The sequence below is a fragment of the Nicotiana tabacum genome, chromosome 1 (genome assembly GCF_000715075.1).
Source record: "Nicotiana tabacum cultivar K326 chromosome 1, ASM71507v2, whole genome shotgun sequence".
Lineage (NCBI taxonomy): Eukaryota > Viridiplantae > Streptophyta > Magnoliopsida > Solanales > Solanaceae > Nicotiana > Nicotiana tabacum.
The window spans coordinates 72,330,119-72,474,297 of NC_134080.1; the positions used below are offsets into that span (position 1 = coordinate 72,330,119).

A 144,179-nucleotide genomic window follows, 5' to 3' on the forward strand; every position below is an offset into this window, starting at 1 on the left:
GCCTTCCTTCGCAATTGCGAAGCTTTGGCCACAATTGAGAGTTAGCATTTGCGTACCTGGCATCGCAAATGCAATATCTGAGCCTGTGCAAATTATAACTTAGCCAAAAATTCTTCATTTTTCAAACTCCCTCAAACCCTAAGCTTTTTTGGGCGATTTTCCAAAGAAAGGTTCTTCTCCAAATCGATTGTAAGTCATTTCTAACTCATTTTCTTTAATCTATAACATTGTTTCACATGATTTCAATTCAAAATCAAGGGTTTTCATAGGGGAAATTGGGTGTTTTGGGTAGAACTTAGGATTTTCAAATTTTGGGGATTTCGACCTCATTTTGAGGTCCGATTTCAAAATAAATTATATATTTGAGTTCGTGGGTGAATGGGTAATCGGTTTTTGGTTCGAACCTCGGGTTTTGACCATGTGGGCCTGGGGTTGATTTTTGACTTTTTTGGGAAAATCTTTAGAAAACCTATTTTCATGCATTAGAATTGATTCATTTAGCATTTATTGATATCGTTAAGTAAATTGTGGCTAGATACAAGCGAATTGGTGGTAGAAAGAAGAGGTAAAGCGATAGTTGAGGCTTGAATTGTGTTCGTGGCATTGAGGTAAGTTTTTGATCTAACCTTAGCTTGAGGGATTAGGAGTTGTGTCCTATTTTCTATTTGTTAATTGTTGAGTACGACGTATAGGTGTGGTGACGAGTATTTATACATCAGTGTCAAGCATTCCCATGAGTCTTATACTATGATTAATGTGACTCTGTTTCGTATTGTTCATGCTTTATATGATGATTTATATTGTTGAACAAAGCTTGTGAAAGTATTATTGGTAATTGAACATTGTAGAGCATTGGCTCAAGTTGAGAATTGAGTTGTGAAGTAATTGTGGAAAAGAGAAGAGGTTTATGATATTGTCTCCCTTGCCAGGATGTTATTACTTTTGATATTATCTCCCTTGCCGGGATGTTATTACTCATGATATTGTTTCCCTTGCCGGGATATTATTGTTATGCTATTGTTCCCTTGCCGGAATTTTATTGTAGTATTATTGATTCCCTTACACAAATTGCTTTGTGATTGTTGTTTGGGTGAGGAAGAGTGTAAAGCACGAAGGGTGATGTCGTGCATGATTTGAGAGTGTTAATGCACAAAGGGTGATGCCATGCCGATATTGTGAGGTAAAAGCACGAAGGGTGATGTCGTGCCGCACGATGTAAATGACGTGCCATGATATGAGTGATAATGCACGAAGGATCATTTTATGTCATGATTATGTAAGGTAAAAGCACGAAGGGTGATGCTGTGCCGATTATATTGATTCTTGTGGTGAAGACGAGAGTAAAAGCACGAAGGGTGGTGCCGTGTACTTGTCTTTGATTTCCTTATTCTTTCTTACAATTGAATTTTCGTGTTCCTTTCACTTCTTTACTGAGATTTGTTTGTACATGATATTCCCTGCAACATGTTTCCCTTCCCATCTTTAGCTGCTAGTTTCTGTCATTATTATTTGTTGTATATGATATAACTGCACATGTTTATTTGGTAGTCTTGTCCTAGCCTCTTCACTACTTCGCCGAGGTTAGGCTAGGCACTTACCAGCACATGGAGTCGGTTGTGTTGATACTACACTCTGTACTGTGTGCAGATCCCGATGCTATAGCTTTTGGACCACAGTGAGGTTGCTGCCTTCAATCCATCAGGCGACCCGAGGTAACCCTATAGGCATCCGTAGGCCTTGGCGTCTCCTTCTATTTTTCCATACTATTTCTTTTATTTATTTTAGAAATAACTTTGTATTTATCTTTCAGACCCCTATTTGTAGTATTCCTAGACAGTCTGTGAGATTGTGACACCAGTTCTGGGTAGCTTATGTTTATGGATATGTATCGGTATTATTTAAATTGTTAATTTCATTCTTCTGGTTTATTATTTCCGCTACTTATGAATGTTAACTTACAATTTTTAACAGATTAAAAATGAAAAGGATTAAGTAATTGGAATAATTGTCTTGCCTAGCTTTCACCTGTAGGCGCCATCACGACACCCGAGGATGGGAAATCTAGGTTGTGACAAACTAATGTTTGACTTTTTGGATATCGGGTCCGTATTTTGGTTCCGGAATCTGGTATAGGTATAATACCATATTTATGACTTGTTTGTGAAATTTGATGAGAAATAGAGTTGGTTTGACGTAATTCAGACATCCGGTTGTGATAACAGAAGTTTTAAAGTTTTCTTGAAAGTTTCATTTGATTTGGTGTTCAATTCAAAGTTATAGGTGTTATTTTGGGGATTTGATTGTGCGAGCAAGTTCGTATGTTGTTTTTAGACATGTTTGCACTTTTAGTTTACAGCCCCGAGCGTTCAGGTGAATTTCGGATAGACTACAGAGTGAAAATTGGACTTAGAGCATTGCTGGATCTGCAGTTTCTGTAACTGGTGTCTGATCTCGCAAATGTGAGATTAGTGTTCGCATTTGCGAACATTCCCCACGCTGATAGGCTCGCATTTGTAAAGAGTACCTGGGCCAGCCTTAGTTCGCATTTGCTATCAAGTGGTCGCATTTGCCGAAGGTCTTGAGTTCGCATTTGCAAACTATTCTTCACATTTGCGAAGAAAGTAAAAATGTGAAGGTATTCACAATTGCGATGGATTCTTCGCAATTGCGACATCTAAAACTAACCAAAATGGGACTTAGACGGGATTTATGATTCATTTTTCAAATTTTCAAACCTAGAAACACTAGAGGCGATTTTTCAAAGAACATTTCTTCCCCAAATCATTGATTTTATTGGTTCGGAGGGTTGTTTGAAAGGAAAAGCCATGGTTGAGCTTTGAGTTTGGTCTTTGGAGCGAGGTAAGTATTGTGGTTAACCTTGACTTGAGGAAATAGGACTTGTTTGTCTATTCACTACATGTTTAGATGTTGGGTATAATGTATATGTGAGGTGGCGAGTACTTATGCGTTGTTGTCGGGTTAAAGCATGCTGGTGGGACTTGGTTTCCTGTAATTATTGCTTTCTTTGATCATGTTATCCATGTTTAGACTAGTATTGTTAGATTGATCGTTCTTATCATGTTTACGGATTTTGGTGATAATTGAGTATTGATTTCAAAGTTGAGGTTGGTATTGTGGAACCAAATGTTAAAATAAGGCTTGTTCTTGTTATTCTATTTCCCTGTTGTTATTTGTTCATTGCTTTATTGGAAGGGAGAGTGTTAATGCACGAAGGGTGATGTCACGCCATATTGTGAGTGTTAATGCACGAAGGGTGATGCCGTAATGTATTGTGAGTATTATGCACGAAGGGTGATGTCGTGCCATTTTATGAGAGCTAATGCACAAAGGGTGATGTCGTGCCGTTCCTATTGATTTATATGGTGAGGTTGAGAGTAAAAGCACGAAGGGTGATGTCATGCATTTTTCTTTACTGAGTTTAATTGTTTTCATTGGTTCAAGGTATATTGGTTGTTCAAGTATCATTGTTGTTGTGATTCTCTATCTTGTACTTCCCTCAGCATGTCCCCCTCCCGATATTAATTGTCTACTTTTTATTTGCCGTTATTTTGTACATGTATTGTTATCTGCACAGGTTTATTAGGTAGGTGTCTTGTCATTGCGTCATCACTACTTTGTCGAGGTTAGACTCGACACTTACGAGTACATGGGGTCGATTGTACTAATACTATACTCTGCACTTCTTGTGCAGATTTTTGTACCGGCCCTAGGTGATCGTGAGGTTAGCAGATGGATTGTTTGTCAAGAGACCCAAGGTAGATCTGTTGGCGTTCGCAGACCCTGGAGCCTCTTCCTAATCTTATTATTTTACTATTTCTTTTTTTCCAGAATAGTGTATTTACTTTCAGACTCTATTTGTAGTAAACCATTGTAGCTCGTGAGTTGTGACTCCAGATCCTAAATGTATCAGATATTACGGGTTTTATGTTATTCTATAAGTCAATTTTAGCTTCTATTTAGCTTAATTGTTCTTTTTATTGAAATTGGCTAAAGTTGGAATTAAGAATCCTCTAACGTTGGCTTGCCTAGCAGGTGAAATATTAGGCTCCATCACAGTCCTGATAGTGGAAATTCCGGGTCGTGACAAGCTGGTATCATAGCACTAGGTTGTCTAGGCCTCACAATTCAAGAGCAGGCTTAGTAGAGTCTGGAGTATCGGTACAAAGATGTTTGTACTTATCTTTCAGGGGATACGAAGTTTAGGAACAATTTCATTTCTATTATTCACTGTCGTGCGATTTTGTTCTCTCATTGCTAATTGAACTCTTTTACTCTTATTATCTAGAAAATAGCGAGAACACGCACCGCATCTTTAGTTGAGCACCAGCCAGAGCCCCCAGTGGCAGCTCCTACGAGGGGCAGAGGCTGAGGCCGTGCAAGAGGCCGAGGTAGGAGCAGGCCCAGAGCTCGAGCAGCACCACCAGCACCAGCAGTGGAGCCTCAAGTGGAATTTGATGAGGGGGTTCCAGACCACACTATTCCAGTAGGACCAGCTCAGATCCCGAAGGGGTTTATCACCAGCCTAGTGCTTCAAAACGCTTTGGTCCGTTTGCTGGGCCTTATGGAGAGTGTGGCCCAGGCTGTCACTCTTCCCATGGCACCAACCGTCTCTCAGGCTAGAGGAGGAGCACAGACTACTCACACCCTAGAGTAGATGGCTCCCCAGTATCAGACTCCAACAGCTCAGCCAATTGGAGTAGTACAACCGGTTGTTGCGGCAAAGGCCGGTGGTGGATCAGCGATGTCTTCTAAGGGCTTATTGAATTGGATAAGTTCACCAAGCTCTTTACAGTTCACTATAGTGGTTCACCTTCTGAGGACCCATAGAATTATCTTGGTCGTTGTCATGAGGTACTGCAGAACATGGGGATAGTGGAGACTAATGGGGTTGATTTTGCTGTGTTTCAGATGACGGGTTCCACCAAGAGATGGTGGAATGATTTTGTATTGACCAGACTAGCTGGGTCTCCTGCCTTTACTTGGGACCAATTTTCTCAGATATATCTTGAGAAGTTCCTTCCTATTATATTAGGAGAGGATTATCGCAGGTAGTTCGAGCCTCTCCAGCAGGGTAATATGATTGTCACTTAGTATGAGACTTATTTTGCATATTTGGCTCGTTATGCTATTCTTCTACTTCCTACCGAGAGAGAGAGAGAGAGGGAGAGAGAGAGTGAGGAGGTTTATTAAGGGGCTTGCGCAGCCTATCAGGTTTCAGATGGCCAAGGAGACTAGGAGTGAGATTTCTTTTAAGATAGCTGCTAATATTGCCAGGCGAGTCGAGATGGTTCTAGCTTAGGAGAGTGGTCAGGAATCTGACAAGAGGCCTCGTCACTCCGATGGATTTAGTAGAGCCTCATTTGGAGGCTGGGGTACTTTTGGTAGAGGCCATCCTTCCAAGTCATTTCATTTAGCACTCTAAGCATCCCACGGTGCTTTAGGTGGTCGTGGCCCTCATATGCATTATTTCGACCAGCTAGCCTATGGTGCACCACCAGCTCCTATTAGTGCACCTCTGCTCCAGAGTTTTCAGGGTGGTTACTCCTGTCGACAAGGTCAGTTTCAGGGTTAGCAGTCACAACAGCCGAGGTCATATTATACTTGTGGTGATCCGAGGCACATTGCTAGATTTTGCCCTCGAGCATCGAGCAGTTCTCAGCATCAGGGTTCTTGTGCCATGGTCCCGGCATCGTGTGCTTCACCGCCCGCTCAGCCATCTAGAGGTAGGGTTCAGGCAGCCAAAGGTAGTGGTTAGGCCATTAGAGGTGGAGGTCAGTCTGCTAGAGGTAGAGGCCAGCTAGCTAGGGCCCGTCCTAAAGATGTAGTTCAGAGTGGTGGGGCCAGCCCCGATGCTATGCTTTTCTAGCTAGTCCTGAGGCTGAGTCTTCTGATGCCATTATCATTGGTATTGGTTAGTTTGCAGTATAGATTCTTTAGTTCTATTTGATCCAGGTTCTACGTATTTCTATGTGTCATCCAATTTTGTTTCATATTTGGTTGTGCCTCATGATTCTTTAAGTGCTCCTATGTATATATCCACACCTATGGGAGATTCTATTGGTGTATAATGTGTTTATCATTCGTGTGTGGTTACCATTGGGAGTCTTGAGACTAGTGTAGACCTCCTACTTCTCGATATGGTAGACTTTGATGTTATATTGGGTTTGGATTGGTTGTCACCTTATCACTCTATATTGGATTGTCACACCAAGACGGTGACCTTAGCCTTGCTGAGGTTGCCTCGATTAGAGTGGAGAGGGACTCTTGGTCATTCTACCAGTAGGGTTATCTCTTAAATCAAGAATCGGCATATGGTCGAGAAGGGGTGTCTTGCCTATTTGGCTTATGTCCGCGATTCTAGTATGGAGGTTCCTTCCATGGATTCTATACTAGTTGCCGGAGAGTTTCTAGAGGTATTTCCTACAGACCTATCAGGGATGCCACCCTACAGGGATATCAACTTCTGTATTGACTTGGTTCCGGGCACTCAGCCCATTTCTATTCCACCAAACATATTGCCCCGCCAGAGTTGAAAGAATTAAAGGAGTAGTTGCAAGATTTTCTTGATAAAGGCTTCATTAGACCTAGTGTCTCACCCTGGGGTGCGTCTGTGTTGTTCATAAAGAAGAAATGGATCGATGAGGATGTGCATAGACTACCAACAATTTAACAAAGTCACCATCAAGAACAAGTATCTGTTGCGTAGGATTGCTGCCTTGTTTGATCAGCTTCAGGGTGCCAAGGTGTTTTCAAAGATTGATTTGAGGTCTTGCTACCATCAGTTGAGTATTAGGTCATCTGATGTCCCTAAGACAACTTTTCGGACTCGATATGGGCATTATGAGTTTCTGGTGATGTCATTTGGGCTGACAAATGCCCCCGCAACATTTATGGACTTGATGAACTGGGTATTCAAGCCTTACTTGGATTATTTTGTGATTGTGTTCATTGACTATATCTTGATCTACTCCCGCAGTCGAGAGGAGAACGAGTAGCATATTTATATCTTACTTCGGACTCTGAGAGATAGCTAGTTATATGCTAAGTTTTCAAAGTGGGAGTTTTGGTTGGATTCAGTCGCTTTATTGGGGCACGTTGTATCAGTAGAGGGCATTCAGGTAAACCTTAAGAAGGTTGAGGCAGTTCAGAACTGGCCTAAACTAACTTCAGCCACGGAGATCTGGAATTTCTTGGGTTTGGCGGGTTATTACCGTTGATTTGTGGAGGGGTTTTCATCCATAGCAGCCCCATTGACCAGTTTGACCCAGAAGGGTGCCCCGTTCAGTTGGTTAGACGAGTGTGAGATGAACTTTCAGAAGCTCAAGACTGCTTTGACTACGGCATCGGTGTTGGTATTGCCCACAAGTTCAAGATCTTATACGGTATATTGTGATGCATCTCGTATTTGACTTAGTGTGGTATTGATGCAGAATGGCAAAGTAATTGCATATGCTTCACGGCAGTTGAAGGTTCACGAGAAGAATTACCTTATTCATGACCTAGAGCTGGCAGCCATTGGTCATGCATTGAAGATTTGGAGGCACTATCTTTACAGCGTGCTATGTGAGGTATTCACATATCATCTGAGCTCGTAGTATTTGTTCAAGCATAAGGAGCTCAATTTGAGGTAGAGGATGTGGTTGGAACTATTGAAAGACTTTGATATCACCATCCTGTATCATCATAGGAAGGCCAATGTTGTGGCTGATGCTTTGAGTAGAAAGTCAGCAAGTATGGGTAGCCTTGCGTACATTCCAGTCGGTGAGTGACCGCTTGCATTAAATGTTCAAGCTTTGGCCAATCAGTTCGTGAGGTTAGATGTTTCTGAGCCCAGCCGTGTTTTAGCTTGTACAGTTACTCGGTCTTCCTTGTTTGAGTGCATCAGAGATCGGCAACATGATGAACCTCATTTTCTTGTCCTTAGGGACACAATGCGACACTGTGGTGCCAAGAAGGTTACTATTGGAGATCATGGAGTTTTGAGGATGCAGGGTCATGCTTGTGTGCCTAATGTGGATCGACTTTATGAGTTGATTCTTGAGGAGGCCCACAGTTCCCGATATTTTATTCATCTGGGCACCGCCAAGATGTATCAGGACTTGCGGCAGCATTATTGGTGGAGGAGGATGAAGAAAGATATAGTTGCATATGTAGCTCGGTGTCTAAATTGTCAACAGGTAAAGTGTAAGCATTAAAGAAGTGGTGGTTTGCTTAAAAAATTAGAGATTCCTCAATGGAAGTGGGAGCATATCACTATGGATTTCATTGTTGGACTTTCACGGACTCAGATGAAGTCCGATGCAGTTTGGGTCATTGTAGACAAGCTGACCAAGTCAGCGCACTTCATTCCTGTGTCGGTTACTTATTCTTCAGAGCGATTGGCAGAGATTTATATCCACGAGATCGTCCGTCTTCATAGGGAGCCCATGTCTATCATTTTTGATCAAGGTACGCAGTTCACCTTGCACTTTTGGAGGGCAGTACAGCATGTCTTGGGCACGCAGGTTGATCCAAGCACAATATTTCATCCTCAGATGGACGGACAACCTGAGCGTAATATTCAAATATTAGAGGATATGCTCCGCACTTATGTTATAAACTTTAGATTCGTGGCATCAGATCTTGCCGCTTGCGGAGTTTGCCTACAACAACAGTCACCAGTTGAGCATTAAGATGGCTCCCTATAATGTATTATATGTTAGGCGGTGCTGATCTCCAATTGGATGGTTCGAGTTGGGAGAGGCTCGATTGTTGGGTACAGACTTAGTACAGGATGCCTTGGATAAGGTCAAGATTATTCGGGATCGACTTTGCACAGCTCAGTCCAGGCAGAAGAGTTATGCCGACCGTAGAGTTCGTGATGTTGCATTCATGGTTAGAAAGAGAGTGTTGCTCCAGGTATCACCCATGAAGGGTGTGATGAGGTTCGGAAAGACGGGCAAGTTTATCCCTAGGTATATCGGACCTTTTGAGATTCTTGAGCGAGTGGGAGAGGTGGCTTACAGGATAGCGTTGCCACCTGGTTTATCAGCAGTTCATCCGATATTTGATGTATCCATGCTCCGGAAGTATCACAGCGATCCGTCCCACATGTTAGATTTCATCACTGTCTAGTTGGACAAGGATTTAACTTATAAGGAGGAGTCGATGACTATTCTAGCACGCCAGGTTCGTCAGTTGAGATCGAAGAGTTATCCTTCAATTCAAATGCAGTGGAGAGGCTAGCCCGTCGAGGCAGCTACTTGGGAGTCCGAGTCGGACATGCGGAGTACATATCCTCACCTTTTCACTAGTCCAGGTACTTTTCTATGTCCGTTCGAGGATGAACGGTTGTTTTAGAGGTGGAGAATGTGATGACCCAATAGGTCATCTTATGTTTTAGAACCCAATTATGCGCTTTTAAGCTTTAAACGCCTTATTTTATCCTTCCTCGATTTGCGTGCACAGTCTGGGCGTATGTCCGAAAAACTATTATGTTAAAAATTGATAAAAATAAGAATTTTGCATAAAATTTTCATTTGAGTTGACTTTGGTCAACGTGTTGAGTAAACGAACCCGGATTCATGTTTTGACGGTCCCGGTGGGTCCATATCGTGATTTGGGACTTAAGCGTATGCCTGAAATCAAATTCGGAAATCCCTAGCCCGAGATATCGCACTTTGTAGAAATTTAAAAGTGAAAGGCTTAATGAGTTTGAAATGTTTGACCAATGTTTGACTTTTTGGATACCGGGTCCGTATTTTAGTTTCGGAACCCGAATAGGTTCAATACAATATTTATGACTTGTCTCTAAAATTTGGTGAGAAACAGGGTTGGTTTGACGTGATTCGGACGTCCGGTTGTGAAAATAGAAGTTTTAAAGTTTTCTTGAAAGTTTCATTTGACTTAATGTTCAATTCATAGTTATAGGTGTTATTTTGGCGATTTGATCGTGCGAACAAGTTCGTATGATGTTTTTAGACCTGTGTGCACGTTTGATATAGAGCCCCGAGGGCTCGGGTGAGTTTCGGATAGGCTACAGATTAAAAATTGGACTTAGAGCATTGTTGGTTCTGCAATTTCTTTAACTGGTGTCTGATCTCGCAAATGCAAGATCAGTGTTTGCATTTGCAAACATTACCCAGGCTGACAGGCTCACAATTGCGAGCAAATTCTTCGCATTTGTGAAGAGTGTATGGGCCAGCCTTAGTTCACATTTGCGAACAAGAGGTCGCATTTGCGGAAGGTCATGAGTTCGCATTTGCAAACCATTCTTTGCATTTTCAAAGAAAGCATAAATGTGAAGGTCTTCGCAATTGCAATGGATTCTTCGCACTTGCGAGGTTCGCATTTTCGAACACCAGGTCGCAAATGCGACATCTGCAACTAACCAAAATGGGACTTAGACGGAAGTTTTGATTCATTCTTCAAATTTTCAAACCTAGAAACACTAGATGCTATTATTCAAAGAAATTTTCTTCCCCAAATCATTGATTCTATTGGTTTGGGTGCTTGTTTGAAAGGAAAAGTAGTGGTTATGGTTTGAGTTTGGTCTTTGGAGCGAGGTAAGTATCGTGGTTAACCTTGACTTGAGGGAATATGACTTGTTTGTCTATTTGCTACATGTTTAGATATTGGGTACAATGTATATGTAAGGTGACGAGTACTTATGCGTTGTTTTCGGGTTAAAGCATGCGGGTGGGACTTGGTTTCTTGTAATTATTGTTTTCTTTGATCATCTTATCCATGTTTAGACTAGTACTGTTAAATTAATCGTTCTTATCATGTTTATGGATTTTGGTGATAATTGAGTATTGATTTCAAAGTTGAGGTTGGTATTATGGAACCAAATGGTAAAATAAGGCTTGTTCTTGTTATTCTATGTCCCTGTTATTATTTGTTCATTGCTTTATGGTAAGGGAGTGTGGTAATGCACGAAGGGTGATGCCGTGACATATTGTGAGTGTTAATGCACGAAGGATGATGACATGCCACATTGTGAGTGTTAATGTACGAAGGGTGATGACGTGCCATATTATGAGAGTTAATGCACGAAGGGTGATGTCGTTCCGTTTCTATTGATTTATATAGTGAGGTTGAGAGTAAAAGCACGAAGGGTGATACTGTGCATTTTTCTTTACGGAGTTTAATTGTTTTCATTGGTTCAAGGTATATTGGTTGTTCAAGTATCATTGTTGTTGTTATTCTCTATATTGTATTCCCCTCAGCATGTCCCTCTCCCGATAGTACTTGTCTAGCTTTTATTTGCCGTTATTTTGTACATGTACCGTTATCTTACGAGCACATGAGTTTGGTTGTACTCATACTACACTCTGCACTTCTTGTGCAGATTTTGGTACTGACCCTAGTTGATCGTGAGGTTAGCAGCTGGATTTCTTGTCAGGAGACCCAAGGTAGATCTGTTGGCGTTTGCAGACCCTGGAGTCTCTTCCAGACTTATTATTTTACTGTTTCTTTTCTTTCAGAACAGTGTATTTCCTTTCAGACTCTGTTTGTAGTAAATCATAGTAGCTCGTGAGTTGTGACTCCAGATCCTAAATGTATTAGATATTACAGGTTTTATGTTATTCCGCAAGTCAGTTTTAGCTTCTATTTAGCTTAATTGTTCTTGTTATTGAAATTGGCTAAAGTTGGCCTTAAGAATCCTCTAACGTTGGCTTGCCTAGCAAGTGAAATGTTAGGCGCCATCATGGTCCCGACGGTGGAAATTTCGGGTCGTGACATAGCATTAATAACAAGTGGTGTACCAACAACGATTTTATTGTGAGGCCGCCCACTTTAGATTTGATATACCTCTTCAAACAACTTAAATAAATATCACAAATATATCAAAGCAGCGCAATGGTGCTAAATATATAAGTAAAGCAAAATTGATAATATGGGATAAAGCATTTATGGCTAAGTGTCAAACGATCAAAATAATTGCCCGGAGTTCTAGAGATATATTGGATATTAATGAACCGCTTGATGAAAAATTAATGGTTTAGGAGGTGATTTCTATCAAGTACTACCAGTAGTTCAAAAATCGATAAAAGTAGAGACTGTAAAAGTTAGCTTGTCAAAGTTATACTTATAGACTCAAACGAAAAATATTCAAATGATAAGAAATATAAAATAAGAATAGATCCGGTATTCAGTGTCTTCTTGGTTCGGGTCGGAAACAAAGAAGATCATCCAATAAAAGATGATTTGGTTCTTCCTGAACACTTGGTTATCAATCCCAATGGTAATAGTAGTGCATTTAATAAGAGAAATATTTTTATCTTTAGATTAAAACGCAATTTGTGCAAATCGCATTATAGAATAAGAAAGATATCTTAGCTAACATAAATGAATATGTTGATCAACTAAATAAAAGGTTGATTGCAAAATTTTATAGTAAAAACAAAATATTTTTCAGTTTTTGACTCAATAGAAAATGATACCGATAATTGCTACCAAGAAGAAACTTAAATACTTTAATACCAAAGGGCATTCTACAGTACATGTTTGTTGTCAAGTTTCTTATTTCTTACATATGTTAGTATCATCGTATATATGTTAGACTAAGTTAAAATTGATCTTCCATTGTATATAGGTTAATTTTGAAGAAAAATATGCTTGTCATGCTACTGAAAAATTTAGAAACGCCGAATAGCTTATGTAATAGCACATAGATGGTATATAGAAGTTTCCACAATAACATCATACATGAAAAATTTATGATACTAGTAACGTGCTTCTAAGTATATTCTTATCCTTGAATTCAACTTCCGCCTTCCGAAACTAAGGAATATCCTTTTAAATTTGTGTGAAAATAATTTTTAGTATGTTTATATTTTGCTAATATAATAACTAAAGCATAAGGACAAACATTCTAAATATTGAATTATATTCACCGCAATATATTTCATTGCACAAACAATTGTATGTTCTACTTTCAAGAGGGATATCAAGATCGACAACAAGAGTTCTGTTAAGGCAGAGCAACCAACGCATTAGGAGGAAACATACTGTCACGACCCAAACTACCTTGTCGTAATGGCGCCTATCGTGAAACTAGGCAAGCCAACTCTTTACCAAAAACAACGCAATATTTCATTTTCAAAAAATAAATTCACACTATTTTAATAATAATACTTCTTAAAGAACAACTCGATAACAAAAGTGCGAAAAGAAAAGCCCGACATCGGGGTGTCACTAGTCATGAGCATCTACTAAGAACTGTCTGATAATGCTAAGACTAATACAGTCCGGGAAACAACTAATAACATCTATAGGAAGATAGGAGGGAAAAGAGTAGGGCTGCGATCACCATGCAGCTACCTTGCAAACTCCAATATATCCACAACGGATGAAATCAACATTCGCTAGCACGTCCAGCAACCCCTGGATCTGCACACAAGGTACAGGGAGTAATGTGAGTACGCCAACTCAGTAAGTAATAAAAGTAAATAAAGACTAAGCAGTAGTGACTAGAAGTAAAACACATAAAGTTCACATCGTGAAATCTCAGTAAATACAACATACTTTCAAATCGGTATGTGAGCCAAATCATCTCGTTTAAAAATCTAGTTCTCGGTAAAAAAATCATTTGAGGATATTTTTCAATAGTTTCAACAGAGGCTCAATGCAAAAGAGAGTAAAAGTGATGAAAATAATATACAGCCCCTCGGAGCAAAACTCACTCGTATACGGCCCCTCGGGCAACATAAATCATAAATAGCCCCTCGGGCAAACATCACTCGTACACAGCTCCCGGGCAAACATGAATCATAAACAGCCCCTCGGGCAAACCTCACCATCACTCATACTTAGCCCCTCGGGTAAAACATCACTCACAATCAGGGTACCCGCGCTTACTGGGTGTGTGCAGACTCCGGAGGGGCTCCTTCAGCCCAAGCGCTATAACAAGCCACCTCGTGGCATAAATCAATCAGGCCCTCGGCCTCACTCAATCATGAAACTATAACAACATGTTGCGGCGTGCAACCCGGTCCCATAAATATCTTCACAGATCAGGCCCTCGACCTCACTTAGCCATAAATCTCTCAAGCCACTCGGGCTCTCAGTAAAAACGGGGTACTAAGCCCAAAACAACCGTTTAAATGCATCAAAACAGAGTAATAAAGACTGAGTTATGAAATCAATAAGTGTACAAGACTGAGTATAGGGTTTCAACCAAAAACATTGAGAGAATAGTAAGAAAATGCCCCTAAGGGTCCAAACAGCTCTGGCACATGGCCCAAATAGGCATTCAGCCAATTTACAGAAATTCTTTCTCAAACACATAAGTATCATATAGTTTCAACCAAATACGCAACTTTACAGCTGCTACGGGACTAACCAAGTCACAATCCCCAACGGTGCATTCCCACACGCTCGTCACCTAGCATGCGTGTCACCTCAAAATAGTAAAACGATACGAAATCTGGGGTTTTATACCCTCAGGACTAGATTTACAATCTAGTTACCTCAAACAAGTCAAATCCATATTTCGCGATGCCCTTGTCTCTCGAACCGGCCTCCAAATGCCTCGAATCTAGCCACAAACAATTTGATACAATCAACACGAGCTAAAGTAATCAATCCCATAAGAAACTTCTAAGCTTTAGGTCAAAAGTCAAAAAGTCGACTCAAAAGTCGGGCTCCGAACCCACGTCTCAAAATCCGACAAAAGTCGCAAAATCTGACAACCCATTCGATTATAAGACTAACCATGCTAGTTTCACTCAAATCCGACCTCAATTATGCTTTCAATTCCCGAAAATTCATTTTATGAAACTCCACCAATTTTTCCCAAATTCCATCCCAAATCATGAATCGAATGATGAATTTAATATTATATTCATGAATATTAGCCAAATCCGAGTTAGAATTACATACCCAGATGATTTCCTTGAAAAACTCCCAAACTTTTGCCTCAAACCGAGCTCCCAAAGTCGAAGATGTAAAATAAAACCCTAAACCTCGCTTATATAGTGCTTTTTGAACCTTCACTTCGCGGTCTGCATAAATCCATCGCGGCCGCACACTCCTGACCGCGGTCCGCAAAAATTCCTCCGCGGCCACGGACCTTGAGCCATACTTTCCGCAGTCCGCATAAAACCCACCGCAGCCTCATACCCTCTTTTGCGTCCCATGTAATTTCCATCGCGGTTGCATAATTCCTCCGCGGTCCGCACCAATTTTGTGTTGTCCGCACTTCCTACACCAGATACAGCTGACACTAGAAATTTGCCAACTTTTAAAGCCAAGAAGTGATCTGTTAACCACCCGAAACTCACCCGAGGCCCTTGGGACCTCAACCTAACATACCAAAATGTCCCATAACATCACTCAGACTTAGTTGAACCTTCGAATCTCTCAAAAAAACATCACAACACCAAATTAACCTCGGATTCAAGCCTAAGAACACCTAAATTTCAAAATTTCACAAACGACGCTGAAACCTATCAAATCACGTCCGAATGACCCCAAATTTTGTACACACATCAAAAATGACACTATGAACCAACTCCAACTTTTGGAATTCCATTCTGACCCAGATATCAAATTTTCCACTACCGACCAAAATTGCTAAATTTTCAACTTTCGCCAATTCATGCTTAATTCTACCACAGACCTCCAAATCACATTTTGGACGTGCTCCTAAGTCCAAAATCACCTAACAGATCTAACAAAACCATTGAAATTCAAATTTGGGGTCGTTTACTCATAAGTCAACATCCGATCAACTTTCCCAACTTAAGCTTTCTCAAAAGAGACTAAGTATCTCAATTCTCTCCAAACCCACTCCGAACCCGAACCAACTAACGTGATACGATCAAATACAGCTGAAGAATACAAAATGAAGCAGAAAATGGGGGAACGGGGCTATAACTCTCGAAACAGCCGGCCGGGTCGTTATATCCTCCCCCTCTTAAATAAATGTTTGTCCTCGAACGAGTACAGAAACATACCTAAAACCTCAAATACATGTGGATATCTGCTCTGCATCTCCCGCTTAGTCTCCCAAGTGGCCTCTTCCATGGGTTAACCTCTCCACTGAACTTTCACTAAAGCTATATCCTTTGACTTAACTTTTGGGCCTGCAGGTCCAAAATAGCCACTGGCTCCACACAAGTCAAATCACCATCTAACTGAACCGTGCTGAAATCTAAAACATGAGATGGATCGCTGATATACTTCCGGAGCATAGAAACATGAAATATCGGATGCACACCCGACAAGCTAGGTGGCAAAGCAAGCTCATAAGCCACCTCCCTAATCCTCCGAAGCACCTTAAAAGGCCCAATGAACCGAGGGCTCAACTTGCCCTTCTTCCTAAATCTCGTAACACCCTTTATGGGTGAAACCTTCAGTAGAACATTCTCCCCAACCATATAAGACACGTCATGAACCTTTCTATCAGCATAACTCTTTTGTCTTGACTGCGCTGTATGAAGCCGCTCCTGAATCACTTTCACCTTGTCTAAAGCATCCTGCACCAAGTATGTACCCAAAAGCCTAGCCTTTCCCGGCTCAGACCAACCTACTGGAGATTTACACCGTCTCCCATATAAATCCTCATATGGAGTCATCTAAATACTCGACTAATAACTGTTGTTGTAAGCAAACTCCGCGAGTAGCAGAAACTGGTCCCATGAACCCCCAAAATCAATGACACAAGCATGCAACGTGCCCTCCAATATCTAAATAGTACGCTCAGACTATCCATCCATATGAGGATGAAATGTTGTGCTCAACCCAACCTGAGTGCCCAACTCTTGCTGCATGGCCCTCCAAAACGGCAATGTAAACTGAGTACCCCTATCTGAAATGATGGAAACTGGAACACCATGCAGGCGAACAATCTCTTGAATATAAATCTCAGCTAACCACTCTAAAGAACAGGTAGTACACATAGGAATGAAGTGCGCGGACTTGGTCAACCGAACCACAATCACCCAAATAGCATTGAACATCATTAAAGTCTGTGGAAGCCAACTACAAAATCCATGGTGATCCGCTTCCACTTCCACTCTGGAGTCTCTATCTGCTGAAGCAATCCACCCGGTCTCTGATGCTCATATTTCACCTACTAACAATTGAGACACCGAGCTACGAACCCCACTATCTCTTTCTTTATTCTCCTCCACCAATAGTGTTGCCTCAAATCCTGGTACATCTTCGCTGCACCTGGATGGATGGAATACCGTGAGCTATGGGCCTCCTCCAGAATCAACTCCCAAATCCCATCTACATTGGGCGCACATATCCGGCCCTACATCCTCAATACCCCATCATAGAGATAATGCTTCCAAATCTTCAACGCGTGGACAATGGCAGCCAATTTCAAATCATGAACAGGGTAGTTCTTCTCATGAGGCTTCAACTAACAAGAAGCATAAGCAATCACTCTACCCTCCTACATCAACACATACCCAATACCAACCTGAGAAGCATCACAATATACCAGTATATGAACCTAAAGCTGATGGCAAAACTAACACTAGAGTTGTGGTCAAGGCAGTCTTGAGCTTCTGAAAGCTCGTCTCACACTCATCCGACCACCTGAAAGAAGCACCCTTTTGGGTCAATTTGGTTATGGGTGATGCAATAGATGAATATCCCGGAATGAACCAATGGTAATACCCGCCAACCAAGAAAACTACAAATCTTTATGGCAAAGGACGGTTTGGGCCAACTCTGAACCGCCTCTATCTTCTTCGGATCAACCTGAATACCCTTACTGGACACCACGTGTCCCAAGAACGCCACTGAACTAAGCCAGAACTTACACTTGGAGAACTTTGCATAAAGCTTCTCCTCCATCAGTCGCTACAATACAACTCTCAAATGCTTAGTGTGCTCCTCCTGACTACGCGAGTACACCAGAATATCATCAATGAATACAATAACAAACGAGTCGAGGTAAGGCCGAAATATGCTATTCATCAAATGCATGAATGCTGCTGGGGCATTGGTTAGCCCAAAGGACATCACAAGGAATTCATAATGACCATATCGGGTCCTGAAAGTTGTCTTAAGAATGTCCGAGTCCATGATCTTCAACTGGTGATACCCTGAACTGAGATCAATCTTGGAGAACACCCCTGCTCCCTGAAGCTGGTCAAACAAATCATCAATACGAGGCAAAGAATACTTGTTCTTGATTGTGACCTTGTTCAACTACCTGTAATCAATGCACATTCTCATAGTGCCATCCTTCTTCTTCACAAATAGAATAGGCACACCGCAAGGTTGCACACTAGGCCGAATAAACCCCTTATCAAGGAGTTCCTAAAGTTGCTCCTTCAGTTCCTTTAACTCCGCCGGTGCCATACGATACGGTAGAATAGAAATGGGTTGAGTGCTCGGCACCAAATCAATACAGAAGTCAACATCCCTGTTCGGTGGCATGCCCGGCAGGTCTGTAGGAAACACATTTGGATAATGCCTCACCACCGGAACTGAATCAATGGTAGATATCTCTGCACTAAAAACCCTCACAACAGCCAAATAAGAGAGAAAACCCTTCCCAACCATCCGTTAGGCCTTCAAGTATGAAATGACTCTATTAGGAACATAGTGTAAAGAACCTCGCCACTCAATCCATGGCACCCCAGCATCGCCAGCGTCATACTCTTAGTGTGACAGTCCAAAATAACATGACATGGAGACAACCAAACCATACCCAATATCACATCAAAATCAACCATACTAACCAGAAAGAGATCAACTCGGGTCTCCAAACCCCCAATAGTCACTACACAAGACCGATATATGCAGTCCACAACAATAGTATCGCCCACCGGAGTAGATACACGAACAAATGAAATAAGAGACTCGCAGGGCGTATCCAAATAATGAGCAAAATATGATGATACATATGAAAAAGTGGAACCAGGATCAAATAATATAGAGGCATCCTTGTGACAAACTGAGACAATATATGTGATCACAACATCTGAAGTAATAGCATCTGGTCTGGCTGGGAATGCATAGAAAAAGGCCTGACCACCACCTAATTGACCTCCCCATCTAGGTCGACCCCTAGCTGACTGACCTCCATCTCTAGCTGACTGGGTGGGTGGCGAAGTAATTGGTGCTGAAGTTGATGGTTGCCTCCTCTACTGAGGCGGACCCCCATGTCGACGAGGACACTGCCTCCACATATGCCCTAACTCCCAACACTCATAACAAACCAATGGTGCTGGTGATGGGGAGTGAAGGGAACTCCTAGCACCAGGATGACTGGTAGAAGAACCTGGCATGAAGGAGCCCTGAAATGATGGAGCATGGGAGGAACTCTAGGCTGGGAGGGAACTAAGTGATGAATAGACCTGATAAGAATTGTGAAAACCATGGCCCGATGATGCCCCACGGTGAACTGGGCGCTCTGATTGAGCATGTCTGAATAGAAGGCCTCTACTGTGCTGAAAGTAACCCCCACAAGGAGCACCACCAAAATTATCGGATCCATGAGGCATCTTCACCTCCCTATCCACTCGTTCCTGACGGCGAATTGACTCTATGTCCCGAGCAATGTCAACAACATCATCAAAAAAAGCACCAGACACCCTCTCTCTAGTCATAAGAATCTGCAGCTGATATGGGAGGCCATCAACGAACCTCATGATCATGTCCCTGTCCATGGGAACCAACCAGATAACATGACGGGCTAACTCATAGAACCTTATCTCATACTGCATCACAGTCATATCGTCTTGACGCAACTGCTCGAACTGCCTGTGTAGCTTCTCTTTGCGGGGCTGTGGCACATGTTTCTCAAGAAAGAGAACGGAGAATAGCTGCCAGGTAGGGGCATTGCACCAACAGGCCTACGCCTCTCATAAACCTCCAACCACGTAAAGGCGGCTCCTGAGAACTGAAAGGTAGTGAACGAGGCTCCACTGGTCTCCAGAATACCCATTGTACGAAGAATCCTCTAACACTTGTCCAAAAAACCCTAGGCATCCTCACCCTCTATACCACTAAAATTCGGAGGCTGAAGTCTATCAAACCTCTCCAATCTACGTTGCTCGTCCTCAGGAATGACTGGTACCACATAATCCTGACCAGGCACAACTAGCTGGGCGAGTGTTGCCTCCGGTATCTGTAGTCCCTGAGCAACCTGCTCGGGTGTATGGGTGGCAGGAGTCTGAGTGCCTCCCCCGACTTAGAAAGTAGCTACTATAGTATAAACAGCAACCGCCTGAGAAAGACTGGTGCAAACGGTCAGAATCTAAGCTAAGGTCTCCTAAAGACCTAGGATAACAATAGACACAGCCAGTGCCTGGGCTGGTCCCGCTGGAGCATCCACAACTGGGACCTGATTATGAAATGGGGCAGTTGGTGGATCTGTAGGTGTTTCCCAAGCTGTTGTGAGGGCTACATCCCTTCCTCTACCATGGCCTCGACTGCGACCTCGGCCTCTCGCAGCACCAACTAGTAGTACTGGCGGCCGTCTGTCCTGACCGGTAGCACGTGTCCTTACCATCTGTGAGAGAATAGAATAATAGAAGTTTAGTTACCAGAATCAATAGATTTGCATGACAAGAATTCAAGAATGTGAAGTTTTACTAAAGGTTCTGCAGCCTCTCGAAGATAAGTACATACGTCTCCGTACCGATCCGTAAGACTTTAACAAATCGGCTCATAACCCATAAGACCTATGTAACCTAGGCTTTAATACTAACTTATCACAACCCAAACTACCCTGTCGTGATGGCGCCTATCGTGAAACTAGGCAAGCCAACTCTTTACCAAAAACAGCGCAATATTTAATTTTCAAAAATAAAATTCACAATATTTTAATAATAATACTTCTTAAAGAACAACTGGATAACAAAAGTGCGGAAAGAAAAACCCGATATTGGGGTATCACTAGTCATGAGCATCTACTAAGAACATTCTGATAATACTAAGACTAATACAGTCCGGGAAACAACTAATAACATCTATAGGAAGATAGGAGGGAGAAGAGCAGGGTTGCGATCGTCGTGCAGCTACCTTACTAACTCCAACAAATCCACGACGGATGAAATCAACACTCGCAACCACGTCTAGCAACACATAGATCTTCACACAAGGGGCAAGGAGTAATGTGAGTGTCAACTCAGTAAGTAATTAAAGTAAATAAACACTAAGAAGTAGTGACGAGCAGTAAAACACATAAAGTCCACATTGTGAAATCTCAGTAAATACAACATGCTTTCAAATCAGTATGTGAGTCAAATCATCTCGTTTAAAAATCTAATTCTCGATAAAAAATCATTTGAAGATATTTTTCAACAATTTCAACAGAGGCTTAACGCAAAAGAGAGTAAAAGTGATGAAAATCATATACAGCCCCTCAGGCAAAACTCACTTGTATACGGCCCCTCGGGCAACATAAATCATACTCATCCCCTCAGGCAAACATCACTCGTATACAGCCCCTCGGGCAAACATGAATCATAAACAGTCCCTCGGGAAAACCTCATCATCACTCATATACAGCCCCTTAGGAAAAAGATCACTCATAATCAGGGTACCCGCGTCACTGGGGGTGTGTAGACTCTAGAGGGGCTCCTTCAGCCTAAGCACTATAACAAGACACCCCGTGGCATAAATCAATCAGGCCCTCGGCCTCACTCAATCATGAATCAGTAACAACATGTTGTAGTGTGTAGCCCGATCACATAAATATCTTCACAGATCATGCCCTCGACTAAGTGCTGTATTCTGGGCCGGGCCCGGGCCTAAATGGGCCAAACGGGCCAGACTTAACGGGCCGGACTTAACGGGCCTGGGCTCTGGCGGTCCCGGGCCTCACGGTCCCGGGCTTCATGGGCTCAACAGGTGGAACTAGCCCGTGACGGGCCTAAGCCCATATGGTCCTGGGCTAAACGGGTCGGGCTCAGGGGCTTAGCGAGCCTAACGGGCTTTATTATTTTTGGGCTTTTTTTAAAAAAAATTTTGTTTAAGACAATTTCTTGTAAACCATATCATGGCTATATAAAAAATATATATGTAGTATATATGTAGAAATCTAATTATTAAAGAGCTTGACGAAAAAGTAAAATAACAAAACAATAGTAAAACTAAATTGCCATGCATAATAAATTAATAAGAAAGTACAACATGAAGTATAAATACGTCTAATAATTTTAAAATAACACAAATTGTTGAAAAATCTTAAAGACGAATTTGCGGATAAATACCATCAACACAATACGTTATATGCCTCCTTAAAATGTCTGTGGTACACCCTGAACGAAAATTTAAGACTCTTCCACAGTTCTTGTACTTTAATATTTGGCCTTCTTCATTTTCTTCAAGCACTTCATAGTAGTGCGAAACAAATAAGCGCACTCTTTCCGAACGAGGCATGATGTAACTTGAAAATTAAGATTGAGACTTGAAGTCTTGAAAATTGGAGATTGAGAGATTGATAGAAATTTAGATTGAGAAATGAGTATTAAGTATTGAAATGAATAAGAGGGAGGGGGGTATTTATAGTGTTAGAGAAGGTTAGTTTTGTAAATTGAAAAAAAACGGCTATTTGTGCAATATGGCCGTTGGTGGTCATTGGGGGTGGGGCCCTCATTTTGAATTTTGAAAAATCTTATTTTGTAGTATATATAGTATACTAGTATAGTATATATATATATATATATATATATATATATATATATATATATATATATAGTATACCCGTATAATATACTATATATAGTATGTTATGTATATATATTTCCAAATATAATTTCTTATAATGTTTTGTAGTATATATATATAGAGAGAGAAAGAGAGAGAGAGATTTTACCTTATATATTTTCTTGTAGTATATATTGTATGTTATGTATATATATTACCTTATATATTTTCTTGTAGTATATATTGTATGTTATGTATATATATTCCCTTATATATTTTCTTGTAGTATATATTGTATGTTATGTATATATATTCCCTTATATATTTTCTTGTAGTATATATTGTATGTTATGTATATATATTATAGCTTATAAATAATTGCAAGTTAAAGACAAAAAAATATTGCAAAAAGATATTCAAGGGCATGTCTTATAATTTTTATTACCAAAAATGACATATCTTTCTTAGTCTTCCTCCCCCCAATGGAATGAACACAACAAGGTACTAATACCACCATTAAAAGGGAAAAAACTAAAAGAAGATGTGCCAAAGTACAAGTTACACCATAATCTACATTGTATCTCTAACAAATCTCATAAATCCTTCAATGTTCGGAGGAGGTTGCGTTGGTGGTGGTGGAAAAGAAGCTTGTTCATCACCACTTCCGGGCGAAGCAGCATCCTCCGCAAGTTCCGCCATCATTTCTTCATAAGCTTCATCTATCGCCGGTTGTGATTCCGCAATTCCAAAGTTTCTTCTTTCCGAGCGGATCCAATCTCTGAACAGTACAGATTTTTCCAAGCTCTCCCTTATAGATGCTCTATGATCACCTATTTGAAGTCTTGCTTGACTGAAAGCGCTCTCTGATGCAACAGTTGAAGCTTGAATAGATAAAATATCCCGAGCCATCCTTTCAAGAACCGGAAAATGTTTTTCCCTTGCCTTCCACCATTCCAAAAGATCAAAAGTGTCGTCTGGATTCTCCTTTTCAAGTCCCTGCGACAAATAAACTTTAAGCTCATTTAGATGTGAAGTTTCATCATAATTATCACCTTGAGAACCCCTGAACTCCATCCAGGATTTAAGTGCTTTTAAGCCCGTAGCTCTTTTAGACGATTGTGAACTAGACAGAGTAGGGGTTGGAACATTTGGCCTAGCATGCTCTAAGGCAAGTTGATAATCATTATAAATTGTTTGAGAATTAATTTTAATTGAGGCTTTTGCATCTGCAAGTGTAGCAAATTCCTCATTTGAAAGATCTAAAGCCTTATAAATATTTGAGTACCAAAAATGAGGACCTCCTAATTTTATTGTAGGATTTAACATTGCAGCAACACCATAAATAGGAGGGATAGGGAAAAAATATTTTTTAAACTTTTCTTTCATTTCATTTATAGCAAGTTGATAAATTTCCCCACCCTCCGAAAATTCAACAAACAAATCACATAGTGCTGCAATATAAACTAAACAGTTTGAAATAGTAGGATAATATTGCCCAGAAAATGCATTTGTAGCAATTTGAAAATGTTCTAAAAAATCTATAAGAATTTTAACATTCGTCCAATCTTGAGTAGTAAGCATTTCATCATCATCCTCACCACCTACCCGAGCATTAAACGTTGCATTAATTGGGTTTCTATATTCATATGCAACTACTAAACTTTCGTACATACAATTCCATCTAGTCGGGCAAGCTTTAGGAACCTTTCTTTCTCTAAGGCCATATTCATCACATTTTTTAAAATAATCTCTAAGTCTACTTCTACGGTTTGAATAAAAAAGCCAATTAAGAGCCATTCTAACCTTTTCAATTTCTAAATTTAAAATTCGCATACCATCACCGACAATTAAATGATAAATATGACAAATACATCTAACATGGAATATATTCCTAAATGCATGATTTAGTGTTGTTGTAAGTATGCCTATAGCACTAGTGTTACTAGAAGCATTATCCATAGAAATTGACATTATTTTATCTCTAAAGCAAAAATATCTACAAATATCTGCAACAGTGTTAGCTATAAACTTACCTGTGTGACATGAATTAATTATTTTATACGCAATAATGCGTTTTTGCATTGTCCACTCCTCATCTATCCAATGACTTATAACAGTTAGATAATCACAATCATTACCACTTCTACCAATATCAGTAGTAATAGAAATCCGATTAGTTATATGAGTAAATAAATACCGCAAATATTGTTCATATTCATATTTATATTTATAAATATCGCTCTTAACTGTTGCTTGAGGCCAACCTTTATAAGTAGGATTAAAAACTCTTCTAATATAATGCACCCAATTAGGATTAGAAGGAAAAGAATAGGGTAAGCACATAACGGTAACCATCTTTGCTAATTCTTTACGATCTCTATTTGGATAGTAATATAAAATACCTCTGGTCACAGTGTTAATTCCTGGTTGAACTAGATTTGAACCTGTACTAGGGCTATCCGCAAAATCTACACGTGTCCCCTCTAGTTGCGCTTTCATTTGTAAATATCTAACTTTATCTCTAGGGTGTGTTTTTATGTGCCTAGTCAAACTACCCGTGCCGCTACGGTCTCAAGTATATTTATGCGCCAGTAATTTCCCACATGTTTTACACTTAGCCTTATTTTGTTCTCTTACTTGAGTAAAAAAATTCCAAACTAATGATGTTTCTAGGCATTTAGGAGGTTGTCTATTAAAACTAGGGGTTTCTACAGGTGGGTCGGGCGGTACATCAGTTGGGTTATTAAAAGGACTAGTAGGTGTATCATCTAAATCCAGTTGGGTTTCATCTTCATCCTCATTTTCCTCATCATTTTCAAAGACAGTTTGATTAGGATAAAGAGCATTCATAGTTTCATCATCTAAATTTTCACCTGGTGCAACATTATGGCAAAATTGACTATCGAAAAATTGAAAACAGGGGTTATCACTATCAAGAATAATAGGAGCAGCAAGACGTCTACCAGGTCTGGGTCGGGGAGCCGGGGGAAGGGTAGTAGGTTGGCCACTACTTTCACCAGTTTTAGCTTTTCCCTTACCACCAAACATTTTTATCAAAGATGTCATATTAATTACAATTATACAAACTAAAACACACAAAAATATATTCTTAAAACTTAAGAGTTGAAACGAGTTTACCGAATTGCCGAACAACTTCTTGAAAATTGAAAATCGTTGAAGACTTGAATACTTCAATTCACCAACTTCACAATTTTTCACGAAATTTCAACAATAAAATAAGCAATTATAGTATAGAGATTGAGAGAGATTGAGAGAGATTGATGAATTGGTGAGTAAAAATGAAAGAATGAGGGGGTATTTATAATTGAGAATTGGGAAAAAGTGTAATTATATAAAGTTTGGGGTTAAAATAAAGTTTGGGGGCCAAATGGCTATTTTTGAAAGTTCCAAACGGTCAAAATTGCATCCCAACGGCTACTTTTTAAATTTTTGACCGTTGCTATTTTTTTAAAAAAAAAATTTAAAAAGTGGCCGTTAGAGGCCCGTTAGGCCCGCCAGCCGGTCCCGGGCTTAGCGGTCCCGGGCTCGTGGGCTATTTAATGTGACCCGGCCCGCCGCGGGCTTTTTGCACCATTAAGGACTAGCCCGCCAGGCCCGTTTAGCCCGTTAGGACCGCGGGCCCGATCCGGTCCCGGTCCCAGCCCACCATACAGCATTACCCTCGACCTCACTCAGTCATAAACCTCTCAAGCCACTCGGGCTCTCAGTAAAAACAGGGTACTAAGCCCAAAACAATAGTTTATATGCATCAAAACAGAGTAATAAAGACTGAGTTATGAAATCAATATGTGTACAAGACTGAGTATAGAGTTTCAACCAAAAACATTGAGAGAATAGTAAGAAAAGGCCCCTAAGGGTCCAAACAGCTCTAGCACAAGGCCAAAATATGGCATTCAGCCCAATTTATAGAAATTCTTTCTAAAACACATAAGTATCATATAGTTTCAACCAACGCAACTTTACAGCTGCTATGGGACTGACAGAGTCACAATCTCCAATGGTGCACGCCCACACGCTCGTCACCTAGCATGAGCGTCACCTCAAAATAGTAAAACGACACGAAATTTGGGGTTTCATACCCTCAGGACTAGATTTACAATCATTACTTACCTCAAACCGATTAAATCCCTATTCCGTGATGTCCTTGCCTCTCGAACCGGCCTCTAAATGCCTCGAATCTAGCCAAATAATTCGATACAATCAACACAAGCTAAAGGAATCAATCCCATAAGAAACTGCTAAGCTTTAGGTAAAAAGTCAAAAAGTCAACTCAAAAGTCGGACCCCGGGCCTGCGTCTCGAAATCCGACAAAAGTTGCAATATCCGACAACCTATTCGATTATAAGACTAACCATACTAGTTTCACTCAAATCCGACCTCAATTAGGCTTTTAATTCCTGAAAATATATTTTATGAAACTCCAACAATTTTCCCCAAATTCCATCCCAAATCACGAATAGAATGATGAATTCAATGATATATTAATAAATATTAGCCAAAACCGAGTTAGAATTACTTACTTAGATGATTTCCTTGAAAAACTTCTGAAATGTCGCCTCAAACCAAGCTCCCAAAGTCCAAGATGTGAAATAAAACCCTAAACCTCGCTTAGTGCTCTCTGAACCTTCACTTCGCGGTCCGCATAAATCCATCGCGGCCGCACACTCCTCACCGCGGTCCGCAAATCACGTCCAACTGACCCCAAATTTTGCAAACACGTCACAAATGACACTACGAACCTACTCCAACTTTCGTAATCCCATTCTGACCCAGATATCAAATTTTTCACTGCCGACCAAAATTGCCAAATTTCCAACTTTCGCCAATTCATGCCTAATTCTGCCACATACCTCCAAATTACATTTCGGATGCGCTCCTAAGTCCAAAATTATCTAACGGAACTAACGGAACCATTAAAATTTAAATCCGAGGTCGTTTACTTATAAGTCGACATCTGATCAACTTTCCCAACTTTAAACCTTCTCAAAAGAGACTAAGTGTCTCAATTCTCTCCAAAACCACTTCGAACCCGAACCAACTAACGTGATACGATCAAATATAGCTGAAGAACACAAAATGAAGCAGAAAATAGGGGAACATGGCTATAACTCTCGAAACGTGTCACGACCCTAAACCCAGACCCGGTCGTGATGGCATCTCTCGTGAAGACAAGGCCAGCCGACACAACACCCAATTCATTTTAAGCAATTAAAATAACATAATTTAAGTTGTTACCATGATTAAATCCTAAAGAAACAGTGAAACAGTACAATTTGCGGAACAAACACAACCCGACATCGGGGTGTCACCAGTCATGAGCATCTAAACATGTGTCTAAGAGTATGAAGGAGTTTATATAGTCTATTACGGAACTAAAAACAGAAAGTAAGATAGGAGGGAGAAACACTGGACTACGAACGCCGAGCAGCTACCTAGTGGACTCTGAATGGCCTGCTGGGAGCAATCAACCCTACTGGCGGGACCTGAAGCTCCTCAATCTGCACATAGGATGTAGGGAGTAAAGTGAGTACTCCAACTCAGTGAGTAATAACAATAAATGAACATTGAGCGATAAGAAATCACGTAAAACATAACAACATGCTATAGAAAGGTAGAGTTAAACCAGTAAAATGCAGTAAAACAGTGAAACCTTGTAAACACCTTAGTTCAGTATAAACTTCTACAAAACACCTTTTTAATAGTTAAACAAGTAAATGAGAAGCAGGGAGAAAAGATAAACACATAAAATCAGCCCCTCGGGCACAATATCAACAGAATCAGCCCCTCAGGCAATAACATGGAACAACACCTACCCCTCGGGCTATATCTCATATCACAATGGGTACCCGTGCTCATTGGGGGTGTACATACTCTGGGAGAGGCCCCTTACGGCCCAAGCGCAATATTAAGCCATCTCATGGCATAATCAAATTGGCTCTCAGCCTCATATCGAGCTACGTTGTGGCGTACAACTCAGGCCCTCGGCCTCATAATCATAATCAGTACAATACTGATGCGGCGTGCAGCCCGATCCCATAATAACCTCACAACACAGGCCTTCAGTCCTACTCAGTCAAAAATTTCTAAAAGCCACTCGGGCATAGTAAAATATGATGCTCAGCCCAAAATATCATTTAAAGTGTTAAAATAGAGTAAACATGGCTGAGTTATGAAAACAGTATAATATAGCATGACTGAGTACAGATATAAAATCAAACAGTAAGGAAATAGTAGTAAAAATCCCCTAAGGGTCCAAATAGTTGTCACGAGACCCAAATATGGCATTCAGCCCAAAACATGATGATACCAAACAGTTTTCAATCAAATACGCAGTAAAACAGTCATACGAGATGGACTAAGTCACAATCCCCAACGGTGCACGACCCCACACTCACCATCTACATGTGCATCACCTTAGTATAGCACAACGATGTAAAATCTGGGGTTTCATACCCTCAGGACAATATTTAGAATCATTACTCACCTCTATCCGGTCCAAACTCTAGCCCGCGATGCCTTTGCCTCTCGAATCGGCCTCCGGAAGCTCCAAATCCCGAAATTGGCCGAATCCGACCCCCGGGCCCACGTCTTGGATCCCAATAAAATTACATCAATAGACTCCTTATCACTCCCCGAGTTCATTCATATCAAAATCACCAAAATCCAACCACAAATGATCCCTCAAATCCCTAATTTTAGGTCTCCAATTACAAGCCCTATTTCTTCAATATTTAGGCTTAAATTCAACAATTTCCCTTGATTCCCTCTTCAATCCTCTTCAAAAAGCTTCAAAATCGCCCAAAAATGGAGGAACTTAGACCCAAAATCGCGGAAATGGGTCTTTTAAACATTCTGCCCAGTCATTTCAATTCTTCTTCGCAAATGCGGCCAAAGCCCTCGCGTTCGAGAAGCACAAACTTAGGTTGACCAGAATTTACTCTTACACGAACAGGACCACCCCTCGCGAACGCGATGCCTCAGCAACTCAACCCTTCGCGGACGCGGCATCACCCTCGCGAACGCGATCACCAACGAGCTCAACCCTTCGCGATCGCGGGACCTCCTTTGCGAATGCAAAGGCCAACTTCACAGCCTCCCATCCTAACCCTTCGCGAACGCGAAGAACAACTGGTTCGCAACACGCACAGCAATTTTCTGCAATTTTCCACAACTTGAAATGATCCGTTTAACCACCCGAAACTCACTCGAGGCCCTCGAGACCTCAACCAAACATGACAACCTATCCCATAACATTATTCAAACTTGTTCCAACCTTCGGAACGCTCAAAACAACATCAAAACACCAAATTTGCATCGGATTCAAGCCTAAGAATTCCAAAATCTTCTAAATTCCGCTTTCGATCAAAAAGTCTACCAAACATCGTCTGAATGACCTGAAATTTTGCACACACATCCCAAATGACACAATGGACCTACTGAAACTTCCAAAATTCCATTCCAACCCCTATATCAAAATCTCACCTATCAACCAGAAAACGCCAAAATTCCAATTTCACCAATTCAAGCTTAAATCTACTCTGTACTTCCAAAACACATTCTGATCACGCTCCTAAGTCCCAAATCACCTACCAAAGCTATCTGAACCATCGGATTTCACATCCGAGCCCTTGGACACATAAGTCAACATTCGGTTGACTTTTCCAACTTAAGCTTCCTCAAAAGAGACTAAGTGTCTCAAACCTTACCAAAACCTCTCCGAACCTGAGCCAAACAACCCAGTAACACAAGATACGGATGAACAAGGTAATAAGAAGCAGAAATGGGAGAAATGGAGCGGTAACTCATGAAACAACTGGCTGGATCATTACATCCTCCCCCTCTTAAACAAACGTTCATCCTCGAACGAGTTAAGAAACATACCTGAAGCCTCAAACAGGTAAGGATATCTGCTGGGAATCTCCCACTCGATTTCCCAGGTAGCCTCCTCCACGGGCCGACCTATCCACTGCACTTTCACTAAAGTTATATCCTTTGATCTCAACTTTCGAACCTGACGCTCCAAAATAGTTGTTGGCTCTACATCCTAAATCAAATCACCATCTAAATGCATCATGCTGAAATCCAGAACAAGAGACGGATCCCCAATATACTTTCGGAGCATAGAAACATGAAATACCGAATGCACATTCGATAAGCTAGGTGGCAAAGCAAGATCATAAGCCACCTCCCCAATCCTTTGAAGCACCTCAAAAGGCCCAATGAACCGAGGACTCAATTTACCTTTCTTCCCAAATCTCATAACACCCTTCATGGGCGAAACCTTCAACAGAACCTTCTCACCAACCATGTAGGACACATCTCGAACCTTCCTGTCAGCATAACTCTTTTGTCTCGACTGCGCTGTACGAAGCCTCTCCTGAATTACCTTCACCTTTTCTAAGGCATCCTGCACCAAGTCTGTCCCCAATAGTCTAGCCTCACCCGGCTCAAACCAACCAACTAGAGATCTACACCGCCTCACATACAAAGCCTCATATGAATCCATCTGAATACTCAACTAGTAGCTGTTGTTATATGCAAACTCGGCGAGCGGTAGAAACTGATCTCATGACCCTCCGAAATCAATGACACAAGCACGCAACATGTCCTCCAATATCTCAATAGTGCGTTCGAACTGCTCGTCCGTCTGAGGGTGAAAAGTTGTGCTCACCTCAACCGAAGTACCCAACTCTCGCTGCACAGACCTCCAAACTGCGAAGTAAACTGAGTGCCCCTATCTGAAATGATAGAAATCGGGACACCATGCAAACGAACAATCTCCCGGATATAGATCTCTGCCAACCGCTATGAAGAATAGGTATTACACACAGGAATGAAGTGTGCGGACTTGGTCAGCCGATCCACAATCACCCAAATAGCATCGAACTTCTTCAAAGTCCGTGGGAGCCCAACTACAAAGTCCATGGTGATCCGCTCCCACTTCCACTCTAGAATATCCATCTGCTGAAGCAAGCCACCCGGTCTTTGATGCTCATATTTCACCTGCTGACAATTGAGACACCGAGCTACAAATCCCACAATGTCCTTCTTCATTCTCCTCCACCAAAAATGTTGTCTCAGATCCTGATTCATCTTTGTGGTACCCGGATGAATGGAATACCGTGAGCTATGGGCCTCCTCCAGAATCAACTCCCGAAGCCCATCTACATTGGGCACACATATCCGGACCTACATCCTCAACACCCCATCATCACCAATGGTCATATCTCTGGCATCATATTGCTGAACTCTATCCTTAAGGACAAGCAAATGGGGATCATCATACCGGCGCTCTCTAATGCGATCATATAAAGAAGACCGAGAAATCACACAAGCCAATACCCGATTGGGCTCCGAAATATCCAACCTCACGAACCGATTGGCCAAGGCCTGAACATCAACTACAAGAGGTTTCTCCCCAACTGGAATATATGCCAAACTTCCCATACTCACCGCCTTCCTACTCAAGGCATCGGCCACCACATTGGCCTTTCCCGGATGGTACAAGATAGTAATATCATAATCCTTTAGCAACTCCAACCATCTCCGCTGCCTCAAATTGAGGTATTTCTGCTTGAACAAGTGCTGGAGGCTACGATGATCAGTAAACATCTCATAAGACACACTATACAAGTAATGCCTCCAAATCTTCAACACGTGAACAATGGCAACCAACTCCAAATCATGAACAGGGTAGTTCTTCTCATGGGGCTTCAATTGATGAGAAGCATAAGCAATGACTCTACCCTCCTACATGAATACACACCCAATACCAACCCTCAAAGAATCACAATACACGGTATATGAACCTGAAGCTGCTGGCAAAACTAACACTAGAGTTGTGATCGAGGCAGTCTTGAGCTTCTAAAAGCTCTCCTCACACTCATCTGACCACCTGAATAGAGCACCCTTTTGAGTAAACTTGGTCAAGAGCGATGCGATAGATAAAAATCCCTGAACAAACCAGCGGTAATAACTCGCCAAACCAAGAAAGTTGTGAATCTCTGCGGCTGAGGATGGTCTAGGCCAACTCTGAACTGCCTTTATCTTCTTCAGATCAACCTAAATACCCTCACTAGACACCACGTGCCCCAAGAAAGCCACTGAACTGAGCCAAAACTCACACTTGGAGAACTTTGCATAAAGCTTCTCCTCTCGCAATCTCTGCAACACAACTCTCAAATGCTCTGCGTGCTCCTCCTGACTACGCAAGTACACTAGAATATCATCAATGAAAACTATGACAAACGAGTTGAGATAAGGCCGGAACACGCTGTTCATCAAATGCATGAACGTTGTTGGGGCATTGGTCAGCCCAAAAGACATTACCAAGAACTCATAATGATCATATCAGGTCCTGAAAGCATTCTTAAGAATATCCGAGTCCCTAATCTTCAACTGGTGATAACCTGAACGGAGATCAATCTTGGAGAACACCGTCGCTTCTTGAAGCTACTCAAACAAATCATCAATGCAATAAAGAGGATACTTGTTCTTAATTGTTACTTTGTTATACTACCTATAATCAATGCACATCCTCATAGTACCATCCTTCTTCTTCACAAATAGAACATGCGCACCCCAAGGCGACACACTAGGCCGAATGAACCCCTTATCAAGGAATTCCTCAAGCTACTCCTTTAACTCCTTAAGCTCCGCTAGTACCATACGATACGGTGGAATAGAAATGGGCTGAGTTCCTAGCACCAGATCAATACCAAAATCAATATCCCTGTCTGGTGGCATGCCCGGCAGGTCTGCCGGAAAACACATCGGGAAAATCCCTCATAATAGGAACAGAATCAATACTAGGAGTCTCTACACTGACATCCCTTACAAAGGCTAGATACGAAAGACAACCCTTCCCAACCATACGCTGGGCCTTCAAGAATGAAATTACCCTACTGGGAACATAATCAGTCGAACCTCACCACTCGATTCGTGGCACACCCGGCATAGCCAATGTCATTGTCTTAGCATAACAGTCCAAAACAACACAACACGGAGATAGCCAATCTATGCCCAATATAACATCGAAATCCACCATACATAACAGCAAAAGATCCACTTGGGTCTCCAAGCCCCCAATAGTCACCACACACGACCGGTACACACGGTCTACAATAATAGTATCGTCCACTAGAGTAGATACACGAACAGATGAAACAAGAGACTCACAGGGCGTATCCAAATAACGAGCAAAGTATGATGACACATAAGAATAAGTGGAACCAGGATCAAATAATACAGAAGCATCTATGTGGCAGACTGGGACAATACCTGTAATAATAACATTGGAAGCAATAGCATCGGGTCTAGCTGGAAGTGCATAGAAACGGGCCTGACCGCCACCTGATCGACCTCCCCCTCTAGGGCGACCCCTAGCTGACTAACCTCCACCCCTAGCTGGCTGGGTGGATGGTGGTGAAGTAACCGGTGCTAAAGCCGATGGCTGACTCCTCTGCTGAGATGAACCTACATGATGACAAGGACACTGCCCCCACATATGACCCATCTCTCCACATTCATAGCAACTCCAGGGTGTTGGAGACGGGGACTGAAGGGAACCCCTAGCACCAGAATGACTAGCAGATGCACCTGGTATAGAAGATCCATGAACTGATGGAGCACGGGACGAACTCTAAGCTGGAAGGGCACTAATTGATGACTGGACCTAATGAGAACTACGGGGACCATGACCCGATGATGCCCTACAATAACCTGGGCGAGCGGGCTGAGCATGCCTGAATGGACGGCCTCTATCGTGCTGAAACTGACTTCTCAAAGGAGCACCAGCATAACTACCATATCGGCCTCCCTCTCATCTCGTTCCTGGCATTGAACTGACTCAATCTCACGAGCAATGTCTACAACCTCCTCAAAAGTAGCACCAGACACCCTCTCCCTGGTCATGAGAATACGAAGCTAATATGTGAGGCCATCAACAAACCTCATAATCCTCTCTCTATCTACCGAAACCAACAAAATAGCATGACAAGCTAACTTTGAAAACCTCATCTCATACTGCGTCACAGTCATCTCTCCCTGACGCAACCACTCGAACTGCCTACATAGCTCCTCTCTACGAGACTGTGGCACATACTTCTCCAAAAGAGAACGGAGAACTACTGCCAGGTAAGGGGTGCTGCACCAACAGGCCTACGCCTCTCATAAGCCTCCCACCAAGTGAAGGCAGCTCTAGAAAACTGAAAAGTAGTGAAAGCGACCCCGCTGGTCTCTAGAATACCCGTTGTACGAAGAATCCTCTAACACTTGTCCAAGAAACCTTGGGCATCCTAGCCCTCTACACCACTGAAGGTCGGAGGATGAAGTCTACTAAACCTCTCCAACCTGCACTGCTCGTCCTCGGGCATGGCAGAGGCTACATAGTCCTGAGCAGCTGCAACCAGTTGGGCTAGATGTTCCCCCGGTGTCTGAAGTCCTTGCACGACCTGCTCAGGTGTGCGAGCGGCGGGAGTCTGTGTGCCTCCTCCAGCCTGAGAAGTAGCTACAGCTGTAGTAATTGAGATCGCCTGAGATAGGCCAGTGCATACTAATAGAATATGAGCCAGGGCCTCCTGAAGACCTAGAATCACAATGGACACAGCTGGTGCTGCTGGAGCGTCCACAACTGGGACCTGATCCTGAGCTGGGGCGGTTGGTGGATTTGCAGGTGCAGCCCTAGCTGTTGTCTGGGCCACATCCCTGCCCCTACTACGACCACGACCGCGTTCTAGGCCTCTAGTGGCCACAGCTGGTGGTACTGGTGGTCGTCCATCCTGACCGGTAGCGCGTGTCTTCACCATCTGTGAGAGAATAGAATAACAGAAGTTTAGTACTCGGATAAACAGATTTGCACGACAAGAATTTCAAGAATATGAAGTTTTCCTAAAGGTTCTGTAGCCTCCCGAGGATAAATACAGACGTCTTCGTACTGATCCGTGAGACTCTACTAAACATGCTCATGACTCGTGAGACCTATGTAACCTAGGCTCTCATACCAACTTGTCACGATCCTAAACCCAGACCCGGTCGTGATGGCGTCTCTCATGAAGACCTATGTAACCCGGTCGTCATACCAACTTGTCACGATACAACACCCAATTCATTTTAAGCAATTAAAATAACATAATTTAAGTCATTAACATGATTAAAATCAAAGAAACAGTGAAACAATACAATTTGCGGAACAAACACAGCCCGACATTGGGATGTCACCAGTCATGAGCATCTAAACATGTGTCTAAGAGTCTGAAGGAGTTTATACAGTTTATTACGGAACTAGAAACAGAAAGTAAGATATGAGGGAGAAACACTGGGCTGCAAACGCCGAGCAGCTACCTAGTGGACTCTGAATGGCCTGCTGGGAGCAATCAACCCTCACTGGCGGGACTTGAAGCTCCTGAATCTGCATACACGGTGCAAGGAGTAAAGTGAGTACTCTAACTCAGTGAGTAATAACAATAAATGAAGACTGAGCGATAAGAAATCACGTAAAACACAACAACATGCTATAGAAAGGCAGAGTAAAACCAGTAAAATGCAGTAAAACAGTGAAACCTTGTAAAAAACACCTTAGTTCAGTATAAGCTTCTTTAAAACACTTTTTTAACAGTTAAACAAGTAAATGAGAAGCAGTGAGAAAAGATAAACACATAAAATCAGCCCCTCAGGCAATAACATGGAACAACACCAGCCCCCCGGGCTATATCTCATATCACAATGGGTACCCGTGCTCATTGGGGGTGTACAGACTCTGGGAGGGGGCCCTTACGGCCCAAGCGCAATATTAAGCCATCTCATGGCATAATCAAATAGGCTCTCGACCTCATATCGAGCTACCTTATGGCGTACAACTCAGGCCCTCGGCCTCATAATCATAATCAGTACAACACTGATGCGGCGTGCAGCCCGATCCCATAATAACCTCATAACACAGGCCTTCGGTCCTACTCAGTCAAAAATTTCTAAAAGCCACTCGGGCATAGTAAAATATGATGCTCAGCCCAAAATATCATTTAAAGTGTTAAAATAAAGTAAGCATGGCTGAGTTATGAAAAGAGTATAATATAGCATGACTAAGTACAGATATAAAATCAAACAGTAAGGAAATAGTAGTAAAAATCCCCTAAGGGTCCAAATAGTTGTCACGAGGCCCAAATATGGCATTCAGCCCAAAACATGATGATACCAAACAGTTTTCAATCAAATACATAGTAAAACAGTCATACGGGATGGACTAAATCACAATCCCCAAAGGTGCACGACCCCACACTCGCCATCTAGCATGTACATCACCTCAATATAGCACAACGATGTGAAATCCGGGGTTGCATACCCTCAGGACAATATTTATAATCATTACTCATCTCTATCCGGTCCAAACTCTAGCCCGCGATGCCTTTGCCTCTCAAATCGGCCTTCAGATGCTCCAAATCTAACCAAAATCAGTGTAAAACCATCAAAATATGCTAAGGAAACAAATCTCACTCGAAAGAAATCAAATTACAACACAAATCCCGAAATTGGCCGAATCCGACCCCTGGGCCCACGTCTCGGATCATGATAAAAATTACATCAACAGACTCCTTATCACTCCTCGAGTTCATTCATATCAAAATCACCAAAATCCAACCACAAATGATCCCTCAAATCACTAATTTTAGGTCTCCAATTACAAGCCATAGTTCTTCAATATTTAAGCTTAAATTCAACAATTTCCATGATTAATTAGGTAGAAATCACATTAGAATCGAGTATTAAGTCTATAAATCTTACCTCCAAGTGTTCCCCCTTGATTCCCTCTTCAATCCTCTTCAAAAAGCCTCAAATCGCCCAAAAATGGAGGAACTTAGATCCAAAATCGCAGAAATGGGTCTTTTAAACATTCTGCCCAATCATTTCAATCCTTCTTCGCGAACGCTGTCAAATCCCTCGCGTTTGCGAAGCACAAACTTAGGTTGACCAGAATTTCCTCTTACGCGAACGCGATGCCTCAGCAACTCAACCCTTCGCGGACGCGGCATCACCCTCGCGAACGCGATGACCAACGAGCTCAACCCTTCGCGATCGCGGGACCTCCTTCGCGAACGTGAAGGCCAACTTCACATCGTCCCATCCTAACCCTTCGCGAACGCGAAGAACAACTAGTCTGCAACACACACATCAGTTTTCTGCAATTTTCCACAACTTGAAATGATCCGTTTAACCACCCGAAACTCATCCAAGGCCCTCGGGACCTCAACCAAATATGCCAACCTATCCCATAACATCATTCAAACTTTTTCCAACCTTCGGAATGCTCAAAACAACATCAAAACGTCAAATTTGCATAGGATTCAAGCCTAAGAATTTCAAAATCTTCTAAATTTCGCTTTCGATCAAAAAGTCTACCAAAACACGTCCGAATGACCTGAAATTTTGCACACACATCCCAAATGACACAATGGACCTACTGAAACTTCTGAAATTCTATTCCGATCCCTATATCAAAATCTCACCTATCAACCGGAAAATGCCAAAATTCCAATTTCGTCAATTCAAGCCTAAATCTACTCTGTACCTCCAAAACACATTCCGATCATGATCCTAAGTCCCAAATCACCTCTCGAAGCTATCCGAACCATCGGAACTCACATCCGAGCCCTTTGACACATAAATCAATATCCGATTGACTTTTCCAACTTAAGCTTCCTCAAAAGAGACTAAGTGTCTCAAACCTTACCAAAACCTCTCCGAACCCGAGCCAACCAACCCGGTAACACAAAATATAGCTGAACAAGGCAATAAGAAGCAGAAATGGGGGAAACATAGTGGTAACTCATGAAACGACCGGTCGGGTCGTTACACATACACAAAAAATTGTTGTTCATAAAGAAGTGTTCGTTAAAATACTATCACATTAAATACTTTTAAATTATAATATATAATTATCTAACTAACATGATAAAATTGATTATTTGTGTAAGTTTTTATGATGTTCTTTTATTTTAAATCCATGTATTATGCTAATGTAATAATATTTTTCGACATTTGGATGATTGTTGCATTATTATGCATAAAATTTCTTTCATTAATTAAATTTTATTATTTCTTCATATAAATAAATTTTTAAAATCACGTATGATTATTAACGTGCAACGCACAGATAATAATAAACAAGAAAAGACATTAAAAGAAATAGAGCAAGCTGGTAAGAGATCAACAATTGAAAGTTAGTTGATACATGTTTAGCTAAATACATCATGGATTAAAAATTAAAGAATCTCATAAATTATTTTGTTAATTTGTGCCTTTTATTGATTTCTGCTGAACATTGGTCATAATTATAATAGTGCAAAACTTTTGAAAGTTAAAAGTATAATATTGAATAAGATTATTGGTGCAGTAATTTTGTATATTTTTAAAAAGTGAACTATCTACGTTATTATCCAATAACCCATACCTCTTCTTTCTTAATTTTTTTTATTCTTCCTTAATCTATTTTTTAAATCATTTATTTATAATTTATGTGTACGGCTTATATGAAGGGAAATATTAATAAATCTCTAAATATTATAACCTTCTACATGGTTCAACAACACCAATCACCCAATATAATCCCACAACTTTCCATATGGTTCGAATAAGAAAAAAAAATAGTAAGTAAGATATTAATTAATTTTAAGATCTTAAATATTTAAAAAATAATTAAATAACTATTAAATGAAGTGTTTCTTATAATATTTTACATAAAATTTGAGGGACTTCAGAATTCATTTTTTTTTTTTTGGTGATAAAAATTAAGTTTGAAATGAAAAGAAAAGGTATTAGTTTTAAATTTTAGTATATTATTTCATTAATAGTACTCTATTGGGTGGTAATACCAACGTTTTCTATTGATTTAACATGTTATGGTGAAGGCTAGAAATTAGGACTTATTACTTAGTTCGATATGGAAATATTTAGTAACCAAAATTTTAGGTACCCTAAATATCCTAATATTAGGAAAGTAACTTAAATTACAATTGTGTCCAATGTGAAATTCATTTCTAAAGGACAAAAAAGGCAAATGATATTTCGCTAAAAGCTTTCGTGCTTTAATATAATACTAGTATCTATGAACGTGCATTGCACGTTAATATTACACCTAGATATTTAGTCATCAACATTTAATAATAATAATAATAATAATAATAATAATAATAATAATAATAATAATAATAATAATAATAATAATAATAATAATAATAATTATAATAATAATAATAATAATAATAATAATAACAACAACAACAACAACAACAACAACAACAACAACAATAATAATAATAATAATAATAATAATAATAATAATAATAATAATAATAATAATAATAATAATAATAATAATAATAATAATAATAATAATAATAATAATATGTGTCAAATAGTACGAAATGCATATCGAAAGTAATAAACCTTCAATTGCATAGATATTCAAAAAATTTACTCAAATACATATGAGATTCAATAACCAATTTCGTAACATAAAAGAAACAATATACATATAAACCAAACCGATTCGTTAATAAAGTTTTGACACATTTAAAATTATGTGATTAAATTTGTAAAAACACTTGCAAAATGTAACAATATTAATATTTTTGTGATGCAATGGTATACTCTTGTTCAGGTATCTGTATCTACCTATTTGAGTTGGACAAATACTATCCATATATGAAATATCAAGAATTCAGCGAAGGTCTTCACTGAGTTGGCTCTTCATTTTTCATCCCTTCTTGATATTACTTTTATTTTTAGCGTAAAAATTAATACGTTAAAGGTGAATCAAATTGGATTTATATGTAGACGGTAGTATTACTCTTTCCATAAAGATCTAAAATATAAAATAGAACTTTAAAAGTCGGTCAGCGATACAAATCTATGTAAGTTTTAGCGCAAAATCATTAAGGAGGTTAGTTTTTTTTAACCATAATCACTTATATAAAATAAAGAAGAAAAGTACAAATAAAGTTTATGGATAATTCAAATAAATAAACAGAAAAAGAAAAAAAATACGTAATGAACTCCCACTCTAGAAATTTTTTAATCAGTAGAGAGACAATATCTTCTTCTTTGTTTAGTTTTTTAACAAACAAATGAAGAAAAATAAAAAAACATACAAAAGAATATTATATTATATATTTTGAAATTTAAAAAGATAGTATTGAAAAATTCAAGAAAAGTTCACACGGTACAAATCTCATATAAGCTTTGTTAATTCTTTCCCGAAAACTTTTCAGTTAAGAGAATACTGTCACTTTTTTAAAACAAACCAAAAGAGAAAAAGAGCACTCTTCGTTAAGAGAAAATTGTTATCTTTTTTTTATTCTACAAAAATAATATGTAGATGAATATCACATTATATTAATTTATTACTATTTTTTTTGCGAGAAATTAATTTTAATTATAACAATGGTTAGATAACAGGGATAAACTTACGTAGACTATCTGTATTTGTGATGAAAAGAAATGAGCAATATAAAAATCTAATTGGATAGTTTAAATCTTTTGTGTTGTTCCGTGTACAACATTATGTGGATTGTGTTATGTACATTTCCTATTCGAATTCGTACTTGGTCTCACTGTAAAGTAACTCCAATTCAACTACTAAGGATATGAATTCTTTTTGGAATTGACTTGAGTTTATGTCGAACCAAAAAAATTTGACTTTATTACTAATCCTTGTTTTTATAGAAAGTAATTATGATATTTTTTAAATTACCAAAAAAACCAATAGAAATATAGTAAAATAAGACTAAAGGGGTATAAAAGTCGATTAATATTTCAGGGATATTTTAGTCGTTCAATATTTAGTGTGAAACATTCGTGCTTTTATAGTAACTAGTATCTATGAACGTGTGTTGCACGTTAATAATGGCACATGATGATTTAAACATTTATTTATATGAAGGAACAATACAATTTAATTAATGAAAGAATTTTATGTATAATAATACAACAATCATCTAAATACCAAAAAATATTATTACATTAGCATAATACATGAATTTAAAATAAAAAGACATCATCAAAACTTACACAAATGATCAATTTTGTCATGTTAGTTAGATAATTATGTACTATAGTTTAAGAGTATTTAATGTGATGGCATCTTAACGAACACTTCTTTGTGGACAATATCTTTTTGTGTATGTTCTCTCCTAATGCTTTGGTTGCTCCCTCTTAACCAGAACTCTTGTTGTCGATCTTGATACCCCTCTTAAAAGTGCAACATAAAGTTGTTCGTGCAAGAAAACATATTGCGGTAAATATAGTCCAATATTTAGGATGTTTGTCCTTATGCTTTACTTATTATATTTGCAAAACATAATCATACTAAAAATTATTTTCGCACAAATTTAAAAGGATATTCCTTAGTTTCGAAAGATGAAAGTTGAATTCAGGGATAAGAATATACTTAGAAGCACATTGACCAGTATTATAATTTTTGCATGTATGACATTATTATTAAAACTTCTATATACAATATGTGTGCTATCACATAAGCTATTCGGCGTATCTTATAAGTTTTTCAGTAGCATGGCATGCATATTTTTCTTCAAAATCAACCTATATTCAATGGAAGATCAATTTTAACTTAGTCTGTTATATATACGGTGACACTAATATATGTAAGAAATAATAAACTTGACAACAAACATATACGGTTGAAGACCATTTGGTATTAAAGTATTTAAGTATTCTTCTTGGTAGTAATTATTGGTATCATTTTCTGCCGAGTCAAAAACAGAAAAATACTTTATTTTTACTATAAAATTTTGCAATGAACCTTTTATTTAGTTGATCAACATATTCATTCCTGCTAGCTAAGATATCTTTTTAGTTCTTCATGTAATTTGCACAAATTCCGTTTTAATCTAATGATAGAAATATTTCTCTTATTAATTACACTACTATTACCATTGGGGTTGATAACCAAGTGTTCAGGAAGAAGCAAAATCATCTTTTATTGGATGCTCTTCTTTGTTTCCGACACGAAGCAAGAAAACACTGAATACTGGATCTGTTCTTACTTTATATTTAATAATAATAAAATATTATTTGAGTAGAAAATCAATTCAAATATAATATAAAAATATATTATTATGGGGATATTTTTTTCTTAATTTTAACTCTTTATGCAGTCTAATTAATATTATTTTTATTTTTTCCTAGTATTGGACGTTATAGAGTGGTAATGTATTGCCAATATGGGCAATTCTTATAAAATTAGTTATTAAACCTTCATGTATATTTTTAAAAAATTATAATTTAATAGGCAAACTATTATTAATTTAAAATATTAAATATTAAAAGTTAACATAAAAAGATATTATATTTAAAAGGGGTTCAAATTAAATAAAAAAGGAACATATTAAACACCTTCCGAAATCTGCATAAGGTGATTTCCATACTTATATTAATTGGAATTACATGATTAAGACATACAAGTTATTATTCTAAGTGAGCTAGGCATTAAAGAAACAATAATAATAAACAATAGAAAAGATAAACTTTAGATACTAATAAGGAAAGTTTTATACGATAAGTCGTGTAGTATTATGTCCTAAAATTAATAGGATTATAAGGCTAATATCTAGAATTCGGGTTATGTCCTTTTATTATGAGTTATTATGCTTAATATTATAAGGTTATTTTTGTAAACCGACATTGTATTCATGATTTTATAATAATATAGATATGTCTGCCATCTTCGTCTAATCTGAGCCTCTTCCATCAAAACTCTACTTTCCTCATCTTTGATACACTTAACTTGATCCAGGTCACTCGTTTTTTTTTTTTTCAATTGATTTATAAGCACTAAGTGCACAAATAGTTGTTTTTAGGATTCTTATTTAAAGAATAGTCGAAGTTTGCAAAGTTTTTAAAGTTTAACTACCTACGAATGTAACTTCAAACTTTAAACTAAGTCCACAATTACGAGTCTAAAGTTTGAATGCAGAGCCTAACTTTAAACCTGAATGTCTGAAATTTTGCTTTTGACAATTCAAACTTCATATCCAAAAAAACTTTCAAAATTGGCTAAACTTCAAATAATTTTTAAAAATTGAATATGTTTTTAATATAGGTGCTAAAAGCATATACCTGGTACCATTTCTACCCACTCATAGCTGCCAAAATTTTCCATTCAGCCACCAATCGGGCATGGAATTCATAAGATGTAAAGACACTGCACAGCGTATCAATAATGACCATGGACGTTTTGATGCGAGTTAAGAATTTACTCGGTCTTCCATAATCTTTTTAACTAGATCTCAAGAGCTAAGAACAGGGGATACGACAGATTAGAAAAATTAGCTTTGCTTTCAATGTCACCTAGAAAGAGGGCACAATCAAGGTCACCTAGAAAGTAACCATTATCAAATACTGTACCAGATAAGAATATGAAACAGGGTCTCCTCTATTTTTGACATACAACGAACTATTCACGCAGTTTTATCTCGCCTCTCGACCATCTCAATCCATAAGAATCTTTAGTAAACAAAAGCTTGGCATTGTGATCAAAACATGCAATTGAAAGTCATTTTTCGTCAGTAGTTAGATATAGTGGATCTTCGTTAACGAAGATATAGTGGACCTGAAGATCAATAAATCGTTGGAATACGTTTTGACGACCCATTCCAGAACAAATCTTAGTAAGGTGCGAGGGCACTAGGTGGAAAGAAAATGGGTACACTAACAAATTGTATTTTGTACTATATAGTATATATACATGCATGCACATATACACATAAACATGCTCTAAAATCACCTGAAGTATCATACTATAATACTTAATAACCTCTAAATTTACCAAGGATCTTATTACGACAATACGTGTTTACTCTGAAGGAAAAAGGATAGCTCAGATAAGAGGAAAATCCTGTCTTTCGAAGAACAAAAAGCTTTCTAAAAGTCAACTCTGACTACCTTTACAGTTAATTAACTGAATAATGACAATAGTACTTTTTTCTTTTCCGGGGCACAGAATAAAACAAAAGAAAAATAAACAAGCTAATGAACAAAAATCCTTCAAAATTCAAGATAAAATACTCTGCTGGTCCCCATGAACTCATCTGTCGATACCTTATTGAGGCACTAGCATTTTGAACGCCCTAGCACCCTTAAACCCCCTTTGTCTTTTCTTCGTCTCTATGTTTGAAGACCCTTCGATGATGAATTTCACCCCTCATTCGCTGGAAGAACAAAAAGGTTTACGCACTGCAAGAGATGAAGCAACAAAAGAGTTGGATCATCAGGTTATAAATGGTAGAAATTCCTCCAATTGAAGGATAAAACTCCAAATTAAAGAGACAGTATTAAAACATTTATGTGGAAAATTAGAGAGCATGCTCTTCCAAGGACTGCATGAGAAAGCTTCAACCTCTATTCACCTGAAAACTCGTACAGTCCTTTAGAGTGCACAGGATTTTATTGATTTTGGACGCTAGTATCTTGAACCGATGCATCATTTGTGAAAGCCAATTCCGAAACCAAAGCAATATGATCACTTCCCCACTTCTGGATAATAGGAAAGCAGAAAAAGAAAAAAGAAATTGTTTAGTACATGGCTAAAAGACAAGTCGTTAAATAAAACTGCATATAGAAAAATGTAAGAGCCAAAACAGAATGAGCAAATTCGACTGCCTTGTATAGAGTAATAAACTTTGTCCACTTCACGTCTATCTATTAATGTAATGTGTGGATGCATATCCAGCCCAATAAAAGAGGACAAGGCATTTGCAGATCTCAACCATGCTAACTGAAACTACTGGGAATCCATATCCTTAAAAGATCCATGTCTACCATGAAAGTGGATGGTTCATAGCCAACTTAACTGATTCCAATATTACTTTTTCTCATCAAACCTTTGAGTCATAAGCCCTGTGCACATGCTTGCCAACCAGAGCCGCATAAACAGCTTTAATAAGATCATGTGTTTTCATTCCCACTCTATATCACATACAAAATCCCATAGCTATCACTGTAAACACGGTTGGCACTTTAACACAGAAATGTTTGGTACATAGATTATGCATGTTTTTCAATTGCATAGTTGATTGCCTTTTGATAGATCGTACGCTTTTCAAACATGAACCGGAGAAAGAAAAAGAAAAAAAAAACAGCGATTGTTAGAAGATTGAAAACTGACAGCTTTTGCAAAATTTAGTGTGTTCAGAAAATACTTATCATGCAATAATTTCAGTTCTTATATTACTATGCGCTACTCGACAAATTAGAAACGAGAAATAGAAGTCCTATCTATAATACTTCAAGGAGGTGAATAAAGCTTTTAATCTTTCTTCTCATGCTTTAAGTGATCACAGTCAGCCTTTAGAAATCCCAACTTGTCTTTCAAAAGGACAACTACCAGCCAATTAATGTGAATTTCTTCAAAGGTTTATGTGCATAACTCAAATGGTGCTTCTACAGACTCTGTCCTTGTCATTAGAATGTTTAAAGCTTGTTTGGTTTGTCGTATAAGGAAAATAAATCCGATATAGGAGTAACTAATAACATTTGGTTTCCGACTTAAAACTCTGCATTACTAAAGTGAATTCCAACAAATACAACATTTGGTTTCTGAAATAAACTTCTCCATTGCTAATACTAGCAAACCTATGCGGGAATACATAAATTACTTTTTATACCACCCTTATACCTTCTTATACCTCATACCAAACGACCCCTTAGAGTGATATCTTTTTAAGTTAGACATTGCCACATTGGACAAATCTTGTATGTGTTTGACACCTATAAATAAGTGTTAAGTACTCATACCATCAAACCATCAATACATCTCTCTATTCTCGTAGTTTCACACTAGTTGCCTCAACAGTCTCATGAAACTTCATTCAGACGGCTTTATTTGACAAAGGGCATCCAGGTCCAGCTTGACCTGGAAACAGTAACTGAGCTTCTCTTAAGTATGACAGTAAGTTGATGCTGATGCGAAATTATTTATTTTCAAGGATTAAATCTGTAATAAATGTGTCAAAAAAGTAGCTTCGAGGCTGTTCATAAGGCAGCAGGTGCGATTTAGTATTTCAGGACGATTTGTTGTATTTCAACCCTGTTGCAAATTAAAATCCAAATTGGTATTCATAGCACTAAAAAATTTTGAAGACCACTATATGAAAGGAGATCATACTGCTATCCACCATGCATAACCAAAACAAAGTTCTGTGCAGCAAGGATGAATCTGAACTGTTGTTCTATGAAGAAACTATTTGTACTTTCTTTTACCAACATACCTTAGTAGGGAAACCTCTCACAAATTGCATGGCGTTTTTCGGAATGGGAGCAAGCACCCTCACAGTTTGAAGACCTTCAGAACGCCTGAGTGTAATTTGAACAATTAGTTTGCCATGTTATTCTTGAGTTCTAACTGATGGAATACCAAAAGCATCAACCACAGAGATGCATATGCATCTAACATATATAAAACAACACATCGAGGTCATATTCTAAATGAATCCTAATATCAGGAGCATTTCAAATTTGTCATGAACAACTATGGCAATGCTACAAATCAATCTGGGATCTTATCTTTGTTCCTCAATGATGGAATTAAACAAAAGGCAGCAGAAGCTAGGGGAATATTTAAAGATACTTACCATATATAATCAACTGTACCCATGAAAAGCCTGTGATAGCTGGTCACCTCAGGTTCTCCTGTTGAATCTCTTGTTCCAGAAAAATCCTGAAACTACGAAGATGTGAGTTGCAGTTATAAAAAAATGAGCAAGTATTAAGCCAGATTACCAGCCAATAGAAGAATATATCATACACATTTACCATAAGATATGGAATAGCACATTGACAATACAAGCTTAGTCTAATAAGAGCTACCTCTACTTCCCTATATGAACTTGCCAACTTCAGATTATGTTCCATTATTGTGCAATCCGCATTGCCTGTAGCAGTTTCTAAATCCATTGGAGTCCAAGCTGATGGATCATAAGTAGATTTCTCCATGTCAACAACCTCAGAATCCAAATCAGGAACATCATCTGCTATCTCGTCTCCTAGTGGACGCAACTCTAAGGAACCGTAACACTTCTCGAAGGAATCATTCAATTCCTCGAGAGCAGTTTTTTGAAATTGGTTAGAGTGAGCTGGAAAGGAATCATCTTCACCATTTAACTGAGACAAAAATGTTTCACGATCGTGGCCTAAAAGTTCATCTTCTTTTGTGCCTCCAGAGACCTCATTAAGTGACAAGCTGTCCATCTTTTCGCCCAACAAAACATCAAAACATGTCTCTGCGTGTGAGGTTTTATGTTCATGTGATGTTTTAGTGCAACTCTCTTTACCAATTGATGATACACTTTCAGAGGTTTCCAGAGGAGAAACTTCATGTACATTTGAAGAATCAGAAAATAGCCCCAACGATGACATATCTGAACAATGGGCTATTGTAGGTCCGTGAACACTCATAACATTTTCAGAACCAAAATCATCTACTTTGGACTGTCCATCTTTCTGTCTATATGCCGTTCCGGAACACACTTCTGCTTCAAAAATTTTGTGAGAAGAGCAAGATTTCGCATTAGGGTTGGCATCGTTGCATCCACCCTGAGTGTCTTTATCATATTCATCTTCTTGACAAGATTCTAGTAAACTTACTTCATGACTCGTACCTTCAACTGGAAACAATGAACCTTCACCACGAGAACTACTTGGATCTTCTCTAAAGACACCAACAGAAACATTACCATGAGTTTCTCTAGGTAACTCATTCGTACCCTCGGAGCATGGGTTAACCATACAAGAACTGCCGGACTCATATACCACAGAACTCTGAGGCTGAGACAAGATACATACAGAAGATCCACTTGCTGAATGTTTTTCTGGAGAATCGAGCTTTTGTTCATCTAATGTCATCTTACTGTCTTTTACTTCTCTCTCAGCAGCCAGTGCAGAGCTTTGAGCAGAGTCAACTGCATCCTGGTGTCTGTGGTATAAAAAAAGAATTCCAGTTTTAGAAACATCAAGACTGAATCCTGAAAGCGATAAAGGGTGTAAAGTAAATATGATTTCAGTCTTTCAGATTCACTGAATAGAAATGAGACCCTTAATATGAAAATTAGAAATCCCCAGTCATTTTTTAAAAGACTAGTGTGTCAAGCTCAGCATGAATATGTGACTAACAAATTCAAAGAAAGGATAGGTGGACAACCCCTAATGACCTTGCATTTTTATTATCTTTACCAAAATTATACTCAGAAACAATGTGCACCATATTTGGTAAGTTATTTCTTATTAATAGACAAGATTAGAGATTATCGGATCAGACAGAATGCAAGTAAAAGACGTAGAGGGTAAAACGAAAGAAGGTCACTTGAGATAGTTTAGCATGTTCTACATAAATCTCCAAATAGACTGGTCGATATGTGCAAGTACAATGATCTTTAAGGTGCTAAACGGCGAAGAGGTACGCTTAAAATCACATGGAGCTAAGTTGTCCTAAAAGACCTACAAACACTCTAATCAAGACGGACTTAGCTAAGACTATGAAAACAAAGGATCCATATTAGCAATACCACCTATTAGGATTAACGCCTTGTTGTTGTTTGTCGTTACACTTACATCAACTGCAGTCTAGTTTGATTAGAAACTATATCAGTGTAGGGATGAGAGTGAATTTTAAAGAACCTCTAGTTTTTAAAAGTTCAAATTTACCTTAAAAGATATATTACATAGATGTATTGGAATGAAATGGACCCAAATAGAGCAGAATGATATATAGGTTTCATATAGTCCCCCCCCCAAACCCCCCAACTAGCTTGGAAATGGGATGTAGTTCATCGATGAAATTGAAGTAGAAATCTTATAAGATTATACATAAGCTGGTACAAGGAAATATGAGGCAAAGGTCAAGTCTCCATGAAATCACCAGATAATTATTTAATTGAGGTAAGAAGTCCATACCTAGCACTAGGATTGAGGCTGCTACGTTTCACTGTATTAATTGTAGCAGACTCCTGTCCTGACACTTTATCTCGAGGCACTTCTGATAAGTCTAGCTGCAGGAACAAAGTACCCCAAATGCATCCCGAAGCAAAGAATCATCATTTCCCCCAGAGAAGGCACAGAAGAAAAAGGGGGTCGGGAACAGCAGCAAGAAACAAAACATTGTATGAAGCTTACCCTTTCCTCGACAATATAGTTGTACAATGGACTCTGGTAAAGGGAAAAAAGAATAAGGAATTAAAGCAGGATTCTGTCAAGAGGAAAAAGACAAGAAGAATTATTAAACTACAACATAAAATTCAGTACGAACCACAGAAAGTAAGAGGAGAAAATATGCATTAATGAGAAACATGTCATAAGTGTTTCAATGGGAATCAATGAACCCACCTTTGGTGTACTGTTAAAATCTCCACAGATCACAACAGGAGCATTGTCCCAAAGTTTTGAAACACCATCAGCCTTATCCAGAAGCACCCTAACCTGGTTGCAGCAAAATTTACTTACACTAAACGAAATACTGAATCCAATCAAGTGGACTCTTCGTTGCGGCTAAAAATGCTAAACTTAAAACAGGTACATTAATAATGAAATGAAACCAAACCTACTTTATGAGGAATAGACAAGCAAGACAGTTCTGCCAAGTATTCTATCTTAAAGGAGATACAAACCAACTTTATGAGGAATAGACAAGCAAGGCAGTTGCCAAGTATGCTATCTTAGAAGTGGATAGCAATGTATGAGTATCACCATACATTTAGCAGAAAGAGGGACCCATTCCTATAGCAACTCTTTAAATGCTGTGTTTGGATACATATACTTTTGAGGTTGCTGTTGTTTTTTTAGCAGAATTTGGAGATATTTACAAAAATAACTCCTTCCTGAAGCTTTTTAAGTAAGGAAGGGATCAAGTAAACAGTTTAGGTGCAGTGCTGATGCTTCTTGATAAACATCTGCTTCTTCCAAAGATAAAAACCATCTGAGGAAAATAGGTCCTCATATCAGAATAGTGAAATCCTTCTAGATTATATTTTCCCATCAAGTTTGGGGGATATAGCTACTTCCTTGCCTTTCTAATGTAAGGCAGTAGGTTTATCTCATAGTAGGATTAACTGGTTTCCCGAGATTGGAGCTGTTTAATGTTTTGTTTCTTCATGAAATATTAACTTTTCCAACATTCAGATTTAGAAAACTATATTTTCTGAAAGAAAAGGGAAAAAACAAAAACAAAAACAACAAAGCCAAACAGGGATGCCCTCATGTCCTTGTATTAAAAATGATGAGGAAGAAAAGTTAATAGAAAGCTATTTAGAGACATCATAATTCAAAATACACTTCAGATGATCTTCATGTTTACCCTTGCCATACCAATATGTAGGGAACAGCACGCCAATTGTAATGATAGGACGCTATAAATTACGGATAGGATGCTATAAATTACGGATGTAGATAATAAAAGAGAATAACGAGTTACAACATAAGGAGCAAAGAAAGAACAGCACCCTTGGACTTTCATTTTTTAAATTCATGTCCATTTATTCTATTAAATACTTCCGATAAACATAGAGCTTGTATTCACTTAACCACAGAAATATGATGAATACTAACTTCTCTTTAAATAATACAATTTTAGAACAAAACTAACAAGCCATGACAAGAAGCAGATATGCAGACATGACAGACTACAATCTAGCAGGTCTCTATCGTGTGAAGCGGAGCAACATATGACTAGATAAATGCCAAGCATAGGATACAAAAGTACATGATAACTGACTTACAGATAAATTCATGCACACAATGATGTGTGAAAAGACAGTATCTATTGACAATAAGTACCTGTCCAAGCTTAATCTCTCCCCTTCTAGGATTGAAAAGCACATGAGTATTACAAATTACAACCTTATTGGAGTGACCAGGTCTGCAAGTGTAAAATACACTAACTCAGCAGGTAAAGAATAAGGAAAAGAAACTTGAACAAGCTCATGCTACGAACTCAAGAAAAAATGTTCCAAACAGCATCCACATTTGTAAAAACATGAGCAACAATGAGTATCCAACACAAAATCAACTGCTATCATTGGCCAATCTATGTGGATAAATCTGATTGAACAGGGACTTGAAAAACGAATATGAGAATATCTAAACCAGCTTATCTAGCAATTACCAGTGCAAAAAATATTGGAATAGCACAGTTGTCAATGATACAACAATATTTTAGAACAAACACTAAAATATGTGCGACCCATAAAAACCCATGACTGAGATTCAGACTTCCTGCATAGCCATCTTTACACTCAGAGACTATGGTTAGGCACTTATCTTTCCTTACACAAAGTGGAATTATGTAAAGGAGCATTTCATATGAAAACTCTGTGTGTGTGAGAGAGAGAAAGAGAGAGACGCTTCTTGAATGCTGCTGCAAAGAAAGAGGACTGGGATAGGCAATCCTAAAACTCATTTATCCCTTTCTCGTCTTGTTCGGATACTACAACATACTCAGTGAAAACCCACAAGTGGGGTCTAGGAGGATAGTATGTAGATAGATCCTCGGCTCAAGTAAAGCATAATCCCAGCATTCATGAAAAAGAGATACATTAGTGGGAAAGCCATGGAAAAAGAAGCAGCAACAATAGCATGAAAACAAGATAACCGAAGAAAAAACAACAGGTAGTAATTGAAATAAAAGAATAAGAAATTACGGAAGTAATACTAATACTACTAGATGGAGAAGAAATGTGTGCGACTACCTACTAACCTACTACCTTAATCCTCGACCTCCACACCCTCTTATCAAGGGTCATGTCCTCATTAAGCTGCAGATGTACCATATTCTGTCTAATCATTTCTCACCAATACTTTTTTCGCCTACCTCTGCCTCTCCTTAGTAGCACCATTGCCAACCGCTCACACCCCCTCATTGGGGCATCTGTGCATCTCCTCTTGACATGTTCGAACTACCTTAACCTCGCTTCCCGCATTTTGTCCACAACAGAAGTCACACCCACCTTATCCCGAATATCTTCATTTATAATCATATCCCTCCTAGTATACCCACACATCAATCTCATCATCCTCATCCGCCACTTTCATTTTCTGGACATGAGAGTTCTTGACTGCCCAACACTCCACCCCATACAACATAGTCGGTCGAACCACCACTCTGTATAACTTACCTTTAACTCTTGGAGGCACATTCTTATCAAAAAAGACCCCGGATACAAGCCTCCACTTCACCCACCCTACCCAATACGATGTGTGACATCATCGTCAATCTCCCAATTACCTTGGTTTATAAACCTAAGATACTTAAACTTCCTTTCTTGGAGATGACTTGTGTATCAAACCTCACTTCCACGTCATCCTCATGAGGTATGTCACTGAACTTGCACTCCAAGTATTTTGCTTTAGTCCTGCTCAACCGGAAAACTTTAAACTCTAGGGTTTATCTCCAAACCTCTAGCATATGGTTAACACCGCATCGCATCTCGTCAATAAGTACTACATCATTTGAAAATAGCATGCACCATAGCACCTCCCCTTAAATGTGACACATCAATTAATCCATCACCAAAGCAAATAAAAACAGGTTGAGAGCTGATCCCTGATGTAACTCCATCACCACTAGGAAGTGTCTCGAGTCTCCTCTTACTGTCTTTACCCGTGTCTTGGCTCCAACATACATGTCCCCTAGTGTATGCGACATGCACACCTCTAGCCTCCAAACATCTCTAGAGAACCTCCCTTGGGACTTTGTTGTATGCTTTTTCAAAGTCGATAAACACCATATGTAAGTTTTTCTTCCTCACCCTATAATGCTCCACCAATCTCCTTACAATGTGAATGTCTTCTATAGTCGAATGCCCCGACTTGAATCCGAACTGATTCTCGGGAATAGACACACCCCATTCTCACCTCATCTCCACCACCCTCTCCCAAACTTTCATAGTGTGGCTTAGTAGCTCGATAGCTTATAGTTGTAGCAATTTCGGATATCACCCTTGTTCTTGTACAACTGATTCGTTGTACTTGTTCTTATACAACGGAATCATTCGTACTCCACCTTCATTCCTCAGGCATTTTTGTACTCTTCTAAAATTCTATGGGGATCTCGTCTGGTTCGATCGCTCTTCCCTGCTTGTCTGGTTCTGCCCCGAACCTGAAACTGTCCGCAGACGTGAACACACACGCGCAGAGCGAGAAAGGGAGAAAGAGAGAGGGGGAAAGGAGAGAAGGAGACAAGCAGCGTAGAAGACTAGTCATGTTGCCGGACTCCGACCAGAAAAGGAAAGAGGAAAGAGAGAGAAAGAAGGAGAGAAAGAGAGAAGAGAATAGAAGAAGAGAGGAAGAGAAGAAGAGAAGAGACCTTATATGTACTCAGTTACCATTGACGGAGAAGAAGAAGAGTGGAAATGACAGCTGTTAAGGTTGTGAGAGTCTACAATACGCAACCAAAGTTCAAATACTCGGGGGTCAAACAGTCAAACACTAGTTTTGTTTCATTCCCCAGGCCTTCACTCTTTCTTACTTCAACCTTTTGTTTGCAGCTTAATAATATTATGCCAAATACTTGAATTGACACAGATAACCCAAGTTACAGATAATTTAGTTGGGGATGTGGAAAAAAATAAATATAAATAATAAAAAAGAAAAAGGCCGATGATGCGAAACTTTCGAGCAGTAATGAGGCCTGATATTTGTTTCAAAAGGTACAAATTAACCTTTCAAGAGATAGGTTATTTTACGGTGCAAGTGCCAATACAAAGGAGATCATACCTTGCTGAGAGAGCTGGTGTGACACTCTTATTCTGCTGACCCAGAGACTGTAAGCAGGAGATAAACACAATAAAAGGAACTTCTAAAACAAGCACAAGCAAGTTTTGAATTTGAAGACTTACATTAAAGCAATGAAGAATATACTTGAAAGAATTTATGTACCTCAAATACACATATCTGGGCTACATTATCCCGAAGCCCGAACTTTTTAAATTCAATAAATTCTTCATGCACCAACTTGAATCTAACATAAAACATTCCAACGTATTTCCAATTAGGTAATATCATGAACTAGTAATCAAGATTCCACAGCAAGTACTGTATTGCCAAAAAACCATAAAGGCTAAATATTAAGATGATAAAGCAAATCAATGAATAGTGCTGTGAAAGTAACACTTAATATCCTGGAATACTGAATCTCTAAACATGCACTCGGCTAATATTTACCAAACAGTCTAAACAATACTACTACCAACATGCTTAAATGACTTTGGAGCATATCAAGCAAATTTCCAACTCAACTGGAGTAGAGAATCCAGACACAGACGTGTGGTGACAAAGATACTATGGAATTGGCAATGACATGATATGAGATTGGATTCTACGATACCAATGTTTACATAAAACAGACACAAAAAGAATTTAAAAAAATTGTTTCCTCATTCATAATTAAGTCTAATAACAGCATCACCTATTTAAACTATCCTTCGGATTTGAGGCTGCAAAAGAATAAAATTTCCTGACCTTGACGCATTCCAAAATATTGCACAACCATCAGCTGGATCTCCGGTGCGCCTCTACATCAAACATATTCCACATTGCATATGAAAGTATTATTATACACTAAACAAACTATGCATTTGTTCTTGTAGTTCAAGAGTAATAAGGTTCTCAGTGCTAATTGTGGGTAAAAGTATACATGCAAGTATCAGATATGGAAAATTTAAATGGTTGCCTATTCCTGAACTCATTTTGATTCTTGCAAGACAAAGTCTAGATTACTTATTAGGAGGTAGAGATGAAGGATTTTACATAATAAAGTTGGGCTTTAGGTGAAAATAAATGAGTCCTAGGGTTTATGGGTAAGGAGGCTTCCTGCTATCAATGGAGGAGCCGAAGAAATGAGGGTAACAAAGCCAATTTAATGTTGGATGCTTATCTGATTAAGAAGACAATGACTCTTACTGTTGGTAAGCAATCTCCTCTACACGTTATCTTTGGGCATTTTACTCTCTTTCAAATAGATGACTATGCAAACCTCATATTACGGATGCACGTGCTTTCTTAAAATTCGATCCCCTCCACAAGACAAATTGAGCCCTATGTATCACTCTATGTGTTTTCTGGTTTGCGTACCCCTTTCTCAAAAGGGCTACAAGTGTTAAAGATCCTTCTAGATTTATACTTTACCTTATCAAAGAAAAAATGATCCGACGATTCCACATTTCTCGACATGTCAACTTTCCGAACATGTGTCTTACTATGGAGCTCAGGAATTTGAGATTCCGCATGACAACTGGGGAAAGGAGAGTTTTTAAAGTGTACGGATGGAAAGAAAAATGCGAGAGCAGTCCTCTTTAAATCCGAGGTTTTAGAATTGATCAAAGAAATGACCTAATGGTTCCAATTTAGCGAATTAACAGATGAAATTATACACCCCTCCTTGCTTTGAAGAATTTAGAGGATAATATTCATGCATTTATAATTCATCTGTGACAAGTATGGACAAAATGGACTATGGTGCTCTAACATTGTTAATAGTCCACATGGGGTTGGGGTATGGATGTCAATCAGACTTCACTGGAATACTCTGGCTGATAATACAACCATAACGGTGGGTAATGGAAGGAAAACACTTTTCTGGAGTGATAACTGGTTAGGACATGGTCCTCTCAAAGAACTTTTTCCTGATTTTTTCAGCATTGCAACATCGCCTACATCCACTTTAGACACTGCCTGGGGTCAGCAAGGATGGAATGTTACTTTTAGAAGGGCCTTGAATGATTGGGAATTACAGAAGGTTGTGGATTTCTTTAATATCTTGGAACAATTCCGAGGTCTTGGAGAAACTGAAGATAAACTCTGTTGGAACCTTTGCAGAAGTGGGAATTTTACAGTCAAATCCGCATATACTCTAATTGCTGCTTCAAACCAACAGTTAGAACAATGGCCCTGGAGGTATATTTGGAAAGTAAAGGCACCTTTCAAGGTGGTATGCTTTTCATGGTTAGTTGCAAGAAAGGCTTGTCTAACCCAAGAGAACTTGAGAAGAAGAGGTTTTTAGCTATGCTCTAGATGCCTATTATGTGGTACAGCTACAGAAACTAATAGCCATTTGTTTCTTCATTGTCCTTTTACTGACCAACTGTGGCAGCTCTTTCTTAATATTGTGGGCCTTAAATGGAGCATGCCAGCTAACACTTGTGAATTGCTGCAGTGTTGGAATTACAATGGGGGTATAGTGAGACAGAAGAAATGGTGGCGATTGGTTCCTGCGTGCATATGGTGGACAGTTTGGAAGGAGAGAAATTTAAGAACTTTTGAAGACAGAAGCAATTTTTTTACAGAAAATCAAGATAAAGTGTTTACTTTTGTTTCATTTCTGGTGTAAAGAAAGTTGTGTAGAGGAGCCAGAATCTTTGATAGACCTGATAGGTGCACTGTAATCTTAGGTAATCTTAGGTTGACATAGCTGGTTTTTGTTCCTTGTAAATATGGTTTGGCACTGCCCTAGTGCTGTTTTATTTATTAATATACATGTTACCATTATCAAAAATATTCATGCATTTGGAATATATCGTGATCTTAATAATCAGGTGGTAGCATATTGACAAATGTCATTATTGTTACGCTGACCATCGGGTCGTTAGGCTTTCCAAGGGGATGTTTTTCACCCATCTCTCAGAAAGAGCGGCTAGACAGATATACAAGTATTGAAGCATCACAAAGATGATAGATACTCTTCCAGCTCATAGTCTAACCTTGCCAAACTTAGAATGTAGTAAGAGAGGTAAGGAGTATATGATTAATGCCTTGGATCTATCGAGTGATGGTTTGGAACTATATTTATTTTTGCACCTGGACCACCACAACTCTCAGCAAACTAACGGAGGCATGACCTTATTAATATATGAAGCCATAGGATTAAGGACCTTGTGGTTCCACCAACCAAGAAGTAGCATTCAACAATTGGTGTTCCCAAACCAGCGAGCAAACACGGAGCAAAATAGATGCTCAACATATTTGAAGCTTGAGTTAACAATAGAATCAGCACATCAATAACATTTAGGGGGAAAGAGAATGACCAAAACTACATATCAAAGACGAGAAAGGAAGCCTTGTGTACCCCTCACTGGAAAGAGGGCGATGATGGAGGAAATGAGTGCAGTTAAGAAGAATGAAACATGGGAGATTGTTGATTTACCTCCCGGAAAGAAGACTGAGAGCTATATGTAAACGGGTATAGATAGTGAGATTACATCCGGGTGAGGATATTCAGAGATACAAGTGGCAAGTGGATTTACACAAACCAAGGAATAGACTATGGCAAAGGAACCTTTCATCCAAGATGTTTACTAAATTTATCATTGGGTCCTCATTTTGACTTTAATAACTTTATACCTAGGTCCTAGTATTACTCGGTAGGAACAATTTCTCATCAGAACAATTTTTTGCATCTTAATATTTTTAAAGAGCCTAATGAACTTTCCAGCGAATATTTACGAATTATATATATGCCGTATTTGAAGGTTCAAATTCCCATATTTACATTGCACTTCATAACAAAATGGTGATTTCTGATGCATAATTGCATATCATAATGTACGAAACTTGGGAGATTATAGATATATTGCTCTTAGGATAGGTTTGGACCCTCCCTCTGGCACTTGCTCCACAACATATTAATCAACAGTAAGTTCACTAACAAATTAATTGTAAAAATACTTATCAAGTGAAGAATAGCACGAAAGCATAAAAAACCTTCCAGATGCCATTATATCCACGCAACTTCAATTCTGCCTCCAACTCTTGGAATCTGTCAACCTCCTGGAAGGAGGAAACATCACAAGCCATACCAAGGATTGTTACTTCCCGAAGTGAATACAAGCAGAACAATGAAACAAAGACGTAGAAGTTAAGGGGTCGAACATATTGGAAAGATTATGGAAGAGACGGGGAAAAGATTGATTATATTAAGCTTTGCAAGGAAAAGAAAATGCATACATAGACACACACATAATATGTAAGACTCAAATGTAAGACAAGTTTCTACGTGTTCTCATGGGCGGCTCAACGAATTTGGTAACCTAAAGCCAAATAGTATTAAAAGGCCCTTAAATTTTCATAAAATTCATACGATAATGAGACAAAAAAGAAACCCACATGATTTTGGTTTAGTGGTAAGAGCGCAAACGCGTGATGCATAGGTTAGGCTCACATCACGGTTTCGAACTCTCCTGGGACAAAAGTATGATATTTAAGTGGAAAATGGTAGAGGGGTGGACTCATTTTCCATCGAGTTCGAATCTTGCGCCACTGTCCTCGAGAATTTCTTAATTTAAAAATCCGAGAAACAAAAGAACTTGAGTTCTGATGTATGCATCAATATATGACAAAAACAAATAGCTAACTCAGAGAATCTGCGTTGAAATTAGAGAGTGAAATCGAATTGATGAGAAGGTAAATATACTACTTAATTTAATGAGAGAAAATTTATCGTTATTTATTCACTCAATCATACAACCACAATCAAATTTAAAAAATGCAACAATTGCAATGTTATTATTAATAATAATTGGATAAATTATATGTTCGATATAATACTAATATAGTGTTTTCTAATTTTGCGGCCCTAATACTTGGGGGCCTAAGGCAAGTGCTTTATCGACCTTACCTTAGAGCCGCCCCTGCGTGTCATTTCTCTCTCTAGTGTCTCTTCTTTATCACATGGTACCGGAGAGAGGAATTACTTATTAAGCATTAACCGATGACTTCCACGAGAAAAATCTCTTTGTCACACAACTTTTTAGTGATTGTGAGTACTTCCTGAGTCGTCCTTAGTTTTGTGAATGTTGCGCAGCAACCCAGCACCACCCAGACATTGATACTTTCCAACTAACAAAACCTGACATGCCTTGCACTGACCGGAGAGGACGCACACCAACATGCCTTGCACTAACTCTTATTTCTCACTATATGTGTGTACAAAATCTCTTTGTTTCAGACACGCCTTTAAAATTTGCTAGCCCAAATACATACATTTAAAACAAACTCAATATAGAGTTACCAATTCACAGATGGTACTACACCTTTGGTACCAACCTGGAAGGAAGAACAAATACGTATATTAGACTTTAGAAAAATTTCCATACATCCAGCATCATACCGCATCAATCTGTGCCTATTCCACAACATCACTGTGATTGAACCACAATTCGAAGAGTGTAGAAGGCAAAACAATATTAATTGAGTCAAGAGTCATAACCTGAAAACACAATATATCAGCTGACCACCATCCAAGCTCAGAAAGAATACTTCTTTTACGCCATTCCCAGTCCAAAATATGTTGTGGTATGTGATAGTAAAGTTTTCTCTGATGATCAATTGCAAGGTAATCAGCTAGTATGTTGTATGACAAGACTGTAAATCGCTCTGCAGTATATAATAGCATAGTAAAACATTCATCAGTTTGATCGAGACCTAGCTTAGTAAACAAAAACTTATGACATACAGACAGAAATTGAAAGCAAACAAGTATCTCAAAGTGGCACCGAAGAAGTCAAATATTTTGCACGCTACAATCTTAAACTCCAACAACATTTCAGCTAACTTGGATGATTTATTGTGAATATATATTAAGCGAATGCTCCAATATAGTGGTAAGAAAGGGAGCAAATAAAATGATTTAAATATTTTTTCCCTTTCTAAGAAGAAACCTAGAGGTCCCACTCCAGGATAGGACGGCTTAAAAGAATATATTCCAAACTTCCAAGCATGACCCAAAAGGGAGCTTTCTAAATGTTCCATGTTCCCATCCTACTTATCTGTTCACAATAGGTGGTTAGTTGTCCCCAACATCGTGAAAGATAAAATGGAACTCACGAGGGCAAGCATCGAGGAAACACAACCTCTACAAATTCGACTTGATCATGAGGCTAAACTCTCGCAGCGCTAACGCATTGATAGGTCAGGGGTTCATCTCATACACACTTAAATGGTTAGACTAACACCTTGTTCATAATTGATATTGTTTTATGGTACTCTGTAACTAAGAATTTGATGACTTCAAATTTTTTTTTTTTGAGTCGCAGCAAAATAAGAGTGCCACACCAGCTCCCTCAGCAAGGTATGATCTTCTTTGTATTGGCACTTGCACAATAAAACAACTTATCTCTTGAAAGTTTAATTTGCATCTTTTGAAACAAATATCTGCTGAGGCCTCACTACTGCTGGAAAGTTCGCATCCTCGGCCTTTTTTATTTTTTATTTTTTATTTTTTTCCACATCCCCAACTAAATTATCTTCTTCTTTTTTTGAGAAGGTAAAGTGTCCAGTATATTCAAAAAATCATCGCACAAACTTTGTGTTGGAAGCCAAAATAGGCAATTACAATATGAAAAAGCAAAAATATAGTCCTTGTTCTTCTTACAAGGAACTCAAAACATCTAGGATTGAATCAGGATCCTCTACATATTCCAATTTACACCAAAAACAAAAAAGAAGAATACACTTCATCTTAATCTTTTGTGGAGAGTTGGTTGTATCTTCAAAGCATCTCAGGTTCCTTTCTTTCCAAATTGTCCACCAAATAGTTGCTTTCCTCAACTAAATTATCTGTAACTTGGGTTATCTGTGTCAATTCAAGTATTTGGCATAATATTATTAAGTTGCAAACAAAAGGTTGAAGTATCAAAGAGTGAAGGCCTGCGGAGTGAAACAAAACTAGTATTTGACTATTTGACCCCCGAGTATTTGAAAATTGCCTTCGTTTGCATATTGTAGACTCTTTCTCTCAACGGTAATAGCTGTCACTGCCACTCTTTTTCTTCTCCGTCGATGGTAACTAAGCACATCTAAGGTATCTTTCTCTTCTTCTACTCTTCTCTCTCTCCTTTCTCTCTCTTTCCTCTTTTCTTCTTTCCTTTTCAGGTTGGAGTCCGACGACATGACCAGTCTTCTACACTGCTTGTCTCCCTCCTTCTCTGCTTCTCCCTCTCTCGCTCTGTGAGTGTGTGTGTTCGCGTCTGCGGATAGTAATAGGTTCCGGCCGAACCAAACGAGCAGGGAAAAAGCGACTGGACCAGACGAGATCCCGGTTAAATTTTGAAAGAGCGCGGACCGAGTAAGTTTGAAGTGGCTAACTGGGTTGTTAATTGTCATTTTTAGAACAACAAAAATGCCCGAGGAATGGAGGTGGAGCACAATGATTCCGTTGTACAAGAACAAGGTTGATATCTAAAATTACAATAACTATAGAGGTATCAAGCTGCTAAGCCATACTATGAAGTTTGGGAGAGGGTGGTGGAGATGAGGGTGAGGAGGGTTGTATCTATTCCCGAGAACCAGCTCGGATTCATGTCGGGATGTTCGACTACAGAAGTCACGTTGTAAGGAGATTGGTGAAGCAGTATATGGAGAGGAAGTGGGACTTATATATGATGTTATTTGACATGGAAAAAGTATACGACAAAGTCCCAAGAAAAGTTCCCTAGAGATGTTTGGAGGCCAAAGGTGTACCTGGCACATAAACCAGAGCGATTAAGGACATGTATGTTGGAGCCAAGACACTGGTAAGGACAGTGGGAGGAGACTCGTAACACTTCCCATCAGGGTTGTAAATAGCGCTCGCCTCAGCGATAACAGCATGAGGCGATGCGATGCGAGCCTCCAGCGCTATTTGCCTCTGTTGCGTGGCGATTTCAAAAAGGCGAAGCGAGAGGCGTTGTGTAGCGAGAGGCGCCCTGTAGCGTCGCTTTTTTAAAAAAAGAAGATAAGAAAAAGGCAGCAAACCAGCGATTAAAAGAAAAAATTTAGGGCTTCACACACCATATAGGGGTGGGGTGGATGAAGTGGAGGTTAGCGTCGGGAGTCTTGTGTGACAAGAAAGTGCCACCGTTACTAAAAGGTAAGTTTTATAGAGCAGTGGTTAGGTCTGCCATGTTATATGGAACTGAATGTTGGCCGGTAAAGAACTCACACATCCAGAAGATGAAAGTAGCGGAGATGAGGATGTTGAGGTGGATGTGCGGGCATACAAGAATGGATAAGATTAGGAATGAAGATATTCGAGAGAAGGTGGGTGTGGCCCCCATAGAGGACAAGATGCGGGAAGCAAGACTCAGATGGTTCGGGCACATTCAGAGGAGGAGCACTGATGCACCGGTGAGGAGGTGTGAGCGACTGGCTGTAGTGGGCACGCGGAGAGGTAGAGGACGACCTAAGAAGTATTGGGGAGAGGTGATCAGACAGGACATGGCGCGATTTAGGATTACTGAGGACATGGCCCTTGACAGGGAATTATAGAGGTCGAGTATTAAGGTTGTAGGTTAGGGGAGAGTTGTGAATATTTCTACAGCACAATAGAGTGAGACTAGCCAGTTAGGAGTTAGACTAAGAAGGTCATTGGTCGTCTATTGATGCAGGGCTTTACCTGCTAGTTTTGCTATACCAGCCATCTTTTTCGTATTTCGTATTCTGTATTTCATATCTATTGTATCGCTGTTATTTTATTATGCATTTTTGTGGTACTAATATATCGACTTCTGTTGTTTTTTTGAGCCGAGGGTCTCCTGGAAACAGCCTCTCTACCCTTCGGGGTAGGGGTAAGGTCTGCGTACATATTACCCTCCCCAGACCCCACGTGTGGGATTATACTGGGTTGTTGTTGTTGTTGTTGTAGTGATTTCTTCTTCTTTCTCCTTCAAGTCGACCTAGTCACATTAGCGATTCTTCTTTCTTCTTCAAGCTTCTTTATCAGCTATGCTTCTCTTCATCTCTTTTCTTCTTTCTTCTTCGAGTTTCTGCCATTTTTTTCTTTCTTCTTTCTTCTTTCTTCATTTTTCTTCTTCTCTTCTTCTTTTTCTTTTTTGCTATGTTGTTTTTGATCGAGCAGCAGAGAGCTTTTTCTTTCTTTCATTCTTTCTTTCCTCCTTCCTTTCTTTTTCTTCTTTTTTTTTTTTGTTCTGTTTTTCAATTCCTTCATGGGCAGAGGCAGATAGCTTCTTCAAACCTGAGTTTTTAATTGATATATTTATTACTCCCTTCGTTTGACTGTTTCACTTTATGTGAATCTATTTTCTTTTTAGTCTGTGCCAGAATGAATGACTTCTTTCCCTATTTGGAAACAATTTACCTTTATACAATGATTTATAGCCACACAAAATATATGTGCCTCATTTTACACCACAAGTTCAAAAGTCTTCTCTCTTTTCTTAACTTCATGCCCAGTCAAATAGGTTCACATAAATTGAAACTGAGGGAGTAATATACTATTGCTATTAATTATATACACGCACACATGCAAAGTTAATATTTTATTTTTTTTAATAAATTATCGCTTCACATCAAAAAGGCGAGCACTTCGCTTCTCGCTTCTCGCCTCAGTGAAGCGGGCCCTCATCGCTATTTGTCGCCTCACGCTATTCAAAACACTGCTTCCCATTGGTGATAGGGTTACACTAGGGATCAGCTCTCAGTCCGTTTTTATTTGCTTTGCTGATGGATGAATTGACAAGGAACATTAAAGGGGAGATGCCATGGTGCATGCTATTTGCAAACCGTGTAGTACTTATTGACGAGACGAAAGGTGGTGTTAACTATAGGATGGAGGTTTGGAGACAAATCCTAGAGTCTAAAAGTTTCCGGTTGAGCAAGACAAAAATAGAATACTTGGAATGCAAGTTCAGTGACGTAGCTCATCAGGATGACATGGAAGTGAGGCTTGATACACAAGCCATCCCCAAGAGAGGAAGTTTCACGTATCTTAGGTCTATAATCCAAGGTACTGGGGAGATTGACGATGATGTCACACATCGCATTGGAGCGGAGTAGATGAAGTGGAGGCTTGCGTCCGGGGTCTTGTATGATAAGAATGTGCCTCCAAGAGTTAAAAGTAAATTCTACAGAGTAGTGGTTCAACCAACTATGTTGTAATGGGGGAGTGTTGGCCAGTCAAAAACTCTCATGTCCGGAAGATGAAGTAGCGGAGACAAGGATGCTCAGATGTATGTGTGGTCATACTAGAAGAGATATGATTAGAAATGAAGATATTCGGAATAAGGTAGGAATGGCCTCTTTGGTGAACAAGATATGTAAAGCGAGGTTGAGGTGGTTCGGACATGTCAAGAGGAGATGCACAGAAGCCCTAGTGAGGAGATGTGAGAGGTTGGCAAGGGTGGGTCTAATGAGAGGCAGAGGTAAGCCAAAGAAGTATTGGGGAGAGGTGATTAGGCAAGACATGGTATATTTGCAGCTTACTGAGGACATAACCCTTGATAGAAGGGTGTGGAGGTCGAGGATTAAGGTAGTAGGTTAGCAGGTAGTCCCGCGTTTTCCTTCTCCATACAAATAGTATTAATATTACTCTCGTATTTTCTTATTCTCTCATTTCTATTACTACATGTTTTTGCTTCGGTTGTCTTATGTTCATGCTATTGTTACTGCTTCTTTTTCATGGCTTCTTCACTACAGTATCTCTTTTTCATGAATGCTGGGATTATTCTTTACTTGAGCCGAGGGTCTATTGGAAACAGCCTCTCTACCTTCACAAAAGCGGGGTAAGAGATGCGTAAACATTATCCTCTCCAGACCTCACTTGTGGGATTTCACTAGGTATGTTATTGTGACAAGGAAAAATAGCATCAAGCAGAAGCTCTATCTACAGCGGAAGCAATCCAACTTCCATTTTACACGTCAGCAGGTAAGGAAACAGATAAAATTCATAGCATCTTCCTCATCATTTAGTATATTCCACCTTGATGTAGATCGGACCCAGTAGATTCTAGGGAATTGAAGATGACTTCTTCAACAAGAATACCTAGAACAAAAAGGAGAATACTTCCTCTGTTTCATATTAGATGAGGTAGTTTGACTCGGCACGGAATTTAAGAAAAAAGAAAAGACTTTAGAAACTTGTGGTCTTAAAAGCTTAAGGGGTAAAAGGTTTGTGGGGCCATGACATTTGTGTGGCTATAAAAGCTTCTCATTAAGGGTAAATGAGTAAAATGAAGAGTTTAAAGTTGAATTATTTCCAAAATTAGAAATGTATCATTTGTTTTGGAACAGACTAAAAAGGAAAGTACATCATCTAATATGAAACAGAGGGAGTAAGTAATAAAGTAAAGATAGAGGAATTAGAGAATTAGTGTTACTCGTCAAGGTGCACGCAAACTAGCCCGAGTACTATAACAACAACAACAACCCAGTGGAATCTCACAAGCGGGGTCTGGGGAGGGTAATGTGTAGGCAGACCTTACCCCTACCCTAATTCTCTAATTCCTCGGCCTGAATATTATGGTTATCAAAAAAAAATTAAGGAATTACAAGAAATCAATTATGAATTAGTTAACCCACTTTGTAATTCAACTATAAATCACTAGTTCAAGGATAGAAGAATAAAGGATCAAACTAAGTAAGGAACGCAATAGGTAAAACCCAAGAACAATAAAAGATACTTAAAATAAACTAATTACCGTCAATTACAAAACCAAATCCAAAGGGAGAAATAGAAATTAACTCATAAATGAACTAGTTCTCATGATGTAACCAAAGAGAGGTTCATTGTAGAGACAAGGAAAAAATCCACAACTCACAAAGAGTTTCATCTTCATAATTCTAAGCTAGATTCCCTAAAGAATAAAGTATTTATACTAGGGTTGGTATTTAGGCTAAGAAATGAAAACCTAAGCTAGTCTTAAAGAGCTAAATGGTCAAATTACTAAGATACCCATATTACAAAGGAACCTTCAATTGATCTTGTACCCTTTCTTCCTTTAAACTTCCATTTAAGCATACTTAAAGCCTTGAGATCTTCTTTCCACGCCTCCTCTAAGTGTTTCAACTCTTGCTAGTCGAAAGAATGCACCAAAGTCCTTGATGGCTACCTTAATCTGCATCACATCTACACGAATAAGCTAAAAGATTTATACAATTAGCTATGGAAAATTGTATGAGAGGAGCCCTTTCTCCCAAGCATGTCTTGGTTCTTTTCTCTTCAAATACTTCGGCAAATGCACCATTGTATAGTGATCCATATTTTCTAAAACACTATTTTTTTTGTTTTCACCAAGTGGCTACTTATCACAGCTTCCTTTTAAGTTGTGTAGCATGACTTATTTGATCTCCTAAGGCTTAAAAACATATTACAACCTTCTCTTGCTGTTGTACAATGTATAAATAAGTGTTTTGAGTCTTCTATATATGCGCAATACATATAGCATATATTGCAAATATTAACATTTTCTTAATTTCTCGTGTCAAGAAAGCATCATCTTGAGCTATACAGCCAAGGCATACTTTTAGTGGTGCTTTTCCTTCCCAAAATGATAACCAAGACCCTCTACTTTCAGATTCCTCCTGTTGTTTTCTTCCTTTTTTATAACTAAAAAATACGATTCAAATCTCGGCAGATAATGGCACGCCCCTCTACCCTTCTCAACTTAAATATCAAGCTTTTGTTTGAGACCGGGTTTGAATGCATGACATGCACCTAACCTATCTCTACGACACAATGTTTAAAAAAGCACCCGCTTCATCGCTTTAAGTGAGAAGCGAGGCGAAGCGTGAAGGGGAACGCTTCAGCAGGGTGAAGCGACTCAGCTCAGAAAAAGCGATCGCTTCCCAGTAAAAAGCGAGAAGCGGGAAAATGAAGCGAAGCGGTAGAAGCGCCTGCTTCTCTGTTTTAAAAGAGAGTCCCAACCCTATTTTATTAAAAACGCGATTTTGTGATTAAAAACACTGGTCTGGACGCGATTTTATTAAAAAGAGCAGCGACTAGGGTTCTTCCAACAGCAGCGACTGGTCTAGTCGACTTCTTCTTCTTCATCTACTTCTGATTTCTGAAAGAATCTGAAAGCATCAACTAGGGTTCTTCTTCTTCTTCAACTTCAAGTACTTCAAGACTTCAAGAGGTATGTTCTGCTTTTCCTCCTCCTTCTTCTTCTTCTTTTTCTTTTTCTTTCACTGTTTAAACATCCAAAAAGCAGCGAAATGCTGGTGGATTTTTTTTTAGCATCGGTTCTTTCTCAGAATTGATGCCAATCCTTGGGTTCTTCTTTCTCTGCCCAGTTTTTAACTGAGAATTACTGGCCTTCCTCTAATTTTTATATACTTTGACCCTAGTTGATAAAGAAGAAGAAGAAGAAGTTGAAGAAGATAACGAGCAATATAATAATGATAGTGGAATATAAGAATTTGACAATCTTGTAGAAGAATAGGATGCTCGTTTTATGCTTTAATTGATGCTACTCTTTAGTTTTTACATTGAAGTATTGAATATTTGCTTACAATTACATGTGTTGTCTATGCAATATTTATTTTAATTTTTTTTTAAATTCCTCTTCACTTCAAAAAAGTGAGCGCTTCGCTTCTCGCTTTAAGCGAAATGGGGGTTGTCGCTTTTCCTCGCTTCACAACACTGCTACGACAGGAAGCATTTAGTTTACCTCCTTATTAATCAATTATTCCTTAACAAAGTCTCGATGCCAAATCTAGGATAGTACATCAAAGCTAGGTAATTTAAAGAAGTGCACATCTTTTTTTGGATGCACCAATTGGACATGCTTCCTCTTCTTCTCTTTCTTTTTTACCTCTAGTTGTCTCCTAAGTTGCTCGGACACAGGTGCGGGTGTCGACGCGGGTGCGTATCTAGAGGTCGGATCCTTCGAGATGTAAATTCTAAGATTCGGGGATATGAATCCTAGTATGAATACGGATACGGATATCCGGCTAAGAGTAATTCAAAAAAAATATATAAAAATATCTCTAAATTATGAGAAGTTTTGTAGAATACTTAAGTATAGCTTGTAAAGTTTGGATTTCTTTTTTATTCTCAAGTTGTAGATAAGTAAATGAGTGATTTCCTAGATAAGCTATGTTATATTCTTCAAATTTACCCTAGTTTTGGTTCTAATTTCGGGAATCAAATTGTATCTCATCTCGAATTTTTCCGTCCGTCGTAGTCACCACCCACCCTAGTGTCGTGTCGACAAGGGTGCGGCACCTAAATTGCCATATCGGAGCAACTTAGGTTGTCTCCATGCTCTTCTACAAGACTATGTTCAATTTTAGCAATTAAATGTGTTTGCCTTAACTGAAATGGAAGTATCATATTGGTTAGCGAAAGTGAAACTCTTCTCCATTCCATTTGCATATCAACACGTTGTATGAAACAATTACGTCCTATTTTGTTTAATTTTAAAGAATAATCAACCTTGAACACAAAGAGGTATCCTCTTCTATTCTACATCACATTTCTCACCACACACTGTTACCCAATAAACCAAAGAAAAGAATTTCCAAGTAGACCACATCTTATGACAAACTCATAATACAAACATACTACAATTTTCGAATAATATCAAGTCAGTTCCATGGATTCTTTAACTTCATGTATGTCCTTCCATCTATGCAACAAAAAAACACAACTGCAACTAGGTCTCAATCTCAAGCACGAGGATTCATCGTGAATTGACTAGCTTTTAACTGGTTATCAAACTACCACAACCATCTTAACAGTTGATGTACCTGAATTCAAGTAAACGTAACATTGAAGAAATATACAAATTTACCGCAATGAGGCGGAGGTCCAGTTCTAGCATACTCCCAATTCCGAAAGTTCAATGCCTTGGGAGGGGATGGCCGCGGCCTAAACTGCTGATTCTCATAAAAATTCGGTCTACTGAACTGCTGATTCTCATAAAAGTTCGGTCTATTAAACTGCTGATTCTCATAAAAGTTCGGTCTATTAAACTGCTGATTCCGGAAATATTGTGGTCCTCGTGGCGGTGGCAGCACTGCTCTATTGAACTGCTGATTTTGATAAAGTCCGGCTGGTGGCGGCATTGCTCTATAAGATTGCTGATTGTGAAGAAAAGGCTGACGCGGTTGAGGAGGCGGCAATTGTCCATAAGTCTGTTGATTAGGATGAAAACTCGGCGTTGGTTCCCAAGGTCGGAAAGGTCGAAAATTTGGGGAAGGGCGGAGATTTCTATTGGTTTCACGAACAGAATGGAAGTGAGAGTCTCCAGTTGCAATGTTTTGCTCACTTTGTTCGCCGGAAGGACGGTCGGAAAAGTTTCTCCGGCCGCGGCTCCGGCCACCTCGGAACTGTAACGGGTCAGGAGAGTTTTGTTAATAGGTTAGAAATGGACGTTAATGTGAGATTTGCATTCGGGGGGAGAATTCTTACTGGTTGAGCAGAGGACATGGCGGCGTTGGCGGTGGCGGCGTCGGTGAAAGCAGCGGCTGCAAGGAGGTGGAGGGAAGGAGCAGAGTGCTTCATGAATGTTTCAATAACATTTCAACCGTTCCAACTGACGAAACTGTAAATTGCAATATTATGCAACTGCTTCCATTGAACGACACGTCTTAACTGCTAATGGTGGTTCGAAAGGGAAAATATAAAAGTAGTCATTTAAGTTTGAGGTTAGGTTTGAAACAGTCCCTTAGACAAATTATTGAGCAATTTTTATCTTAAAATTGTTAAAAATTGGCATCTTTGCCTCTGTCAAATATTTAACAAGTTCTAACTATTAAATTTAATAGAAATTATAGAAAAAAAGATTAACCACGAACACCAAAAAATATCGTTAAAATCTCATAAATTACTATGATTATTCTTGACTTCATGCATATCTAAACATGGGCATGAACATTCCAATGTGACGTTGGACACGACCACGTGACCAACTCATGATAACACCTAATTAACCCCTACGATTGGGTCATGCGTCTAAAGCCCCAGAAATTTTTCTAACAAGATTACGCCTAATTCGAGCTTAAGAGAATACTTAGCGAGACCTCAAAGTACGTACGGACCCATCCGAGGGTAGCAGGGTCGTTGGGATACTTAAACATAAGGTCATAAGGGTTGGGGGTCCTTAGGTTGAGTGGCTAAATGCATGACTTGGAGGGTATAGCAAGAAAGGAGGAAAAGAATTTTTGTAGCCAACGTAGCTAGGATGCATAGCTACGCTGGCATGCGTAGCTAAAACCAGGAAGAAGAAAAGATGAGAAGGAGAAGCTTCAGCTGTGCGTAGCTAGGGAGCGTAGCTACGTAGCCAGACGTAGCTAGGGAGTGTAGCTACGTAGCCAGACGTAACTAGGTTGCGTAGCTATGCTAGCATGCGTAACCAGTAACAGAGGGAAAACAAAAGAGATTGAGAAAAAGCTCAAGCAGATAACAACAACAACAACAACAACCCAGTATAATCCCACTTAGTGGGGTCTGGGGAGGGTAGTGTGTACGCAGACCTTACCCCTACCCTAGGGTAGAGAGACTGTTTCCAAATAGACCCCCGGCATCCTTCCCTCCAAGAACTTCCCACCTTGCTCTTGGGGAGACTCGAACTCACAACCTCTCGGTTGGAAGTAGGGGTTGTTTACCATCAGGTCCTATGAAACCCATTTTCTATAAATAGACACTACAACAAATTTGATTATCAATGATGAATTATTTTGTCACCTATGATTCACTTTTCGTCACCAAAGATTTTTTATGACGAATTTTTTTTGTCAATCTTTCGTCTCTAAAACACCGTCACTAATAACATATAAAGGCAACTTTGTGTTTCGTCGCCAAATAATGAAGTATTAAATACGAAATTCTTTTTCGTCCCTAAATACGCAATATTTATGACGGATTTATTTGTCATAAAAAGTACAAAAAAATCGTACTTAATAGTATGATTTCATCACTAAAAAGTGCATTAATGTCGACGAAACTGCCTCGTCTCTAAAATTTAGTTTAATTAGTGACGACGTTAAATGTCTCTAAAGCTATGTGTATTTCGTAGTTGAAAACCGTAATTTTGTCATTAAAGACTACCTTTTATCTACAAAAAAGTATTTCGTCCCTAAATATATAATTAGTGACAATTATAATTTTATAGTTAAAACTACCATCTTGTCACTAAAAAGAATATTTTTATCGACAAAACAAAGTTGTCACTATAAGTTATCATAATTAGTGACAATTACAATTGTCAAATAATACAAAATTGATTCGTAGTCAATAAAAAGATGATTTTGGGACATAAATTATTTTGTCACTAAATATAGTGAATTTATGACGAACTTAATTTGTATAATAACGAAAATGTGATATTCCTAAAAACTATATAAAAGTGAACTTTTTTGTCACTAATAACAAATGTTTGATGACGTTTATATTCGTATTTGTTTTAGATTGACGTAATACGAATTTGAAATAACATAATAAAACAATCAACGTAATAACATAAAAATAAAAACAATCAGAGGTAATAACAAAAATATTCACCATTGATCATAAAACTAATATTAAAACTATATTGAAATAAAAGCTCCTTAAATTAAAAGAAACATAGTTAAAGTAAATATGTCCAACGTAAAAGTCTAATTGAGAAATATTACTCCTAAACTAGGACTGAGAAGTGGAGGAATGCAGTGACACTTCACTTGCAATTAATACTGAGAAGTGGAGGAATGCAGTGACACTTCACTTGCAATTAGTCTTGATCCAATAGTTTCCTCCATATACCTGTATAAAAGATAGAGAAAAAATTATGATTTAAGTTAATACTTTATGGTATCATGGTATAAATAAGATATAATTGGTATAAACTACAACTTCTTGTTAGACGTAGAGTTTAATTGGTGAAACAAATAAATAAATTGTGATACAAGTAAATAAAAATGAGAAAAAAATTAAATAGTGTGAAGTTTAGTGTACCCAAAGTTGATAATCTGGTGGGGCTCAATCTTCACTGTATCATTAAAAAAACATTCGAACTTAGATGCTAAAAGAATTATACTTGAATTTATCATTTAAAGATGTAGTACTTCTAACCTTGATGGTGATGAGCCAATAAAATGACACTTCATTTGGTTTAATATTTCCTCTTGGCGTGCCCTTAGAGTACCCAGCTCAGAAGTTAATGTTTTTATCTGTATCTGCTGATTTGCTACCTCAGTTTCAGTTACATTCAAACGTTCTTGTAAACCATGTTGGGTAGTAGCAGCATCCTCTTTTGCCCTCCTAAGAGCATCCTCTAATTCTGTTGTCCTTCTTTTTGTTGTTGTAGTTGTATTAGGCTTTGGACCATAACCAAGACCTTTAATATATCCCGACCTTGTACCAAGTACATTATCAACAATTTCATCAATAGTCATTGGATTCTCTTCAGAAACAGATCGAGCTCTCAAATCTCTCATTTTGTTCTACATAAAAATATTATATCAGTTAAATTAATTATAAGATAGAATGAATACATGTGACATGTTACTAAAATATTACTTACGTAGTTAGTCTCAGCCTCTGGAGATGACCATCCTTTTTCACTCGAGTAATGGGTACTTTTGAAGAACTCAATCCTATTTGGCTCTACTCCTTCATGTTCCTTCACACCCTACACAATATGAAAATAATATGAAATATTACTAAAATATCATCTTAGTAATGAATGCCTAGGGTGATTGAACCTCAACCACATTGACATGATTAGATTACAGGTTCAACAAAAGGTAATGAATGTATGTAGATCAAAGCTTTTTACCTATACCAACTCCTGTCAAGGCAACCATTTTTGAGAGTTTTGTAAGACAGAACATTGCAGAGTCAGAAATTGATGTGACAAGTAACATTAGACAACTAATGAAGAGTAGTTATGGCTTCCCAACTAACAACAAGACAGAATTTTTATATGTTGACTGCCCTTTTATACAAAAATAAACTCAGAGAAAGGAAACAAATAAAGGTTTTATATCAGAAAGCTCAATATATTTTAAGAGCCTTAAAATACTACTACTAACAGTTGTTATAGAATACATGACGCAGACATAGAACTGGTTTTCCTTGTTATTAAGGTCCTAGATGTGATACTAATATTTGATAATTAAAAGTTTAACTAAAGCATGCTGACAAAGATTTAAAGAAAAGTAAAAAGAAACGAAAGAAACAAGTTGCACAGAAACGTCCCCACCTCTCAATTACCAATTCACCATGACTTTGTTCACTATAAATTACATCTCAAACTTAGAAATAACTAAATAGGCTTCAATGTTTCACAACAGACTCCCATTGATCCTTGGGACCCTTTCTCATATTCCCGTGGTCCAAACATTGATCCAAAGTCGAATATGTAACTCCACCAAAGACCCTAAACACGCATCTAACTATCTAAGTTATTCTTAATACAAAACGAGTTCAATCAAACATCCTAAATGCAGCCTCTCTAGTTCATTTCATATTGTCGACAACTTAAACCAGACAAAGAAGGAAAAAGAGCAGTGATTCAGATCATTGTTGACTTTAATAGAAGCGTGACTTTCTTACATGGGCAACTGGAGGGCATGATATCTAGATGACTGCATAACATATACAAACAGATAAAAACTTCTTATTTATGAATAGCTTTGGTGTCTGGTTGTGAAAATATTTACACATATGAGGCAAGGTTAGTTTCAAAGAGTCAAGTACTACACATTAAGCAGGTTCTCTATTTTTTATACAAATGATAAGTTTCTCCCATTTTAGCAATTCTCATCCCACACATCTGACTTTCTAATGTAGGCAGGGATCATAGATCTCAAGCAAAAAAAAAAGCAAATACAAAGGAAGAGGAAGAACTGACACAGAATGCTTTCCGAGTTCGAACAACTCAAACATAAATAAAATAAAAATAACTGCTTTACATAGAAGATATGCCTTCCGTATGAGAAGAGATAAGATATTAACTAAAATCAATGGATACATTAATCTTCAAATATAAAAGTATAGTTGATGGAATGTCTGATGAGAATCAAGTTTTCTACTTCTTTTTTCTTAGAAAAGGTAAGTTTTATTGAGTATCAGCACTAACGTTGGGGCTGTAAATTAGGAAATGAGATCTAACAAGATTTCAGCATCATTTACAAGTTCCAGTTTACACCAAAACATAATAAGAGCTTAACAGTCAAGTTCTAGTAATTTACTACTTAAGAGCATGAAATGTCTAATATTTAACCAAGTTATATGTCTAGTTTTAAGTGCTAAGTTATGTTATCAAAACACTCATAAACTACATTAACATGGAAACAGGTGGTTAAAGCAGTGATTGATCCTAGTGCAAATATGGAGTTCAGAGCCAACACGGCAGATGATCCTCACAAGAGGAAACCAGATATCAACAAAGCAAAAGAAGCTAACCGGTTCACGAAATGCCATATAAGAAAACTAGAAATCCAATAACGAGTCACAAACAGAGCCTCGACAGCAATAAATAGGCCAAACAAGCTCTAGAATACTCAACAATTGCAATAAAAAAACTTGCACAACAACAACAAGAAACTAACTTGATTTGAATTATGAATGAAAAATAGCAATACTTAAAAGTATGTGCAAGTTCTTTTCTTTTTTTCACTATTTTGAATATTAAAAATGTCTCTTGAGATTTCAGTCTTCGCCTACCAAGCATAGAGATTGGAAAAGTTCCAAAAAATAAAAATAGTATAACTTACTATTTCAGCACGAGCAGCTACAAAAGCTCTTGACCCCATGAAATGATTAGATTTCAGCTTTGTTCGATTGACCTTGTTTATCTCGCATCGTCTCTACAAAGAATATATAAATATAAGTAAATAAAATTATAATGAAACAAATATGATGCTAAAGCTTATTATCATTTCGCACTATAAGTTCTCAGATGTTAGCATAAAAGAGTGGACATAAACTAAAGAACCACGTCAAGCTCTTCTCAAAGGTTGCAATTTTCAGAGGCATTTAAAGAATCCTTTTTTTTTTCTTTTTTACTTCCAGTTTATTTTCTACTCTTATTTGTATCTTCTGTAAGGGTCTACTCATATCAATGTAAGCCATATCATCCATGAATGAATGTTGCAGCTACAAAGTAGAGAAAAATATTTTCTGAAAATATCTTCTGTACATTTTGTTTGTACGTATTCTTAATTACTTAAAGAAAAAGGTTGAGAAATCGTGAATGTTGTTTGCCAGAAAAAGATATAACGAGACAAATATGAATAGAAATTACCTTATGCTCTGGATTCGCCCACATGTCACAGAGCCTGTTCCAATTTTCCGGGGTCAACTCTGGCACTTCAATTTTACGAGCCTCTTCCTCGGAGCTTGCACTTTCAAATAGCTTTTTTAATTTGTAGCGTCATTGTCGGCTTCTATTTTTCAGAATATCCTCACAACTATCTTTGGTGTAATGCTCGTCCAAGTTAATTTCAAACTTCTCCTGCAAAATGAGAAGTTTTGAAGACACTCACAAAACAATCAAATTTTCTTTGCTGGTAAAAGATTAAAAACTAACATATTTATAATGTAATAAAATTTACCAAAATATAGAATCCTTACATGGCATCTAATTAATGCTGCATCCTTATCATCTCTTGTGAGTTCCTTCCACTTGTTTGGAAGTGAAAGAAAGTTGCGAGCAATAATTCCTAACTCATTTGATAGCTTTGCTGATGGAATTGCCTTAACTGGCCTTCCTTTACCAACTGGAATGTCTATAACCATCTTTCTCCCTATAGACTTCTTCATTTTCTCAAGACCTTTTCCCATTGTCCTTCAACGACCTTTCCTGATTCTAGTTGAATCATCTGATTTTAAAAAGTAAAAATCAGTTCAAAATACTTGCTAAAATTCTTAAATGGTAACCATGTATATCTATTAGTAATTAATTGTCATGCTACAAATGAAAACTCTACTGTTTCAAGTTTAACATTAATGAATGTTTCAAATATTAATATATTTGGTTCCAACTTAAACACAAAAGAATCCTAGATGCTGGAATATAAAGATTGTTATTTCTTTCCAGTTGAGGAAAGTAAGAATTTGTTGAAACTTCTTATTGGGCGACAATCAGAAACTTTGTTTACATCCCCTCTTTTAAACACAATCTGTTTGTTTTATAAAGATAAACTCAAAAATAATATAGCAATAGGTGTGAAGTTCTTGGCTACTCTTAGTATTTGCTAAAACCAACAAGAAAGAATGGGTGCAATGTAATTTATCAGATAATGACTTCCACAGAAATGAAAATCCCCAATATACCTTCGAATTGCAATATAATTGACCTGGCAATAAGAAATTACTTCAATTTTACAGCAAAGGTTTCAATAAAAATAGTACTACCAAAACTCTGAATTAGAAAGTGCAGGATATACTAGTTGCATATAGAAAAACAATATGGAATGCACAGAACAAGCCAAAAAAAAAGGATCCATAAGAATAAACAACAAAAAATAGTACACTGACAACAATGAGCAATAAGCATCAAATTAAAAAGGAGAACAAACAATAATTAATAGATACACTCCTAGTCAATATAATAAAAGGTACGTATTACCTGTATTAGGAGTAGGATTATTACTATTTGATGGATCAGATAATCGGCTTGCTTGAGTAGAAGCACCTGTAATTGTGGTTTGTCTAGAGACACGTCCGCCTGATGCCATTGATTTGTAGAATTCTACCAAAAATACTATATAATTTTAGTATATTCATTAGATGTAAAATCTATTAGTTTAACAAACCAAAAGTTAGAAATAACTAAAGAAAAACTCAAAAAGAACATAAATCATCAATCTGGAAAGCCTGATGCACATCATTTCCTAATACGAATTTACTATCTTCTTCTCCTAAAATTTATTGAACTATTGAAGCATTACTAGCCGAGTTAGGTAATTAGTATAACATACCAAAGATCTATTTATGTAGAAATTTTTCTAATTTGAAGGCACATCAACTATGTTTTCAAAAACGTATATCGTATAAATGAAAGTTTTTCAATGGTGAAAGTTGAAAGAAAAATTCAGCAACTTTTCACAGAGATAATCAAGAAAAGAGTGTGTGCAATGGTAAGCAATATGGACAACATTACAACAGATTATCTTGGAATGCTTTTGAAAGCTAATCATGATACTGCTGGAAGAGAGAAGCTCATATTTGAAGAAATAATTGATGAATGCTGAACAAGAAACAACGCAGACATTGCTCTCATGGACTATTTTTCTTCTAGGCACACTCACTGGCAAGAAAAAGCAAGAGAAGAGGCACTAGACTTACTTGGGCAACGATATCAAAATTATAAAGACATATCAAAACTAAAAATAGTATGGGAACTATCAACAGCTCCTTTATTTTTCCATAATATTAATTTTTTTCAAAAACTTATACCAAAGATCTTATAAGTTATACATGCAGCAGATTTAAAAGAAGCTGTGTGTCTGACAAAGATTGAGCCTAGTGAAGGAATGTTTACTGGTTTCAACAAAAATATAAATTACCCTACAAAATATTCACCTTAAAACACTTTGTTTCAGTTCATCTAAATTTAAAGTGCCATTATCCGATCAAACAAATTCCCAAGGGCCACCAAGAAGCATGATTTGATTCAAACAGAAGCTTTAATACCATATTTTCACAATCCATCCACTCTTCCCTCAAAACCAGACAGAAAACGTCAATATATACACAAAATAGATGCCTACTATGATAATATCTAATATTTCCCCTTCAGTACACCATGCAAAACTATAAATATACACAGTAAACTAAAAACTCTAAATATACACAGTAAATTAAAGAGTTTCTGTTTCAAAATCTTCTAATTGATTTATTCTCATCTAGATTGATCATATGAGACAAAATAAAAGCATATCAATGTCTATGCCACAAATAATTAATGAATTAATAATTTGATATATGATTGTGGCAATTACAATCTATTGAATCTTATTCAAACAAAGAGTAGGTGAAATGATACATACCTGTTCAGAAATTTTGCTTCACTTTGCAATGTATTTTTTCCAGTCATTTTTCTCATATATATATATAGTGGTTATCCTGACATTCATTTGGAGCCAAAAATCCCAAAAACCAGCGCCAAAAGACGGTTTCTTTCTCCAATTTACAATGTTGTGGAATTCTATTTGGTGGGTATGGACGAGCTTGGTGGGTATGGAGGAGGTTGAAGAGTTATGCCAAGGAAGGGAGTGGAGAAGTGCTTTACCCTGAATTTTCTTCTAACCCTAACTTTATCTCTCTCTCCCACTAATTCTAAAATATCAGCCAACTTATGTAAAAATAGTATATACAGCCAACTTATATACATATAATACTACAAATATACAACCAACTTATGTAAAAAAAATAGTAAAAAGAAACTTTACCTTGTGAAAATAATACTAAAATGAAACTTTATTTTAGTACATATCCCAATTTTGGATGACTTTATGTTATAAATAAGTTATATCAAATATGTACTACAGTAATACAATATTCAAAAGATTTATTTCAAGAATTGATTTAACTATCTTTGTGTTCACGAGAAATTGAACCAAAACTGGAAAAAAAATCAACATTCTTTATTTGATTTGATTTTGATTTTTAGTTTTAAGAACATATAAAATTTAATTATTTGGTTTTAAGCAAAAATTAATCGTAAAAGTCGAACCAGATTGATTATATAAATACCTATTTAGAAATTATAACTATATAAAATTTTACATTACAAATTATTTTTTGCGCTCTTGGCTACTATTTGTGTTGTTTCTACTCTGTTTGGATAAGTAGACTTGACAAAACCTCTTAGTTCTTTGTAGGAAAGCAACTGTTGTAATTATGATCCTCTAATATTCCTAGTGTTCAGTATATTCTTAGTTCTTTGTAGGAAAGCAACTGTTGTAATTATGATCCTCTAATATTCCTAGTGTTCAGTATATTCTGCTGATTGGTCCCCAAATGTCCACAAAACTTTTGTTCACTCTTTAGAACATAAGTGAAGGAATCAAGGTTATAAGATTAATTAGTGTTGTACACTATACTTTTTCCTCTAAATTAAGTTATCTTATCGGGTAAATTGTAATGATCGACAACTAATTAATCGATATCCGATAATCACTATCTTATCAGTTCGATTATCAGTTTAGCATATTTATAAACCGATAACCGATATATCGAGCCAATAACATTCACAACCGAACTGAACCGACTGATATACATCCCTAATAAGAATACTTTCTAGTTGGACATGATTTTATTATTACTACTTCTTATCGGCCATATTAATGTCTCTGTGCATTTGGTTGATAATGATTTCATTAATTGAATAATGTATTTGGATGATTACGGTGAAGATGTAATGACCCAATATGTCGTAAGAATTAACGCCCCGTTCAGCAACCTAAGGTCCCGAGCAACTTTGTAATATGTATTATGACTTGTGTGTGCCATCGAGTTTGGTTTTCAAAAGATTCGAAATTAAATTTAAAGAAAAATTCTCATTTTGAAACTTAAATGGAAAGAGTTGAACGGAGAGTTGACTTTTGAGCAACGACCTCGGAATGGAGTTTTGATGATGTCAATAGCTTCGTATGGTAATTTTCGCTTTAGGCGTGTGTCCGGATTTGGAAGTCCGTAAGAGTTAGGACAATTCGACACATTTTGGCGAAAGTTGGAAAATAGAATTTTTTTTTGGAAAATTCGACCGAGGGTGGAAATTTGATAATGAGGACGGATTTCGATTCCGAAAATAGGAACAACTATGGTACATCATTTATAACTCGCGTGCAAAATTTGAAGTCATTCCGGATTGATTTGATATATTTCAGCGCAAAATATAGAAGTTGGAAGATTTGAAAACTCATAATTCGATTCGATGCGTGATTCGTAATTTTGGCATGGTTTGATGTGGTTTAAAGCCTCGACTAAGTTCGTATTATATTTAGGACATGTTGTCATACTTGGTTAAAGTCCTGAGGGCCTCGGGTGGATTTTGGAAGGTTAGCGGAGTTAATTTTGGACATTGAAGCTGCTAATTTTTCTGCTGTTCTGAACAACATTTGGGCAGAAGCGACATCGCAGAAGCGTGAAACTCATCGCAGAAGCGACTGGAAAGGGGGCTGGGCAGTGTTGGGCGTTCATCACAGGAGCGGAGTAGTGGAACGCACCTGCGACACCGCAGGTGCGATGTTGGCAGCGCAGAAGCGGATGTTGGCAGCTATGAGAGGGATCGCAGAAGCAATTAGAGTTCTTCTCTAATATAAATCATTGACGTATATTAGGTTGAGTTGTTCACTCTCGAACGTAGTATGAATACGAAAACAACGTGTACCCGAGTCATCCAAAACCCAATCCGGACATTCGCCCAAAGCCAAAATCATCATACGAAGGCCTGTTGGAACCTTCAAATCTCGATTCCGAGGTCGTTTATTCAAAAATCACAACTTAGCCAATTCTTCCAACTTAAAGCTTCTGAAATGAGAATTCTCTTTCCAAATCGACTTCAAACTTCCCGAATTCGAATTACGACCATGTGCACAAGTCATAGTACCTGAACTGAAGATGTTCATGGCCTCAAACTGCCGAACGATGCGCTAAAGCTCAAAGCGACCAGTCGGGTATCGGTTTGCTGAACTTAAAAAATCCGATCCGATCCGAGTTTATATGGATTGGAGTTGGATTGTCATTTCTTCAATCCGAAAACCAAAACGAAAATTTCATATCCAATCCAAACTGCCAGAACGCCCGCCGCTAATCTTCATGTCTTAAGTTCTATGTCAAATTTGAAAGTAATTATGTATTTAATCTTGAAGGAATACTAATTTAAATTACAGTATTGATGAATCTTATTAATTATTTTATGTTAGGGAGGTAAAATGTGTAGTTTGATAATAGTATTTAAGAAACTATTATTTTTTATTTATCTAAAAATTAAGTATGATTAATTTTTATCTCATATTAACTTTAACACTATTGCATTATTTGTACTTGTAAAAAGAAAAATTATAGATACTTTATTCTACCGAAAATATCTACTCACAAATAAATGTATTTCTTTACTGTAATAACTTGAATTGATTAAATTAGAATAACATGTGAAATAGAGTGATCACGGCCAACTATGCCTTCTAAAGACAAAGCGGTCGTTGCAAATATAATCCGTTTTTTTAATTCCGGAGTCGAATCCTCATGGAACTAACCTATCTATTACAACTCTTGACAATGCTATTTTCAACTCAACCAATTTCCAGATACAAGATTTTTATCAATCAACTTGGGTTTTTGTTTAACTATTTCAAATGATATTAAAAACAACAATATGCTAAATTAAAGATAATTCAAGGGTAAAAAGGTTTAGGGCATTGATTTCCTCAATTTCTAGTTTAGGTTTTAACTCTTTTGCTATAATCTCGCCGTACTACTTTATGAGGTTTAAGAGCTATGAGTTGTCACACCTCCTTTTTCCGCACCCGCGAGGGTGCGTGGGAGTTTTTCCAATTAAAGGACAATCGAGACGGGATTGATTTATTTATTTCAGAGTCGCCACTTGGGAGATTTAGGGTGTCCCAAGTCACCAATTTTAATCCCGAATCGAGGAAAAGAATGACTCCATATTACAGTCTGCGTACCAGAAATCCGGATAAGGAATTCTGTTAACCCGGGAGAAGGTGTTAGGCATTCCCGAGTTCCGTGGTTCTAGCACGGTCGCTCAACTGTTATATTCGGCTTGATTATCTGATTTTATACAAATATGAACTTATGTGCAAATTTTATCTTTTAACCGCTTTATTATTATTGTTTTTAAAAGAAATATGAACATCGCTTAAAACACGTCTTTGGACTGCGTTACATGAAATGCACCCATAATCCGGAACACGTTTTATTTGATGTTTTGGGATTTGGATTCGGGTCGCATGAAATGCACACCCAGGCTTAAGAAAGTAAAATATTAAACACGCGCCTAAAGAGACTATCGCGTTATTATTTTGGGGAAGACCGTGAAATTCGCTAAACGGTCCTTCCGAATTCTAATTAAACCATACATTTTGTGAGGGCCCCGCAATCTATATGTTTTATTTGGCGAGGCTCGTCTCATTTTTATTTTTACAGGATAAACCTACAATGACTATATTTTCTATTAAGTTCGTCTCTAAACTAAAAGAAAATCTCTTAATTATTTACATGCTGAAAAACGTAACTTATTAGTTATTAGTTTACGGCTAATGCGAATGGAAAATTGCGATCGAGTTTGTACAAAGAAAAACTGCTTTCATTTTATATTCTGTTATTCAATAATACTAGAACATGAGATTGACCATAATATCAAAACAGATTAATTATTTTCCGTAATTTAAACTAACATTATTAGATGAAGAAAGTATACATATGCAACCTCATTATTCATTAATCATTCAACTACATCTTTATACGAAGAAAGAAAAATTATATTCAACCACAAATCTAAACAGGAGGAATTCAACAGGAACAAAGCCTGATTAATATTTCATTTTTTGCTTCAAGCCGAGATTGTACAAATGTGTACCTGGAAACAGCAGTACAAGAACAAAAGAAGGAGAAGTCAGCAGCAGTAATAACACAGCAACAGCAGATTCAGCAACATCGCAAACCAGTACAGTAGGAATAGCAGAAAACCCAGGAGACTATAAACGACTCCAAGTATAGTGAAGAAGTAAAAGGCAGGAAGGTTCTGACTATTTCAGATCTTAAGCGAGGCAATGAAGCAGTAACTATTTTTTTTCAACTTCAAAACTCTCCAAAATGAATTCTGCCCCTGTATATTCAGTGTATACAGAATGTATATCGGGTGTATACTTCTCACTCCGCCCCCTCTTTTTTTCTTCTCTCTATCTAGTTTTTCCTCTCTTTTTTTCCACCCTTCTTCCTAAATTTTCTCTTCTATTTATAGCAAAATTTTCGAAATTTTCAGATTTGTTTTTTATTATTTTATTATTTTTTTAATTAAAAGAAATCCCACTTACAAATTGCTTTTATTTTTTTAGAAAAAGAAATCCCACCTTTATTTACTTTTATTTTTAAAATTCCAACTTTAATTACTTTATCTTATTTAAAATCCCACTTTTTATTTTTATAAAAGAGAATCTCACTTTATTTAACTTTTCTTTAAAAAATAAACCACTATCTTTTCTTTTTCTTTTAAAAATGCTACTTTCAATTACTTTAAATTTTTTAAATTTTCAGATATCTTTATATTTATTTTTTAATTCCAACCTTCTTTTACTTTTAAATTTTTTAAAACTTTTTACTTTTTTTTTTAAATTTTCTACATTCTTTTACATTTTTTTTATTTTTTTATTTTTTATTTTTTTAAAATCATTTCCGAAATTACTATATATATATATATATATATTTTTTATTAAAATAAAAATAATAAATAAAATAAAATATTTTCGGATTTTTTTTTATATATAAAAAAACAAAAAATAAAACTATTAATAGTGATAATTCACTTTTTATTTTTTTATTTTTTTTTTGGTTTTGTTTTGTGTTGGACAAAAATGAAGAAGGGGTGTTGGGTTAATGGACTGGGTCGACCCAGTTCGAAATGGACTGGGTCGTAGGGAAGATTGGGCCATTTTTTGGGCCTATAGCTTGAAATTGAAGAAGAGGCCCAATTCCGACTTTCTTTATATTTTCGCTCTCTTTTCTTCTTTTATTTTTCTAAAACTAAATTATAAAAATACTTAAACTATTATTAAGAACTAAATTAAGTTATAAAGGCACAAATTAACTCCCAATAACAATTAACGTACAATTAAGTATTAATTAAGCATAAAATTGTATATTTGGACATTAAATGCTAAAAATGCAAACGATGCCTATTTTTGTAATTTTTAATTTTTGTAAAACAATTTTAATTACTAACAATTGTAGAATTAAATCCTACATGCAAAATGCGACATATTTTTGTATTTTTTATTAATTTAGCGAATAAACACGCACAGACAAATACAAATAATTCTTCAAAATATCACAAAATTGTACACCAAAGAAAAATCATTTTATTTTTGAATTTTTTGGGAGTAATTCTCATATAGGGCAAAAATCACGTGCTTACAGCTGCCCCTCTTTGCCCGGAGACACGAAGGGTTTTCGTGCAAAGATAAAGCGAGCGATTTTTGCCCATCCGAGTACTCCGTTGAAGCATTTTTTTGAAAAAGATTTGACTGAACCTTTGCTTCAAAGGTTTCCTACATATCCTGGGCTAAACAGGAATCAGGTCAATGTAGTTCGAGAAATTTTGGTAGCTGGGACTACCGTTGGACTGCAATGTTACTGTTGTTGCATGTTATTACTACTGCTTACCGATCTCCTTGTTACACCGTGCTTAAAAAAAACAAGAAGCTAGGCTAGAGTACAATTTGTTTTTGTTGCCTTGCTTCCTTGTATGCTTGCATTTCTTTCGGTGCTTTACTTCTTTTGACACATGTACTTGAGTTTGTACTGTGACCTCTTGTTGCAACCTTCTGTTTCCCGGTGCCGGGGAATTTTATTGTTTCCTGCTGGGGATTCCTATTGTAACCCTCTGTTTTATTGTCCTCTGACTTGATTTTGAAATGTATGCCTCTGTTATCTGGGCGGGCTCCCAATTTTAATACTTGAAAATTAAAGACTTGAAATGTATGCCTCTGTTATCTGGGCGGGCTCCCAAGTTCAATGCTTGAAAATTAAAGACTGAAATGTATGCCTCTGTTCTATGGGCGGGCTCCCAACTTCAACAACAACTTTAAAAATGAATGTCATTCCTCTCTTCAACCAATACATCGCCATTCTGTTCTTCAGAGGGGGCTCCTGATTTCAACAACTTTAAAAAATAAAATCCTATTCGAGGGCGGATGAACCCGAAATATCCTATTCGAGGGCGGATGAACCCAAAATATCCTATTCGAGGGCGGATGAACCCAAATATCCTATTCGAGGGCGGATGAACCCAAAATATCCTATTCGAGGGCGGATGAACCCAAAATATCCTATTCGAGGGCGGATGAACCCAAAATATCCTATTCGAGGGTGGATGAACCCAAATATCCTATTCGAGGGCGGATGATCCCATTTTCAACATCTTGGAATTGTCTTACCTCCGACTGTTTTTCTCCAAATCTTCTGTTCGAGGGCGGATGAACCCAAAATATCCTGTTCGAGGGCGGATGAACCCAAATATCCTATTCGAGGGCGGATGAACCCAAATATCCTATTCGAGGGCGGATGAACCCAAATATCCTATTCGAGGGCGGATGAACCCAAATATCCTATTCGAGGGCGGATGAACCCAAAATATCCTATTCGAGGGCGGATGAACCCAAAATATCCTATTCGAGGGCGGATGAACCCAAATATCCTATTCGAGGGCGGATGAACCCAAATATCCTATTCGATGGCGGATGAACCCAAAATATCCTATTCGAGGGCGGATGAACCCAAAATATCCTATTCGAGGGCGGATGAACCCAAAATATCCTATTCGAGGGCGGATGAACCCAAAATATCCTATTCGAGGGCGGATGAACCCAAAATATTCTATTCGAGGGCGGATGAACCCAAATATCCTATTCGAGGGCGGATGAACCCAAAATATCCTATTCGAGGGCGGATGAACCCAAAATATCCTATTCGAGGGCGGATGAACCCAAAATATCCTATTCGAGGGCGGATGAACCCAAATATCCTATTCGAGGGCGGATGAACCCAAAATATCCTATTCGAGGGCGGATGAACCCAAAATATCCTATTCGAGGGCGGATGAACCCAAAATATCCTATTCGAGGGCGGATGAACCCAAAATATCCTATTCGAGGGCGGATGAACCCAAAATATCCTATTCGAGGGTGGATGAACCCAAAATATCCTATTCGAGGGCGGATGAACCCAAAATATCCTATTCGAGGGCGGATGAACCCAAATATCCTATTCGAGGGCGGATGAACCCAATATATCCTATTCGAGGGCGGATGAACCCAAAATATCCTATTCGAGGGCGGATGAACCCAAAATATCCTATTCGAGGGCGGATGAACCCAGAATATCCTATTCGAGGGCGGATGAACCCAGAATATCCTATTCGAGGGCGGATGATCCCAAAATATCCTATTCGAGGGTGGATGAACCCAAATATCCTATTCGAGGGCGGATGATCCCATTTTCAACATCTTGGAATTGTCTTACCTCCGACTGTTTTTCTCCAAGTCTTGTTGTCTTGCTATCTCTTAAAACTTGAATTGATTTCCTTGTTCTTCTGAGAAAATTTTCGACCATGGCAGAAAATCTTCTGCCCAAGTTTTGATGCTTTTCCTTGTTCTCCAGGTGGACGCCTGACTTCTGATATTTCAATTGTTCTTCCTTGTTCTCCACGTGGACGCCTGACTGTTAATTCAATTCTTCATCCTTGTTCTCCAGATGATTGCTATTTCTTTTCTTCATCCTTGTTCTCCAGGTGGACGCCTGATTGTTGTTTCTTTCATTGCTCTTCCTTGTTCTCCAGGTGGACGCCTGATTTCTGATATTTCATTGCTCTTCCTTGTTCTCCAGGTGGATGCCTGATTACTAATACTTCAACTACTCATCCTTGTTCTCCAGGTGGATGCCTGATTGTTGTTTCTTTCATTGCTCTTCCTTGTTCTCCAGGTGGACGCCTGATTTCTGATATTTCATTGCTCTTCCTTGTTCTCCAGGTGGATGCCTGATTACTAATACTTCAACTACTCATCCTTGTTCTCCAGGTGGATGCCTGATTGCTGGGGATAATACCACTGGGGGAGTCTCCTTTCTTTCCTTCCTTCAAATTCAATTTTTTTTCTTTTTTATTTTTTTTTCTTTCTTAACACTGCTGGGGATAAAAGTGTTATCTTCTTGGGATAACGTTGTTGAGGATAACGCTGCTGGGGAATTTTATCCCTTCAAATCGATGCTTCATTCTTCTGGAAGCTGCTGGGGAGGATAATGGCTCTTTGCTTTTCTGAGCACAAATGTCATCTCTTTGTTTTGTCTGCTGGGGATCAACTTCCTCCATTGGAAGCTTATTATGTTGGGGGAAACCCTGGTTCAAAGACCACTTCCTTGGTGCTATCTTTATTCTTCCCCAAATGGGTACCTGATTTCCAGAAAATTTTCTAACTGAAAAGAAAATTTTCTGCCCCAGTTTGCATTTTCCCTTATGGTCTTCACTGCCATTCCATTTACCTGTTTCAAACCAAACAAAATTTGTTAGTTTAAAAACCCGGTGGTTGGTTATGATACTCCTACTGGGATGGTTTTTTCCCTTTCTCCCTTCCCCACTCTATGTTGTCCGACCCTCTTGGAACTTGGTCGAAAATCTGTTGGGGATGCTCCTACATCTCGATGATCTGTCGGGGGCCATCTTGGAATTAGGTCCACAATTTTCTCAACTGTTGTTTTCCTGTTTTTCTCCAACTTCCCCTGGAAATTTGGTCATATTGGGATCTAGGCCCCTTTCATCATTTGGTCTTGCGACCAACTTCTTTTCTCTTTATCGCCTTATCTTTGGCGTGTCCTATTCGCATTTTGCTTTGCATCATTTTGGCAACTGGTAGTAAGCTCTGAAAATCCTTTTCAAAAACAAACTGCTGGGAAGGTAAGTCTTTTAAACCAAGAAATGAAAAAGTGATGATTTCAAAAAATAGAAAAAAGAAGAAGTCTTTCTGAACAAATGCTAGGGAAAAGGAAAGAAAAGAACTTATCTGAATGATATAACCGATTCCAACGTTCATGTCGCGCATTCCGGATTAATCAACCCAGTCTATTTGTATCAATCAACCTTCCAGACGGCCTCATGTTGCTGGGGATAAACAGGCACTCAACTCTTTGCGGATCCTTCCCGCCAATCTTGTTTTGTCGCCTCATAGTGCCCTTCGAGGGGTTTTCACTAATAAGACTCTCTCATTTCTCTCAACTCCTGTCGCCTTATGGTGCCTGTGAAGGTTTTCACCGATAAGACTCTCTCATTTTATTTTATTTTTCAGATGGGAATTGGAGTGTTGCCGATATGACTCTCTCTGTTGGGGATTCTTTTGGCTATCAATTCAGTTCCAGCTTATGATCTTCTTCTTTGCTGGGGATCAGAGTGTTATTCTCGACTTCCATTTGCATTGACTTAGCACTTCTCAGATACTGATTGGGAGGTCTTTTTTGGACATCAATAGGGATTTTTGTGTATGGCTGAAAGGAGAAAGGGGTATCAAAAGTTCAAAAATAATTTTTAGGGGTAAAATAGTACAACTCTTGGAATCAAACTTTCTTGCCAAAATTACAAGCGCCAACTTCTGCCCCAGTTTTTCTTGCTTGGGGATTTTTATTTTGTCACAATATGTTACCTTATGCACACTATGTTACACTATGACCGAGCCGTGAGGCGCCTACGTATCCTTCTTTGAGGAATCAGGTCAAACGTAGTTCCCATTCCTTTGTTTTTTTTTCTTGACTTTTCTTTTGTTCTTATTATCATTACTTTTTTCGTTTTCATTACAGATTCCAAAAGAGGGGTATGAAAGAGTAAATAAGGCTCAAAAGGGGAAGCAAAGGTCAAAGTGTTTGGATAGAAGAAAGAATTGCCTTCGTCATTTCATTCTCTGATAAATGCTAAGTACAAACAAACAACAATTACAATTACCAGAAATCATAATATCTCTTAACTGCGTCAGAATTGATAGCCATGTCGACGCATTTCCCTTCGATATCTGTGGATCATAAAGCGTCGGGCTTGCTCTGTTTAGATTGCGATGATCAACACATACCTCGGATTTTCCTTTTTTTTTTTGGCACCACATTAGCCCACCAATCAGGATATCGAGCGGCCCGAATAACCTTAGTATTCAGCTGTTTGGTCACTTCTTCCTTAATCTTCCCACTCACGTTGGTTTTGATCTTCCTAAATTTTGCTGGACGGGGGGTAATGCCGGGTCAGTGGGCAATTTTTGAACCACTAGATTGGTGCTTAAGCGCGGCATGTCGTCGTATGACCATGCAAAATGTTTTGAATTCAGTAAGTGCTTTGATTAGTTCTTCCCTGATGTTTGGTTCCATGTGGATGCTTATCTTAGCTTCCCTGATGTCATCCGCATCCCCTAGATTGACGGCTTCCGTGTCATTTGAGTTGGGCTTTTTTTTTTCTTTTTTTTTTCAACTTAGCTCAACTCTCTGTTAATTTTTCTGAAGGCTTAGTCCTCATCGTATTCCGACTTATCATCACAATCTTGTACTATAAGTTCGAAATCAGATTGATTGATTTCTTTTTTTAGACTAGGTTGAAGATCCATCGTGCATGCCATGTCATTAGAATCAGTAGAAAGAGAACTGTTCAGAAGACAAAAATAAGAAGAAAAATTAAAACAAAATAAGGAATGAGGGAAAAAAACTTTCACTTTATTAAAATACGGGATAGCAAGGTTTCACACTTTGGCGAGCACAAGAAAGATTTGGATTACAACCCTGGAATAATCCAGACAACAAAAAAGAAAATCAGAGCCCACTACCAAGACTCCCTTCGTATAGGAAGAGGAGTAGCCATTCAATTGTTGATTTTTGCTTTCAACCCCACAAACTGTACATCTGCCTCATTGGACCCTTTTCCCAACACCATAACTGGCTTGTTATCCACCTTTTCCAACTATACCACCGTTTTCCCACTGGTTAACATTTATTTTGAACCGACACGGATCATCATCACTGTTTGTGAGGGTTTCTTTAGCTTCCCTCCTTCGTGCATTAGCTCAATCATGTGGGTTTCAAGTTGTGCCGGCAACGGGTTCTGATTGATGTTGGGTGCCTCTGGTGTCTGAACCTCAATCTTGTTGGTGTCAATAAGATTTTGTACTGCATGTTTCAACTTCCAACATTTCTCGGTATCATGACCGAGAGCCCCCGAACAATACTCACAGCTTACCGAGTGGTCCATATTTTTGGGAAAGGGATTTGGCAATCTGGGCTCAACAGGACTCAACAAGCCTAACTGCCTTAATTTGTGGAACACGGCAGTATAGGTTTCCCCTAACTCAGTGAATGTTCTTTGTATTTTTTCATTTCTGAAAGCCTGATTTCCCCGGAAACCTACCCCTGGAGGGTTCTTGTAGGCTCTTGGTGGTGAATAGGTGTTTTGCAGTGGTGTATGTGTGTTCTGGGGAGCCGGTGCGCGCCATTGCAAGCGAACCGGAGGCTGAGTATATGTTTGGGCTTGGTTAATGGAAGAATGGGGCTCTGTAAGGTGATAGTAGTGTTGGGATGAATTGTGGTGGTAAGTTGATTGGCGAGGTCGTTGTTGATTATAGTAAGGCGGTGAACCTCTGGGTCCCGACCAAATTCCTGAACCAACTACCGTTGCTTCCTCTCTCTTCTTTCTTCCGATTTCTCCTACCCTGCCTTGAATAGCTTGAGTAGCTGCCTTAATTGCTGAATAGCTCATAATTTTATTTGTCTTGAGGCCTTCTTCCACCATACCTCCCATCTTCACTACCTCGTTGAATGATTTCCCTACCGCTGAAACCAAATGGGCATAGTAAGTTGGTTCCAAGGCTTGGAGGAAGTAGTCTACCATTTCACTCTCCTTCATAGGAGGATCCACTCTTGCTGCCTGTTCTCTCCACCGAAAACCATACTCTCTGAAACTTTCATTATGTTTCTTCTCAAATTTTGTCAAAGATAATCTATCTGGGATGATTTCCAGATTGTATTGGAAATGGTATGTGAATGCCTGTGCCAGGTCATCCCAGGTGTACCATCTCCCATGGTCCTGGCGTGTATACCACTCCAAAGCTGATCCGCTTAGACTTTGACTGAAGTAAGCCATCAATAATTCATCCTTTCCCCCAGCTCCTCGCATCTTGCTACAGAAACCCCTTAAGTGGGCTACTGGGTCGCCGTGCCCATCGTATAGGTCAAATTTAGGCATCTTGAAACCAACTGGTAATTGTACATTTGGGAACAAGCACAAATCCTTGTAAGCTACACTGACTTGCCCACCTAATCCCTGTATGTCTCAGAATGATTGTTCTAGACTTTTGACCTTCCTGAACATTTCTTCTTGTTCAGCATTTTTGGCTGGCTTGTCAATTTCGGTTGGGATATCAAAACGAGGAGCAGTTGAATGGATTTCGGAGGCTTTGAGGGTGGGCTCCGGGGGTAATATTGGTTGTCCTGGGCCTGGAATGTAGGCTCACTAGGAGATTTGTGGAATGTAGTCGGGGGAGGTGCTACGAAAACAGGAGTCACAGGCGGAGGAAAGTATGAAACTGGTTTTGGAGGTGGAGACTGCGGTGTTTGAGAGGTGGTTCCTCGGTAGTGTTGGTAAATGGGGAAATTTGGGGATAATTCAGTGGTAATATTATCCTGAGTTTGGGTCATTGATGGAGCAGGGTTAGTTGGGTAAGATAGGGGTAACTGCCCTGTAGACCAAGCCTGGTACATTTCAGCCATTTGTTGTTTGAGTTTAAACATCTCTTCTTTCATTTTCCCGACATCCATCTCCTCTAGCTCAATACCTGTGTCAACATCTGGGATAGACATACTTTCGGGTATTCGTCCTTTTGATCTCGTGTGATAATGATAATATGCCAGTATACTCTTTAGAGAAACTAACTGCTTGAATTCTGGAAATGAACAAACTTGTTAGTTTTGAGAATTTAACACATATATAATTACACGTTGAGATGCAATGCTCCTAGACAAATATCCCCTTTCTATTATGCATTTGCTCGACTGCTTGTGTCGTCCCAGTTTTCTTGAAAATTTTATTCACTTATATTTTATTTTATTTTATTATATATATTTTATTGTGGTGGTCGAATCTTATAGAGATTGCCTACGTATCATGCCCCTGCATGAATCAGACCTTGCGTAGTTCGGACCAATAAAAGATAAGCAATACTAATCATTTTTTTTTTCAATTTTCATATTGGGTTTCAAAGGTTTAAAAATGACCTACAAACTAGAAAATCAAACGACCCACATATTATAATCAAAAGTTTTACAAACTCCAAAACAAACGGCCAGCTTCCTTTCTCCGTTTGACAAATGCGCACGTGTACACCATAAATTTAGAAGACTCAGAAAGAAGAAGAGTTTCGTAGCAGTTTTATACACAATTCAGATAATATTAAAGCGGTAAAAGCATCATTTAGCATATTAAGCATAAACATGTAAAAATCAGATAATAAATAAAGCCAACTATAACAGTTATTTTAAGCTCGAATTTCTAACCCTGAACCAGTGGTTCTGGGCCAAGTCCCCAGCAGAGTCGCCAGAGCTGTCACACCTCCTTTTTCCGCACCCGCGAGGGTGCGTGGGAGTTTTTCCAATTAAAGGACAATCGAGACGGGATTGATTTATTTATTTCAGAGTCGCCACTTGGGAGATTTAGGGTGTCCCAAGTCACCAATTTTAATCCCGAATCGAGGAAAAGAATGTCTCCATATTACAGTCTGCGTACCAGAAATCCGGATAAGGAATTCTGTTAACCCGGGAGAAGGTGTTAGGCATTCCCGAGTTCCGTGGTTCTAGCACGGTCGCTCAACTGTTATATTCGGCTTGATTATCTGATTTTATACAAATATGAACTTATGTGCAAATTTTATCTTTTAACCGCTTTATTATTATTGTTTTTAAAAGAAATATGAACATCGCTTAAAGCACGTCTTTGGACTGCGTTACATGAAATGCACCCATAATCCGGAACACGTTTTATTTGATGTTTTGGGATTTGGATTCGGGTCGCATGAAATGCACACCCAGGCTTAAGAAAGTAAAATATTAAACACGCGCCTAAAGAGACTATCGCGTTATTATTTTGGGGAAGACCGTGAAATTCGCTAAACGGTCCTTCCGAATTCTAATTAAACCATACATTTTGTGAGGGCCCCGCAATCTATATGTTTTATTTGGCGAGGCTCGTCTCATTTTTATTTTTACAGGATAAACCTACAATGACTATATTTTCTATTAAGTTCGTCTCTAAACTAAAAGAAAATCTCTTAATTATTTACATGCTGAAAAACGTAACTTATTAGTTATTAGTTTACGGCTAATGCGAATGGAAAATTGCGATCGAGTTTGTACAAAGAAAAACTGCTTTCATTTTATATTCTGTTATTCAATAATACTAGAACATGAGATTGACCATAATATCAAAACAGATTAATTATTTTCCGTAATTTAAACTAACATTATTAGATGAAGAAAGTATACATATGCAACCTCATTATTCATTAATCATTCAACTACATCTTTATACGAAGAAAGAAAAATTATATTCAACCACAAATCTAAACAGGAGGAATTCAACAGGAACAAAGCCTGATTAATATTTCATTTTTTGCTTCAAGCCGAGATTGTACAAATGTGTACCTGGAAACAGCAGTACAAGAACAAAAGAAGGAGAAGTCAGCAGCAGTAATAACACAGCAACAGCAGATTCAGCAACATCGCAAACCAGTACAGTAGGAATAGCAGAAAACCCAGGAGACTATAAACGACTCCAAGTATAGTGAAGAAGTAAAAGGCAGGAAGGTTCTGACTATTTCAGATCTTAAGCGAGGCAATGAAGCAGTAACTATTTTTTTTCAACTTCAAAACTCTCCAAAATGAATTCTGCCCCTGTATATTCAGTGTATACAGAATGTATATCGGGTGTATACTTCTCACTCCGCCCCCTCTTTTTTTCTTCTCTCTATCTAGTTTTTCCTCTCTTTTTTTCCACCCTTCTTCCTAAATTTTCTCTTCTATTTATAGCAAAATTTTCGAAATTTTCAGATTTGTTTTTTATTATTTTATTATTTTTTTAATTAAAAGAAATCCCACTTACAAATTGCTTTTATTTTTTTAGAAAAAGAAATCCCACCTTTATTTACTTTTATTTTTAAAATTCCAACTTTAATTACTTTATCTTATTTAAAATCCCACTTTTTATTTTTTTAAAAGAGAATCTCACTTTATTTAACTTTTCTTTAAAAAATAAACCACTATCTTTTCTTTTTCTTTTAAAAATGCTACTTTCAATTACTTTAAATTTTTTAAATTTTCAGATATCTTTATATTTATTTTTTAATTCCAACCTTCTTTTACTTTTAAATTTTTTAAAACTTTTTACTTTTTTTTAAATTTTCTACATTCTTTTACATTTTTTTTATTTTTTTATTTTTTATTTTTTTAAAATCATTTCCGAAATTACTATATATATATATATATTTTTTTTAAATAAAAATAATAAATAAAATAAAATATTTTCGGATTTTTTTATATATATAAAAAAACAAAAAATAAAACTATTAATAGTGATAATTCACTTTTTTTTATATATTTTTTTTTTGGTTTTGTTTTGTGTTGGACAAAAATGAAGAAGGGGTGTTGGGTTAATGGACTGGGTCGACCCAGTTCGAAATGGACTGGGTCGTAGGGAAGATTGGGCCATTTTTTGGGCCTATAGCTTGAAATTGAAGAAGAGGCCCAATTCCGACTTTCTTTATATTTTCGCTCTCTTTTCTTCTTTTATTTTTCTAAAACTAAATTATAAAAATACTTAAACTATTATTAAGAACTAAATTAAGTTATAAAGGCGCAAATTAACTCCCAATAACAATTAACGCACAATTAAGTATTAATTAAGCATAAAATTGTATATTTGGACATTAAATGCTAAAAATGCAAACGATGCCTATTTTTGTAATTTTTAATTTTTGTAAAACAATTTTAATTACTAACAATTGTAGAATTAAATCCTACATGCAAAATGCGACATATTTTTGTATTTTTTATTAATTTAGCGAATAAACACGCACAGACAAATACAAATAATTCTTCAAAATATCACAAAATTGTACACCAAAGAAAAATCATTTTATTTTTGAATTTTTTGGGAGTAATTCTCATATAGGGCAAAAATCACGTGCTTACATGAGTTATCGTAATTTTCTCTCGATCAACTACGATAATTTACTAGAGCATTTTCTCGAACTACTCTAGCTGGCAATATGTGTAGCTCTAAATTATCCCACCAAAGTTTCGTTATCTCTAAACTCACCTTTAGTTCAAGTAATGAATCTCTTCAATTACCTAAAAGTGGTGTTGTTCAATAGCAGTCTAACCTAATATTCTTTCTCAAGCAATATGAGATAATTAGACACGATTAATCAAGGGCCCATTCAATTAATCACCATATAAAACGTGATTGAACACTCATATAAAATAACAGTGAAACATAATTAAGCTGGGGCATAAACAGTCGCCAAATTACATGAATCTAGCCTATTATCATAGGGAAAATTAAAAGACCAAATAAAAATTAACAAAAAATTAACTTTGTTGATTTAGTTGCTTTTTAGGTAAAAAATTGAATCAGATTGAACAATGAACACCTCAAGTATTGTATAAATATAGCATGAATGAAAATATACAAATATATATTTTTGTTCACTTTTCCGCATATGAGCAAGTTGAGCATAATTGATTAATTTTTCTTCTACAAACTTTGATACCATAAACTTTAATTGGAGTTCCAATCTGCTTGGGTTATGGATTACATTTTTTCTTCTATTTTTATAAAAAAATCTGTTGGTCACTCTTTTTGTCAAACAAGGAATTGTTACCGCAAGTCCTCAACATCTCCCCTCGTCCGTCCTTTTTATAAGAAAAAAAAGAATTGTCGCTGCAGCCCTCTCCTGACGCTGCATCTCGTTGCTCTTGGTAATCCCCTTGTTCGCTATCAGACTACTCTGGTAAATTCTCCTATTTTATTTCTATCGCTGCCTTCTCCTCTCTATTTAATTCTTAACATCCGAATACTGAGTTTTGATTTATGAATTGATTTGTCATAAGAATGAATTGAAGTTTGATTTTTTGTATGTGGATAGATGGGTACTTATTTACTTAACTTGGGCTGGGATTCAGAGGAAAACGATAAATTAGGAAGTCATATGTTGCATTAAATTTTAAGAAATCAGTGGACAAGCAAATATCACTGGAACGAGGGACTGCCTTCACTAAGAAAAGCATTAGAAGGGGAAAGGGGGATTAGAGAATAGAGAGAAGAAGAGGGAATGGAACAGAGAGAAGTGAGAAATAGGATTTCGTTCATTGATTGATACTCCCAAGTGCTATACAATGGTGTATATACACAGGCTCAATTTATTTAGCTAACTATTTATTACTAATGCTAATCCAATGTAATTAGCTAACTAACAGTTCTATTAGCTATTCTAGACATGAAGGAACAGTTTGGATCAAACGGAATTGTGTGGCCAATTCTCTCAGCAGAAGTTTTATGACATGTTGAAAGATAATAAATGCATTTCTCTTTTGCTTAATTAAAACTCAATTATAACTGCATGGCTGACTTAGCTTGCTTTGTCGATATGTTTGTGCAGTTGATCATGGATAAAGGTTGGATGCATGAACGGAAGTTCTCTAAAAAATATATTGAGGGTGTTCAATCTTTTATGCAACTCGTTCGGTCAAACTTTGATCGAAATTCTAAAGTTCGATGTCCATGCCAAGACTGTTTAAATATAGATTTTCAAATACAAGATGTAGTGTATGACCACTTGTTGATAAAAGGAATTACGGGAAGTTACGTGCAATGGATATACCATGGGGAACATTCACAAAGGAGAGATAAAGATGAAGCAATTTACAACGAAGACGAAGATGAAGACGAAGACGAAGACGAAGATGAAGATGAAGAACATGACAACAATGATGGAATTAACGCTACGTTAGAAGATGCCAGTGGAAGATCATTTACCAATTTTTCGGAGGAGACAACAACTGGTAATAATATATATGGTAATATGAGTGAGAAGGAAGCCAAAAAGGTTGACAAATTGTTGGAAGAAGCTGAACATGAATTATACCCGGGATGTCAGAAATTCTCAAAGCTTTCATTCCTTGTGAAGTTGCTACACTTGAAAGTGTACAATCATTGGAGTAATAAGTCATTTGATATGTTGCTAGAGTTACTACGGGAGGCACTGCCAAATGGTGAGACACTTCCTAAGTCATATTATGATGCTAGAAACCAGCTGCAAGGTTTGGGATTAGGATACATTTCTATCCATGCTTGCAAATATGTCTCTTCAGCATTGATTGAGTTAGGCGATTTCTTTCAACGATTATGTTGCAAGACTTTGAGAAAAGATGACTTAGAACAACTAGAAAAGGACATAATTTTAATATTGTGTAAGCTTGAGATGATCTTTCCACCTGCTTTCTTTGATGTTATGGTACATTTGGCTGTGCATTTACCACGAGAGGCTATGTATGGGGGACCAGTACAATATCGTTGGATGTACAAAATTGAAAGATTTTTGTGCAAGCTTAAGCGTTATGTGCGAAACAAGGCACGACCATAAGGTTCTATTGCAGAAGGCTATCTTATTGATGAATGTTTGACATTTTGCTCTATGTATCTTACTGGCATCGAAACTAGATTTAATCGTGAAGATCGAAATGATGATGGATCTAGTAACAAAGATGAAGTTGTTCTGGACATATTCTCAAAGAGTGTTAGACCATTTGGAGATGGAAACTATGATACCATACCAAAGAATGATTTCGATATGGCTCGGTGGTATGTGTTGAATAATTGCGAAGAAGTAGAACCTTTTCTTCGGTATGTTATTTTTCTCTCTATTGTTATTTTTCTGTTTTAAATAATTTATAAGTAATTTATTTTGCAGGGAGCATAAAGAAGAGTTGATTAAGCAAGTTGTTGTGAATATAAAAGAGAAACATAGAGAACAATTTCCTTTATGGTTCAAAAGGAAAGTAAGTAACTTTTTAAGATAAGAATCATCTTAATGTGTTTAAATTCTAATTTGTTTTCCTCTTTACTAATTAAAAGTAATAATTTTTTCATTGTAGATTATGCAATTATATAATAAGGAAAAGTCTGTGTCTATCAATCAGTTATATCCTTTGGCAATAGGACCTGATGTACGTGGAAGAACATATAATGGGTGTACTGTAAATGGTGTTAGGTACCATATTCAAAGACGCGATGAACTACGTAAAAGTCAAAATTGCGGTCTAGTTGTTGAAGGCTATTACGAAAATGAGGTGATTAATTTTTATGGTATTATAACTGACATGATTGAGTTAGAGTATCTTAATGGCAATCCAGTTCTGCTATTTAAATGCAAGTGGTTTGATCTTCGCAAGAAGACAGGGATGCAAAAAGATAAAAATCTTACGAGCATCAATGTTAATAGATTTTGGTATGAAATGATTCTTTTGTACTAGCTACTCAAGCAAGGCAAGTATTTTATATTGATGATCCGAAATTGGGAGAAAATTGGCGAATTGTCCTAAAATTTCAAGATAGACACTTATATGATGTGCCAGAGATGCAAAATTCAGAGACAGGAAATGGCGAAACAAATGATGAAGTATATCAAGATGTTTCACTTGAAAGTAATTCAATTGTCAATGATACGGATAATATGTTGAGTCAACTACATAGAGATGATGTTGATTCGGTTACCCTAGATGCATATGTAATTGAATTGGAGGCTCAAACAGAACATGAAGTTGGTTATGACGAAGAAAATTCTGACGAAGAGGATGACACAATGGTAGAGTACATCAGTGATCATGAGGAGAATGAGGGGAATGAAGGTAATAATAGTACTAATGACGATGAAGTCGATATCACAGATGATGATGACGACATTGGTTTTATGATGTAACCTCATAATAGTAAGGTCAGTAACCTGCTGGGTATGCATCTTTTTTTAATATATTATGTTGGCGATAAGGCGAATGAGAGGTTTTAAATAATTAGGCCATTTATAGAAGTCTTGAGGTAATATCCGCCTGTGTAGGTCTCTCTGTCCTCTGTTTATTTAACTTTATTAAATTTCTAAAGCTGATTCTCCTTTTGTTTTCTCTTAAATGTTAACTTTATTACCTGGTTTCTTAGTTTAGGTGCTTTGGTAAACTTCAAGAAGCTCAATCTTTCTGTTTTTCCACAGGCTTCACTCCAGAATTTGATCATATTCTCTGATAGGCTGCCTAGTCGATTTGCTTCCATTTTCTGTATATACTAATGTCATGTCTCCGTCCTGTGTATTTTTAGATTGCATGATGATGATGAGGTGACAAGGAAGGATCATGTAGCAGCTGGGCTTTGTTGCATACAATTGTTTATGAATTCTTCTTCTCAGGAAGAAGCTATAAGACACTTGGAGAACGCCAAGGTCAGTCCATTTTAAGAATTTGTTCTGCTGCACATCTGCTTTATAGATGGTGTTTATGGTTATCAATGAATTATTGATTTTATAGGGTTGTGCTCTCTTTTCTCTGTCCTAGTTGTCAAACCAAGTTTAGATGCTTAGGGAAGCCAAAAAATACTGGCAAGGTGCACTTTTATAAGCAGCGTGTGCAAGGAATTACACAAATGCTGGGTATGCATCTTTTTTTAATATATTATGTTGGCGATAGGGCGAATGAGAGGTTTTAAATAATTAGGCCATTTATAGATGTCTTGACAAATTGCTTAAGAGTATGGTCACTGAAGAAGAAGCTGAGAAACAGGTTATTGAATTTGTCAAGAGAAACATTGGCACATATACACCATTACTAGCAGGAAATTCAGTCTACGTGAATTTTCAATTTTTGAAGAAATACATGCCAAATCTGGCTAGTCTTTTTTCACATGTACTAGTTGATGTCAGCAGTGTCAAGGCATTGTGTGTTCGTTGGTTTCCAATAGCAAAAAGGCTCCTAAAAAGGAAAGCAAGCATAGAGCTATGGATGACATTAAGGAGAGCATAGCAGAACTCAATTACTTCAAGGAACACATATTCAAGGCCTCCAAGTCTAATAAGAATCCAAGGCTTGTTGCTTTTCACAAGCTCCATGTTGTGCAGCAAACCAAAGATAATAAGAGTGTTGTTCCATTAAACAGCTAAATAATAGTATATATATTACCTTGTCCCCAGCTGCTAGAATTACTAGTTGGCCATCTTCAGCTGGCTTTTTGCTCCTTGAAACTGGAGCTTCAACAAGACAACCACCCTTTGATGTAATGGCCTGTAATCATTCACTATTAGTATTTCACTTCAACTTACTAATTCTTTGCTGTTCTAATATGTGCAGTATTCATCATAAACTTGACTCTGATAGTACACTGCTTCAGCTCTAGTGTAAAACAAGTCAAGAATTAATATTCCCACATGCAATTCCAACCTCACTAATCTTTGAAGAAGTATCGGCATCAACGGTTGACATGTCTATATACCCCTTCCCACCACATATCTACTCAAGAGCACCATCTTATCAGGCTCTTAAGATTTCAAAGACAAATTACCCCTGCTTTAGTTGAACCTGGTCAGTGATGGAATTTTGTCCAGACGAACAGATCGATTTTCTGCTGAGCTTTCTGCTGCACATTGTTCAGGGACCACTACAACCTTCTCATGGTATATAACACCACCTGTTCATCTTTGGGTGCATGATGGTACAACAACGTAAATAACTAGATGATTCCAGCTGCTTGAAAGTCTTCAAGCCAGTCATGATCCTAATGAGCACAGCTACTGCAGTCGATATGACCTCTACCTTTGTTTTTTGCCAAAAAAGGATTGTAGTTTTCAACGAGATGTTTATAAATTGATCCTTTAGAACAACCAATTGGATATTCCTGTTTTCTGGTAATTCTTTTTACTAATAATTACTAGGAACCTCAGACCTCTCTATTCCTTCGAGGTAGGGTTAAGGTATGCGTACACACTACCCTCCCCAGACCCCACTAGTGAGATTTCACTGGGTCGTTGTTATTGTTGTTGTTGTTGTTGTTGTTATAGATGTCTTGAGGTAATATCCGCCTGTGTAGGTCTCTCTGTCCTCTGTTTATTCTACTTTAAATTTCTAAAGCAGATTCTCCTTTTGTTTTCTCTTAAATGTTAACTTTATTAGTGTCTATCACATGAACTCCAAATAGTGAAAGAGTAAATAAATTACCCGCTTAATGCTTTAAGCGTTATGAACAGATGGTTGCCATATTGCTCTTCCCTTAATTTTTTTGGTCTCTTAGACTTAAAAGGAAACACAATTACTTAAAAAATGACCAGATTAGCAACTACACTCTACCTTTTTATTTTATGGAAGACTTCCACTGTAAGTCTACAATCGACTTAACATCTTATTCCAATTTCCAATAAAAAAATAATTAGATCTATATTAACAAACATAACATTCCATGATAAGTTTTTTTCTATAAAATGAGCATTTAACTTCACCTCTCAAATTAAAAAGAAGTGTTCTTCGAAAACTCTGTAATTATGAAATCTAAAGAAGTAGTGAATGCTTTATTTATTTATTTTGATATGATTTTCTGTTTGATTTTTCATATGTTTTCTTATGTTACATCTGGCATTGTATAATATATTTTTTATTTTTGCCATTATAAAAATCTAAATTCTTTTGAATCAAATAAATATAAAATAAAGATATTTGACTGCGCGAAGCGTGGCCCAATTAACTAGTTATTTGACAGTTGAGGTATTATGTTGGACTCCATATGCTCGGATTATGTTATAGATATAAGTCCATATATAGATTGTTCCTATCTAAACAATATGAAATTTTGTAGCAGCAAGTGTTCCTTGGGTTCTACTAAATTTTAATATGGTTTTTTGGTTTTATATTTTCTAAAGTTAGATATGGCAATTGAATCAAAATGAGTATGGTTTTAATTTTATTTCTTTCATTTGTAGGTCATATAGACTTCATAATAGAACTTTATAAATGGGATTCAAGTTTCTCGAACTTGATAATTTTTTAAGATGGGTGCTTCAGTCATAAGGTTAATTAGTCCTAAAGTAACTTTTTGTATCATATATGAACAAAACTATATCTTTTAGTTTTTTTTACTATGAATCTTTTTTTGTCGCCAATAATTGTACTATTCAACTACAAAATTCAAGTCGTAGCCATTTAAAAATCATATTTTTCGTGACAAAAATTTTCTTGTGACTAAACTGTACGTTAAACAGAGACAATTAAATAATTGTCACTAATTGTTTGCACTATTAGTGACAAAAACTAATGTCATAATAAATTAGAAACTTTTATAGCTAAAGTTTACCATGTTTAACTACAAATTTTATTTTGTCACTATTGTAATAACACATTTTTTGTGACGAAATTTTTTTGTGTCCAAAGTTTTACCAATTTTAAGACAAATTATGATTTGTCACAAATTGGATACATCATTAGTGACAAAATAATATGTCACCAATTATATAAAATTCGTGGCTAATGCTATTAAATAATGGCGCCAAGTTATTTTTTGATGGGAAACTTTAGTGGACAAAACTTTTGCTACGAAATTTTATGTTTCGTCACTAAAACTATGTGGATTATGTATCTAAACACGAAACATAATTTTCGTCACGAAAAGTGAATAATTAGTGACGAATTTTGTGTCGTGGCTAAAAGTTTTGTAGCTAAATATCACATTTATTGTAGTGAGAAGGAGGTGGGGAGAGAATTTGAGCAAGGTTTTGAAGCTTTGATATTTTAAAGAGAGAAAGGGTCAACCCTCCACATCCAATACACTTCAAGGTATGATTTCTTGATACATCTATGATGTTATAACATCATTATATATTAGAACTAACACATACATGGATCCAATCAATAGGAATTCACTTGAATCTTGAAGAATCATCAAGAACACCAAAGAAGAGATTTTCCAGGGTTTCCTTCAAAAGGTAAATTCTTCTACTCCAACCTCATTTATGAGATATAAATGAGTGTATATATGATATTCATGAAATTAAGAAGTAGTTGAATGTGAGTAATTATGAAACCCTAGTTGGATATAACATGAATAGTAACTTGGGGTATTAAATGGAGATTGTTTAGTTGTTTATAACCCTAATAGGCAGTTAAGTATTACAAATAAGATTGTTAAGAATGAAGGAACATATTTGGTAGGAAAGATGAACTCTAAGTACCTATAGTCAAGAGTAAAGGCCTAAATGGGTCTTGTTGGGTATTGTTAAACAACTCTTGACTCGTGTGGGATAATTATGTAGATTGTAATTGGTTGAAAACCTTGGATACTTGTGGTAAAGTTTTGGGAGCATATTGAGGTATGTTGAAATCTACTACTTCACAGAGCTTTTCCTCCAAATCGCATATCGTAAAATTGTTTAGAACATGACTTCTAATTGTGGATCCTAACTTGTGGGGACGAGCGGGTTGAGATTACACCATCCTTGCATTATAAATTTATATGTGCCATTAATGAGCTATTTTATTGAAAATATAAAGTGTAATATTTTTGAAATATTTTTACATATTGGAGTGGCACTTGTTCAACTAAAAGATAGATTCTCATCTTGTTAATTCTTTTTTTATTACATTAAATTAAAGAAGGTTTTCATTTGATTCTTATTCAAATGGTTGGGTCAGTTATGAACATTGTAAATTAATTTGAGGTAGATTTTTTTGAGGCTTATAAGCTATGAATCTATTTTAGAAATTCAAATATTATGGGAGTTACTAGTGGAGACCATCGAAATTAGTTCGAATTTTGATTTGTTACCATAGAATTATATGTATCGATGTAGGGACACATTCCACGATTAACCCGAGGTTTCTGGGATAAAATCCCCTAAGGCAAATGATCATTAATAAATGTAATGATAATTCAATTCGTATGTTACTACGGAAAACCGCCCGGATAAGCAGGGTCAAATACTTGTGACTAGGTTAAACACCTAGTGTTGTTTCTATTATGTCAATGTCGGTATAGTGCTCCCGTTAAAAGTAAAACCTCATATGATTTTAGTTGAACTTAAAGGCTAAATGAAATGACTTTGAACTACGTTTTACATTATTATTTCATCTTCTTGTTTAAATTATGAATTGATATAAATGCTCCCTTGTCATATCAACGCTTTGCATATCTCTTAATCTTCTTTTCCTATCTTGTCCCACTCTTTGAGCGGTTCATAATTCATACTAGTGTGGAGATTAGGCCCTTTGACCAAATTTTCATTTCTGTTTTCAGGCACCGGTCCTAAGCAGTGCGAGCCTCGTGGATAGGACAGCTCCACATTTCCAATTGATATTTTTGGTGAGGCTCCACTCTTACTATCGTGGAGTAACATTTATTTTATGCTTTTGGATCACCGGTGTTAAAAAATAACAAATAAAATGGCTTTGAGGTGTGAAAATCTACTGTCCTTAAAGAGTTATCGCCTATATACTAATTTAGGGAAAATCAAAACGATTCTCTTCATGATACAACAAAACCTGCAATAATACTTGTGATTTTCTATACCACTTCACTGGAAATTCTTGTGTATTTATAGGCAACCAACAGACCCTTTAAGAAAAGATGTCTTGTTTCACAAACAGACATATCTGGACAGATCCTTTCATAACAGACATAACTGTTTATTTGAATTTTGAATTTAAAATTCAAATAAATTAATTTTTCTGTCACAAAATAAAATAATTAACTTAAGGATCCGACCCGGCACGCGCCCAAGCCCCAAGTCCAAGTCTTTGATTATATGATGTATAAATATATCGTGTACTTAATTGTACACACTTAAAAGTATGTGTCCTAAATCAAAGACATGAAAGAGACAAGTGCATAAAAGGCTCCAAAATAACCTTCTCTCTTCCAATGTGGGAACAATCCCACTTCCCAACTCTAAAATAACAAACTATCTTACAATCCCCTACTAATTTGTTATTTCACTTTATAACACTTGTGAATAATAGATAGTATCTTATATAAATTTGAACTTTTCGTTAGTGTAAGTGCTTTAAAGTTTTGATGAAGTTATTGGTATCTTAGGATTTGAACTACAACTCATTGTGCTAAAATCGAAAATAACACACACACAACGTTATTTATTAGCTTAGAAAATTCAGTATTCGCTTTAGCACGTTTACGGCCATGTGCTCATCATGAATTCATGAATATTTACAAGATCAACCCTTTAAATCTTGCCAGAAGCGGCACAACTTCAATATTCATATAGGTGGAATTAGGTACTATATCCCTATTACTCCAGACATTAATAATTCCATTAAGATTAATCAACCTTTTCATGTAACAGTATGCACTTTGGAGTTTGTCTTTATGCCTCTGTTATAACAAGAATTTAACAACTCCTTAACTCCTTACATAACAGTAAGTAATACAATAGAATTAGGGCTCCTAAAGAGGAGATCAATGCTTAAACAATACAAGTAACTTGTTATTACCCATTGAACTTATATTATTAAAGTGTATACTAACTCAAAGTGGGATTTCATTACTTGTATTTAATTTAAAGGGTCTCAACCCCATCCTTTCACAAGTTTGTTGTACTACATCTCTACCCAATGGCTTCGTAAGTGGATCAGCCAAATTCTTATTTGATCTCACATATATTATAGCTATAACTCCAATTGTAATTAATTCTCTTATATAAGCATGTCTCAATCTTATATGTCTCGATTTCCCATTGTACATTTTATTGTGAGCAACACACATTGTAGTCTCACTATCACAGAACATGGAAATGGTTGGCATAGGTTGTGGCCATAACTTTATATCAAGTAACATATTCCTCGGCCATTCTACTTCTTTTCCAGCAGCTGCTAATTGATCTCATCCAAGTCACACCTCAATTCAAGGTTATGAAACGGTCGATTATCGTGACGACCCGGCCAGTCGTCTCATGAGTTACCGCTCCATTTTCTCCCTTTCTGCTTCTTTATGCTTTGTTTATCCGTATTTTGTGGTATGTGGTTCGTCGGATCGAATCCGAAATAATTTTGGTAAGGTTTGAGACACTTAGTCTCTTTTGAGGAAACTTAAGTTGGAAAAGTCAACCGGACGTTGACTTATGTGTTAGAGGAATTGAATGTGAGTTCTGATGGTTCGGTTAGCTTCGGGAGGTAATTTGGGACTTAGGAGCATGATCAGAATGAGTTTTGGAGGTTCGAAGTAGATTTAGGCTTGAATTGGCGAAGTTGATATTTTGGCAATTTCCGGTTGATAGGCGAGATTTTGATATAAAGGTCGGAATGGAATTCCGAGAGTTGCAGTAGTTCTGTTGGGTCATTTAGGATTTGTGTGCAAAATTTCAGGTCATTCGGACGTGGTTTGGTTGTTTTTTTTATCAAAAGCGGAATTTGGAGGATTTTGGAAACTTAGGCTTGAATCCGATGTTTTTTGATTGATTTGATGTTGTTTGAGGTGTTTTGAAGATTGGTACAAGTTTGAATAAGGTTTTGGGATATGTTGGTACCTTTGGTTGAGGTCTCGGGGGGTCTCGGGTGAGTTTCGAGGGGTTGAACGGATCATTTTTAAGTTAAAAAAGTTGCAGATTTTGAGTTCCAATAGTTGCACGCATTTTGGTCTTCGCGTTCGCAAGTGGACCCTCGAGTTCGCGAAGGGTGAGGAAGGGAGGCGTCAGGTTTGGCCTTCGCATTCGCGAAGGGGAGTCCCGCATTCGCGAAGGGCCGGAATTGTAAGTATCGTGCTCGCGAGAGGCTTGGTAGCATTCGTGTAGGTTGGTGAGGCTGAGGCATCGCGTTCGCGATGGTGGGGTCGCGTTCACGAAGAAGAGTTTTAGTCAACGGGATTTTTGTGCTTCGCGAATGCGAGGCTTTGACCGCGTTCGTGAAGAAGGAAATTAGGCATGGGCAGAAGGTTTAAAAGGTCGTCTTGTCCGCGAAGGTGGGGTTTATTTCTTCCATTGTTGGTCGTTTTTGGAGCTTTTTTAAAGGGATTGAAGAGGGATTCAAGGGGAATTACTTGGAGGTAAGATTCTTGGACTTAAAACTCGATTCTAACGTGAATTCCACCTAAATGATCATGGAAATTAAGCCAAAAATTGAAGAACTAGGACTTGGGAATTTAGACCTTTGATTGAGGATTTGAAGGACCATTTGAGGTTGGATTTCAGAACTTTTGATATGTACGAACTCGTGGGGAGATAAGGAATCTATTGATGTAAAAGTTATCTTATTTCGAGATGTGGGCCCGGGGATCAGGTTTTGGTAATTTCGAGATTTATGTTGTAAATTGATTATTTTTGCTTGGGCTTCGTTCTTTTAGCATATTTTGACTTCCTCGTTCTGATTTTGGATAGATTCGACACGAGTGGAGGCCGAATCAAGGGTCAAAGGCTTCACGAGCTAAAGATTTGACCAGTTCGAGGTGAGTAATGATTGTAAATGATGTTCTGAGGGTATGAAACCCCGGACTTGCACATCGTAGTGTTATATCGAGGTGAGACACACGCTTGATGACGAGCGTGGGGTCGTGAACTGTTGGGGATTGTGACTTAGTCCATTCCGGATGACTATTTTATCACATATTTAACTGAAATCTATTTGTTATCATCATTATTTTGGCTGAATGCCATATTTGGGCTTCGTGCCAACTATTTGAACCCTTCGGGGATTTTTACTGGTATTTCCTCATTGTTTTGACCTTATACTTGAACTCAGTCATGTTATATTTCACTGTTTTTTGTACTTAGCCATGTTTACTTTGTTTTAACACTTACATGATCTTTTAAATGATATTTTTGGGCTGAGAATCATGTTTTACTATTGCCCGAGTAGCTTGTGAGGATTTTTGACTGAGTAAGGCCGAGAGCCTATGTTGTGAGGAAACATTTGATACTGATTATGAGGCAGAGGGCCTGAGATATGTACGCCATGAGGTGGCTTGATTGATATGAGGCCGAGGGCTTAGTGATGATGCCACGAGGTGGCTTGATATTGCGTTTGGGCCGTAAGGGGCCCCTCCAGGAGTCTGCACACCCCTAGTGAGTGTGGGTACCCATTGTGATGTGAGAATGAGCCCGAAGGGCTGGTATTGTTCTGAGATATTGCCCGAGGGGCTGGTATTGTTCTGAGATATTGCCCGAGGGGTGGTTTTGTTGATACATTGCCCGAGGGGCGAACCTTTACGTGTTTATTTTTCCGTAATTGCCTGTCAACTATATGCTTACTTGTTGAAAAAGGATTTTACTTATCTTTTAACTGATTTACTATTTTTAAATGGTTTTACTACTTCATTATAGAATGCCCTGTGCCTTACGTGTTTTCTTGCTTTCAGTCTTTATTTACATTTGTTACTTACTGAGTTGGAGTACTCACTTTACTCCCTGCACCCTATGTGCAGATTCAGGCGTAGCTGATCCCACTCCTGAGTGCTGATCATTTCCAGCTTCAGGCAGATCCGAGAAGTCTTTAGGTAGCTATTGGCGTTCGCAGCCCGGAGCTCCTCCCTATCTCTTTTCCTTTATGTCCTTAGTTCTGTAGTAAACTCTGTAGTTACTTTGGGGTAATCTGTGTTGTTAGATGCTCGTGACTTGTGACACCCCGTATCAGACTGTGTTTGGGCTGTATTCCGCATATTATACTATCTTTTGCTTAGACTTTGGTTTATTAGCTCATGCTTAGACTATTTATTACTGTTTAACTACTTAAAAAGTGAATTGGGTTTAATTGGATGGCTTTGTCTTCACGAGAGGCGCCATCACGACCGAGTTCAAGTTTAGGGTCGTGACAAATTGGTATCAGATCCTAGGTTACATAGGTCTCACGAGTCATGAGCAGCTTTGCAGAATCTTTAGGAAAAACATCATATTGTTGAAATTCTTGTCGCGCGAATTTGTTGATCCGAGTACTAAACTTTGTTATTCTATTCTCTCATAGATGGTGAGGACACGCGCTACTGGTCGGGATGGACGACCACCAGTTCCACCAGTTGTGGCCACTAGAGGCTGAGGATGCGGTCGTGGTCGTGGTAGGGTCAGAGCAGCTAGGGCAGCACCTGCAGATCCACCAGCTGCCGTAGTTTAGGATCAAGTCCTAGTTATGGACACTCCTACAACACCAGCTCAGGCACCAGCTGTGCCCATTGTGATTCCGGGTCTTCAGGAGGCCTTGGCTCAGACCTTATCAGTTTGCACTGGCCTAACTCAGGCGATTTCAGCCACTACAGCTGCAACTATTTCTCAGGCCGGGGGAGGCAATCAGACTCCCACCGCTCGCACACCTAAGAAGGTCGTGCAGGGACTTCAGACGCCGGGGGCACATCTAGCCCGGCCGGTTGCAACTGCTTAGGACTATGTAGTTCCTGCCATGCTGGAGGATGAGCAGCGTAGGTTGGAGAGATTTGGTAGACTGCAACCTCCGACCTTCAGTGGCGTAGAGGGCAAGGATGCCCAGGGTTTCTTAGATAAGTGTCAGAGGATGCTTTGTACAACGGGTATTTTGGAGACTAGTGGGGTCGCTTTTACTACTTGTTAGTTTTCTAGAGCTGCCTTTACTTGGTGGGAGGCTTTTGAGAGGCGTAGGCCTGTTGGTGCAGCACCCCTTACCTGGCAGCAGTTCTCCGTTATCTTTTTGGAAAAGTATGTGTTGCAGTCCCGTAGGGAGGAGCTGCATAGGGAGTTTGAGTAGTTGCATCAGGGAGAAATGACTATGACGTAGTACGAGATGAGGTTCTCTGAGTTAGCTCGTCATGCTATTTGGATGGTTCCGACAGATAGAGAGAGGATTAGGAGGTTTGTTGATGGCCTCACTTATCAGCTTCGTATTCTCATGACCAGGGAGAGGGTGATTGGTGCTACTTTCGAGGAGGTTGTGGATATTGCATGTGAGATTGAGTCTGTTCGTTGCCAGGAGTGAGAGAAGAGGGAGGCCAAGAGGCCTCGAGGATCTTGTAGTTATAGTGGTACTCCGTCGAGAGGTCAGTTTTAGCACAGTAGAGGTCGTCCATTCAGACATGTTCAACCAGCTCGCCCAGGTTATCGTGGGGCGTCATCGGGTCATGGTTCCCACAGTTCTCATCAGGGCCAGTCATCACTTAGTGCCCTTCCAGCTCAAAGTTTGTCCCGTGCTCCATCAGTTCAGGGCTCTTCTATGCCGAGTACATCTGCTAGTCACTCCGGTGCGAGGGGTTCCCTTCAGTCCCCCTCTCCAGCACCTGGGAGTTGTTATGAGTGTGGAAAGTTGGGTCATATGTGGAGGCAGTGTCCTCGTCATCTTGGGGGTTTATCTCAGTAGAAGGGTCAATTATCGGCTTCAGAGCTAGTTACTTCACCACCACCCACCCACCCAGCTAGGGGTGGAGGTCAGTCAGCTAGGGGTCGCCCTAGACGGGGAGGTCGATCAGAGGGCAGTCAGGACAGTTTCTATGCACTTCCAGATATACCCGATGCTATTGCTTCAGATGTTGTTATTACGGGTATTGTTTTAGTCTGCCACAGAGATGACTCTATATTATTTGATCCCGGTTCCACCTTTTCTTATGTGTTATCATACTTTGCTCATTATTTGGGTATGACCCATGAGTTTCTTGCTTTACCTGTTCATGTATATACCCCGGTGGGCGATACTATTATTGTAGACTGTGTGTACCAGTCGTATGTGGTGACTATTGGGGGTTTGGAGACCCGAGTGGATCTATTATTATTGAGCATGGTGGATTTCGATGTCATTTTGGGCATGGATTGGTTATCTCCGTGTCTTGCTATTCTAAACTGTCATACTAAGACAGTCATATTGGCTATACACGGATCGAGTGGCAAAGTGTGACTGATTATGTTCCTAGTAGAGTGATCTCATTCTTGAAAGCCCATCGTATGGTTGGGAAGGGTTGTCTTTCGTATCTAGCCTTTGTGAGGGATGTCGGTGCTGAGACTCCCAGTATTGATTCTATTCCAGTTGTGAGGGATTTTCCCGATGTGTTTCCTGCAGACCTACCGGGCATGCCACCGAATAGGGATATTGATTTTGGTATTGACCTGATGTCGGGCACTCAGCCCATCTCTATTTCGCCGTATCGTATGGCACTAGCGGAGTTGAAGGAATTAATGGAGCAGCTTCAGGAACTCCTTGATAAAGGGTTCATTCAGCCTAGTGTGTCACCTTGGGGTGCGCCGGTTCTATTTATGAAAAAAAAGGATGACACTATGAGGATGTGCATTGATTATAGGCAATTGAACAAGGTAACAATTAAGAACAAGTATCCTTTACCTCGCATTGATGATTTATTTGACCAACTTCTGGGAGCGAGAGTGTTCTCCAAGATTGATCTCCGCTTAGGTTATCACCAGTTGAAGATCAGGGACTCAAATATTCTTAAGATAACTTTCAGGACCCGGTATGGTCATTATGAGTTCTTGGTGATGTCTTTTGGGCTGACTAATGCTCCAGCAGCGTTCATGCATTTGATGAATAGTGTGTTCCGGCCTTATCTTGACTCATTTGTCATAGTCTTCATTGATGATATTCTAGTATATTCACGTTGTTAGGAGGAGCACGTAGAGCATCTAAGAGTTGTGTTGCAGAGATTGAGAGAGAAGAAGTTTTATGCAAAATTCTTCAAGTGTGAGTTTTGGCTTAGTTCAGTGGCTTTCTTGGGGAACGTGGTGTCCAGTGAGGATATTCAGGTTGATTCGAAGAAGATAGAGGCGGTTCAGAGTTGGCCCAGGCTGTTCAACCACAGAGATTCACAACTTTCTTGGTTTGGTGGGTTATTATCGCAGGTTTGTTCAGTGAATCTCATCTATCGCATCGCCCTTGACCAAGTTGACTCAGAAGGGTGCTTCATTTGTATGGTCGGACGAGTGTGAGGAGAGCTTTCAAAATCTCAAGACAGTTTTGACTACAGCTCTAGTGTAAGTTTTGCCATCAGCTTTAGGTTCATATACCGTGTATTGTGATGCTTTGAGAGTTGGTATTGGGTGTGTATTGATGCAGTAGGGTAGAGTTATTACTTATGCTTCTCGTCAGTTGAAGCCCCATGAGAAGAACTACCCCATTCATGATTTGGAGTTGGCTGCCATAGTTCACATATTGAATATTTGGAGGCATTACTTGTATGGTGTGTCTTGTGAGGTATTTACTGATCATCGTAGCCTCAAACACTTATTCAAACAGAAGGATCTAAATTTGAGGCGGCGGAGATGGTTGGAGTTGCTTAAGGATTATAATATCACTATATTGTTCCATCTAGGAATGGCCACTGTGGTGGACGATGCTTTGAGCCGAAAGGTAGTGAGTATAGGGAGTTTGGCATATATTCCAGTTGGGGAGAGACCTCTTGCAGTTGATGTTCAGGCCTTGGCCAATTGGTTCGTGAGGTTAGATATTTCGGAGCCCAGTTGGGTATTGGCTTGTGTGGTTTCTCGGTCTTCCTTATATGATCGCATCAGAGAGTGCTAGTATGATGATCTGGATTTGCTTGTGCTTAAGGACAGAGTTCAGCATGATGATGTCTGAGATGTGACCATGGTGATGATGGGGTGTTGAGGATGCAGGGCCGGATTTGTGTGCCCAATGTGGATGGGCTTCGGGAGTTAATTCTGTAGGAGGCCCATAGCTCGTGGCATTCCATTTATCCGAGTACCGCAAAGATGTATCAGGATTTGAGGCAGCACTATTGGTGGAAAAGAATGAAGAAAGACATTATGGGATTTGTAGCTCAGTGTCTCAATTGTCAGCAGGTGAAATATGAGCATCAGAGATCGGGTCGCTTGCTTCAGCGGATAGATATTCCAGAGTGGAAGTGGGAGAGGATCACTATGAACTTTGTTATTGAACTTCCAGGGACTTTGAGAAAGTTCGATGCTATTTGGGTGATTGTGGATCGGCTGACCAAGTCCGCGCACTTCATTCTTGTGTGCACTGCCTATTCTTCAGAGCGGTTGGCAGAGATCTATATTCGGGAGATTGTTCGTTTGTATGGTGTCCCAGTTTCCATCATTTCAGATCGCAGTTTTAGAGGTCTATGCAACGAGAGCTGGGTACTCAGGTTGAGTTAAGCACAGCTTTTCACCCTCAGACGAACGGGCAGTCCGAGCGCACTATTTAGATATTGGAGGAGATGTTACGCGCTTGTGTCATTGATTCGGAGGGTCATAGGATCAGTTTCTACCGCTTGCGGAGTTTTCTTATAACAACAGCTACTAGTCGAGTATTCAGATGGCTCCATATAAGGCTTTGTGTGGGAGGCGGTGTAGATCTCCAGTAGGTTGGTTCGAGCCCGGCGAGGCTAGGCTATTGGGGACAGACTTGGTATAGGATGCCTTAGAAAAGGTGAAGGTGATTCAGGAGAGGCTTCATACAGCGCAGTCGAGGCAAAAGAGTTATGCTGACAGGAAGGTTCGAGATGTGTCCTACATTGTTGGTGAAAAGGTTCTGTTGAAGGTTTCACCCATGAAGGGTGTTATGAGATTTGGGAAGGAAGGGAAATTGAGTCCGCGGTTCATTGGGCCTTTTGAGGTGCTTCGGAGGATTGGGGATGTGGCTTATGAGCATGCTTTGCCATCCAGCTTGTCGAGTGTACATCCGGTATTTCATGTTTCTATGCTCCGGAAGTATATTTGGGATCCGTCTCATGTTCTGGATTTCAGGACGGTTCAGTTGGATGATGATTTGACTTATGATGTGGAGCCAGTAACTATTTTGGGTCGACAGGCTCGAAAATTGAGGTCAAAGGATATAGCTTCAATGAAAGTGCAGTGGAGAGGTCGGCCCGTGGAGGAGGCTACTTAGGAGACCGAGTGGGAGATGCAGAGCAGATATCCTCACTTGTTTAAGGCTTCAGGTATGTTTCTTGACTCGTTCGAGGACGAACGTTTGTTAAAGCTGGGGAGGATGTGACGACCCGGCCAGTCGTCTCATGAGTTACCACTCCGTTTTCCTCTTTTCTGCTTTTTTATGCTTTGTTTATCCGTGTTTTATGGTATCGGGTTGGTCGGATCGAATCCGGAATGATTTTGGTAAGGTTTGAGATACTTAGTCTCTTTTGAGGAAACTTAAATTGAAAAAGTCAACCAGACATTGACTTATGTATTAGAGGGCTCGGATGTGAGTTCTGATGGTTCGGTTAGCTTCGGGAGGTGATTTGGGACTTAGAAGTGTGATCAGAATGAGTTTTGGAGGTTCGGAGTAGATTTAGGCTTGAATTGGTGAAGTTGATATTTTGGCGATTTCCGATTGATAGGCAAAATTTAGATATAAGGGTTGGAATGGAATTCCGAGAGTTGTAGTAGTTCCGTTGGATCATTTGGGATTTGTGTGCCAAATTTCAGGTCATTCGGACGTGGTTTGGTTGGATTTTTGATCAAAAGCGGAATTTGGAAACTTTGGCTTGTATCCGATGTGTTTTGGTTGATTTGATGTTGTTTGAGGTGTTTTGAAGATTGGTACAAGTTTGAATAAGGTTTTGGGATATGTTGGTACCTTTGGTTGAGGTTCCGGGGGTCTCGGGTGAGTTTCGAGGGGTTGAACAGATCATTTTTAAGTTAAGAAAGTTGCACATTTTGAGTTCCAACAGTTGCAGGCATTTTGGTCTTTGTGTTTGCGAGTGGACCCTCACGTTCGCGAAGGGTGAGGAAGGGAGGCGTCAGGTTTGGCCTTCGCATTTGCGAAGGGGAGTCCCGCGTTCGCGAAGGGCCGGAATTGTAAGCATCACATTCGTGAGAGGCTTGGTCGCGTTCGCGTAGGTTGGTGAAGCTGAGTCATCGCGTTCGCGATGGTAGGGTCGCGTTCGCGAAGAAGAGTTTTGGTCAACGGGATTTTTGTGATTCATGAACGCGAGGCTTTGACCGCATTTGCGAAGAAGGAAATTAGGCCTAGGCAGAAGGTTTAAAAGGTCGTCTTGTCCGCGAAAGTGGGATTTATTTCTTCCATTGTTGGTCGTTTTTGGAGCTATTTGAAGTAGATTGAAGAGGGATTCAAGGGGAATCACTTGGAGGTAAGATTCTTGGACTTAAAACTTGATTCTAATGTGAATTCCACCTAAATAATCATGGAAATTAAGCCAAAAATTGAAGAACTAGGGCTTGAGAATTTAGACCTTTGATTGAGGATTTGAAAGACCATTTGAGGTCAGATTTCAGAACTTTTGATATGTAGAACTCGTGGGGAGATAAGGAATCTATTGATGTAAAAATTATCGATTTTCGAGACATGGGACCGGGGGTCGGGTTTTGGTAATTTCGGGATTTATGTTGTAAATTGATTATTTTCGCTTGGGCTTCGTTCCCTTAGCATATTTTGACGTCCTCGTTCTGATTTGGGATAGATTCGACGCGAGTGGAGGCCGAATCGAGGGGCAAAGGCGTTGCGAGCTAGAGATTTGACCGGTTCGAGGTGACTAATTATTGTAAATGATGTTCTGAGGGTATGAAACCCCGGACTTGCACATCGTAGTGCTATATTGAGGTGAGGCACACACTTGATGACGAGCGTGGGGTCGTGCACTATTGGGATTGTGACTTAGTCCATCCCGGATGACTATTTTACCGCGTATTTGACTGAAATCTATTTGCTATCATCATTATTTGGGTTGAATGTCATATTTGGTCTTCGTGCCAACTATTTGAACCCTTCGGGGATTTTTACTGGTATTTCCTCAGTATTTTGACTTTATACTTGAACTCAGTCATGTTATATTTCACTACTTTTCGTACTGAGCCATGTTTACTCTGTTTTAACACTTACATGATCTTTTAAATGATATTTTTGGGCTGAGAATCATGTTTTACTATTGCCCGAGTGGCTTGTGAGGATTTTTGACTGAGTAAGGCCGAGGTCCTATGTTGTGAGGAAACATTTGATATTGATTATGAGGCCGAAGGCCTGAAATATGTACGCCACGAGGTGGCTTGATTGATATGAGGCCAAGAGCCTAGTGATGATGCCACGAGGTGGCTTGATATTGCGCTTGGGCCGTAAGGGGCCCCTCCAGGAGTCTGCACACCCAGTGAGCACAGGTACCTATTATGATGTGAGATTGAGTCCGAGGAGCTGGTATTGTTCTGTGATGTTGCCTGAGGGGCGGTTTTATTGATACAGTGCCCGAGGGGCGAACCTTTACGTGTTTATTTTTCCTTAATTGCCTGTCAACTATCTGCTTACTTGTTGAAAAAGGATTTTACTTATCTTTTAACTGGTTTACTATTTTTAAATGGTTTTACTACTTCATTATAGAATGCCTTATGTCTTACGTGTTTTCTTGCTTTCAGTCTTTATTTACATTTGTTACTCATTGATTTGGAGTACTCACTTTACTCCCTGCACCCTGTGTGCAGATTCAGGCGTAGCTGGTCTCGCTCCAGTGTGCTGATCATTTCCAACTTCAGGCAGATCCGAGGAGTCTTTAGGTAGTTGTTGGCGTTCACAGCCCGGAGCTCCTCCCTATCTCTTTTCCTTTATGTCCTTAGTTTTGTACTAAACTCCGTAGTTACTTTGGGGTAATTTGTGTCGTTAGATGCTCATGACTTGTGACACCCCGGTATCAGGCTGTGTTTGAGCTGTATTCCGCACATTATACTATCTTTTGCTTAGACTTTGGTTTATTAACTCATGCTTAGACTGTTTATTACTGTTTAACTGCTTAAAAAGTTAATTGGGTTTAATTGGCTGGCCTAGTCTTCACGAGAGACGCCATCACAATCGGGTTCGGGTTCAGGTTCGTGACAATTGCAATAGTAATACCCAATAAGGAGTCGGGGTCGAATTCCAAAGGGAGCTATACATGGGATTTAGAAGTATAGATTCAGTGTATGAATATGAACTATCTCAATTTACACTTCCGCAAATTGGTTTTTGTTCTATGTCTATTTTAATCTAAGATTGCAAGATTAAGAAATGAAACTGTGAAATTATTTTTGTTGTTTTTCAAGTTTTGTAAAAAGTCTAGGGCTATGACCATCACCTAGGTGTTTGCCTAATGGGATTTAAACCTTAATGCTTGTTTTGTTGGTTGGGGTATATTATAACTATCAACACTCAATTACACACTCAATACCTCTTGGTCAGAGAGTGATTTTGCCCAATTTGGCTTTCTCAAGTCCAAATGGGTATTGCACAAAACGGCTGATAAAAGCTCAAGTCGAGTTATTATTATCTCTAGGTTGAACCCTTTAATTGGGATTATCAATTTCTCAATTGACCCAATTTCTTGTTAGCCAAGTTTTCCTAGACTAAGTCTCTCTTTCTCAAGTAGAGACTAAGTCAAATAGGCATGAACTAATGTTTGTAACCATTAATTCCACAAGTTAAAGCATGAACAAGGCTAAATAATAAACACCCAATCATAAACAAGTACTAAATCAAACACCTAGAAGGTTTACACACTAGGGTTGGGTCACAACCCTAGTAAAAGTCTAGCTACTCATGCTTGAAATTGAAGAAATAGAAGAAGATATGCTAATTAAACTCATATTGTAAATTCAAAATGACAAAATGTATGTTAAAATAACTCAAAAAATGAAAAACTACTAAAAGAAGTAAGGAGAAATGGATACTATAGCTGTTGATGTCAAAAGTTGACCTAAAAAGTGAAACTCTTCTACTTATACAGGGCTAGAAATTTCAGACAAAAATGCCCTTTTGGAGGTTCTGCGGCCGCACAATTCCATGTGTGGTTCGCGCTTTTCTTCATCTTAACAGGATTGGAACTCTATGGTCGCACAATTCTGGACTGCGGCCCTACAACACCCTTTCTGCGGTCTGCAGATTTGTAACTGATGTTGCACCTTGCTCTTTTACAGTCCACAAAATTGTAATTGCGGCCGCATAGCTTTTCTTCTGCAACCGCACAATAATTGTGTGGTACGCACTTTTGATGGTCTTGAAATACATACTCTCTAAACTTTTCTCTTAACCCAGCTTCTATGGCCGCGCAATTCATGTGTGGGCCGCACTTTGCAACTTTTTCTGCTGGCCTTTCATTCATAGTCTACGTCCGGAGATGATATTCTGCGGTCCACACTTTTGAGCTTCTATGCCTTTTGTGTCATTGAGTTTAGATTACTCCTTCTTGAGTTGGATTTCATCTCGGGAGTTCACTTTCCAATATTCCTGTAATTAAGTACATTTCATCAATTTTCAGGAACATAATCGAACGTTTTTAGACTAAAACAAAAGCTAAAAGGTGCAAATAAGTAGTCAAAATCTCCACTTATCAACTCTCCCAAACTTAAGTCTTTGCTTGTCATCAAGAAAATAAAATAGTTCCCGCCTCCAAAAGTTAAAGGACATTATAACCAGCTATGGGTGAATCCTTCACACCTCAGTTGGAACCAACAATTACCCACACCACTCATGCATTATTGACAAGGCAACACATTAAACATTTATGTACATATAGCTCTAATGTGAGATTCGAGCATCAAGGGTTGTCTTAGCTCATCAAGGACTTCCGCTCTATCTTATAGGTCATGGTGGATCCCAAACTCCTCCACCTCTACTCTCCATTTGCCAAGCTCACTTAAGAATTTAGCACTCAATTCAAAATAAGGACAAGTTCACTCATCTGTCTCAAGAAAATGTCACAAGCACGACTTCTGGTACCATAAGCTTGCCCTCATGTAAATCACAACTAATGTATCTCACTCGGCTTGAAATCAAGTAGGGCTTCTATCGGGATGAAGTCTTTTGGATTAGGGATTGATATAATATGGATAAGTGGTTACACCTTCCTTAAGCACTTTATCTTTCAATTCTCGGCTCACACATTACCTATTCTTTTAGGCATTTTATTTTCCTTGGGGGACTAGAGAGACTTAACATCACTCTTTATTGATCATTTCATTCATATTTCTCCATGTTTGGGATCATTGCCTTTTCTTTGAATCCCTTCAACTCTTTTATTTATTCACATTTTTTGCATTCTTCTTTTTATTCTTTTCTTTTCTTTGCCTTTCCTTCTCGTCATTCCTTTTTCTCTTTCTGTGATTTAATACCTTCTTTCAATTTCCTATTCTCTCCCCCAAACTTAAGTTTTTAGCCAATTGTTTCACATGAGTGTTAAAGAAAGCTCGGGTGCCAAGACAAGGTCATTATAGAATGGGTAAATGCTTGAAAACATGGTTTCCAAGGGAGAAAGTCTAAAGGCTCGAAGGGGTTGACTAGGGATGACATCACTGGTAGGCAATAAAAAGCTCAAACGAGCCAAGGAAAGCCTACAATCACTTCTCAAGTCAAGTAAAACTTACTGTCATACCTCCTTTTTCCTACCCCGAGAAGGGGTATAAGGGAGTTTTTTCCAATTTAAGTGACAATCGAAATGGGATTATTTATAGTAAATTCAGAGTCACCACTTGGGATAATTTATGGTGTCCCAAGTCACCGGTTTAAAATCCCGAATCTAGGAAAGCTGACTCTATTTATGGTCTGCGAACACTGATATCCGGGTAAGGAATTCTATTAACCCGGGAGAAGGTGTTAGGCATTCCTGGATTTCGTGGTTTTAGCACGGTCGCTCAACTGTTAATATTGGCCCATTTACTTGATTTTAAAACATCTTTAAAACTTATGTGTACTTTTATTCTTTTTAAACTACTTTTAATCTGATTGTTATACAACTAATTACTTTGATTACACATCACGAATCGTGTCATGGGAACCGTACCCACAATCCACAACGTGTTTATTTTATTGATAAGATTCAATTGTGGCCGGGTCACATAAATGTACCCCTGGATTTTAGAAATTAAGAATCACAACTGTGTCACGGGAACCGTACCCGCATCTATGACAGTTTATTTAATTAATGCGCCTAAAGCAAATTACGAGAGTTCAGGGCATTTTTCTACATTAGTTAAGATGATCAATATGAGGGCCATAGATTATATGATTCAAATGTATAAATGTCATGCCTCAATTTCTTTCAAAGGAATTGCATTCAATTAAAAGAACTACAGATATTCATATTTTTAAAACTAATTAGGAATCACAACTGCGCCACGGGAACCGTACTCGTAATTGTGATGATTTTAATTATGTGCCTAAAGCAAACTATGAATGTTCATAAATTATCTAAGTTGCAATATTAGTGAGGTCCATGGATGATTTAATTATGGATGGCATGCCTCAGTCTATTTTTTCTTTTGAAAAGAATCACATTTAATTGCAGCAACTAAAGATATTCGAGATTTGTTCATTTCCTATGTTAGAGATTACTGCGAAGATTCCCAATTATACCTCAAAAGGGGATTCTGATTTAACAACTATACAAAGGGACACACAAGGCTTATTTAACAATCTTTGGACTCCATTCTTTGGACTAACAAAACATCAGGATAACTGAAGCTTCAAAACAGATCCCCAAAGTGAAACTTAGATGCACAAATACCCTCCCAGCACGTTATAATACAGCCCATACTTGAAAAAAACCATGTAATCAAGTTACACTCAAAGGATTTTATAGCATGAATTCATACATGGACAACGTATCTATTATATACATTTTAAAGCTAACTTCTAATATGCTGAAAGGAAAATAGGGAAGGAAAGAAAACAAAATAAGATAGACTTAAACTCATGAAATCAATCCACAAGCTCCAAAAAAACATCTAAAAGTGACAGCAGCAAATGAACCCAAAACTTCATGTTCATGATTCTAATGACCACAGGGTTCAGCCTTACATACCTGTTACAGCAAAAAATAAACAAAAGCCTTGAAAGTCAACCTAGAGCAACACCCAAATGACAAGCAATAGCAGAGATCAATAGTGAAAACCACAGTTCAAAACAGCCTCCACCCAGCAATTTCAGCTTAGAGTTTTTTGTAAATTTCCAGAAAATACCACCTCCAAACCTTGTTTTTTTTAGAGAAAAAGGAACATTAAGCTCACCAATTCTAGTCTAAGAGATTTCTGCCGTTTCTATCTTTTTTCTCTACTCTAGAATTCAGGGAAATGAAGCTTTATAAAGGGGAGTTAGGGCAGTAGAGATTGGTTTTTTATTTCTTTTTAGTCCCCCCCCCCTTTTACTTTACCCCCTAAGTCCCTTAAAGGAGCAAATCTGACCCTCCCTTTCCTTGGCATGCAAGCCTTCCCCCATTTCTATAAACTTCTTCCAACGGAAAAGATTCCTCATACCAAATCCCTATAGTACCCATGCATGGCCTAGTGTTTGTTTCCCCAAAATGAGTCAATCATGGGTCAAATTGATCCAAGACTCAAAACGTATAAATGGGCCTCTTTTAACTAGGTCAGAGATGACCATGCAACCAATGTAGAAGCCCAATCGGAAAAAATGAGCATCAAACTCAATTACAACCTAGGCTAAACTGGACATTTAATCGAAAGAAAAGGAAGAAGAAGAAAAGAAAAGGGCCAAAGATAGAAAATAAGAAATCTGATCCATAAGTGAACCAACCAAACAAAAATACTTTAACAATTGAAGAATAACTCAACCTTATTGACTAAACCAGATAAAACTGACCAAAATAGAAAAATCAAACAAAACGGAGAAGAAGAAAACAATATTAACCCTAATGCAATTATCCAAAACAAATTATTTTAAAAATTTAGGTCAGCCAACAAACAAATGGACCAACTGAGATGGGAAGAACAGAAATAGACAAGCAAGAAAAGGAAAAGATATATACTATTTTTTGACGGTCTTTGGTCTTACATGGAGTCCGATGGGCTTTGAAACGAACAGAAATTGATGCTAATCAATTATTTTTAGGGAGAACAATCGATTGGCATGAATTCCGACTCATTATCAACTTTGAAATGCATTTTTACTTCGAAAGGCGGACGAATCAGGGTTCTTCAATTTCTGGATTAGATTCAAAATTGGGGAAAATAGATGGGGGGGGGGGGGGGTTTGGGGACAACTGTGACAAATTAAGGAACAGGGCTAGGTGGTGGTTGTGTGGTATAAAATTGGGGTTGATTAGGGTTATGTCACCGGCGGTGGGGTTTGGGGTTTTGAGGGCGCCGGGCCTGGCTAGGGTTTGGGTGGAGTTGAACAGATAGAGTTCAAAATAGGGGGGGGGGGTCTAGTTTTAGGACAGTTAAATATTTAATGACGGGTAGTTCCCATCTGTTAGATTAGATGGAATCAACGGATGGGATTTAATGAGCCTGGAAAGACGTCGTTTGGTATGGGACAGGGTTGGACCGGGTACTTGATTTGGGCTGGGGCGGATCGGTTGGATTTTAGGTTAATTGAACCTTGGCCCAATTCCAAAACCAAAGTAAGCCCTCTTCAACTTCTCTTCTCTTTTTTTTTGTTTTCTTTTCCTTTCTCTAATTAATTTAAAAAAACTAAATTAAATTCCTGAATAAATTTAAATTGTAAAATTGATCCAATTATCTAACTATAATATTTATAAAAATTAGTTGCTCCTAGATAAAAAGAGAATAATTACTAATCTAAAATTAAAAAGCTAAAATGTAAAAGTGAACCATTTTTTGTGATTTCATTTTATTAGAACACTTAATTGACTAATTAATCCTAAAAATATGGGAGCAGACTCTAAATGCAGTTCATGGCATTTTTTGTATTTTTTATGATTTTAATAAAAATAAAACATGCACAGAAAATGCAAACAATTAACACAAATTCCTACAAAATCCTATTAAATATTGTAAATAATTGGAAAAAAATTATTTCTTTAATTTGTAGGAGTATTTCACATAGGAAAAAAATCACGTGATCACAGCTTCCCCCTCTTTGCTCGGAAACACGAAGAGTTTTCGGGCAAAGATAAAGTGAGCGGATACGAGCGATTTTTGCCCGTTTGAATACTCCGTGTGAAGCATTTTTTGAAAGATCTGACTGAACCTTGCTTCTGAGGCTTCCTACATATCCTTGGCTATAAAGGAATCAGGTCAGTATAGTTCGAGAAGTTTTGGTAGCTGGGACTATCGGGAAGCTGTGATTTCACTGTTATTGTTGCTGCTATTGCTCGCTGAACTCCTTATTATACCAAGATAAAATAAAAAGAAGCTAGGCTAAACTATGATTTATGAATTACAAGAATCCTATCTACCATCTTCAAACTTGGTCTTGCTGCCTCTACAGTTCCGTTATACATCTTGAACTGTCGACCTGTACTCTCGAGGTGAATTTCTGTTGTTGCTAACGCAAATTGAATTCTGAAATGGGTTCTCTTGTTTTCCAGGTGGGCGCCTGATTGTCAAAACTTGAACTGTATTCCCTTGTTCTGCAGGTGGGAGCCTGATTGCCAAAACTTGAATTGTATTCCCTAGCCTGATTGCCAAAACTTGAACTATATTCCCTTGTTCTCCAGGTGGGCGCCTGATTGCCAAAACTTGAACTATATTCCCTTATTCTCCAGGTGGGCGCATGATTGTCAAAACTTGATTGTATTCCCTTGTTCTCCAAGTGGGCGCCTGGTTGCCAAATCTTGAACTATATTCCCTTTGTTCTCTAGGTGGGTACCTAATTGCCAAAACTTGAATTGTATTCCCTTGTTCTCCAGGTGGGCGCCTGATTACAGCAAAACAAACAAAACAAAGAAACCTTTCTGCCCCAGTTTGTTATCTGGGCGCATATGTGAGTGTTAATCGAATCATATTTCCCAAAATCTCTAAGAACTTAAAATCTAGATCCTATTATTCGGGAGGGTCCTGAATATTATCTTAAGAGTGAAAACTTTAAAGCCAACTTATATTTCCTCGAGGTAGAGCTTATTCTAGATCTTGTTACCCATGAATGTCCTGAAATTTAACTAACCAGGAGGGTCCTGAGAACTTCAAATTAAATCCCATTATCCAGGCGGGTCCTAAAGATTTACGATCGAACCTGTCCGGTACATGCTTTCCTCACGGGGGGTTCCTCCGGAACAAACAAAATTTTGTGCCCCTGTTTCAATCAAAGAAAACTTTATCAGTTTGAAAAACATGGTAGTTAGTCTGCGACATTCTTGCTGAAGGTGGCCTTTCTACTGTCGTGCTTCGTTCTAACTGGTTGCTTTGAACTGGCTAAGAATTGTTTGACTTTCTGGCTGAATCTCACCCACGGGACCCTGAATGACCCGTGTGACCTGCACTCACCAGCTGTTTTATATTTTTGTCATTCCCTTGTATTTCCCACAAAATTCACAAACCACTCGATCCCTTGAACTTTCACTAACACTTTATTTTCCATTTTTGCATTGCGCTATTTCTGGTATGTTTTGGCCGCACTTTGCTTTGTGCAATTTGGAAATTGGTAGTAAGTTTTGAAATCCTTTATTACTTGCTTAAACAAGGCTGACATTGGAAAATCCTTAGAGAAGTAAACCCAAAAGAAATGAAATGCAATGACTTCGAGAGTTAGGAATAAAGAAAAAAAAATCCAAAACTGGATGACTGTTTGAAGGAGAAAAGGAAAAGAGACTTATCTGAGTGAAGCAGCTGGAACCAATGATCATGACATGCATTTCGGATTAATCATCCCAACCTATTCAACCAATCACCTTTTAGTTGTCATACTTTATGCCCCGAGATTCCATATTCCAATCTCTTTGCAAAGTCACCGACCTTGTTCAGCTTGAGGCGCCCTGAAGGGTTTTCACCAACAAACCTCTCTCATTTGTTCATCTCTCAACTCACTGTTGCCTTACGGTGCCCGTAAAGTATTTCACCAATAAGACTCTCTCATTTTGATTTCTCTCATCTTCCCGCCGCCTTAGGGTGCCCGTGAGGGTTTTCACCAATAGGACTCTCTCATTTATTCATTTTCCCTTGTGCAGCACGAAGTGTTGCTCCTGATGCGAATCATACCTCTATCTCGCTCGACTTGGCACTCTCAAATATTGGTCGGAAGGTCTTTCTTTGGACCGTAACATGGGCCTTTGGATGGGGTTAGAAAGAAAGGATAAAGGCTCAAAACAACTTGAATGGGTTTACAACTACATCTTTTGGAATCAGATCTTTTACAGAACCACAACTTCTGCCCCAATTTCTTTGCCTGGGGACTTTTGAATTTTTATTTTGATGGTACCGAACCGTGAGGCTGCCTATGTATCTTTAAAAGGAATCGGGCCGAACGTAGTTCATGTCATAGGAATTGCTTTGTTTCTGTTGCTTTTCTCTTTTTCCTTTTCTTTCTCTCTTTTTTTCTTTTCGTTTCTTCTCTTTTTTTTTTCTTTACTCTTTTTCCATTCTTTTCTTTCTCTTTTTCTCTTCTCTCTTTATATTTTATGTATATGTACTTCTAACTTTGCTTCTAATTCCAAATAAGGGGTATGAAAGAAAATAAATAAGGCTCAAGAGGGGTAACAAAGGATAAAGTATTTAGATAACAGAATAAAATGCCTTCGTCATTCCAATCTTCAAAATATGCCAAGTACAAACAACACAATTTAAACCAAAGAAATCATACATAATATCTTTTGACCACATTAGAATTGATAGCCGTATCTATACATTTGCCTTCTATATCTGTTAAATACAAATCACCATTGGACAACACTCTCGCTACAATGAATGGCCCCTGCCAATTTGGGGCGAACTTGCCTTTCGCTTCAGCCTGATGTGGAAGGATGCGTTTCAATACTTGTTGACCCACTTTAAATTTCCGAGGACGCACCTTCTTGTTGTATGGTCTTGCCATTCTCTTTTGATACAACTGGCCATGACACACTGCTGCCAATCTTTTCTCGTCAATCAGACACAATTGCTCCCAACAGGTTTTGACCCACTCATCATCATCAATTTCGGCTTCAGTAACAATCCGAAGGGATGGAATTTCAACTTCCACGGGTATCATTGCTTCAGTGCCATATACCAACAAATAAAGATACTGAAGTGCGAATAGTAGTACGATAACCCAGCAAAGCAAAGGGCAACTTTTCATGCCATTGCTTGGAACCTTGCACCATTTTCCAAAGTATATTCTTTATGTTCTTATTGGCTGCCTCAATAGCTCCATTTGCCTTGGGGTGATACGGAGTGGAATTTTGATGCCTAATCTTGATCTGTTGGCATACTTCTTTCATCAAGTGACTGTTAAGATTAGCACCATTATCCGTGATGATTACCTTTGGGATTCCAAACCGACAAATAATATTTGAATGAACAAAATTGACCACTGCCTTCTTAGTCATAGATTTGAAAGTCTTAGCTTCAACCCACTTAGTGAAATAATCGATGGCCACCAGAATGAACCTGTGCCCATTTGATACCGCGGGTTCAATCGGTCCAATGACATCCATGCCCCAAGAAATAAAGGGCCACGATGCGGACATTGTATGCAACTCAGACGGCGGAGAATGAATCAAGTCTCCATGTACCTGGCATTGATGACACTTGCGCACAAAGCTAATGCAATCTCTCTCCATGGTAAGCCAGTAATAGCCTGCTTGAAGAATTTTCTTTGCTAGAATATACCCACTCATATGCGGCCGCAAACTTCGGAATGTACTTCGGTCATGATAGTCGTGGCTTGCTTAGCATCTATGCACCTAAACAGCCCAAGATCTGGAGTTCTTTTGTACAAAATTCCCTCGATCAAGAAAAATCCACTAGCCAAACGTCGAATTGTTCTCTTTTGATCACATGTGGCTTGTATCGGATATACTCCTATCCTGATGTTCTCCTGATATCATAGAACCACGGTTCACCATTAAGTTCTTCCTCAACCATATTATAGTAGGCATGCTGATCACGAACTTGAATATGCAGAGGGTCGACATAAGCTTTGTCCGGATGGTGCAACATTGACGCCAAGGTAGCCAAAGTATTGGCAACCTCATTATGGATCCTTGGAATGTGCCTGAATTCTATTGATCAAAACCGCTGACAAGATTATGCAAATATTGTCGATACGGTATGAGCTTTAAATCCCGAGTCTCCCATTCTCCTTGAATCTGGTGCACCAAAAGATCCGAGTCTCCCAAGACCAAGACTTCCTGAACTCCCATATCTACAGCTAATCTCAATTCCAAAATGCATGCCTCGTACTCAACCATATTATTGGTACAATAGAAACAAAGCTGGGTCGTAACAAGGTAGTGATGTCCCGTTTCAGAAATAAGCACGACCCCTATTCCGACACATTTCATGTTAGCGGCTCCATCAAAGAAAAGCTTCCAACCTAGTTTTTCAACCTGATCCACCTCGTCAATATGCATTACCTCTTCATCGGGAAAATACGTTCTTAACGGTTCATACTCTTCATCCACCAGATTCTCGGCCAAATGATTGGCCAATGCTTGGGCTTTCATTATGGTCCGAGTCACATAGATAATGTCAAACTCTATGAGCAAAATCTGCCACTTTGCAAGTCTTCGTGTGGGCATAGGCTTCTGAAAAATATACTCTAGAGGGTCCAGATGAGAAATGAAGTATGTAGTGTAGGACGACAGATAATGCTTTAACTTTTGTGCCACCCAAGTCAGGGCGCAACATGTCCTTTCAAGGGGAGTATACTTAACCTCATATGATGCGAACTTCTTGCTGAGATAATATATGGCTGCTCCTTTCTGCCGGTGATGTAATGTTGACCCATTACACAACCGAACGAATTGTTTAGGATTGTCAAATAAAGAATTAAAGGCCTCCTGGGTTCCAGCGGGACCAACACAAGTGGGTTTGACAAGTACCCATTGATCTTATCAAATGCCTCCTTACACTTTCAGCAACTTAAAGATGGTCTCACAAGTTGTCGCCAGTTGAGCAATAAACCTGCTGATGCAGTTCAATCACCCGATCAAACTCATCACCTCAGTCTTGTTCCTTGGAGGTGGCAATTCTTGGATAGCTTTGATCTTTGACAGGTCCAACTCAATGCCTCGACGACTAACTATGAATCCCAATAGTTTTCCAAATGGAACACCAAATACACACTTGGCAGGGTTGAGCTTAAGATTGTACCTGTGGAGCCTTTGGAAAAACTTCCTCAAATCTCCAACATGGTCGGCCTATTGCTTTGACTTTACGATCACATCATCCACATTTTGTGTATCATGTCATGGAACACAGTAGTCATTGCCCTCATGTAAGTTGCCCCAGTATTTTTCAAACCAAATGGCATTACCCGGTAGCAATAAGTTCCTAATGGTGTGATGAATATTGTCTTTTCTGCATCCTCCTCATCCATCAAAATCTGGTGGTATCCCGCATAGCAATTCACAAAAGAACCGATCTCATGTTTGGCACAGTTGTCAATCAAAATGTGGATATTTGGCAATAAAAAATTATCTTTTGGACTTGCTTTGTTAAGATCGCGACAATCAATGCACACCCTGGTCTTGTCGTCCTTCTTTGGCACTAGCACAACATTAGCTAACCAAGTGGGGTATCGCGTGACTCGAATGACCTTTGCGTTCAACTGCTTTGTGATTTCCTCCTTGATCTTCACACTCATGTCAGTTTCTTAACTTTTGCTTGATAGGAGGGAATGCCGAGTTAGTGGGCAATTTGTGGACCACCAAGTCAGTACTTAGACCCGGCATGTCGTCATATGACCTTGTAAAAATGTCTTTATAATCAAACAATGCTTTGATTATTACCTCCCTAATTTGTGGTTCTAAGTATACACTTATCTTGGTTTCCCTGATATTATCTGGATCCCCTAAATTGATTGCTTCAGTTTCATTCAAATTAGGCTTGGGTTTCTCTTCAAAGTGACTTAGATATTTACTAATTTCCTCAAATGCTTCCTCTTCATCATATTCTATTTCATCATCACACTCTATTTCTTGGATTATTATTTCAGAGTTAGATTGGCTTTTAAGACTGGGCTAAAGATTTCTCATGCATGTCATGTCATTGAAACCATCATAAAAAGAACTGTACAAAGAAAGAAAAGAAAATGACACTATTAGGAGTAATGGAAAAGGGAAATTGTATTTCATTAAAATTAAAGGATATAAGGGTTTGTTCATCAACAGACAGAAAATAAAATCTGAATTACAACCGTGGAATAATCCAGATAAACTGAAAGAAAAACAAAGCAAACTACCAAAACTCCTTCCGGGTAGGGAGATGAGTAGCATCCCAATTGTTAGTTTTCACTTTTGGCCCAACATACTGCACATCCGCTTTGCTGGAACCTTCCCCAGTTTCTAGCATGTTCACTTCATCAAACAGACTCTGGAACCTTTTAACCAATTCCTCATCAAAATCAACCACAGGCCTTGGAACTATTGATACTGGACGCTTCACAACCCCTGCCTTGATGAAAGACCTGGAGAGACGTGGGACTCGCTTAGGGAGCGACCATGCCTTCTTTTTCAGCTTTCGAGCCTTCCTCACATCATCCCCTATAGGCTTGAACCCCAGACAAAATGTGCCAAGATTTTCACGCAAGGACACTGGCTGCACGATACCTTGCAGAGATGCACCCAGACCCTTTCCCGACATAAAACCATTTTTCAACATCTCGGTTGCTACCATGACGATTGCAGAAGCTAACTTTGGACCCGAGATGTATTCCCCTTCCAGAACCTTTTCAACTGACACCGCTTCGGACACTTGATAGACGCACAAACCATTATACTCTTTAGCTTCAATAAATGGGACAGAGGTATCATTGAAAGCACATAAATTCTCATCGCCATGTACGATGATTTCTTGTCTATCCCATTCGAACTTCACCATCTAATGTAAAGAGGACGGAACCGCCTTGGCAACATAGATCCAAGGCCTACCCAATAGCAAATTGTAAGAAATAGCCACATCCAGTACCTATAACTCCATGGTGAATTCGACTAGTGCAATTGTCAATTCGAGCATGATGTCGCCAACAGAGTCTTTTCCCCCTCCGTCAAAACCTCGGATGCATATGTTGTTCTTGTGAATCCTTTCATCATCAACTTTTAACTTGTTCATAGTAGAGAGAGGGCAGATGTTTGCACTGGAACCATTGTCAACTAACACCCTTGTGACCACTGACTCTTTACATTTCACTATGAGATAGAGGGCTTGATTGTGTTCCGTACCCTCCAGAGGCAAATCATCATCAGAGAATGTGATTCGGTTAGACTCAAATATCTTATTGGCAATCTTCTCCAAATGGTTCACAGTGATTTTGTCGGGGACATGAGCTTCGTTTAGAATCTTTATCAGGGCCCGGCGATGCTCATCTGAATAGATCAACAATGATAACAGGGAAATCTGAGCAGGAGTCTTTCTCAACTATTCTATGATGGATTAATCTTGTACCTTCATTTTTCTCAAAAACTCCTCTGCCTCTTCTTCAATGACCGGTTTCTTCACTAGAATTGGATTGTCTCTGAGTGTTTTAGCTTTCCTTAACTTTTCTGGAGCAAAACATCTCCCCGAATGAGTTAATCCCTGGGCCTCATTAACTTCTTCTTTCACTTCCTTCGCCTTATAGGTCACTGTCACTCGCTCATAGTTCCATGGGACAGTCTTGGTGTTAGCTACCGATAATTGGGTCACTGGTTTGATAATGAAAGGGTCCGTGCGAGCACCCTCCACAATTATGACTGGTTTATTTGTGACCCCTGGCACGATCACCTTTGGCTTTTCTTGCTTTGCTATAACATCACTTGGGGACCTCTTTTCAACTACCACAACTGGCTTATTATTTGGCATGCTCAACTTGTCTGCCGATCCTTCAGCTATCAAAGAGGTTGCTTTTGTGATAATCGGGTCCTTGACCGACTTACTTTCACTAGACCAGGTCATCATGACAGATTGTGAAGGCTTCTTGTGCTTCCCATCTTTGTGCACTATCTCAATCATGTGCATTTCAGCATGGGTCGACAATGGGTTCTGGTTGATATTGGGTGCTTCTAGGCTCTGAACCACAACCTTGTTCGTATCAATGAGCTCTTGGATGGCGTTCTTCAGATACCAACACTATTTTATGTCGTGCCCCGGAGTATCAGAACAGTACGTATAGCTAAGAGAATAATTCAGGTTCTTTGGAGGAGGGTTTGGTAGTTTTGACTCAATTGGCCTCAGAACATCCAACTGCCTCAACTTTTGAAATAGGCTTGTATAAGATTCCCCAAGTGGGGTGAAGGTTTTCTTCCGCTGCAACCTTTCATTCCTGAATTCTAGCTTGGCTCGAAAATTTGGACCAGTAGGGTTTCGGTATGCTTGTGGAGGTGGGTAAAGGTTTCGTGGAGATGGGGCATGCCATTGCGGGTGAGGAGGGGGTTAAGCATATGACTGTGCATAATGGACATGATATTAGGGTGGCCTGGCTGAGTATTGAGGCTCTGGTGGTGGGAAGTAGTATTGGGATGGACTATATGTAGTTGGTGTATAGGCTTGAAGCTAGGTCGAAGTTGGGTGTAGTGGGTAGGAGAATCCCCTGGTCCGTGCCATGATCCTGAAACGAACATAGCGACATCCTCTTTCTTCTTTTTTCCAAGTACACCTCCGGTGCCATTCTGGATTGCCTGCGTATTTGCTTTGATGGCAGAGTAGCTCATTATCTTGCTTGATTTGAGACCTTCCTCTACCATTCCTCCCATTTTTACTACTTCATTGAAAGACTTACCTATGGCCAAGACCAAATGACCAAAGTAAGTAGGCTCCAAGACCTGAAGAAAGTATTCCACCATTTCGTTCTCCTCCATTGGAGGGTTAACCCTTGCTGCCTGTTCTCTCCAGCGGAATCCGTATTCCTTGAAACTTTCACTAGGCTTCCTCTCAATCTTAGTCAAAGACAAACGATCTGGAACAATCTCGATATTGTATTGGAAATGACGAGCGAATGCTTGGGCCAAATCATCCCAGGTATACCATCTACTGTGATCCTAATGAGTGTACCACTCCAATGCCGTGCCACTCAGACTCTGGCTAAAGTATGCCATTAACAACTCATCTTTCCCACCGGCTCCTCTCATTTTACCGCAGAATCCCCTTAAGTGGGCCACGGGGTCTCCATGCCCGTCATACAAATCAAATTTGGGCATTTTGAACCCAACATGTAGCTGTACGTCAGGGAACAAACACAGATCTTTGTAGGCTACACTTACCTGACCTCTTAACCCTTGCATGTTTCTGAGCGATTGTTCCAGGCTTCTCACCTTCCTAAATATCTCCTCCTGTCCGGGTTTTTAGGTTGTTTCTCAGTCTCAACAGAAAGGTCGAAACGAGGAGTGTAGGAGTAATGATGTGGGGCCTTGAAAGTAGGCTCTGGGGGATAATACTGATTATCTTGAGTCTGGAATAATGGTTTATTGGAAGATCAATAGAGTGTAGCTGGTGGAGGTGCTACGAAAATAGGGGTAGCTGGTGGAGGGTGGTATGGGGTTGTTTTGGCTGGTGAAGCTTGTATGGTTTGGAAGTGGTGCCATGATAGTGGTGTTAAGGGGTAAAATTTGGTGAATGTTGTGGGGATGAATCTGTAGTGGGAGATTCTTAGGATTGAGCTAGCGGTGGGATGAAAACAGGGTTGGCGGGGTATGATGGTGGGGGATGCCCTTTCATCCATGCTTGGTACATCTCTGCCATCTGGTGTTTCAACTTATGTAACTCCTCTTTCTAACCAACCTCAAACTTTTCCACCTCTCTCGATGGATCAATAATATTTGCATCCAGTTCTTGGCCAGCCATGATCAACTTATTTTTAGACATGGTGTTGTACGTATGGGTTGCTAGAATGCCAAACAAACTAACCACCTACCTGTTCTCAATGACAAACAACAACTTGTTAGTGTTTAAGATTTAACAGATAGGCAACCACACATTTGGGATGCAATGCACCTAAACAATTAAAGCTTCTATCCTGTATTTGAATGGCTGCATGCTTCATTCTGGCTTTAAACTAACTCTTCTCATTTTGCGCTTTCTCTTCTTCTTTATTTTCTCTTTTTACTCCAATCCCTCTTTGATCACTATTAGCCTTTCCCACTTGTTTTTGTTACTTCCCTTTTATTTTGTACTCGTTTTCTCTCTTGTTTTGCCATTATTTCTTTCCACTCAATTTTCTTTTCTTTTATTCCCTTTCCCTTTTTCTCTCTTTTTTTTTCTCTTTTTAATTTTTTTATTTTTTTATTTTAGGGTTATGATCGAATCCTATAGGGATTGCCTACGTATCACGACACCGCATGTGACGACCCGGCCAGTCATCTCATGAGTTACCGCTCTATTTCCCCCATTTCTACTTCTTTATGCTTCGTTATCCGTGTTTTGTGGTGTCGGGTTGGTCGGATTGTGTCTGGAATGATTTTGGTAAGGTTTGAGACACTTAGTCTCTTTTAAGGAAGTTTAAGTTGGAAAAGTCAACTGGATGTTGACTTATGTGTTAGAGGGCTCGGCTATGAGTTCTGATGGTTCTGTTAGCTTTAGGAGGTGATTTGGGACTTAGAAGCGTGATCAAAATGAGTTTTGGAGGTTTAGATAAGATTTAGCTTGAATTGACGAAGTTGATATTTTGGTGATTTCCGGTTGGTAGGTGAGATTTTGATATAGGGGCCGGAATGGAATTCCAAAAGTTGTAGTATCTCCGTTGTGTCATTTGGGATGTGTGTGCAAAATTTCAAGTCATTCGGACGTGGTTTGGTTGGGTTTTTGATCGAAAGCGGAAATTGGAAGATTTTGGAAAGTTTGGCTTGAATCCGATGTGTTTTGGGTGATTTGATGTTGTTTGAGGTGTTTTGATGATTGGAGCAAGTTTGAATAAGGTATTAGGATATGTTTGTGCTTTTGGTTGAGGTCCCGAGGGCCTGGAGGTGATTTTGGAGGGTTAACGGGAAGGTTTGAGATTTGTGAAATTGCAGAAACTTTACTGCTTCTGGTGTTTTCGCACCTGCTGTTGGGGACCGCAGGTGCGACACCGCACATGCGGAAGAGGAGCCACATATGCGGTTGCTGGGCCGCATCTGCGAAGCCGTAGGTGCGGAAAATTTACCGCAGATGCGAATTTGGGCCTTTTAAGTGATTTTTGTAGAAGCGGATGAATGACCGCAAATGCGGTACCGCAGAAGCAGTTGTGGACCGCAGATGCGAAAAGGACTGGGTAGAATGTACGTATTTCTTCCTTTGCGATTTTTGAAGTGTTTAACCATTATGAAACTCGGAAATGGGAGCTTTGGGCGATTTTGAAGAGAGAAATCAAGGAAACTTCATTAAGGTAATGATTTTGGACCTAAAACGCATTTCTATGGTAGTATTTCATGGATTAAGGCTGTAATTAAAGGAATTAAAAGGCTAAAAATGGAGGATTAGGGCTTGAGTTTAAGAGGCCCTTAAAGGAATTTGAAGGGTTTTTTAAAATCGCTATTTTAGTGTTCTTGATATTCCTAGACTCATGGGGAGACGAGGAATCTATTGATATAAAAATTTCGGAATTTCGAGATGTGGGCCCGGGGGTCGGGTTTTGGTAATTTCGGGATTTTTGGTATTTTTCGATTGTTTTCGCTTGGGCTTCGTTCCCTTGGCATATTTTGACGTCCTCGTTCTGATTTTGGATAGATTCGTCACGTGTGGAGGCCTATTCGAGGAGCAAAGGCATCACGGAGTAGTATTTTCACCGGTTTGAGGTAAGTAACCATTATAAATCTTGAACTAAGGGTATAAAACCCCGGTATTTGACTTGTTTTAATAGAAGTGGTGGCACACATGCTAGGTGACGAGCGTGTGGGAGCGCACCGGCAGGGATTGTGACTTGGTCCATCCCGTAGAGACTATTAAGCCGCGCATTTGATTTGAAAATATTATGTTATCCCGTATTTTGGATATTTATATTGTATTATGGGTTGTATGCCATGTTTGGGGCCTTGTGCCGACCTGTAGCAACCATTAGGGGCATTTTGACTATTTTCCTCACTCTAATTTCTAGAAACAAACCCTCAGTCATGTTTTACCTGCTTAAATGTTAAAAACAGGTTTTATTACTCTACTCCAAATTGTGAGGACTATTTGGGCTGAGTTCCCTAATTTCCATTGTTGTGCCCGAGAGGCTGTGAAGTTAAAGACTGGAAGAGGTTGAGAACCCAAATTGTGAGGATATTTAAATGAATATATATATATATATATATATGGATCGGGCTGCACGCCGCAGCGATACTTATATGGATCGGGCTGCATGCCGCAGCGATACTTAATTGGATCAGGCTTCACGCTGCAGCGATATGACGCTTGGGTTGTAGGAGCCCCTCCGGAGTCTGTACACCCCCAATGAGCGCAGTCGTAGCGATTACTATGATTTCTATTATTATGAGATACTAAAGAGCTGAGTGCTGAGAGTGAGTAGTGTGTGATGAGAGTTGAGTCACGAGTGACTGAGAGGCTGCCCGATGGGCTATATTCTGAGTGATTCCTTGCGCGAGAGGCCTTGTTTTGATGTTTTCACTCTTCTTTTAGATACGCCTTTGTTTGATATACCGCTAAGTATTTGATTCCAAATGTTTAAACTAGAAATGTGAATTTATAACGAAAACTGATTTTAAACTGTAAAGATGACTTGATATTTTGTTGATTATTCAGTTATGCATTTTTGAGCTGCTCGTCACTAATTTCAGTCCTTATTTACTATAGTTACTTACTGAGTTGACATACTCACGTTACTCCCTGCACCTTGTGTGCTGATCCAGGTGCTCGAGCAGCCGAGTGAGGTCTTTTAGCTATTTCAGTATTTGACGGAGACTTCGAGGTAGCTGCATGGCGTCCGCATCCCTGTTCTCTCCCTCTTATCTTATTATCTTTCTGCATTTCCTAGACTATTGGTGTATTAGGTATTCAGACTTGTATTAGAGGCTCTAGACTCATGACACGAGATTGTTAGGGCTGTGCAGTTATTGTTATATTTACCTTCCGCATATTTCTGTTGTTTTAACGCTTATAATGACTTCAGTATTTAAAACCTGTGTTAGAAAATGGCTTAAATGTTAAAGGAAAATGGGTCGTGGTTAGTTGATTGGTTGGCTTGCCTAGTAATGTGATAGGTGCCTTCACGACCGGTATTTGGGGTCGTGACAAGTTGGTATCAGAGCCTAGGTTACATAGGTCTCGTGAGTCATGAGCTGGTTTAGTAGAGTCTCGCGGATCAGTACGGAGACGTTTTTATTTATCCCCGAGAGGCTGTAGAACCTTTAGGAAAAACTTCATATTCTTGAAATTCTTGTCGTGCGAACTTGTTGATCCGAGTACTAAACTTCTATTATTCCATTCTCTAACAGATGGTGAGGACACATGCTACCGGGCGGGGTGGACGACCACCAGTTCCACTAGCTAGGGCCACCAGAGGCCGAGGTCGCGGTCGAGGTCGTGGCAGGGGCGGAGCAGCTAGAGCAGTACCGGTAGATCCACCAGCTGCCCCAGTTCCCGATCAATTCCCAGTTGTGGACGCTACAGCAGCATCAGCCGAGGCACCGACTGTGCCTATTGTGATTCCAGGCCTTCAGGAGGCTTTAGCTCAAATCTTATCAGTGTGTACTGGTTTGGCTCAGGCGGTTTTAGTTACTACGGCAGCAACTACTTCTCAAGCTGGGGAAGGCACCTAGACTCCCATTGCTCGCACACCTGAGCAGGTTGTGCTGGGACTCCAGACACCGGGGGTACCTCCATCCCAGCCGGTTGCACCAACTCAGGAGTTCGTGGTACCAGTTATGCCGGATGATGAGCAGCGTCGACTTGAGAGGTTTGGTAGACTCCAGCCTCCGACATTCAGCGGTGCAGAGGGCGAGGATGCCCAGGGTTTCTTGGATAAGTGCTAGCGGATGCTTCGTGCAGCAAGGATTCTTGAGACCAGTGGTGTGGCATTTACTACCTTTCAGTTTTCTGGGGATGCCTTCACTTGGTGGGAGGCGTATGAGAGGCGCATGCCTGTTGGTGCAGCGCCCCTTACTTGGCAGCAGTTCTCTGTTCTCTTCCTAGAGAAGTATGTACCACAGTCGTGCCGAGAGGAGCTGTGCAGGCAGTTTAAGCAGCTGCATCAGGGGGAGATGACAGTGACGCAGTATGAGATGTGGTTCTCTAAGTTAGCCCGTCATGCGGTTTGGATGGTTCCCACAAATTGAGAGAAGATCAGGAGGTTTGTTGATGGCCTCACGTACTAGCTTCGGATTCTCATGACTAGGGAGAGGGTGACAGGTGCTACCTTCGAGGAGGTTATTGATATTGCCCGTGATATTGAGTCGGTTCACTGGCAGGAGCGAGATGAGAGGGAGGCCAAGAGGCCTCGGGGATCTGGTAGCCTTAGCAGTGCTCCTTCGAGGGTCAGTTCCAGCAGGTCAGAGGTCGTTCATTCAAGTAGGCTCATTCAGCTCGCCCAGGTTACCGTGGAGCATCATCAAGTCATGGCTTTCATAGTTCTCATCAGGGCCACTCATCACTTAGTGCCTTTCTATCTCAGAGCTCGTCTCGTGCTCCATCAGTCTAGGGTTCTTCCATGCCAGGTCCTTCTACTGGTCATTCTAGTGCCAGGGGTTCCCTTCAGTCCCCATCTCCAGCACGGGGGAGTTGTTATAAGTGTGGAGAGTTTGGGTATATGAGGAGGCAGTGTCCTCGTCTTCATGATGGTCAGTCTCAGCAGCGGGATCAGCCCTCGACTGCTGCTCCAGTTAATTCACCACCCGCCCAGCCAGCTAGGGATGGAGGTCAGTCAGCCAGGGGCCGCTCTAGAGGGGGAGGTCGATCAGGTGAGGGTCAGGCTCATTTCTATGCCCTTCCGGGTAGATCAGATGTTGCTGCTTCAGATGCTGTGATTTCAGGTATTGTTTCAGTCTGCAACAGAGATGCCTCTGTATTATTTAATCCCAGTTCCACCTTTTCTTATGTGTTATCATACTTTGCCTGTTATCTGGGTATGCCCCGTGAGTCTCTTGTTTCACCTGTTCATGTATCTACTCCAGTGGGCGATACTGTTGTTGTAGACCATGTGTATCAGTCGTGTGTGGTGACTATTGGGGGTTTGGAGACCCCAGTGGATCTTTTACTATTATGTATGGTGGATTTCGATATCATTTTGGTCATGGATTGGCTATATCCGTGTCTTGCTATTCTGAACTGTCATGCTAAGACAATCACATTGGCTATACCGGGTGTGCCACAGATTGAGTGGCGAGGCTTGACCGATTATGTTCCCAGCAGAGTGATCTCATTCTTGAAGGCCCAGCGTATGGTTGGGAAGGGATACCTTTCGTATCTAGCCTTCGTGAGGGATTTTGGAGTTGAGGCTCCCAATATTGATTCTGTCCCAGTTGTGAGGGATTTTCTAGATGTGTTTCTTGCAGACCTGCCAGGCATGCCACCAGACAGGGATATTGATTTCGGTATTGATCTGGTACCGGGCACTCATCCCATTTCTATTCCTCCGTATCGTATAACACCGGTGGAGTTGAAGGAGCTAAAGGAACAGCTTCAGGAACTCCTTGATAAGAGGTTTATTTGGCCTAGTATGTCACCTTGGGGTGCGCTGGTTCTATTTGTGAAGAAAAAGGATGGCACAATGAGGATGTGCATTGATTATAGGCAATTGAACAAGGTAGCAATTAAGAATAAGTATCCTTTGCCTCGCATTGATGATTTATTCGGCCAACTTCAGGGAGCGAGAGTGTTCTCCAAGATTGATCTCCGTTTAGGCTATTACCAGTTGAGGACCAGAGATTCGGATATTCTTAAGACAGCTTTCATGACCCGATATGGTCATTATGAGTTCTTGGTGATGTCTTTTGGGCTGACCAATGCCCCAACAGCGTTCATGCATTTGATGAACAATGTGTTCCGACCTTATCTTGATTCATTTGTCATAGTCTTCATTGATGATATTCTGGTGTATTCACGTAGTCAGGAGGGGCATGCGGAGCATTTGAGAGTTGTGTTACAAAGATTGAGGGAGGAGAAGCTTTATGCAAAATTCTTCAAGTGTGAGTTCTGGCTCAGTTCTGTGGCTCTCTTTGGGCACGTGGTGTCCAGCGAGGGTATTCAGGTTGATCCGAAGAAGATAGAGGCGGCTCAGAGTTGGCCCAGACCGTCCTCAGCTATAGAGATTCACATCTTTCTTGGTTTGGCGGGCTATTATCGCCGGTTTGTTCAGGGATTCTCATCTATCGCATAGCCCTTGACCAAATTAACTCAGAAGGGTGCTTCATTTGTATGGTCGGACGAGTGTGAGGAGAGTTTTCGGAAGCTCAAGACAGCTTTGACCACAGCTCTAGTATTGGTTTTTCCATCAGCTTCGGGTTCATATACCGTGTATTGTGATGCTTCGAGAGTTGGGATTGGTTGTGTGTTGATGCAGGAGGGTAGAGTTATTGCTTATGATTCTCGTCAGTTAAAGCCCCATAAGAAGAACTACCCCGTTCATGATTTGGAGTTGGCTGCCATAGTTCACGCATTGAAGATTTGGAGGCATTAGTTGTATGGCATATTTGTGAGGCGTTCACTGATCATCACAGTCTTCAATATTTGTTCAAGCAAAAAGATCTTAATTTGAGGCCGCGGAGATGGTTGGGGTTGCTTAAGGATTATGATATCACTATATTGTACCATCCAGGAAAGGCCAATGTGGTGGCCGATGCTTTGAGCCGAAAGGCAGTGAGTATGGGGAGTTTGGCATATATCCCAATTGGGGAGAGACCTCTTGCAATTTATGTTCAGGCCTTGGCCAATCAGTTCGTGAGGTTAAATATTTCGGAGCCCAGTCGAGTATTGGCTTGCGTAGTTTATCGGTCTTCCTTATATGACCGCATTAGAGAGCGCCAGTATGATGATCCGCATTTGTTGGTCCTTAAGGATAGAGTTCAGCATAATGATGCCACAGATGTGACTATTGATGGTGATGGGGTGTTGAGGATGCAGTTTGGATTTGTGTGCCCAATGTGGATGGGGTTCGGGAGTTGATTCTGGAGGAGGCCCACAGCTCACAGTATTCCATTCATCCGGGTGCCGCGAAGATGTATCAGGATTTGAGGTAGCACTATTAGTGGAGAAGAATAAAGAAAGACATTGTAGGATTTGTAGCTCGGTGTCTCAATTGTCAGCAGGTGAAATATGAGCATCAGAGACGGGGTGCTTGCTTCAGCAGATGGTTATTCCCGAGTGGAAGTGGGAGAGGATCACTATGGACTTTGTTGTTGGACTTCCACGAACTTTGAAGAAGTTTTATGCTATTTGGGTTATTGTGGATCAGCTGACCAAGTCCGCGCACTTCATTCCTGTGTGTACTACCTATTCTTCAGAGCGGTTGGCAGAGATCTATATTCAGGAGATTGTTCGTTTGCATGGTGTCCCAGTTTCCATCATTTCAGATAGGGGCACTCAGTTTACTTCAAAGTTTTGGAGGTCTTTGTAGCGAGAATTGGGTACTCAGGTTGAGTTGAGCACAACTTTTCACCCTCAGGTGGATGGGCAGTCCGAGCGCACTATTTAGATATTAGAGGATATGTTGCGTGCTTATGTCATTGATTTCGGAGGGTCATGGGATCAGTTTCTATCGCGTGCAGAGTTTGCTTATAACAACAACTACTAGTCGAGTATTTAGATTGCTCCATATGAGGCTTTGTATGGGAGGCGGTGTAGATCTCCAGTTGGTTGGTTAGAGCCCAGTGAGGCTAGGCTATTGGGGACAGACTTGGTATAGGATGCTTTGGAGAAGGTGAAAGTGATTCAGGAAAGGCTTCGTACAGCGCAGTCGAGGCAAAGAGTTATGGTGAAAGAAAGGTTCGAGATGTGTCTTACATGATTGGCGAGAAGGTTCTGTTGAAGGTTTCACCCATGAAGGCTGTTATGAGATTCGGGAAGAAAGGGAAATTGAGTCCTCGGTTCATTGGGCCTTTTCATATGCTTCGGAGGATTGGGGAGGTGGCTTATGAGCTTGCTGTGCCGCCCAGCTTGTCGAGTGTGCACTTGGTATTTCATGTTTCTATGCTCCGGAAGTATATTGGGGATCCGTCTTATGTTCTGGATTTCAGCACGGTTCAGTTGGACGATGATTTGACCTATGATGTGGTGCCAGTAGCTATTTTGGGCCGGCAGGTTCGAAAGTTGAGGTCAAAGGATATAGCTTCAGTGAAAGTGCAATGGAGAAGTCGGCCCGTGGAGGAGCCTACCCGGGAGACCGAGCGGGAGATGCAGAGCATATATCCCCACCTATTTGAGGCTTCAGGTATGTTTCCTAACTCGTTCGAGGACGAACAATTGTTTAAGTTGGGGAGGATGTGACGACCCGGCCAGTCGTTTCATGAGTTACCGCTCCATTTCCTCCATTTCTGCTTCTTTATGCTTCGTTATCCGTGTTTTGTGGTATCGGGTTGGTCGGATTGAGTCTGGAATGATTTTGGTAAGGTTTGAGACACTTAGTCTATTTTAAGAAAGTTTAAGTTGGAGTCAACCGGATGTTGACTTATGTGTTAGAGGACTCGGATGTGAGTTCCGATGGTTCGGTTAGCTTTAGGAGGTGATTTGGGACTTAGGAGTGTGATAGGAATGACTTTTGGAGGTTTAGATAAGATTTAGGCTTGAATTGGCGAATTGATATTTTGATGATTTCTGGTTGGTAGGTGAGATTTTGATATAGGGGTCAGAATGGAATTCGAGAGTTGTAGTAGCTCCGTTGTGTCATTTGGGATGTATGTGCAAAATTTCAGGTCATTCGGACGTGGTTTAGTTGGGTTTTTGATCGAAACAGGAAATTGGAAGATTTTGGAAAGTTTGGCTTGAATCCGATGTGTTTTGGGTGATTTGATGTTGTTTGAGGTGTTTTGATGATTGGAGCAAGTTTGAATAAGGTATTAGGATATGTTTGTGCTTTTGGTTGAGGTCCCGGGGGCCTCGGGGTGATTTAGGAGGGTTAACGGGAAGGTTTGAGACTTGTGAAATTGTAGAAACTTTACTACTTCTGATGTTTTCGCACCTGCGGTTGGGTACCGCAGGTGAGGCGCCGCACGTGCGGAAGAGGAGCCGCAAAAGCGGTTTTTGAAGGGATTCGTCAGGAACCGCAAATGCGGTTGCTGGGCCGCATCTGCGAAGCCGCAGGTGCAAAAGATTTACCGCATATGCGAATTTGGGCCTTTTAAGTGATTTCCGCAGAAGCGGATGAATGACCGCAAATGCGGTACCGCAGATGCGAAAAGGACTGGGCAGAATTTATATATTTCTTCCTTCGCAATTTTTGAAAGGTTTAACCATTATTAAACTCGGAATTGGGAGCTTTGGGCGATTTTGAAGAGAGAAATCAAGGAAACTTCATTAAGGTAAGGATTTTGGACCTAAAACGCATTTCTATGGTAGTATTTAATGGATTAAGGCTGTAATTAAAGGAACTAAAGGGCTAAAAATGGAGGATTAGGGCTTGAGTTTAAGAGGCCCTTAAAGGAGGATTTGAAGGGTCATTTGGACTCCGATTTTAGTGTTCTTGATATGCCTAGACTCGTGGGGAGACGAAAAATATATTGATGTAAAAATTTCTAAATTTCGAGACGTGGGCCCGGGGGTCAGGTTTTGGTAATTTCGGGATTTTTGGTATTTTTTTGATTGTTTTCGCTTGAGCTTCGTTCCCTTGGCATATTTTGACATCCTCATTTTGATTTTGGATAGATTCGACACGCATGGAGGCCGATTCGATGGGCAAAGGCATCACATAGTAGTATTTTCGTCGGTTCGAGGTAAGTAACCATTGTAAAACAGGAACTGAGTGTATAAAACCGCGGTATTTGACTTGTTTTGATAAAAGCGGTGGCGTACATGCTAGGTGACGAGCGTGTGGGCGTGCACCGATAGGGATTGTGACTTGGTCCGTCCCGTAGCGACTATTAAGCCGCGCATTTGATTTGAAAATATTATGTTATCCTGTATTTTAGATATTTATATTGTATTATGGGTTGTATGCCATGTTTGAGGCCTTGTGCCGACCTGTAGCAACCCTTAGAGGCATTTTGACAATTTTCCTCACTCTAATTGCTAGAAACAAACCCTCAGTCATGTTTTACCTGCTTAAATGTAAAAAACTGGTTTTATTACTCTACTCCAAATTATGAGGACTGTTTGGGCTGAGTTCCGTAATTTCCATTGTTGTGCCCGAGAGGCTGTGAGGTTAAAGACTGGGAGAGGTTGAGAACCCAAATTGTGAGGAACCAAATTGTGAAGATATTTGTATATATGTGAGCTATGGATCGGGCTGCACGCCACATCGATACTTATATGGATCGGGCTGCACGCCATAGCGATATATATATTGGATCGGGCTGCACGCCGCAGCGATATGACGCTTGGGCTGTAGGAGCCCCTTCGGAGTCTGTACACCCCCAGTGAGTGTAGTGGACTATAAATTACGGATCAGGATACATGCCACAGCGGTTACTATGATTTCTATTATTATGAGATACTAAAGAGCCAAGTGCTGAGAGTGAGTACTGTGTGACGAGAGTCGAGTCACGAGTGACTGAGAGGCTGCCCGAGGGGCTATATTCTGAGTGATTCCTTGCCCGAGAGGCCTTGTTTTGATGTTTTCACTGATTTCACTCTTCTTTTAAATACGCCTATGTTTGATACACCGCTAAGTATTTGATTCCAAATGTTTAAATTGGAAATGTGAATTTATAATGAAAACTGATTTTAAACTGTAAAGATGACCTGATATTTTGTTGATTATCCAGTTATGTATTTTTGAACTGCTCGTCACTGCTTTCAGTCCTTATTTACTCTAGTTACTTACTGAGTTGGCGTACTCACGTTACTCTCTGCACCTTATGTGTAGATCTAGGTGCCCGAGCAGCCGAGTGAGGGCTTTCAGCTATTCAGTATTTGACGGAGACTTCGAGGTAGCTGCATGACATCCCTAACCCTGTTCTTTCCCTCTTATCTTATTATCTTTCCGCATTTCCTAGACTATTGATGTATTAGGTATTCAAACTTGTATTAGAGGCTCTAGACTCGTGACACCAGATTGTTAGAGCTGTGTAGTTATTGTTATTTTGACCTTCCACATATTTATGTTGTTTTAATGCTTATAATGACTTCAGTATTTAAAACCTGTGTTAGAAAATGACTTAAATGTTAAAGGAAAATGGGTCGTGGTTAGTTGATTGGTTGGCTTGCCTAGTAATGTAATAAGCGCCATCACGACCGGTATT

The 144,179-nt window shown here is 39.0% G+C and overlaps 3 protein-coding genes across 17 annotated transcripts; 1 reads left to right on the plus strand and 2 right to left on the minus strand.

The window, feature by feature from the left end:
- Nucleotides 1-44,559: 44,559 nt before the first annotated feature.
- LOC107786137 (carbon catabolite repressor protein 4 homolog 6) lies at nt 44,560-70,015 on the minus strand. Of its 5 annotated transcripts, none has more exons than XM_075251561.1 (16): nt 69,824-70,015; nt 69,204-69,741; nt 59,903-60,069; nt 58,399-58,464; nt 55,162-55,214; nt 54,580-54,661; nt 54,418-54,464; nt 51,481-51,562; nt 50,035-50,127; nt 49,825-49,857; nt 49,606-49,700; nt 47,524-48,628; nt 47,289-47,374; nt 46,926-47,010; nt 45,066-45,192; nt 44,560-44,892 (listed from the first exon to the last, which is right to left on the minus strand). In XM_075251561.1, the coding sequence occupies exons 1-15, from the start codon at nt 69,914-69,916 to the stop codon at nt 45,103-45,105; spliced, it is 2,715 nt and encodes a 904-aa protein (XP_075107662.1). In that variant the 5' UTR covers nt 69,917-70,015; the 3' UTR covers nt 44,560-44,892; nt 45,066-45,102. The 5 variants fall into 5 exon arrangements, with proteins under 5 accessions (XP_075107662.1, XP_075107664.1, XP_075107656.1 ...); XM_075251563.1 differs by having other exon boundaries at nt 45,056-45,192; nt 69,824-70,008; XM_075251555.1 differs by having other exon boundaries at nt 47,289-47,380; nt 69,824-70,008.
- Nucleotides 70,016-71,945: 1,930 nt separating this feature from the next.
- On the minus strand, nt 71,946-78,695 carry LOC107797921 (uncharacterized). Of its 4 annotated transcripts, XM_075251586.1 has the most exons (9): nt 78,391-78,695; nt 76,968-77,090; nt 75,971-76,218; nt 75,642-75,851; nt 75,112-75,204; nt 72,915-73,022; nt 72,464-72,834; nt 72,347-72,380; nt 72,084-72,154 (listed from the first exon to the last, which is right to left on the minus strand). In XM_075251586.1, exons 4-8 carry the CDS (start codon nt 75,663-75,665, stop codon nt 72,371-72,373), a joined length of 606 nt encoding a protein of 201 aa, XP_075107687.1. In that variant the 5' UTR covers nt 75,666-75,851; nt 75,971-76,218; nt 76,968-77,090; nt 78,391-78,695; the 3' UTR covers nt 72,084-72,154; nt 72,347-72,370. The 4 variants fall into 4 exon arrangements, with proteins under 4 accessions (XP_075107672.1, XP_075107678.1, XP_075107687.1 ...); XM_075251571.1 differs by lacking the exon at nt 72,347-72,380 and having other exon boundaries at nt 71,946-72,154; XM_075251577.1 differs by lacking the exon at nt 72,347-72,380 and having other exon boundaries at nt 71,946-72,154; nt 76,968-77,102.
- Nucleotides 78,696-95,876: 17,181 nt separating this feature from the next.
- LOC107795833 (uncharacterized) lies at nt 95,877-101,334 on the plus strand. 8 transcript variants are annotated; one of them, XM_075251594.1, is made up of 6 exons: nt 95,877-96,156; nt 96,805-98,006; nt 98,116-98,203; nt 98,300-99,138; nt 99,513-99,633; nt 100,535-101,334. In XM_075251594.1, the coding sequence occupies exons 1-2, from the start codon at nt 95,953-95,955 to the stop codon at nt 97,786-97,788; spliced, it is 1,188 nt and encodes a 395-aa protein (XP_075107695.1). In that variant the 5' UTR covers nt 95,877-95,952; the 3' UTR covers nt 97,789-98,006; nt 98,116-98,203; nt 98,300-99,138; nt 99,513-99,633; nt 100,535-101,334. The 8 variants fall into 8 exon arrangements, with proteins under 8 accessions (XP_075107695.1, XP_075107689.1, XP_075107696.1 ...); XM_075251588.1 differs by having other exon boundaries at nt 95,900-96,156; nt 96,805-98,048; XM_075251595.1 differs by having other exon boundaries at nt 95,900-96,156; nt 96,805-98,048; nt 98,416-99,138.
- Nucleotides 101,335-144,179: the final 42,845 nt, after the last annotated feature.

Excerpts from the sequence above, each read along its gene's own strand:
- LOC107786137 (XM_075251552.1), bottom strand. The coding sequence starts at position 69,916 with ATGAAGCACTCTGCTCCTTCCCTCCACCTCCTTGCAGCCGCTGCTTTC. Across the intron at positions 49,701-49,824 it reads ACTATATTGTCGAGGAAAGG|CTAGACTTATCAGAAGTGCC; the intron begins GTAAGCTTCATA and ends TTGTTCCTGCAG. Across the intron at positions 47,381-47,469 it reads GTGCTATTCCATATCTTATG|TTTCAGGATTTTTCTGGAAC; the intron begins GTAAATGTGTAT and ends ACATCTTCGTAG.
- LOC107797921 (XM_075251571.1), bottom strand. The coding sequence starts at position 75,665 with ATGTGGGCGAATCCAGAGCATAAG. Across the intron at positions 75,205-75,641 it reads GGGCGAATCCAGAGCATAAG|AGACGATGCGAGATAAACAA; the intron begins GTAATTTCTATT and ends TATTCTTTGTAG. Across the intron at positions 72,835-72,914 it reads CAGAGGCTGAGACTAACTAC|AACAAAATGAGAGATTTGAG; the intron begins GTAAGTAATATT and ends ATTTTTATGTAG.
- LOC107795833 (XM_075251594.1), top strand. The coding sequence starts at position 95,953 with ATGGATTACATTTTTTCTTCTATTTTTATAAAAAAATCTGTTGGTCAC. Across the intron at positions 96,157-96,804 it reads TTCGCTATCAGACTACTCTG|TTGATCATGGATAAAGGTTG; the intron begins GTAAATTCTCCT and ends ATGTTTGTGCAG.